This window comes from Halichoeres trimaculatus, unplaced genomic scaffold (genome assembly GCF_033239565.1).
Source record: "Halichoeres trimaculatus isolate MK-OKI-2021-1 unplaced genomic scaffold, fHalTri1.1 fHalTri1_scaffold_8, whole genome shotgun sequence".
Lineage (NCBI taxonomy): Eukaryota > Metazoa > Chordata > Actinopteri > Labriformes > Labridae > Halichoeres > Halichoeres trimaculatus.
In genome coordinates, this window is record NW_027437186.1 from 22032373 (window position 1) to 22176551 (window position 144179).

Here is a 144179-nt window from a genome sequence, read left to right on the forward strand (position 1 = left end):
CATATGGCAGCATGTGGGCGTCAGAGTCTGGGCTTCCTTAACACTGCTCATCGATTCTCTGTGTGAATAATTACTTCACGTTTTTACTCGTTTTTTTTTTAACCATTAGAGGCACATTTATTCCACCTGGTTTTTTATATTTCAATGTTCATGGCTGCTTTCCCACAATTTCCCCTTCAGAATAAAATCAGAAAACTGTTTAACTATTTCAATTTTTTATATTCTGAAAATTATAAAAATCAAAATTAAATTTCTTTCAAGATTTTTAGATTTTTAGATCTCCATATATATATATATATATATATATATATATATATATATATATATATATATATATATATATATATATATATATATATATATATATATATATATATATATATATATATATATATGGAGATCTAAAAATCTAAAAATCTTGAAAGAAATTTGTAAAAAAAAAAAAAAAAAATTCAAAATGTTCTGTCTTTCCAATAGGGTTGTAGTTAAACACAAACTGAAACTCTAAACACATGACAAAGAGGTTTACCAATGTAAAAAAAAATGCAATAAAATCATCAATAAACTGTTTGTCTCAATGATAAAAAATGTATGACGTTGACACTAAACTGAATCTTTAATAAAGCATGTTTTATTGATGAAATAAGCGAACAGAGGGGTCTCTTAAAGTGCAGTGTTTAAATATGGAGAGAAAGCATTAAATTGACTCAGTCTTGTGTATATTGAGCCGCTGAGAGCTCTCTCAGAGCTCTGAAGAGTCTCCTCCAGATCGGTTTTGTGGAGGTGGAGTGGAGGATCGGGCCTCCAACAATAACCTGCAGAAGTGGCTGAAGCACTCTTCCTCTGACCACCACCTCTGCATCCCTTCATCCATCCATCTGTTTGTCCTTCCATCCATCCATCCATCCATCTATCCATCTATCCAACCAGACACACACACACACACACACATCACTTGAAACCCGGATAATGAAGTCTGTCTCAGTCTCCTCTCCCTGCTCTGTGAGATCGCCGTGGTAGAACAGTAAAAATGTGTATTCACGGCCTCATTGTTGGCCCAGCAAAAGAGCCCTTCTCATAAAGGTGCTGCCAATGCAAAGAAAAAGCGCTGCTCGGCTTTGCTCTCTCTTGGTGGCATTTGAAAGTGTAAAGCTTTGAATACCAATTGCTTGAACTGGACATATGTGAATCCGCTGTAAGCCTACTAATCCTGTCCCCGAGTGTTCCTTTGTGTGCATGGAGCAGCCTCACACATCCAAAAGAAAGTGTTCCTAATCCGGCCAATGTGGAGAAATGTGTGAATGAGAGGGACAGAGGAGAGCGTGTGTGTGCGTCAGGTATCATTTTGGGCAGGAACACATACTTTTGAATGGAGTTCTTTTGCTTTATTTATGTATTTTTCTAGGGGGTGTATTTGAGTTTGTGTGTCCGTCTGAGGCCCCAGCTCCACACCACCAGGACACTGGTCTAAATGGAGGCAGTTATTCAACGTTTCACACACTACTGTCGCAGCAGGTCGCCCCTAATGTGCTCTTTTCACTGCGTAAGCTCCTTGCTTTTCTTTTATTCCTCCTGTTCATGCCTTTTTATCTCTCCTCCTCTCACACTCTCCCTTGCTGTCTCCACTTCTCTCCAGCCCCTGGCTCTGCTCCCTCCTTCTCTTTCTTACCTCTTTCTTTTTATCCGTCTCTCTGTACTAAGTGGCTCATTGCCCTCTCACATCAGTTCCTGGACAGCAAAAGGACAGTAATCCACACTATAACAGTCACAGATCAACCCTCACTCGAACTTAACTGCTTGGGACAATGTTTCAAATCACGGCTAGAGTTACTTTTTACTTTATTATTTTTAGATTTAATTGCACACCTTAGTCTCCTCCAGTGGAAACATGTGGTCATCACTTACTTTACTGTGGGCTCGAAGTGGCTGAAAGTAAGATGTGCTGATCACATGAATTAGATGTAATGGACAGATGGATGGACTGACCAGAAGATGGACAACCTGAAGAATAATTTAAATTTTATACAATGAGAAATTTTTGTGGAATACTGTCAGATTTAGAGAAAAAAAAAAACCTTTTGAGTCTCAGTGACCTTTGACCCCAACTTAGATCCAGTTCATCTTTGGTCATCAACGCCTGCTCATCTATATCAAAGAGACACTAGTACAAGCATGCATCACTGACATAAGTGCACAGACAGCCAACATAGACACAGATGAGAAACTATTGAGTATTGACCTGATCAAGGGATGAGATGATTCTGTAGGTTGCAGCAGATGAAGTGAACTATTTTTGCCAATGCATCAGTTTGCAAAAAGCAGATTGAATGGAACAGGAAGTTATGCATGGAAACCACCTAAAAACATCCATTGACCTTCAAAATCAGATCGTATCTAACTTGACTATAACAACAAACCAACATAATGAGTGCAGCCAGGCCAAGAATCAACAGGTTCGAGGTCTTACAGCCAAGCATGAATGAAGAGAGGCCCGTCAATGGAGTGGGAATTTAGGGAACTCCTTGGTCCCCTGTCTCCAGTTTTCTGTCAGTCCTGCACCTGCTGGACTGAACGGCATGCATGAGTTGCTGGATGAGAGAGATCCTGCTGTTGGCAGGAAAAGGAGCAGAGTCAAACCTGAACAACATCTTGGTTTATTCCCGGAGATACTTCTTGCACCAGAACTACACTCACCTTGTTTGCCCGTTTAACTCCACCACTGTGCCAAACTGCAGTTATCACCCTCACGTTCTTCCTTTTTGAAAACGAGCACATGTTATTGGGATACTGCATTCACAGTGAGCTTGACCTTTGACCTCTGACTTATGGTAAGGTAGATTTAAAGCTGCTATTAATTTCATTAGAGCAGTTACAAGACTGCTGAGACTTACGACAGAAAAACACCCAGAACAGGTAACACTCAAGTCCATGGGTGCCTCATACAAAAGCATAAAAAAAGAAGACAAATAACATCCAGAACTGTTGATATGAACCTGGAAAAGATTAAAGTTGGGGTAAGACTTATGCCTTTTGTTAAACAGAAATCCTGTGTATTTGAGGTTCAGTGTTCAGTTTGAGAAACAAATTTCTTCCATGCCTCCCTCCTGGGTGAGCCAGGCCATGACACACCTCTGATGAGCTGAAGGCAGTAAACGTTTATTGGGAGCATCCCTACAGCAGTATGAGAAGATGGGTCAGTGTCCGTCTCACTGTCACTGTGATACTAACAATGAACATCTCTGAGCTGAGAGGAGCACAGAAACACAAGGTCAAGGTCACAGTCCAAGAAGTCAAGGTTTGCTTTTGACAACAGAAAACTGTTAAATAAGAAACAATTTTTGTTGGGTTCCCCCTGAAGATGAGGTTGGTTTACTTACTATTACTGATTATCTGTTACTGGAAAATGAGTAATTTTTCAAACTTGAATGAGAAAACTTCTCAGCAATTTTTTGACTTACTGAGGATGGATCTTGTTTGTAGCTCTAAGTATGTTCAGAGGTGTTTTTCTCAATTTAAGCTACAAGAAGACTGAGAAAGGACTATTTGGGATGGAAATGTTTCAGTGCTTTCTGATGGAATTTGTTGACTTTTCTTTTTTCTTCACATTTTTTAACAAATGTGTACTTTTTTAATTAACATCTTTGAAATAAAAGCATTTACTTAAAGATATTTCAAATGATATCTGAGCACTATTTAACAATTCAAATGGATTTAAAAGGTAAGTTTGAAACATTTTACTTCATAAATTCAGAGCAGTCAACTGTGCTGAGCTGGCCTTCGGTTTCTTGCACCAAATGAACACATAGCTGTGGATCTATACCTCTTTCATTTTCCAGTCAAAGACGCCATCAAACCCGAGTTTGAAGTTCCACAGGAAGACATCCACAAAGGTTGGAGCATTCAAACGACAGATGGACGTCAGGAACGCGTTGAGATCTGAGAGCCAGGACAAGCAAAGCCCACAGGCTCCCATCAAAAGTAGCTCTTAATGAAAGCTTAATATATAAAAAGTATAAATAATGTTCTCCCCCCTCTTAGAAATGTTTGGATAACTTTTAAAAGCCCAATTTCTGTCTCATAAATCCCAGAATAAAGAGAATATCAATAAGATTTCTGTCTTCCTCTGTCCTGTTATGTGCAAAGTAAACAAACCTTCAAATTATAGCAAGCCTTTAATTAAGGAGATGATCAAACAATTAAAAGCTTGTTAATTACAGACCTCACAACCATCTCTGCTGACATGAATATTGAGGTCCTAATTAATATTTGTGGGGCTGTTTTTGTTCTTGGGAGACACTGGCGTTAATTAGGCAAAAACAAGTCAAATTTACATTTCAGTAATGAAGAAACATACCTTCATGTTCTTATTTCTCTCTGTCTGAACATGCTCTGATACAGATTTGACATCTCAAAGCTTTCTGAAGCATGCTGAAGATGAGTTTTATCAAACAGAGGCAATAAAGTTTCCTGTCTCGGATTTTTCAACCCAATGCTCAAAACAGCTCCAGTTTTTTATTTTCTATTTCTTTATCTATTTATTTTATTTATTGGTTTAAAATTGTGACTGCTTTGTAATCGGCAGTCTAATGCTAGAGCTCTCCAATCAAGACAAAAGGTCAGATTATAAAGTGAAGTTGTTCTTGAAAAAAGGAACAGACTTGGCAAAAAAAGGACACAGCATGTAATGTAACAGACTCGTTATTGGTTAGCAAACTGTTACTCCATTTGATAACATCCCGAGGGAGCATGGACTGTACAATATGTGGATGAACGACCTGTGACATCAACCATTTGTTTTTGATACACAGAATTAAAGTCCATTTTAGATGGAAGCCAAAATGGGAATGAACTCAACTCAGCTTTGTTCCAGTTTGAGTGAGGTAAAGAGGTGGGCCTTTGCAGTCGGCTTTTTGGACTCCAGTTGTTTTTTGAACCAGGCTGTAAACATGTTTATTTTGGCTGTAAAGATCAGCTCTTTGGCTTGATGTAAATGTAGTTTTCAGTGTTTCTGCAGCCAGCCTCAAGGCTAAACTCAAAGAAATGCAGTTCTTAAAGCTTACTATAGCATAGGATGTACATGTGAAATGTCTGTCGGCATAATTGTTTGCCACTCTAAACAACAGTTTGCTTATTATGAAAGTGCTTGTGAGAAGAGTTTATCTGGAAATAAAACAAACTGAAATTAAGGGCACTGCCTCTTAGAGTTATCCGCGACAAGACTGACTATTTCTATTTTGTAATTTCAAATGCCAGAAATCACTACAAAGAGAGAGAATGTCAGACGTTATAGAAACAGCATTTCTTTACTTTTTTCAACAGCAAAGAAAACATGTTTGATAGCAGGAGGAGATACGAAGCCAGAAAAAAAAGTATTTTTACAGGACTTTAAGGGACTCCAAAAGATGAAGGCCTCTACTTTTTCCAAAGGGGGCGCCAAAGTTGGAAAGTACCTCACAGGAGCTTTGACAAAGACACAGTAAGTATTTATGCCATCTGATCACCAGAAACTTTCTTAAAGAAACTTCATTTTCTTTCATAAAGAGTTATACCACTTTTTTGTTTTTGTTTTTTTACACAGACACAAGAAGATTTCTCTCATGGTGTTAATTTCACTTTCAAACTGCTCAGTGAAAGTGACCAGGAAAGTGATGGGTTTGGCAGGGAAAACAAAAAGTTACTGTTACCTCTAGAATGTTAAACTTTCTGATACTGCATCCATTTGTTTAAACTGACTGATGATCTTCAACTTTTTAGGTCATTGACATCTGACAGGGCAATGGGTAATTTTGGCCTTTGGTTCATTATTTGTCTGTTTGAATATTTTCGGGACTCAAAGATAAAAGCTTGTAAAAGAGCAAAAGATAAAACCTATACCAGGTCAACTTAATGGGCTGTATGGAGGATAAAAAACAACTTATGGACAAACAACAAATGTGTTATTTTGTAAAAAGCCCACAGAGGAAAGTGGAACCAAACTTTTTTTTTTTTTTTTTGTAAGTTGATCTATTCCAGGGGTGGCCAACCTGCTGCTCGCGAGCCACATGTGGTTCTTTGCCTTTCGGTGTGCAGCTCCATTCCTAAAATATACATAAATATAGTTATGAGTAGTGGTGTGCCGATCAATCAAAAGTATTGATATACTGATGCCAATGTTGGGATCAGTGTTGATCAGTATTTGGGTGTACACGTTGATACTTGAGTTTCAGTTTCTCTTCTCTAGGACGAATTTAAACACTTACAAACACAATAAGCCTCATTTCGAAAATTGGAAATGTATTGATTTTCATTTTGTCATTTCGTCAATGTGTGAGAGGAAGTCTGTAGTACAAAGGTAATTTTTGTGGCTCTTGGTCTCTGACTGGTTGGCCACCCCTGATCTATTCCTTGACTCTTTGTACTGATACTTTCAGTATTGACCCCAGCCATCAGTCATCCTTTAGACCCACACAGACACTACACACACACACATGTACACACACCACCAGCACTTAACCAGCCTCTGGGCCAGCCCATCAGCTTTTTGCAACCAGGTTCTCCTTTTAACTGTCCCTTTCAGTGCTGGACAATCAAGACACCTCCCATCGCCTCCTTTCAGGCTGCAGCTTCAGCTTCGCCCCCCAGCCACTCCTCCCCATACTGCTCTCTGTGCCACTTTGTGTCCGCTTCGCCCCCTTGCAATAGGTTCACATGACCAGAAAATGAAGCGAGGGTCTCTGCAAGCAGTGAATGAAAGCGAGTATGTCTGTGTGTGTTTGAGAAAAAGAGAGGGAGAGGAGAGATTAACATGTAGGGTTTAAGATGGAGTGATGGGGTGAGGCAGTGTGAGTGAGGTTACATGGAGAGAGGAGGGTTGGGATCAGGTCTGGCTTGTGCACAGGTTTGTGACTCTCTCCCTCTGTATGTGTGTGTGTGTGTGTGTGTGTGTGTGTGTGTGTGTGTGTGTGTGTGTGTGTGTGTGTGTGTGTGTGTGTGTGTGTGTGTGTGTGTGTGTGTGTGTGTGTGTGTGTGTGTGTGTGTGTCCATCCACCTGAGCTTTAATGTCAAAACATCACCACACAAGAATGCCTCCAATTCCATTCTTCTTTAACAGTCAGTCGTATTGGACTGTGCAAACACACACACACACACACACACACACACACACACACACACACACACACACACACACACACTCACACACATACACACACACACACACACACACACACACAGACACACACACACACAGACACACACACAGACACACACACACACACACACACACACACACACACACACACACACACACACACACACACACACACACACACACACACACACACACACACTCCATTAGAGGAGTGTTGCGGGCTGCAGGGAGTGAGGCCTGGTTACTGTTAGAGATTATCACATCATTAGCTGCTAATGAAAAACCAATTCAGACAGCTCTCCTCCTGCGCTGTGCTCGCCCCCGCTCATTCACTCTGAGAGTTTCTCAGTCACACAGCCATAAAACATTGACCAGCCATGCAATTTTTATTTCTTTAGTTAAAATCGTGGCATTTATCCATAGCAAATTAAGAATAGGGGTAGAGAAGAGAATATTTGTCCATGGTAGCCAAGTTCCAACAGAAAAATGTTGCCAAATTCTTGACTCCCCAAAAAAAAGAAGAAAAAAAAAAAAAACAGCAGAAAAATTCAGTAAGCAATTTTTTTTTTGACCTGCTCTTATTGTCACATGCCATTCAAAACAATAAGAGCAAAACACTGTTTAACTGTCAGCATGTCAGTCATCTATTAAATGTTTAAAAAGGACTTCAAAAACACAATGTAATATTCTTTATTTCCACAGCAATGATTCAATGATTTGGACTGCTGTTATACTTGTCTTTACCATGAAACCTGCATGACAAAAGTTTACTTCTTTTTTTGTGTGTTGAATTATTTCCTTTTTTTTTTTTTTTTACATTTTCTTTAATCAGGAATGCCAAACTTTTTCAGCTCAGCATGGTACAAAAATTTACTTGAACTGCAAAGCACCTCCAATACATTAGATTTCATTTACAACCTTCAGAAGGATTAAATCAAACGTAAGAGATAGTACAATAATTGGGTTTTAAGCACAGTAAAATGTAGTGAAATGGTGGTTATGCAGATTAGACTCCTGAAAGAAAAAGTAAGACCCTGTTTGAAGCAGAGAGGTGTCCAATCTCAAATTTTGTCTGCATGCTAACACGACCTGTATTTTTAAGTTGACAGGTTGTCAGATATGTTTTTCAGACTTTAAATATGGCCTGGCCTCTCTTCAGGTTTTCACTCTTTTTGGTCTCTGTGGCTCATTATCAATTCAGAAACAGTGAAATGACCACAGTGTGTCACATTATCCAATACAATACAACTTATATGGGACAAAGGCAGCTAGTCACAACTGTTTGTGTATTTATGTTGATATTTTGCTTTGAAGCAAAAGGTGTTTCCTTTTTTATTGAAATTCAAAAAGTTCAAGTCATGTGAATATCATAAACTGGTACATTTCTGAAGACTGATGAACTGCCAGAGGTTACAAAAATAAAGGTCACCCAAAACTAAACGTACATTTTAGAGTTATACAAAAAGGCCCTTTACAACTCAGCTGTTCAGCAGCAATGGAGACTGATTAAGTCTTGAAAGTTGGTTCAATGAATTCTACCAGATGTCTCAAGTTTTTTTGACTGCATACAATCATCTGCAGTAGTGCTGAGACACACTTTGGGATCATAACCTTGTGAGCATTATTTGAACAGTATAGTATTGCAGAAAAAAGTGTGATACTGTAAAAATGACAAGGAAAAGTCAATTAACTATAAAAGGGAGGGATGCACCAATGACGATGGTCTTTCCTAAAGAGAGATTGCAAAAAAGGTCAAGGTGTCAATGAGTATATTTTCCTTCATCACCACAAAACACTTAGAAACTCTGACAGGAAGAGTTCTGAAAGCTGCAATGGTATCAGAAGACAAGTTTCTGATAGTCAACAACTTGTGTGTTAGGTGCTCACAGGACAATAGCTCATTTTCGCCACCAATGGACTACTGAAGACTGAAAGTAAAGTGTTATTGACTAAAGAACCAAAGTTTGAAATCTGTGAGTCATCACTCAGGGTTTTTGTAAGCCGTCAAGTTGGCGAAAGGATGGTTACTCAGTGTGTGACATCAAATTTAAACACTGAGGAGGAAGCGTGATAGTCTGGGACTCTTTCAAGGATCTAGGGTTGACTTGCACAGAGTGAGAGGCACCCTAATACAAAACTGCTACCACAGTATTCTGCAGCACCATGCAGTACTCTCTTATGTGCACCGAGTTGGTCAGAGGTTTATCCTCCAGCAAGACAACAACCCAAAACACCAGTCCAAACTGTATCAGATTTACTTGAGGAAAAAGAAGAAGATGGTTAGTTGGAAACATGGCACAGCACAGTCTCCAGATGTAAACCCCATCAAGCCAGTTTGGGATAAAATAGACAGGATAGTTAAAGTAAATCAACCTACAAATGCCAAACATTCGTGGGAACTTTAGTGACACAGTTAGGAAGAGCTGTGTGTGCTTGGCTGTTGGTGTCTACTTTGAGTTCATTTTATATTTTCCTTCATAAATTGATATGATTTCTTTCTTAAACTTCAGTTGATTTGTTTTTTTTCAATGCTTTCTCAGCATACACTGTTCAGGGGGATTATTTTTTAAGATTTTAAAGTTATAAGACCAAAAAGTTTTGTCCAGAGCATGGCTGACTTGGCAGACAGGGGAAACCCTGTAGCTGTTTGGCTGCACCAAATGGTGCTTTAAGCACTGATTACACTTCAAGAAGCTTAAAATAAAAGAAAAGAAAAGAAAAACAAAAAAACACCATAATGGACAAATTAAAACATATTTGAAAGCATGTGTTTTAACTTTAAAAAGAAAAAATGCCATTGCCTTCCTTTTCTGCAGTGCAAATATCTTGGACTGCCTTAAATCAGTGTTTCAGAGGTTTATCTTGTGTTTCAAAGGTCAGCACTCCCCTGACTGAAAGGTTGTAAATACATCATAAACAGGCCTTTTGGTGCAGAGAATACTGTTAACTCATATTGTATATATCGGTTGCTTGTCAAAGCTGAATCTGAACCTTCTTTTCTGGGGCTTGAGCAATGAATCTTGGGTGACAGGACTGTCTGTATATTTCAGAGCTATAAGAGACGTTTTTGACAAAAGAGCGAAAAAGACAGAAAAAAGTGAAGACAACTTCATCAAACACATCATCACATCCTATGACTCTTGCCTTGCACATCAGTGTGCGCTTGTGTGCAGCAGTTTTATATTTATGTCTGCTAATGCACACTTTTCTGTACGTGTTTGACGGCACGTGTGGCATGTGTATGCGTGTTCGACTGCACAGAGCAATAATAAAAACCACACCAGCACAGGCCACATTTTTCAAGTTTGTTTGACGCATTTAAAATGCTAATAACCAGTTTATTATGTGCTACATCAAATGCAAATGCTCTGTTTTACTGCCGTGAAGTTAGGCCGACGTTAGCATTTGCATATCTTATGTCTGTCTTCTTAGCATGCATGGAAGAACTGGATAGCGGGCAGACTCACAATAAATAACATTAACAGGCGCATTAGATAAACAAGCTCCAATGATGCTGCTATTAAGGAATGCAGAGCCATTGCCAGCTTAAATGTAGGTGTTTGACACAGCAGCATATGGTGCGCAAATTCCCCCAAATCAACCTAACGCCAACGTTATCTGGAAATGTCAGGGAGAGCAGACGGATTGAAAAAACATCGCTTTAACGGCAGACGCTTTACGATGTTGAGAAAATGCTGCAGAGGAATTTGCCTCTTTAAGACCAACTGGCGGCTGGTGCGCCACGTGTGTGTGTGTGCGTGTGTGTGTGTGTGTGTGTGTGTGTGTGTGTGTGTGTGTGTGTGTGTGTGTGTATTTATGTGTATTTATGTGTAAGAAGGAGAGAAACAGTAGTTAAGACTATCGTTCAAACTCTAATTGTAAATGAGAAACTTTGTCTGGTGTAATGTTTGGTTCACTCTGAGTCTTAATCACCTTCAGGCTCCATTCAGAAACCCACTAAGATGTGAGGTAAACATTCCATAAAGAAAATAATACATTCTCATAAAAGCATCTGAATTTCATAGCAGCCATTCATTACAAATATGATATGGGGCACAATGACACTTTAAGGCAGTTGGTTTTTGTCTTCTTTTTTTTCTTTACAATCACTGTGAGATGAGGGATTTTGACAGGTGTTTTTTAAGTGCTGCAAGTAAGTTTCTTAGAGGACTTCAGTTCACATTGGAAAGTTTGCTAATAAACCCCACATACTGCTGAACAAGACTGAAAAGAAGGTTCAGTTGAAATTTACGCACATTTTAAGTCGTCTTGAATAAGACTATTTTTTTCTTCATTTACAATGATCTTTGAGTCCTTTATAATTCATACACTTTCAAGCAAGAGCTATCATGTGTATTCACCTCCCTGTGTTTTAATTTCTTGTTCAAAGGGACTTTGGGGACTTTCTAAGTGATCTTGAAAAAGTCTCACTTTTAGATGTAAACTGATCATTGGCCACAACTTAAAATGAGATTATCAGTGCCAAAAAGGGTTATTTTGAAATGCTTCTCTCTGGGATCGGACAGGACTGTTTTGATTTACAGCATGTTGAAGTCTCTATGACAACACCACGTTGGATGATGAAGTTTAGTAGTGAAAATGGGGATCTGGGTTTTTCTCTACTGAAAGCGATTTCTTGGATTGGTTTTATAGTAATGCTGGACACAGGAGCTGAACTGTCTGGCAGAAAAGGGACAGAAGAGCAGAAAAAAGGCTCAAAACACAGGCTACACTGGTTGTAATACTGTTCATTCTAATCCACATGCAGCAGTTATCTGCAGTGGTCTGTTCAAACTTGAATCTATTAAAAAATTAAGAGCAAGGTTACAAAAACTCTGCTTGGTAGATAAGCCATTGTTCCCCCACTGGAGTGTATGGCCAGAGGTCAAACTGCATAACACTTTAGTGATTTTTTGGCTTATGATGAGTTGATTTGATCCGACAGCTCTTTCACACCCGCACTACTGTTCAAGATGAGTGTCATACGGATTTTTTTTACCATGTAGAATTATGTAGCCATAACCAACCACAATTAATTTCTGCAACACTATAGTTCAACCTTCAACCACATTCAAAAACCAGTGCTAAGTATTCACTAAAGCCACGTTTCCACCAAGCAGACCGGTTCGGTTCGTCTCGGTACGGCACACATTTTGCAGCGATTCCACTGACTTATCCACTTATTCCACCGACAGATCCCCAAAAACCGAGACAAGCCAGCCTACTTTTTTGGGACTCTTTCGTATGGGTGCCAGACTGAACCGATCCGCTCTCGGAAGGTGGAGCAACACACTGCAGACCATTGATTGGTCAAAAGAATCGTCACTTACTCTGCGACAGCGGCTGCATTTCTCCTGGCAGCACACAGACTTCTCTGAAAGACAGCTTGGTGCTTTGTATCAAAGAGCTACATGCCAATCACAGAGAGGACGAAATGCTGCATGTCCTCCATCTATGCTCTTTGTTTATTGTGTCGCGTTTTTCTTCTTAGTTGAATTTATTAGTGGAGTAAATTGTGTCTTGCTGCTACGGCGACGTCACGCTAATATTTACAGCTGCAGACTTCGGCATCTGGCTGACATGCCGCCTACCATGAGAGGGCACAGTTTTGCTGTGAAAACGCAAACGGGATCAGGCTTAACTGTACTAAACCGTGCCAAACCGTACTGAACCGAACTGAACCAGACTGCTTGGTGGAAACGTGGCTTAAGAGCTTGGTCTTCTGATTCATTCTACCCCTGGGTACAAGGGGGGAGACATGGATCATACCTCATGACCGCGTGCTTGTGCATGAAGTGTACCTCAGAGAAGCAAACCTCTCTGAAACTTGCCAAAGCAGAAAAGTGAACCGAGCTCAAGCATGGCATGCTTGTGGTCTCACTGGCCAAACAAAATGGTCTTTGAAGTTGAAGCATGCATAAGTAAAGTACAGATTGCCAGTGTGACCGTGCCCTAAGAAATTCAGACTCAAGGTTTGAAGGACTGTCGTCATAAAAATTTCCGCCTCCATGGATTGGGCTTTTTTTTTTGAAGCACATCCCACAGATGCTTGATAGGACTGAGATCTGGGGAATTTATAGTCCAAGACAAACCTTCAACTAGTTGTAGGCCTGAAACCATTCCTGGACCATTTCTGCACTTATGAGAAAGGCCACTACAATGAGGTAACTTGGTAGGATAAAATGTCTACCAGCTTCTTCTTCTGCTTGATCTTCCTTAGTAAACAATACAAAAGCATAAAAGTTTTGGCACTCACATTTCCACTTGAAAAGGCCCTTTCCCCTTACCCCTGTCTGATTCACAAATGCACATGAAAGATAGCAAAGTTAAACAGGCCTGCAAAGTGTAAATTTTTTTAGATTCACTTTACAAAACATTTGCTGTGTATTCAGAAGTGAACTGATCAAACTTTTACCTCACTTCTTTCTCATAATGTCAATATGTAATTATATCCATGTTAAGATCGTCTCTCCTTAACCTAACATACTTCCATCTCTTGTCCTCCAAAGACCACTCATGATGAGAAACCAGCTTTCTCTTGTTCCGCCAATTGTCTGACTGTAAACCCAGGCACTCTGGTTGAGTGTAAGCCACATACCACAAACAAATGCTGGAGTGTACATGCTAATGCTCTCTTTTAGTCATTCTCTCCTTCCAGCATGCCCAGTAATCTCTCCTCCTCTCACTTCTCTCTCTCTCTCAGCTCCTAATCCGCTTCATAGCCGTGAAAACTTTCCATGGGAGAGAGATGACCCGTTCTAATGAGTGGAGGCAACCACCCACACACACAGCCGCGGAGGGTCCAGCTAATACACACACACACATACACTAACACACACACACTACAACTCAATATGCTCACTATAGGAATAGTCTGAGCTGCCTGAATAAGACTGAGAGAGTCTGGAACACATTGTATTTTTAACCCATATTAAGACTTTTCACCACTTCTGTTCAGAGAGCTGATGAACCTTCTCCCCCCCTTAAGAAAAACTAAACATTGAATTCATATTTCTACATTAATAACAGAGGACAAATGTAATATATAATTATGTTTTGAATGCTTGGCTTTCCTCTTCCAACCTCAACAGGAACTGGAAATATATGATGAAGGAAAATGGAATTTTAAAACATGTTTTTATCCTTCTCCAGACAATTTACAAATCACTCACATATGATGATTTTCATTACTGCTTGGTGTTTTTACTGCCATACCCATGACTTTTTGGATTAGTCAAGGCACACAGATAATCTGAGCAAGTCTCTTAAATGAGTAAAAGACAACAGGGTGAAAAATGCGGACAGTTGGTGAAAATGATATAAAAAAAAAGATATTCCACGAAAAGTTGCTATGAGTATGATTTTAGCAATCTGCCACACTGTAAAATTAAATTTAAACTGTTTTTTTTAACCAACAGACCTAGAAATAGAGAGAAGACATTGATGTCCACAGCATACTGACTTACTCAGTACAACAAAACACATTTTGTTAAGTTAAGAAATGTTTTTTTTTGCACAACTTCTAGGTATTATCTGAATTATTTTATGTTTTTCATGCTTTTGTGGTTACACCATTTGATGATTTAATGGGGCTGAATCTTTACCTGGTTATAAATGGTAAAAATGCCATATAAAATATAATGACACCATCATAAGTGCAAACTACACATTTGAACAAACATCTAAAAAAAATTTAAACAAGTTCAAAGTGTAGTTTTGACATCATCTCTTATTTCTCACTGTCACATCACTGTGTATCTAAACAGTTGTTTCAGTGAGCTTGGTGTGTGCAGGTGTCAGGCTCTCAGTGGGATCATTCGACCATTTTCCTGTTGGTTCCTGTGAACTATTTTATTAGACAGAGGGTGCGTCTCAAAGCTCCAAAGTTTGAATCCTCGCTTCCTCTACTTGTGTCGTTCACTTGCATCTTAGTCCTCTCCACCAGAGATGCATGGAGAGATGCAAGGAAATGAAGAGAGGAGAGAGAAAATGATATTTGTTTAAAGAGAAATGAGATGTCCTCTCTTCCGGAGCGTCACATTAAGCAACGTCTTTTAGTGGTGGTGTCAGTTGGCGCTTATACTGTCGGTGTTTGTGTGTCTGCGCCTTAATAACTCTTGTAAAATATAACTAGTAACAGTGCTTTGTCTCTGTTTTTAACCTGTTAAACACTTTCACATGAAGGAAACCTGCACTCTATTTATTTTGTGAGCTGTTTAGAGGCACACAGATCATTTACTGGTAAAATGTGTCATTATTGGATTATTTATGAGTAGCGATGGGTACCTTTCACATTTGAAACAATATGGTAGTGATGCCTGGTACATGGCAATTGGAACTCAACAGTAACAATTTTTGATACTTTATACTGTATGCTATAAACTATACTGGATACTGTATTTATTTGTTAAAAAATTTCCATGTGTTTCATAGTAAAATTTCCTTTTTTTTAATTAACATACTTATTCTTCAATATATAACCTTGCAATGCTGTGTTCATGACCAGCATGGAAAATCATCTACTCTTCCACTCCCTCACACTCACAAGGATGCGTTTAGGTACCTAAACATGGTACTTTTTGATTTTATGTGAATCTATACCCAGTACTTTTGGCTGAATTCAGTTGGTACCTATAAAAGTACCTGATTTGGTTCCCATCCCTATTCATGAGTTATTTTGCCTTTGTCTAGAGCTTATCTGATCGTGAACTTTGAAACTAACACCATGCTCATGAATGAAACTTTATGAACTCAAAGTTTTATGACCTTTTCCAGAACCACCCTCAGTGACTGTTTTCAGCTCGTCTGTTTACTGTAATTAAATTCCAGTGATGAGAATTTTTAGATTAGCCTGAGCATCCAGTCAGAGAGTGATATTCCTTGTGAGGGCTTGTCCGACAGTTAAAAGACTTCCTTCCTCCTCAAAGCACAGTTACTGCTACAAGACATCCTTTAATATGGCGTTACCTCTGGTGCCACAGAGAAGAGAGAAGAGAAGAGAGTGGAGGCTGTAGTTTAACACTTTGAGACGCACCTGGAGTTAAGAACCATACAGCTGTTTTTGAAGGATGTTGATCCGTTTATTGAATTTTGTTTAAAATACCAGCTACCCATTTCTCCAAAGCAAGATGAGGGTTTAAAAATGTTTCTTAAAATGAAAGTAAAGAGGTTTTGAAAACACAAGAGACATACTCCAACACAGCATAGCTGTGCCCCTTTGTTTTCTGCAGCATTATGAAACGTGTTTGAGTTTAATCCCAGATGGAGAGTTTGCTGCTGAATGAAAGGTAAATGAGCAATTGGTAAATGGGCACTGGGTCTTCAGCTCTCAACTCTCAGGTATCTTTGAATCTGTCACTGATGACAGTTGTTGAAGAAGCTTGGCATTACTATCTGATTAAACAAACATGTGACAAAATGACCCAGAATTAAACAAGGTAAGTATTGATTATTTTTTCTCGGGCATTTATTTATGCCAATGTTAATGTTTATTTTTTGTTAATAAGAACATCAAAGTAGCAAGAAAATGTAACGTTCAGATCATAGAAATTTTTAGACCCTTTCAAGAGCTGATAAGACATCCCTAAATTTGATCCAGAACTCAAAAAGACATGTGGCTAAACTGATTAATTTTGAATTAATCTGAGTAAATCAACAATATTTTAAGTCAAAGATAATTCTCTACTCCTGCCAGTTAGATAACACAACTAAGTCATGAGGATGTACTTGTTTTGCATGTTAACTCTTCTTCTGCTGCAGCCTTTTACTTAATTCTGCACAATTTATGTTATTCCAACTCCATCAGTTCACCAAAAGTGGTGCTTAAATGCTAATTAATTAGACTTTTGATGTGAGTGATGTGTTCCTCTCATTGATAATTTATTTAAACCACTTTTAAATGTAGCAGTCCCTTAAAACCAAACTGTGATGATGAAAATTAAAAAAATAAAATAAAATAAAATAATAAAAACACAACAGCTTGTTTTTGTTGGACAGCTAGAGAAAATCTGCTGTGGGATGCCCTGACAAACACACAAACACAACTACACACCCCACCTCTAGTTAGCAGCAGACAGGCTAGCCACATAGCCACCCGACAGTAGCGTTTCCTGTAGATCAGCTCCTCTGGTCCTGCTTCAACAGATGGCTTGACGGGTCCCTGGACAGGCCTCTAAGGTGGTGGGAGGGCTGGGGGAGGGGGGAAGGGGTAGTGGGAGGATGGGTGAGTTAAAGAGGAGATGGAGAGAGGTTGCAGGGGGTTGGCACCCTCTTAGGAGGGCTAAGGGGGGCGGGCAGAGGAGGGACGAGGGAGGGAGGGAGGAGACATATGTCCACAGCCCTGGTCCCTGACGATGGACTGTCTCTGCTGGCTTCCTAGTGGCTGGCATGATGTCTCTCTCCCTCTCTCTCTTACACACACACACACACACACACACACACACACACACACACACACACACACACACACACACACACACACACACACAAACACACACACACTCACTCACACACACACACACACACACACACACACACACACACACACACACACACACACACACACACACACACACACACACACACACACTTGTTATTTTTTATTTTGTCTCTCAAAAATTCGCAGTACATGTGGGGAACGGTCCCGCTGACTCTGATCAAACTTAGGTCCCAACAATGTGGATATTTATAGGCACACACACGTACAGACACACACATTTACACGCTTTCTTGTTTTTGTCACTTAATGGGTCAAAATGTTATTTGGTTAACCTCACGAGGACCTGTGGCTGTGACCATGCAGAAAAACCTCAGTCCCCGTTATGTTAGTAAATTAAGTTATATAATACACACAGACACACATACACACACACACTAATAAGTACACAAACTTGCTGCACTAACTCTGGCAGATCGCTGCAGTACATCTCCTCTCCCTTTCCATCTGCAACTATAAGACCCACGCACCCCGACAATGAGGTGACCATGTCAGCGCCTGAGACGAAGCAGAGGGAGAGAAAGAGAAAGAGAGGGAGAGAAAGAGAGATGGAGAGGGAGGGGACAAGGGAGGGACACATTAACAAGCTATAATCTCAACTGCCTTATCCATAATGCATTGTGTGGGCCAATTTACATGGTGCTGGTCCCTCTGGGAGAAGGGAGATCATCCATCACATTACTTTATTAGCTCCCTCACACTCTCTCACAGATGCACACAAACTGGGGCACACACACGCGTGCACACACTCACACTCTTCTCTCTCTCTCTCTCTCTCTCTCTCTCTCTCTCTCTCACACACACACACACACACACACACACACACACACACACACACACACACACACACACACACTCATCATTATTCGTCTCTGCCTGTCCGCCGCTCTCTCTCCCTCTGTTTTGTGGGCCTGTTTTGTCATGGTGGTTGTTTCAAACTGCTGCTGCCTCCATAAAACAAATCCAAACTGTGGTGTGTTGTGCAAACTGTGACAAGCATGAAGGGATCTTAAAAAAATACACAGTAGTTAATTAAAAAGTTAGTAAATAAAAAGTTAAAATTGGAGACTGACTTTCTTCTCAGATCCTGAACTTTTTTGTGTTGAAATCAATTTACCATCAGTAATGTGGAGGGTAACCACTGATAGTTTTTCTTCATTACGAGATAGTATTCTATAAGAAACTGCTAAAATGTTATTTTTCAAGGCCGGAGCACAATATTTGACATAAAAAGGTCAAATTTCCTTGTGCTCATCCGAAGGCCGGATGAAATATCCTATATTTAAATGTTGGCTGCAACATCTGAAAAATCACACAGTTGTCTTTTTAAGACCAAATCAGGATTGTTCTTTTATAAAGTTTTTAAATTTAAAAGCATTTTTGAAATACAGATTTAGATAATTTGTAGGGCTATTATAACTATTCAGCGTTACTGAATAAAAATCAATTTATTCCTGTTGAAAATCTCCACTATCTCATAAAAAGCCTTTTGATTTTTGTCCTTTTTGCACACATACAGGATAATGCATTTCATTTTTACTTAACTTTTACCAAGCCAATAAATCCCAAATAAAGAAACTAAATTTTATTTTGCTTCAGAAATTTGAGAAAAAAAAAATCTGATGTTAGTTTCAGACAACAAAAATAAAGGTCCTTTTCTTTTAAACTGACTTAATTTCAGTAATTGTATGTCTTTGGGTCTGATGGCTATAATCACTTAAATCTTTCATGAATGTGTGTGCCAGATTAATTGGTGACACCTTTGCCACACACGCACACGCACGCACACACACACACACACACACACACACACACACACACACACACACACACACACACACACACACACACACAAACACACACACACACACACACACACACACACACAAACACACACACACACACACAACAGATCCATCAGATTACACAGTCATCCTGTGAATAAAAAGAGCAGTAATTGCAATCATATATGTGCAGCTCCAGCACTGCGCGCCATACCGTACCATTAGTATCACAAATAAGTAATAATTTGCTAATGACAACATTATGTTGAGTCAGTTTAGGGGCAATTAAAGTGAGTGATATTTACATATGCCCAATGAATCACAGAGCGTGGCAGTTCAGGCGGACTCTAATGAATATTCATCCAAGCATTTCTCCCCTGCGCGCTGCAGTTTATAAACTGAATTATGGCTGATTTGCCCTTTTAAAAAATGAACATGGGCGCATCTCCCACAAGGAGGCTGCGAACAATAACGTCTGATTATAAAAATGTTTTACTGCTAAACTGCCGGTGAGGAGACGGCGGCAGCGTGGTTAAAGACTCTGCTGGAGGGGTGCAGAGGAGGGGGAAACTAACCTAAAATCAATCCAGTTTAGTCTCAGCCTGTCCACCTTTTAGACTGACATAAATATTTACAGTGTGCATTCAGAGAGGTCTATACATCACAAGGAGCAGACTGAACATGTAATTGATTTGTTTTTACAGGGGTTAGTCCGTCTTTAGATAATCCCAAGTGGAGGACATGGTTCACACCAACCTTTCAGGCCTTATTTCCATAATGAGAGCAGCCCAGCTCTCTGCCTCAGCACCAGCACCATGAGCAGCAGTGATTTCCCCGGTAATTGCCTTCGATGTGTGCTGGGTGCTGCTGCTGACCTCTCAGGTGCGGGATCAACAGGCGGCATCAGTTCGTATTCACACAGCACAGAGCAAGATGAACTGCAGCATGGTGATCATGCAAATAAGCTGCAGCTCCCTGGCAGGTGTCAGCGCACACATGCGCGCACACACACACACACACACACACACACACACACACACACACACACACACACACACACACACACACACACACACACACACACACACACACACACACACACAACCTACAAGCAAAAAATGTATGCAAGATCCTTAAAAGTGGCTTTAATCACCATTAAACAGATTTCAATACATCTATGGGAAATAGAGGATTCAGCCTGGAAAACTTAAATGTCCCAATAACGTTGGGCAAGTATTTAATGGAAATATTTTTAAAAATCTCCACCTCAAAGATTCTGAAGGTTTACAGACATTTAAATGATCTTTAGGATGTGTCAGTAGCAGAAACCTGGAAAATTATGGTGGTGGTGAGGTGGTATCACAAGAATTACTAATAAAAATCATCATTATCCAAAGTAGATCAGTTTGGGTTTACCAAAATATACACAGACTATACCAAGTCAATATTAATTGCTGTACTTTAGCATACTTAAAAATTAGTTTTGAACAAATACAATTAAAAGTCTGCAACAGCCACTAGCTATCACAAAATATATATTAATATCTTAAGCTTTCTTTATATCACAAAAATCTCTATGAAATACTTTTAACAAATTACTCACAGGAAGTGGGCTTGGAGCTTACCCAAAGAGGGCCTATGGGTGAGCCTCTTTTGGCTACCCTCTCTGGAGTGTGCTGGTTCATATATGACAGAAGACATGGTGCTGTCATATTAACTCCTTACTGCCTGAATTAATAATCAATTACAAAAATAGATTGTTTTACGTGTTTTTTTGCATTCTTAAAGATGTTAAATTAAGTGGAGATTGTAAATTTGAGTATAGTACACACGTTAGTCATAACAAAGTTATTTTATGAAGAGAGAGACATGAGAAGTTCATCCCCTGACCAATATATTGTAACATAGTGAATCTGATATGATCTTTGGTATATGTAGAATTTGAATCAATTGGTAATAATAAGATACAAAGGTCATTTCAGGTGTATTAAGACCTGATAGGGTATGTTGCAAATTTGCGGCAACAGGCCTCACCTCAAGGGGTTAACAAAAGTATATAGAAAGATTTTTTTTAAAATAGCTGTAAAAAAGGTATTCACACACTTGATATTTTATGTATCTTACAGTGGTTGGTGATTTAGACATGTTAAATACACAACACAATATTTCACAAGTAGTAAGTAAGACATTTATTTCTGTTGACCCTTACAAGTACCAGAGATGACATTGTTAATTTCACTTTTTAGACTCAAATATTCAACTGGTTATACTTAATCAACACTCAACAAGATTCCTCAATCCCAAAAAACAACATTTATCACAAGTTTTTAAAGTGCTGAGATGCATGATGATGCCTTTGTGGTCTGGTTTCTTTGTCCGTGTTGTAACTTTAAAAAAGAGGAATAAAAGCTTTTTACCCCTCATGCTGTCCGTCAGCACAGGTCGTCTCTCGTCAATGGAAATGTATCTGCTGCCATCTTGTGGCTTGGTTTGGGAAGCAACGTTACATTTCACATTTGGAACACCACAAGTTTAACAGACACAGCCGCTGATATATTGTTCATTACAATCAGAGGTGAAAGTTCTGTCTACAAAGGTCAAAGGTCAGAGGTCAGCTGTAGGTCAAAGCAGGGTTGCGATTAAGTCAAAATTTTATCACCATGTTTGAAACCTGATTAAATTCTGGGTTCTTGACCAAACCATTTCACTGTGAAAGGCCTGAGCTTTTTACTTGGTATGAAGTTTAGCATGATGAAAAACATACCGTAAATATGTAAACTGACACTCATCTTACAGGCTTTGTCTTAATTCAACATCATCATCAGAACTGGGTAAACTTTATGGTTGAAGGTTACACTTCTTTTGTATAGTAGGGAGTCAAAAGTAGTGGAATCTAGCACCATTTCCGTTACAATAAGAAGGGCCAACACCATCAATTTAGGATAAACATTTGGAAACAAAGAACACTTGAGCTGGAAGGGGTTGGCAGCCTCGTCTCACTCCCTCAAAAGGCCTCTCATTAGTCGGCATATTTGGTTCTGACATGCTGATGCACAGCTGTGCAAAGTTTTGGGCCACTAAGGAATAAAATGATTAAAGCACTTGGACAAAAGAAACTGACTCAGATGTTTGTTGTTGTGCATGTGCAAATGTACTTCTGTCACAGAGCTGTCAAAAGTTAAAGCAACTGGAAAACATCCAAAGCAGATCCATTAACCTCCCTAGACTGAGCTTGCAGCTTTCATGCTTTGTCAGTGTGGCACTAAAGTTTGTGCTCACTTTGCTCTTTAACACCACTTGCTGAATTCCAAGAAACTGGCTTTTTATTTTCTGGATATTTTCCTTTATCATTTTGAGGAAAGTAATGAACCAAAATAAACTGGTATTTAATAACATATGGTAAACATGGCCATTTTTCAGGTCAATTTAATTGGCTTTGTTTGAAATTTTCCCAAACAATTCCTGAATGCTGTGGGGAGAAGGTTTAACCTTTACCCAAACATCCCTATAAACCTTACTTTAAAGGTACAGTGTGCAGTATTTAGCAGCATTAAAACAAACCCAAAATTCTCAGAGGCACTCAAGTGACTGTTTGCAGATCCTGAACACTGCAGAGTCTTTCTCCCGTTGTCCCAAAGAAAAGGGCTTTGTCTTAGTACACAAAGCTGACATATATTGTAGATGTTTCTGGTAGTTTTGGCAGGTGCAGATCAGGGAAGGGCAGCATGCCGTTGTTGTCAATGTGAGTCTGGACTGTGTAGGCTTTGACTACTGCTCCCCACTCCAAAACAGAGCTGTGGATGATTCCCAGCCTGGCCTGTTCATGATACGCAGCTCCCAGCTCTCTGCCCAGGAAGAGATCCTGAATCTGGGGCGAGGACAATGCCAAGTAATCCCCCGTCATATCCACTACTAGATCTAGATTTGTGTCCGGGCCCCTATTGTATCTGTTTGTGCCCAGGTGAGCACCATTGTCTGTGTCACTGTTCAAGTCTGTGTTCTTTGCTTTGTTCACGTCTGGAAAGTTATGATCCGGCCACGGCACCAGGTTCACAACAGTCAGCCTCTCCAGGTGCTGCACTGCAAAATGCCCCTCTAAGGCAGATGAAGGAGTCCCTCTGGGGCCACAGTGGATCAGTGTAAGGTGCCTCACTTCTGAGTTGTTGAGCAGACGGGCTGTGTTCAGAGGTGATGTGAACCAAACAGTTAAACGTCTCATCCTGAAAACAGGAGATGGGTGCAACTGCGGGCGGTGCAACATGGAGAGCTGGATGTCTTTGCACCTGCAGTCTGTGAGCGATAGGATGCTGCAGGGTTGGGGGTCTTGGCTACAGGAGTAGTAGGAGAAGCTGTTGTGGGTCACGTAAGCCAGGCGCAGGTCAGAGCGCTGCAGGGTCGCAGACACACACAGCAGCACACAGAGGAGAGGAGCAGGAGGGCTGAAAGCAGGCATCACTGTGAGAGGAGAGGCTCAGGAAGCATAGCAAGGAGGTTCATGTGTGCACGTGTGAGTGGGGTGGTCTGATGCTTCAACTGAGCCTGTAGAGATGAAAACACACACACAAACACAATAACTTTAAACCTGAAAAACAGCAACATTACAAAAAGCTTTGAAACCAGCTCTGTTTTTGCAATATCCCAAACACGAGTCAGTCCACGTAAATCCACAACCTGTCAAACATATCTCACAGCTTTTGCCACTTTGTAAGGAATAACAATCTAAATTATGTCAGTGTTGTCACGTTGATTGAACCTTTTTTTAAATTAGATTATTTCGTTTAAAAGCTGTTGGACTGAAAAGGCTGTAAAGCTGAGTTCACACTTGGCAGAGTTCCTCTGCAAACTTCGCTTGCATGACAATGAGATCACATCATGCCGGCGCCACACCCAGGTTGACTCTTACCGCTTCTTACACTTTTTTATGTTACTTTTTTTTCTTCTTTCTTTTTTGCAACCTCCCTGCCTCATAAAACTTGAACGACTTTCATATCAGATAAGTCAGGCAGGAAACCCTGAAGGAAATGTGTCACACAGTTAAGTCAGTGAACGTGTGATCAAGAAAGGAAACATCAGTCGATAAAGTAGTGTCTGATTCTCTTTTATAGTCGAAAAAGATATTAAATTGACAATTTTTTTTAATTGGTGTGTTGGATTAAGAAGCTTATCAGTTGTTGCTAACATGTTTGGTGTTGCTAAAACACATCAGCTCTGTTTGCAGGTTAGTTTACTCTGCTTCCACAGGTGTGATGCTGTTTAATGTCGTACTCTGCTGGTTGTAATGGTATCTGAAACACTGGTTCCAGTAACAAAGCTATTTCAATAAGTCAGGTGGAGTGTTTTGGAAACTAACATGGTGTCTGAAATACACTCAATCAACATTTAGTTTTAATTTGGATGTGAAGCACTCTGATGCCTGACTGGACTCAAACTTGTCCATCTGGTTCTTTGTGTTCAATCAAAATGTTTTTACTTTTATTCCTCTGCTTTGACATTGACCACTTTGCTTCTCTGGACAAAAGAAGCAGTTCAGTGCCAGCAGTGGAAAAAATACTGATAAGTCTGGGTCTTGTAATGGAAAAAAAATTAAAGCTTCTTACTGGAATGTTTCCAATAGTTCAATTTATGGATAGAAACTGAAACCATTGATCATTAGAACCCTGGTATCAACGTTACCCACAATGCTGCACAGCAGCTAACAGTTAGAAATGTATCATAGGAGCTTCCCTAACCTGAACCTGCTTGTCATAAACACTGACAAAGGTGCAATTTTTAAAGCAATTTTTAACCTAATTTTTTTTTTCTAAATAAATAAATAAATCTGACTGTCTCAACCTCAAATGTTGCATTTCATCAGACGTTGCATGGCCAAAAGCGATAAAATCCTTCTTGTCTAAATTTTCCTTTCACTCTAAATCATTAGAATACAAGAGTGGTTTCGTGTCATGGTTGTGTCTCTTCACACATCTTTTTAGGCACTCAGCGAATGATTTACAACAAGAACTTTTGACTCTTCCTTGGGAATGGGAGTGAACTTTTATTTTCTTTTTCTTTTCAGTGGGTGGTTGTATATCCCCACACACAGTAATTCAATTATTACGACATAACTGAGTCAAATGTTCATGGACTTCAAATTCCAGCATGGGTAGGAGAATAAGGCACATTTCCCAAAGTAATGTAAATATGTGTAAATTCAGAACCCTTTAATAGGTTTGACAGCTTTGTTCACTTCTTTCTATCCCCTGGCCCAATAAAATGCACATATTTTCCAATCCTTGTGATTTTTTCTCTGATAAACATGAGGATTGTGTGTCTCATTATGAGTTGTGAAATTTCAGCCTCTTTAAACAAATAAAGGAACCACTTGATGCGATTTCATTCAAAATGCTTTTAGTAAAACATCCATGTAGGTCATTTTACATTGACTGATTACAGACTTTAAATTGTATCCAAGCAGTCCTGCTGTGTGGTGCTACAACATTTACTTCACTAAATCATCTGAGCTCTCTGTTTGCCAGTGTTTCTGTGACAAATCAATACACAGGTCATACAAATACACCCCGCATAGTTCATTCTTGTTATTTTATCCTTATGAAAGCAGATGTGGATACAATAACAGCTGGATCAATTCAGTATTTAACACACACACACACACACACACACACACACACACACACACACACACACACACACACACACACACACACACACACACACCATTTCTCGTCTTTGCCTGTCCTTTGGTCTCTCTCCCTCCCAAGGAAAACATTGTTTTGAAATCTTGGCTCCGAAATAAGCAGGGGTAGAGGTTCTGGTTTGGCAACAACATAAGTCAAGTAATTCCCCTTCTTGCTTCTCTCTGCACCCAGGACAGAGCTGACCACTACATTCTTCCTCTGGCCTTCTGTGACATTAAATAGAAGAGAGCCATCATCTAAAATAGGTTTAACTATCAGTTACTTTCCCTTAATTCTGCCTGAAAGTTGAAAATAATCCTCCAGTTCAAGTTTATTTTTAGTCTAAACATTTCTGATGTTTCAGCTTAGGTAAATATTTAGTGTCTTGTGTTTTTTAATGAAAAGTTGTGCATCACATGTGCCCAAATTCAGACTGATAGGGCTGAAAATTTCCACTGGTTTGTGGGTTTGAATAATGGCTGAACTTCAAGCATTTGTACTTGCTGACCTGTAATCGGGGTCCTCTGTTCTCTTAAGCTGTGTGTGGTTCTTGAACCTTCTTAAGACATGCTGGTCAGAAAATAAGCCAAAACTAAATTCCTCCATGTTGCATAGACCTTAATTTATTTCCTACAATGATTGAAACCACATAAGTCAGCCTCTATTCACTGCAATAAACAACGTCACTGAGTTCATTTTGTTAACAACCCCAAAAAAGCTCATGCACTTACACACTTTCACACAAAGCAAGAGTTCAAAACAGTCCGAGTAATCAAGCACTTCTTTTTAAGGCCAGCATAGAGTAGTTGTGGGGACACCCTGTACATTACGCTTTGTGAAAATGAAAGTACTCTTTCGTATCCTGTTTTCAGGTTTAAAGGGCTGGACGTCAGTGACTAGGCACAGAAAATAAAAGTATGTTGCCGTGTGTTAGATTAACATAAGGCAACAGGAAGCTGCTGCTGGGCTCTTTTACAGTACCACTTTGCTGAAATGTGCAATTTGTTGTTACACAAATTGAGTGTGGTTTTGTGGAAGAAAACTAGAAAACCAGAAAACTGCAGCCAAGATAAAGTCCTGCACACTAGAGGAATTTGTTGTTTTTTTCCTTTTATTTTCTTCTGCAAATCTAGGAAAACAGGTTGCTGCATTTTGCTTTAAACTTAAAGATTAGATTAAGACATAAACACAAAGATAAAGAATAACAGATATAAAAATTGGTTTTGTTCTCTCTTCTTTTCAACATCGAAACGTGCAGACAAGCTCCCCAATGCAAGCCTCTCAATAGCTTGCTAAGTCAAGGTAACCTGGGCTGAGGTCTTAATAGGAAAAACTGAAAGCCTGCACACATTTTTCTTCAAACACTATCTGCAGTTGTATGTTAATACCTGTGGAGCAGAATAAAAGGAGCTCAGAAAGAATAGAAAAGTCAGAGAAATAGTGTAGTACCAGTTGGTATCAGTTTCCCTACCTTGCTTTTTCTTGTTTCCCTTGAAACAATCCTCACACAATAGCATACAGTGTCACTTTGCTAGCTGATGCTGTGATCAAAAGGCAGATGAAGGAGATTTTAACCAGGATCAGAACACAAGGACTGAAGAAACCCCAACAAAAATAACAGTGCAGTAAAGGTCACATACGGGTTCAAGGTGCCATTGTTGGCTTTTTTTCCTCAGGCCCACAATATCGCAAACACCCAGCATTGTTAAGGTTTTCACCAGCTCAGATAACACGGGAGAGTTTCTGACCACATCCTAAGCCTAACTGTGAATCACTTAAAACCTTAGGTGACTTGAACCTCAAACATTTGGCGGAGCTGAAGTTTGTGCTTTCAAAGCTCTACAAATTCACCCTGAGTGCAACTGATACACCTCATCAGTTGATGTGTTTGTGACCCACTTGACATGAATTCATCAGAACAGATTTGCTAGACTGTTTCTATTACATAACAGACAGAGGAATGCACAAGCTATGTAATGTAATGTGAGAATATACAGCAGGCATGGCTTTTTATCCCTTTAACCAGAGTGAGCTGAACATAAACATCCTTAATAGTGTTCGACTTAATAGCCACAAATGCTATAAAGCAAAAAGTTTTCTAGTTTTCTTGTGTCACTTACCCCAAGTTGCTGCTGTGGATCTGATATGCGAATGCGTCAGTTTGGGGCTGGGATTGGGAGGAAAAATCACGCATCCAGCTGACGTCAGGCTGGGGGAAGTATCCCACAGAGGAAGCTGTAACTCAAAGTAGGAGCAGGATTCAGCTTTTAGTTCTTTGTATCGTTGTTGTTGCCACAGTCAGAACAGACCTAAGAGAGCAACATAAAGCTAAATTTCTGATAAACGACAAGTCACACATTGGCCTGAACAGTTTGTCGTGTGACTCATCCACAGGGCAGTTAGGCCTACCTACAGTACGTTGTACAGAAATCCCATTCCTGATTCCTAGCTGCTAGTTTGTTTGTGATGTGTATTTAAATCCTATCAAATAATAACAAAAGTCATATTCTGTATTGCAACGACATTTTAAGGCTTTTGGTTATTGACATAAATTGGTGATAATGATTAATTAAAGACTGTGTTTCTCCTGTCAGAACAAAGACGGACGATGTTCGGGGAAAATAGCTTGGAAGTGCTGGTGATTTCCCGATAGTTTGTCATACATCTGCGAACTGTTGATGCATTCAAGGAAACTCTGACAACTCTGATTCAGACGTAGGTGCTCGAAAAACTCTTAAAAAACAAAAACAAAAACAAAACAAATAAACAAACAAAAACAAACTAGTGCCGGTTTGTTCGAGGGAAAATGATAGCTCCACGTCTGACAGGAATAATTGAAATACGACGGTTAATGTTTTAATCTTATTTGAGAGTGTTATTCTTTTCTTGGTTGACTATTTAGTCATCCAACACGTCTTTTAACTTTGTTTATGATGCTGCTATCTCCTTAGGTAACTGGAATTTAATTCTGGACGTGAAACAACCGCAAATCAACAAAGAAGTAAAATGAAATGCATAATTACGACTTTATTAAACGCATCATATAGTCCAGGCGCTGCACCCAGAGCGTCCACAACGGAACGAGTGTACACAACAGGCAGCTGGCTTTGGGAAAGAAGGGGCTGTTGTACGTCGAGCAGTTAGTAATGAAACGTTAGAGAGGGACGCGTTTTGCTATCACAGAGAGTTGCTAATTAGAAGACAAAGACCGTCTTGGTTTAGTCGGCTGAGCATGGCCCGGGTTGTGACGTTGTTTTTTCCCGTTTTCCTCATCTTCGTCCACTCAAACGCCCTCGCAAACCAAGGTAAGAGGCTAATGTTGAGCTAATGCTGGTAGATACATGGGCTCCCCTTAAACAGGAAGACAGAAAAAAATCCACGTATCACGAATTAGTACCCAAAATTGTGCTATTTCATTTCTGCTTCGTTTCCGTAGGTCGGGTAAGGTAAGGACGGACTGCGAGGATACACGGTCTGCCCGCTAGCTTTTAGCCTCGAATATGTTTTATCAATGTATCTTGCCAACACAACCAGTTGTTCTACATTTGTATCATTTTTGTAAGATTTCAATCGGATTCTGAGTAATGCTCATAAGAACCTTTTACGGCCACAACCAACGCTGTAAACATTTGATACCTTCTAAGATGCCATGAATCCATACAGCCACATGACTGTGAACCGGATCAATAACATAAAACAGTATCAGTATTAGCTGGATGATGAATTTGACAAAGTTACTGACGAAGTTATTACGCTCTCTGTTTTTGGTGTGATTTCCTAATTTCCTCTTTGTAGTTTTCAATGTTACACAAGACTACTTGTTTGTTGAATTTCTGCAAACATATAGTTCTCTATTTCAGGAAGAAATAATTGGACTAATTTTAGTTGTTATTTAGTAGAAAGAAAACCGTAGATAAAACACGTTTGAGTAACAGTAAGCAATGTTTTGGAAACTCTATCGACTCTAGTTGTAACAAATATAATGTTATAATTCTATAAGATTGCATTATTTGATTATAGGATTAAAAGGCTTTAGTAGAAACAGTTCAAGGTGCCTGCACAGGGTTTAAGAGTATAAGTATTTGTATGAGTCCTTCTTGTTATTAATCCAAAGCAGCACTGTACATATAGTTGCAAGAAAAAGTATGAGAACCCTTTGGAATTACCTGGATTTTTGGATAAATTGGTTGCTAAATGTGTTTCAATCTGCATCTAAGTATCAACAATAGACAAAAGGTAAAGCATCTCAAACCATGAAGCCCCTGGATGATGTTTTGATGCTGCAGTGCTTTGCCTCCTTTTCTTCCATGGATAGTGTGTTAAATTCCTTTCAAAAAACTCAGTTTTAGTTGCAGTTAACCAAAGATATATCTTTGGCAAGGTCTCCACTTAAGTGGTTTTTAATCTTAATGGAACCAACCTAATTAAATAAAGGTTAAATAAAAAATATATTATACCAATTGTGCTGTGGGACATCCAGGTGCTCTTTTGCAAACTTTAAGCATGCAGCAGCAATGTTTTTGTTTTCTCTTTTGGACAGCAGTGGCTTCTTTTATGGAGTCCTCCTGTGAACTCCATTCTTGTTTAGTGTTTTATGTATCATTTATTTGTCAACAGAAATCAGCATGTTCCAGAGATTTGTGTGAGGAGGAATCTGAAACACAGAAATACAGTGCCCTCATATGAGCATACAAGGTCTCAGGAGGTTAATTCAGCATTTTTTTATAGATATACTGTTTTATTTTGTACTAGGGCTGAACAACTTTGGAAAATAATCTAATTGGGATTTTTTGGACCAACATTGCCATTGTGATTCAGCATACAGTTTAAACTTCTTTTCCATTATTCACCATCACATACAATAAATCATTCTGTAGTATGACCAACAAGACAAAGGATACTGTCAACATATAAACAATTCTTTCCTGTAGGCCAGGCCTACATGTTATGACGAAATGAGATGAACTGATGCATGAATCAATTTGTATAACATCTCTATTTAACTTTTACAATCTCAGTCAAAGACTGACGGATTGATTTAACTTCATGCCTTGTAAATGTGCAAAATAATAATAGTGAATTACCTTAAATTAAATCAGAGAAAGGAACAAAGCGCTGCAGGACAAGTGGTCTAGCCTGAACAATAATATGAAACATAAACATGGATCCTCTCTTCCTTGGACCTCACACAAAATATAAAGTGCAGTAAAGGAAATAGGACCAAACTTCTGTCTCAGCCACTGAAATATGTCAACCTGTAAAATGCACTTTTTTATAAAATGAAGAAGAAACACTGTGTGGACATAAATATAAATATTAAATGTGTAAAAATCTTACTGTTCTCCCATCATATACAAAACGTATATGGCTCTGCCAGCCACAATCATTCTTCTGGATGGATCTCTGTAGCCCACAGGGTTGGGTTCAGTAATGATTTTATGAAGCAGGAAGTGTGTGTGTGTGTGTGTGTGTGTGTGTGTGTGTGTGTGTGTGTGTGTGTGTGTGTGTGTGTGGAGCCTCAGTTTTTGGGTTAGTGCCACCCAGTCAATCCTTAAAAGCATCTTTAGTTAAATGGATGAGCTAAGCAAGCGTTAATAAAACAACAGGAACATATCTCAGACTCATAATGACCCATTTTCTGCTCACTCGTTCTCACTTAGACAATGAAGCTTTTCAGGTGATCACAACCACCCCAGCTATTAGTAACCCACTGATGGTCATGGTAGGCAGGGATGATGGCGGCTCTGTCTCCAGAGATGAGGTAATGTCTCACAACAGGTTCTCCACCTCTGTGTTTGGGCAGTCTGTGTCCAGTGTTATTTATTGCTCCCTCTGCAACAACATGCAGACCCAGAGCTCGGCTGCAGCTCTGGGTTGACTGTCTCGGCCAGAAACAACGCCTTTGGCCAGTTGGTTTACAGTGAAACATGCTTCAAAATCATATCTCAGTAGCACAATAAGGGTGGCAACCAGTGATAACTTTTTTATGTCGACTAATGATTTTCTCGATTAGTCGATTCATCATGATTAGTAAGGGTACAACTTGGATCCCCATTTACTTTGCCTGCTTAGGCATGCTCACCTGTAAATTTCAACAAGCAACAGCAAATTAGAATAACGGCTAGGCCTGTCACGATAATCAATAAATCGATTAACCGAACGATAAATAAAAACGTCCTCGGTAAGTTTGCCAGCCTCGATAAACTGACACGTGCATGCATGTTTGTTTTCCTTCTCTCTTTTGACCAAAGAGGCTGAATGAGAAGATGGCTCAATACTATCTTTCCTAACATCGGGGTGCATAGGTTCTATAGCGGATTTATAGCGGAGTGAGCATCTGTCAAAAATGCAGTCTTTGGCATCTTTTGCGACGTGGCTGCTCGCGCGTACACACGGAGAGAGCTGAAGCGAGCGTCCTGAGGGGTGAGGAGGAAACACACGCTAATATGAGTGATGGCACGAAAGATACGGTTCTTAAGCTGCCTGCCACAGTCCCAGTGTGGGAATATTTTGTTTTTTATCAGAATGAACAAAGTGTGAGCTCATGAACACCAACGAGCTGATATGTCGCATTTGTTTGAAAATAGTGGCGACGACAAGAAGAAGGGGAGGTGCAGCGGAGCCTTGTTCTTTGACAATCCACTCTTACTGAGGCTTTTGGTCTGCAAAGTAAATAGAAATAAAAGCGCCAAATGGTGGGCGCTCAAAGACAGCTACATTGCCAAGAAATGCAGCCCTTCAATACGGTTGAAAGCCAGAAATGTTAAAAATGTTTGACAGACAGTACAGATTGACTGGGAAAAAGTACATGTTACAAACAATTCAGGAACTGTATAAACTTCCTTTTATTTAGGCTATAGTTTTTATTGTTATTTTTTTTGGGTGAGTTTCGTTTTTTCTTTAGAGACATGGTCTATGTTTTATTGTTTTTGATTAGTATTAATTATTTTCATTGACATGTATTTTTTTCTAAAAGAGGGCCCATTTCATTTTTATTGTATTTTTTCTCTTTTGTTTGTTAAATTTATTATACTTTTTGTTTAATTTATTTTATTTAAAAGATCCTGACCTTTTAATTACAGTTAAATACTCTTAAGAAATTAAAGTTTCTTGCTTTTGATATGGTGTACTCACTTTATTATCCCATTTATCATAATTACATCAATGAAAAAATGAAAAAAAATCAAAATAATATTGACAATAATATCGTTTATCGGCAATAATATTTTGGAAAATTATCGTCTTGCAAAATTTGTTATCGTGACAGGCCTAATAACGGCACACGTTTGCACTTCATGAGTTTTGCTGATTTGTTTTCAATAAATGTTCCTAAACTGTGGAAGTCTGGGTCAAGCATCCTTCCACCATAACTCATGTAATTTCTTCTTCTCCTTCTCTGTGAATTGCATAAACAGTGGAAGCGATATTGCCTCCACCGCTTCCTGTAGTGAACTGCAAGTACGCACAAAGTTTTGTCCGCCAGTATTTGATTTTACTAATAACGAAAAAAACAAGATGCATCAATGCTTGAATCTGGACAGTAATTTTCATAGCCCATGTAATTGATGTTGACTAATGTTGACTAATTATTGCAGCCCTAAACACGTTACTTGATTGTTAATATCTGGACTGAAAGCTTTTAGGTATGAATATCAGCCTTTGTTATGTTTACTTTTTATGTGAATTTACAGCTTCAGTAAAAAGACTGTATAATAACACATCAGACAAAGGTGTCTCCAGTGAGGCAGTCTTTGCAGGTTTCTTCACCAGTGAAGTTTTTCTTGTTGAATGTTGCAGAGATCAGAGTTTCCCCAAACACAAAGTGAGGAAAGAGGAATCGAGATCTCAGAAGTAGCTAATCAGAAAGCATTTCATTTAACATATCTACTTTGGGCTTGTCTTTGCTCTCATAATCTTGATTTAATGGTTCATTTTCATCAAACATCTCACGGAGCATCTTCCTCTTTACTTAGCATGAATTATGTGGGCGCATTTTTTTTCTTGGCGTGTAAGTGTGTCTTAAATTGTTGAGGAAATCTCTCCCATGTCAAGTTGACACAAGTGTTCTCCTGAGTTCCTGACTACCTGCTATTTTTTACAGCAATGAGTCGAGTGGCAGCAGCCAAACAAAGACCACGTGCTTCTCAGCATCCTGTCATTCACTGAAGAGGTTGTGGGTGTTGTAGCTAGGTGAGCGTGTGTTGGTCAGATTGGGGTCTTGTCGCAACCAACACTGGGCTTCCTGTGAATTGTTTCAAACTGTACTGCTTTGATGTTGTCCCTGTGGTTTTGAGAAATGTGTTGGTGGGTTTAAACAATATAGACCTCAGGCTGTCTGAGCATGACTGGGTCTGGACCGAGCAGTTTGAGTCCAGATTTCTCCCGTTGTTAGAGAATTGAAATGCTGAAATTCACCCTGAAGCATTGTTTGTACACAGTCATAATGAATGACTGTCTACAATAGCAAAACTTGTGGCAGGATGACAGCTGTGAGATAACTTTGTAATGTCTCTTAGAAGATTTCAGTACTAGAGTCAAATCTCATCTAATAATAAATCAAAGTTTACCGTAGAGACCAGCTGTCTAAAACTTTCCCCCTACATTTAATTTATTAAAAATGTATCATAGTGAAGGTCCGAATCAATCATATTGAATGAATGAATGAACGAATGAATGAATGAAAGTTTATTTTGAAAATGTAGAAGAAGGATAATGTTACAGAGACAGCCAACAAAAGAAAGAAAAGAAAAAAAAAAAAAAATATATATATATATATATATATATATATATATATATATATATATTAAAAAAATAATGATAATAGTAATATTTTAAATCCCTAATTTACAATCTTTTACATTTTCAAAAATGAGTAAAATCAAGAAGGCATAACGTCATATTTTGTCTCCACAAGTTCCACCATCTTGTAGTAACAGTGTCTGAAAGCATCAAGCACTAATGAACTAAGAGCTTATTGTCACGATTTCTACGGAGCTGAGGTAGGGATGGATACCGAATTAGGTACTGTTATAGATACTGAACGAATTCTGTCAAAAGTACCGAGTACCAATTCATGAAAAATGAAAAGATACCATGTTTAGGTACCTAAACGCATCCTTGTGACTGTGGATGATTGGAAGAGTAGGTGATTTTTAATGCTGGACATGAACACAGCATTACAAGTTTATATATTGAAGAATGAATATGCTAAATTGTAAAAAAAAAAAATTACTATTAAACAAATGGATATTTTTTACCACTTAACACAAAACAGTACTGAAAATTGGTACCGTTGAGCACCAGTACCCTTTGCCAGGTACAGGGCATCTGTACCGTAGCATTTCAAATGTGAAAGCAGGGTGTCCGCGGGGTCTTAAAAAGTATTAAAAGTTGATAAATCAGTTTTGGGAAAATTAAGGCCCTTAAAAAGTATTAAAAAGTCTTAATTGTGGTTTTATGAGGTATTAAGTTTCATAGGTATTCAAGCTTTGACCCCAAAAATATCCATGAATATTTATTTTCTTTCTTGCAACTGTCCCCTGATTGGGACGTTAAACATTCAGCCAATAAAGTTCTAAAATAGAATCGAAAAAAAAAGAATAGAGTTACTTTATTGATCCCAAACTGGAAAATTGTTGTCTTAACAGCAGAAATTGATGGAGTCAGTAGAAAAATACAAAACTAAAAAAGAATAAAATAAAAAAAATACATAAAGACTCTAGTTACAATAAAATACAACAATAAGGATTGTGAGCAGTATAAACACCAGCTATAAACATCATTTCTAGTTTCATAAAGAGAAATTAAATACAACATTAAAGCAAATCACACAATCTCCGGCACATGTCCTAAATTTAAAAAATGATTAAATAATTTCTTATTTTTTTCAGCAAGTTGGCCTCGAATAACTGCTGTATCTTGTGTGAGTGTCGATACACCTGCCTTTAGTTTCATTTGTTCTTTCAAGCTTTATTCCTCCTTAGCTTACATCATTTCTGTAAAAATGTAAACTACAACTGTTTAAAAGTGGATGCCAACAACAAGTGAAAGTTGCGATAAAGTCTAAAAACTTTTTTAAAGGTTTTTAAAAAAGTCTTGAAAAGGTATTGAAATCAACCTCAGGATTTTAGCATATGCCCTGGAAAGGTACCCATCTCTAAGCTGAGGTGTTGCACATGCTGGCTAACAGTGCTGGATCACTGGAACAGTCGAGTGATCAAATGTCAAGACGTTCTTAGTCAGTTTTAAAACAAACCGCTGAGTATTGAGGTAGACTTTACAACAGTTGAAAGACTCTTAATTAAAAACAAATTTGTCAGGCAGTAACACAAAAAAATTACAATGCATTGATTCACTACTAATGTGAATAATCATAACTTGGTCTACTTGCATGCTCAAATGTTTGCATTGCAATCTAGTGCATCATGCAAATGACGACACAAACCTACTCTGAGTAGCTGGAAGATTTTCTCGATTAGCTTATTTCAAGCTTTTGAAGCAGTTCTTGTTTTCAGTGTGTGACAAGTAATCTGCACACTTTACAAAAAAAAAACAACAACCTCAGATAGCATCTGTTTCTCTTCCTGCCTCTGAAGGGCTTTCTGCTTCGTGAGCAAAAAATCTATCAGCCGTGTCTGCTGCTGCTTCTGTTTTCTGTCCTCAAAGAAAGAAAAAAACTCTTGTGACTACCTGCTTTGGAAAAATGTGCTAACTGTGTTGAACTCGGTTCTGTTGTTCATCTGCTGGGGTTTGATATCACTCCTTCCAGGTCACAAATTGACCTACACATCACAGTTTAATTCACCAGTTTTTATCTGAGGCATGGACAGAAGTTAAAAGATAAATAAAACTTAAATGCCACAACCTGTAAATATGTCATTGCTTCAAATATTTATAAAGATAGGTAAAATGGTTTCTTGATGTGTCAGAAGGGGTAAAGCTTCTTGCATACTTCCCCTTATATTTATGTTTTAGAATCTATCATTATTATGGAGGTTACTGTCAAAGGTTCAACCCATAACTCGCTCGAAGACAAAGAAGAAGTTCAATACGGGAAGTAAATCACGTGTCTGAGGATGTGTGTGTGTGTGTGTGTGAACAAACTTGTGGTGACAGCACCCTTAACCAAATGTAACTGTTGCGGTTATCACCTCTCACACACAGTCTCGTCCTCTGTGATTTCTCTTTCACTTTTCCCACGCATAAGGTTTTTCAATTTTTTCGTGTGGGTGTCTGTGGGTTAGTGTTGACAAGTGTAGGTGTTAAAATGTAATATCCCTCTTAAAATGAAACCAAAATAACCTTTTTTATTCCTGCTAGGCTTCATGATAGCAGAAGTGACTCATACTTATCTTAATGGGTGTGTTCAATTTCATACTGAATTATTTGTTTTTTTTCCCCCTAAGCTCAACAAGTGTAAACAAGTAATGCTTTGAAGCAACCCCACCCTACCCTGACAGACTGAATGTAAGGCTTCAGTTAACACATAGTGAATGGAGACTGAGCTGATGAGCCCTGCTGATAGCATCATCTGGCTGTGTCAAAGTGCTGATGTCTGATATAAAACTGAAGCTTGCAGTCAGCTCTGCTGTAAGGATCATACTGAAAGAGTGGCTTTGAGGAAGTGTTGCTGCGAGAAGGTGATTTGTTTGCGCTTCTCTCAGCTCCTGTGTCTTTGAGTCAGCATGAGAGCAGACGTAACATGAGAGCGACAAGATTGCACTGACAGATTTTGTGTGCACATGTGAATCTGCATCTTCATCCTTAACCCAATGTACGTTATTCTTAAAGACAAATTTACTGAACCTATCCTGTTTGTCTCATCTTGTACTTGAAAGTTATGCATTCTGCTTTGACTTATTGAAGGAAATTCAACAGGAGTGTGTTGTGTGCTAGTTGTCAAGTGGCGCCCTCTTGTGTGTCATATTTGAAACTGCATACACTGACTTTTACACAGTCACTGAAAAGCAGTGTTGAGATTGAGCTGAGTCTGTAAATGATCTGAAGAATCTTTGAACCCAGTCTCCTGCTTTACTCCCAACTTACAATTTCTTGCAATGATCTCCTTAATTCTGCTTATGATCCTGTGAGCGCTGGTATTTTTTTTCAAGTCAAAATTAGATGCTACTGTTCCTTTGTCATTAGTAGGAGTACAAAATTAAGAGACAGTTAAACAGCTGGCTTATCCATTCAGAATACTTTTGATCCACCTGCACTCCTGGTTTGTCCTGGTTTGTCATCACCAAATAGCAGAACCTTTGGTGATATACAGTATACTCTCCCAGTGTCTCCGCCTCATCCTCCTCACAATAATGTACTCCATCTTTTTGATCACGTTAAAAATAAAGACTTAAACAGAGAAATATGGGAAATCACGGGTAAATCCTGAGTGACATACATTTATTTTGTCTCTTTTTTCTTCATCTTTTCTCTCTCTCTTTTCTTTGAATTAAATGAAATGAGAGAAGCCAGATATATACTGTACAGTAAGTATCAGATGTTAAGGCTGTTTATTGTTTAATTGTAAGATGTGCATCAAACTTCCAGCTGCCGTCAGGTTAACTTTCCATTATGACAAACGGCTTTAATCCAACATCAGATGTGACGGGAAAATTAATATAGATATAAATATATATGCTGGTTCAGACGGTTACATTAAATACAGACACATCTCAGAGCACTGAGCTGCGCTAAATATGTCCAGTTGCTAAATGATGGTACAAACTGAGTTTATGAGGTTTCAGTGTTGTCACATTTTAAACAACGGCACTATGTAACTATTAATAAAAACATTACCATGTCATGTTGTATCTGGTAAAAATTTGTCTTTAACAAAGAAACATGTGAACAGAAGATCCAATTTCCCTTTATTTCCTTCAAAACACAAAGAGTCATGTTGTCATGACAGTTGTTGCAAGTGCTCATGGGAAACGGAGTCTTTAGACTAGAAAAACACTAGCTTTTCAAGATAGTTTTTTTGAAGGGCTAACTGTCGTCTCATGGTTAGGCTTTGTTATTTCCAATCAGAATTTATTTTTAATTTGTTAATTTATTTTTCTGACATTTCATCTCTGTGTCTGTTTCCACAGTGGACCCACCAACAAACTTGAATCTGGATTGTGGAAATCTACACAACACTCTCACATGGAGTTACGACAAACAACCACCAGGACTTCAATTCAAGGTCCTCGTTCGCTACATTTCAGGGTGAGATGAAAAGGTTTATCCGTCCAAAGTATGTTTCAGCGTTTCATGAAGCAGTCAGTTCACAGATCAAGTTTTCATCAAGGGTTAAAAAAGTGAAGGTCGACATTTAAATGAAACCTAGTTTGTTCCTTTGAGAATCAATAAAGTACATTCTATTCTATGTCACAATCAATTCAACCTTTTGGGAGGGTGTGCAGCCTCACAGCTTTGTCGGACATGCATAAAGTTCCTGAAAATGACCTGAAATGATCTGGACAAGCAACATGTTAAAACACAAACATCCAAATATTTCAACATCATCCTTTTCGGGTAATGTTTGGGTGAGCTTATGTGAGAATGCAGCAGAAAAGTGGGGAGTTGAGTTGTTTGTGTTCATTCATGTGAATGGTGTTCTGCTGAGGTTTCCTGATTAGTTGAAAGAAAGCTAGTATACAACAGCAGAGGCAATGAGTTGGCTTCAACATATTTCAGGACACTCATATCTTCTTTTACATAATGTGTGTTATACAAAATAATTCCTGAAAGGGGATGGATTACTTTGAGCCTCATCTATTGTCAGTGCCTTTTTTTCCTTCAAGAAAACCTGACAGGTTTCATCTTTCTGATTCTTCTCCTCAGTGGTCCTGATACTCTTTGGGTGAAACCACCATCTCTGCAGGCAGACTTGTCATCCTTCTCTGAGTCAGACCAAGACTACTATGTCACTGTAACTGCTGTGGTTGAAGGGACTGAATCTGCTTCCCCCAAAGGAATCTTTTTCAGTTATTTCAAGGACTCTCTAGCATCTCAGAAATGTGAGAAGTGTCTTTCAAATTAGTTAATTATAACATGTCATTTTACCATATAATTCATAGTTAATTATATTTTTTCATTGTGCAGCTTTGGGTCAAAGAAAATTTAGATTGAGCTCATTCTCAAGCCATGTGCATATTGATTTTCAGGTTCCGTGGATCTTCCATTGGTGAATGTTACTGCCCCAAAACGGGACATCATCAAGTTCAGCTTCGTGCACCCCTGGCTGTTTCATAACCAAAACTCGGCTGGCAGTGTGAAGCTAGGAGCAAAGAAGAGGAGGAGCCATGATCCACAGCTCCCTGAGTTTGAGTACAGCGTCATGCTTACAAACCAGGTAAGACTTCAGCGATGAGTGAGCAAAAGTAGAGTTTACACTTTACTTGTGAGGTGTTAATCGTTAATCGAAAGCTTTCCATCCGTTGTGTGCACAGACAGAGCAGCACCACAGTTTCATCTGTGTGACGAGTGTGTGTGAGGAGACAATCCCTGTGGATGCTTCTCTGGAGCAGCACTGTCTGGAGATCTCAGGAGAGATGAAGAGAATGTCTGTTAAAGCCATGCAAAACTATTATTGCGCCGCTCCGTTTAAAGAAAAACCTACTGGGAATTACTGTTGAGTACAACTTTTTATCCTTTACAGTCATGTTTTATTTTATTTTGCAGTTCAGATTGACTGTTTGAAAATGAAGATTACGTTTTGTATTCTTTATTTTTTATGATTTACTTTGTATGTGTGAATGTTATTGCTGATCTTATTTGTTTTACATCTGATCTTTCTAGATTACATCTACATCATTGTGGCTTGCGTGTTAACTGGGATCATATTGGTTATAATCTACATGGTTGTTGTAAAAAAGACCAAAGCCTCATCCTCCTTACCAAATTCTATGGTGAGTTTATTCAGCCAACCTTGTGAGAATGAAAGTATTCAGTGTGAGTATGCTTGAAGAATCCACCCTCAGTGTTAAGAAGTTCTCTAAATATTTCTCATTGTATTTTCAAAGCACTCCGTAGGTCACCACGGACACCCGACCCTAACGATTGATACGACTCAGGCCGTTGCGTCTGAAGTGGCGATTAGGTCCCCCACACCTTTGCTTTCAGCCACGGACGCAATAGAAGACACACCTTTTTCCGCCCCTGAGCTCAACTGTCGCTACCCCATCGGTGTGCCGGCTGAGAACGAAGGTCCTGATGAAGAATCTGAGTATATGCACGGTGGAAACCTGGAAGATGGCGAGACCCTAGACAACGAGGAGATCCACTCTGGTTATGAGACACGACCAGTTTTGGTTCGTTTAGGTTCAGATGAACTGGCTCAGGGTTACCGGGGCTGAGGATAGACCTGGTATCCTCTGAGCAATCCTGTTTGATTATTAGGTCAAATTAGGCTGTGATCCTTCCTCATTTCTAGCACCTTGGACATGAGTTACGGTTTCCATTTTAGTTACAACAATGTCCAAGCAGTCCTCAAAAAATACCTGCAAAGCGATTTACTCAAGCAGAACACCATTCAAGATACCTTACAGTTCTATTATTCAGCAAATCAAACCAGAACTCAAAAGATTTAGCTTTTTGCTGCTTGTGACTTAAAATCCTTGTGCTCCAGTAACACAATCTAAAGTGCTAGTGAGTGCCATAGTGTACTCATAATATGAGTTATTTTCACACAGGGGCATGCAGGAGTGTCAGAGGTGTCTGTGGGAGCCTTTTTTCTGCTGCAAATCAATACACAGATACCCACAGAGTGATTTCACATGTTTTCTTCACAGTAGTAGTGTTTAGAAACAATATTTCTCTCCTGAGATTTTAATATAAAACAGCTGTAAAGGCTTCTCTGCAGTTGATCCCATTTCAGATCCTAAGTGTGATTTATATCCTGTGATGCATAGCAAGATACAAAAGCATTGATTATAACATTAGTATACCGTTTCATCATCTGCTCCACTATAATACTCTGTGCTGTCTGGCTAAATAGGTCTTAAAAAAACGGAATGCCCTCATGCTTATTTGTACATAACCAAGTGGTTCTGCCTGTCGGATGTTTGAGCTTCCAAAACTCCTGCAGTGTGTTATTTTTATGAATGAAAGGAGAGTGGTAGAGATCTAAGACAGATCTGAACAAAAAACTTAGTGTTGTGAATTCAGAGTGATGCTGGACTGTGGATGGATGTTAGTTCCATGACTCGCTGCTACATCAGGAGGAGAAGAAGGGAATGTGGAAAAAAATATTCTTTTGAATGTAAATGGACATTTTGCCGTCCAAAACCCCATCATTCATGTAATATCCATAAAATCTTTTGAGAGTAATTGCTTTTTTTTCAACTAAATCATGTTACTGAAGTTGCAAACTATATTTCACTTCTTCTTTTGAAAAGCATTAAGTAAAGTTTATAACTGGAATCATTTTTCTCTTGGAATGAGAGGATATCAGGCACTAGAGCAGTGGTACCCAAAGTGGGGGGTACCACCACAGTTAAATGTTTCATCCATTATAAATGAAATACAGACAAAAATATGGGTTTAATTTTAGATAAAATAACGTAAACAGAAAATGTTTGATCTGTTTTCCACGATTCTTTTTTGCCAAAAGACACAAGAAGTGACTAAGCCCAGTGGGCAACATCATTGGTGGTAAGCTGGCGTAGGAAACGCTGCATGCCCATAGATAGTTTAATTTTCTACATATCAGCAAGATAAAGTATCTTAGGTCTTTTGTTTTTTGTTTTGGTGGTCCTTTTTTGTGTGTTTTAGATGGGCACATGTGTGTATTTCCTCTTCTAGTGTCAGGGGCACCAGTCCATGCCCTTGCTGTTCTGCGGTCAGGGGTTAAAAAGTTTGTCCCATTTTGGGAAACCCTCAGCTAGAGCAGCGGTCCCCAAACTTTTTGCGCCACAGACCGGTTTAATGTCAGACAATATTTTCACGCACCAGCTCTTCTTCTGTCTCCTCACTGTTTTGTTTTTACCCTGCCTAACGAATCTTTCCAAAGATGTTTGTTTTTGTCCATTTTATGGGGGTTTGGGGTCAAGAATGAGTGACAGACGGGTATGACGGAGAGAATCCAGTCATTTTTTTAAATAAAACATTGTTCACAATCAGATAATGAATCAAACTGAAATAATGCAAGTTTAGTTTTTCTTATGTGGAGCCCAGTACCGATATTGACCCCACAGACTGGTACTGGTCCACTGCCAGCGGTTGGGGACCACTGAGCTAGAGGATAGAGTGAACGTGATAATTAAACTTTAAACATGTTTTGTATCAAGATTTATGTCTGCACTTTAAAGTCAGTATTGACTCTAAGAAAATACTGTTTTTCTATCAAACTTTTTGTTGTTGTTGTTAAAATCAGTAAATATCCTGAAGATCTTACTTTTTGTTGTCCAGCCTTGATTTTATTTGAATATAATTCATCATAGGTTATCAGTATTTATCCCAATCTCATGTTGAAAACTCCTTTATTTTGGTTTTAACAGTTTGAAGTCCATTTTTGTTTAAAAGGCATTCTGGCTTGGAGAACAAACAAATACAAATGTACTTCTCTGTAAAAGACAGGTCGACACTGTTAGACATTAAGTAACACTGTATATGTATGTGACGGCAGTGTCTGCAGTTTTAATTTTGATAATTCAAGGATAGCTGAGAGTTCCTGCTAAAAGTGGCAGCAGTTGCACTTTTCAGGAGTAGCAAGTGCCTATAACCCTTCAGTCTATCCTCAGGGCTGGAGACTTTTGTAATCTCCAAAGTCATGCCAACTTTTGTTACCTACAAACATCAGTTTGATTAGAAGCACCTGTTTGCTTTGCTTTTAGTTGTAAGTAAAAAAAAAAATGTAGATATTATAAAGAGAGCAGAGGTGGTGTTTTTCTCCAGCAGTGTTGGCTTTCTGAGGTGTGCCAAAAGCAAAGTGAATCAGTTTGTTATTGAAAAGAATGAACCACATTTTCTTAGGCTTTAAATACATTGTCATTAACGGGTCAGCTTTTTTTTTTTTTGTCATTTTAATCTGCTAAAGTTTTCTATCATTTCAATGTGACTTAAAAGACAAACTGTAATTTTGAAAAATAAAAATGTTTTCCCAGTTGGCATAAAGATTTAGGTTTAGTAAACAGTCTGTCATACTGAAGTGATTGTGGGTGATGCAGGCCAGCTGTACATAATCTCTCATCAGCCGAGGTTGACTTTAACTACTTAGTTTTTTTTTTTTTTTTGCCATCATGCCATCTTTTTGGCACTTGTATCATAATCTAATAAAGATGGCGTTGAAAACAAAAAGAGGTGCTCCGATTGATTCAGTGACCCAAATGTGTGTTTCCCAGATTTTCTGTTCATTGGATTACTGTGTGAAATTTCACCTCTCTAAAGAAGGGAAGTTGGTATTTTGTTATTGTTTAAAAGTAAAGAAGAGGAAAAAAAAAAGACTACCTCTGATTTGGTCCTTTAGTGTTAGTACACAAACTAACAGGTTGTTAGGTTTCATCTCTCTTGTGAAATCCATGTTTCTTCCTCTAAAACCAGTCATCTGAGCAGCAGGGAAACCTCTGCTTTCTCTCTCTCTCTCTCTCTCTCTCTCTCTGTGTGTGTGTGTGTGTGTGTGTTTGTGTGTGTGTGTGTGTGTGTGTGTGTGTGTGTGTGTGTGTGTGTGTGTGTGTGTGTGTGTGTGTGTGTGTGTGTGTGTGTGTGTGTGTGTGTGTGTGTGTGTGCACATGCATGCGCAGATGTCTGATGTGTTTCCTTCCTCTTTATATGTGAGTGGGAGTGCACAGCAACTTGTGATTTGTTTCCAGTAAGAAGTCCAGTTTTACTTCCTGTTAGGTATGCTGAGGGAACCTGAAATGGTTCTTGGTGTCTGGGCAGCAGGTAGAGCAGCTGATGGTTTCTCATAATGTGCTGCAGTTGTTCCCGACATTAACAGTCTGTGGAATTAACTTCTCCTTCATTACGACAACTTCATGTGAAAAAATCAATCCTTTGTTTTTTAACTGTAACTATAAAGGAGTACTGAAACATCATCTCTCCAATGAGGTTTAGTCGAGACTCAACTTGTACTTTTTCTTCTCGGAGGGATAGAAACAGAACACTTCCACTGGTCTGATTAATTCCAATTTTAAAACTAGCTGCTGCTTCAGACATTTTTCAGACACTCAGCTTCTCAAAAAAGTACTTTTAGTTACCTATCTTAGAATAGCCTTCTTGTTCACTTAATAATCGCTCCATCGCTTATGGACTCAGCACAGAATTAATTTTTCCTGGCTTTAAAAAATATATTTCTTGTTTTTGCTTTGTCATTCATATCCATCAAGGTTGGAGCTTCCGTCTCTCTAAGCTAGTTTCCCAAAGTTTCTTCACACATTTCAGCCTTTTTTGTTTGTTTGTTTGTTTTTTACTTATTTTTACTTTTTATCCACTACTTTTTAAAAAAAGAGAAAAAAAATCAGTATTTTCAAAATACTTTTCTTGCTTATCAATCTATGTAATACAAATAGCTTATAGCTTATAGATGAAGCCTTTTATCCTGTGCTTCTAGTTATTCTCTTTTTCTACTTTCATTTACCCAGATCTTATCTATATTTCTTTCTGTTTTTTTTTTTTTCATTTTTTTTTTCATTTTCAGGAATAATGGACATTTATTAACAACACAGTAAATATTCCAGAGTTAGCCAATAGGCTAGTTTTCACCTGTAGTTACACTAGATGTTAAAACAGGCTAATTAGAAAAAAAAAAAAAATCACTGTAGTACAAAATTAACCTTTCAATTGAGCACCTCAAAAAGAAATAAACATCAAGTTTTCAGGGAGCTATGCAAGCGGCCATTGATATTAAACATATGAGACAAGCAGGAAGAAGCTTTTAAGCAAATTTCATAATTACTATACTAATAATAATTATTAAACATATGACGCATGTTATGCAGAAAGCACGCCCACAGTTGCCCACCAAAGTAATTAAACTTTTAGTTAAACTAATTGCATCACGATTCAACATTCAACAATTTAAAAAAAAAATGAATACAATAAATAATTTAGTTGCATAAGTGTGCACACCCTCTCGTGACCTTGGACGGGCTGCCTTGTGGACTGTTGAACAGGAGTCAGTCCTCACCCGCCATCATTCAAAGTGCCTCTGATTGACCCAATATAAGGTTCAGCTCTTCTAGGAGGCTTCTCCTGACATTGTCTTTGTCACCATCTTACAGAAAAAGCTAGGATCCCATGGAGGAGAGCTTCCAAAGCATCAGAGAAATCTTATCATTGCAAGGTATCAGGGGTAGAGCAGGGGTGGCCAACCAGTCAGAGACTAAGAGCCACAAAAATGGCCGTGGCACTACAGAGAGCCACATCATGCACGGGCTCTTACAAACACACTTCCTCTCACACGTAAACAAAATGACATAAAATGAAAATTAATATATTTCCAATTTTCAAAGAGATTTACTGTGTTTGTGTGTTTAAATTTGTACTAGAGAAGAGAAACTGAAACTTAAGTATTAATCCCAACTGATCCCAACGTTGGCATCCATATATATATATATATATATATATATATATATATATATATATATATATATATATATATATATATAGTTTAGATTGATCTGCACGCCACTACGCATAACTATATATATTTTTTTATGAATGGATCAAAGAGCCACACACCAAAAGGCAAAGAGCCACAGGTTGGCCAACCCTGAAGCAGAGGAAACATGGCATGGCAACAGTGTCTTCAATTTAAAGAAGTAGACATTCCTCTAAAGGTGATGAAAAGACAAAAAGAAAACAGGGCAGAGGCTGCCAAGAAGCCTACAGCAACATTGAAGGAGCTGCAGGAATTTCTGGCAAGTACTGTCTGTGTAGTGCATGTGACAACAATCTCCAGTATTCTTTATATGTCTGTGCTGTGGAGGAGAGTGGCAAGATGGAACAAAGCCTTTTCTTACAAAAAACTTGCTAAATTTTGCAAAATGCATTTAGGGTCTCCAAAAAGCATGTTGGAAGATGTGTTACAGCCTGATGAAACCAAGGTTTAACTTTATGGGCACAATTCCAAAAACAGCACTACATATCATCAGAAGAACAGCATACCCACAGTGAAGCATGGTGGTGGTATGGCATCGTGCTCTGGGACTGTTTTTTTTTTCACCTGGAAATGGGGCCTTAGCCAAGATTGAGGAAATTATGAACAGTCGCCACCAGTCAGTGAAGATAAATCACCTTTCAGCATGACAAAGACCCAAAGCATGCATCTAAATCATCAAAAGAATGGCTTTTTCAGAAGGAGATTTAAGTTTTTGAGCCCAGACCTGAATCTGATTTAAAACTTGCGGGGTGATTTGAAGAGGGCTGTGTACAGGAGATGCCCTCACAATCAGACAGATCTGGAGTGTTTTTGCAAACACAAGTGGTCAAATAAATGTTGTAATAAAATCAGAAGATGCTTTTACAAAGTATTGGGTTAAGAGTGTGCACACTTGAGCAAATACATTATTTTAGTTTTCTTATGCATACGCCCCTTAAAAGATTTCTTTCTTTCTTCCTTTTTTTTTTTTTTAGATTGAAGGTGAACAGTTTGGTCACATTAAAGGTAAAAAAAATGTTCTGAAATGCTTAATTTGATTTTACTTAATTTACTTTACTTAATTTGACTTTTCCTTTTTTCATTGTTTGTCTAATTTTTGTTCGTCGTTACATTTAACCATGTAACCATTCCATGTTACAATTTAACTGGCATTTTGGGAAATTATCTCAACAAATTCATAAAAACCACAACCACATATGTATTGAAGATGAGGTGAAATATGAGATTTGTAAAATTTTGAAGATCTTACCCATCTTCTCTCGTTCTCTCTCTCTCTCTCTCTCTCTCTCTCTCTCTCTCACACACTCACACACACACACACACACACACACACACACACACACAAACACACACACACACACACACACACACACACACACACACACACACACACACACACACACACACACACATCAATGGCTCATTTTTGCAAAGTCATCGGATTGATTTAGTCATCCGTTTCCAGTTGACTGATGATATTTCACCAACATGTTTCGGGTAGATTGTTATCACTCATTCTGGTAAGAAGTGAAGTGTGATAATTGTTCTGACCTTCAAAGAACAAAGGGCAGTTAAATGACCCACGTCCTCACTGAACTTGCAGCTTCACTTGGTTAAGGGTTGTTTGTGAATGATGAGTCACGGGTAATTGAATGCAAAGTTCCTGCTTTGGTTTCAGGTCCCCGGTGCTATCATGTCTTAAGAGGATTAATAGCTTGGATCTGTCAGTGTGTCTCAAATCGCATACTTCCATACTACGTACTCAAAATTTTCTAATTAAGTGTACTAAGCATACTACATACTCACTGGCTAAGTGCGCGAATTTTGAGGGTGTAGTGCTGTCTCAAATCGCATACTGCCGAGCGCCGTACTTTCCGGAAATGACGACATGATGTCGACTTCTTCTTCTATGTCTAATTGTGACCGGCTTCCAGCGCATTTCAGCCAAATACCGCCACTATTTGCCAGCAAATTTTCAAAGCCTTTTCAGTCGTATATTAAACACAGCTAATAACACGATCGAAATATCAAGATCTTACCATCTTTCATTGTAATTACAACGAATTTCAATTGCGATTTGCCACGCCGTAATCCGCGCCAACAACATCTCCTCCTCCTACTGGCTGAAGATGTCCCTGTATGTATTGTTTATTTGTATTTTTACCGTGCTGAGCGAACGGCCACAGCTCTCTTCCACCATTGCTGCCAGAGGAGGAAATGAGTGCGTTGAGTGTCCACAGCTGCATACTCAAAATCCAGGCCGATTTGAGTACATCATCCGGGTACTTTTGCATACTGTTTTTCGAATACTAAGCATACTGTTTTTCATTTTGACGCAGTACGCTCAACATTTTGAGTATTTGAGTATGGAAGTATGCGATTTGGGACACACTAAGTAAAAACTTCATTCAATATAAGGAAGTGTGTTTGTCATCAGCATAGCAGAAGAGCTTTCTTTCAATCTGCAACTCCTGCAGTTAATTTTCACACCCAAAAAAACAAAAAAAATGTAAAAACAAGATGCATTCATTTTATTCAACTTTAAAAAACTGTTGCTCTTTTTATACATTTCTTGCTCTTTATGTAACCCCCTCCTCCTCATCTGACTTTTCAGCATATTCATTCCCAGAAGATGCCTGATCATCAGGAGTCTGGTGCTGCTCAAGGTTTCCATCCACTTAAAGGACTTTTTTTTGGTCTGCTGTTGCAAAATGCTTGGTCCCTGTGGGTTCACATTGGGTCATCTGTCTCTGCAGCATTTCTTTTTTCTTCTTTTTGCTTTTTCTTTATTTTTTAGAGATTCAGGCAGTTACATTGCACAGCAGAAATACAGAGTAACTCATCATCTAGATCAGTAAAAACATTTCCATCAGATTAAAGTTGTGAGTAAAGGAAATTGAAAGTCTTTCATGTAAGTGTTCAGTCACTGATTACCCAACCACATGTGAGATCTGAGGTGTAGCACAGGTAATACTGGAACATTTTGACTCGTCATTGTGTCCTCACATGTAAATTGCACTCAAACGTACTTCTGTGTCCAGCTGTGTAACACCGGGCAGTGTGTCTGTCGTGCCCTACATACCATAAAAGGTTTCTGCATCATGGAAGTTGGGGAAGGGGGAAGTTGCTACACGTTAAAGGTTGGGTTCATGTTGCTGTAGCATCAGCGGAGTGTTACTTGTTGTATGTCGGCCTGTCTGTCGTCTACCAGCTTCAACAACATGAACCGTCTGCTAATCAGAGCCGTGCTGTTGGAGAGTCTGGGCATCTGCGTCGCACAACAAGGTAAACGTATGATCGGGTTCATTCAGATTTAATGTTATTGTCTGGTTAAGGTGAAATAAACTACTTTGTCTGATTTAGCATAATCTTAAATCTCTGAGCTTATTGTTGTCGTTTCTTCAGCTGCTTAATATTACAATTTTATTCATTTATGTATCTATTCATTTTAACCTTGAAAATAGTAGAGTTCAGCTTTGAAACTTCTGACTCTGAAACTGAAATTTTACACAACTGACTCAACACTTGTGACTATCTGAACATCCTGTTATGCTTTTTTTCTTGCGTTTCAGGATAGAATCTCATAGATATAAAGTAACAACGCAAGATATTTTTCCAGCAGATTTTCAAACTGTTGCATATTCATATATTAAAGAAATCCCTGAGTCTTTCTGTAAGCTGTTAAAAAATAGTCCATTCTAAAAATCGCACAAGGTCTTCAAGAGACTTACTGAAATGATGACACTTTGAAGGGAAGGGCCTCAAACATCAAGGTCTGCCCATAGCTCTGACCTGACAGGCCTTCAGAGGGCTGACCAATCAGAGGCAAGGGGGTTTGTGTAGTGGGAAACATTAAAGAGACAGTGGCAAAAGTCAAGTGTTTTAGCTGCGAAAAGTTTTCTAAAAGTCCACCATGAGAAAGATATGTTTTATTTATTTATTTATTTATTTATTTATTTATTTATTTTTGCATTAAATTGTGTACAACTCCAACAGGGACACCAGAGAGCCGGTATTAAGCCTAAAAAAACTCTTTAAGCAGTCTTGTTATGTCTCTTGTAGTAATTATATGATAAATTAAATTATTCAAAAATGTATACTGTAACATAACAGCCTTTCATTCATGTGTTTCTCATACTTTCTGTTTTACATAAGGGAAAGAAATAAAATTCTGGATACATTTTTGTTTTAACTAAACTTAGCAAAAAAAGCCTGGATTTAAATCAGCCTGTTACATGCTCTTTGTATTTATCACATAACACTCATCTGTGGCTGTAACATCTTCCACCTTTGTGTTAGCTTTACTCCACTTTAACCTTTAAGTCTTTTTACCTGTATCCTATAAAGGAGCTTCCTCATAAACATTATTATTTACCTCTTGCATGACTTTATGTGTTTTTTTGATTTCGTCCTCAGTCCCATTGATGCTCGCTCCGCCCACCCAGGTGAGGTTTGACTCTGTGGACTATAGAAACATACTGCGCTGGACTCCACCCAATGCCAGCGTCCCACTGCAGTACTTTGTACAGTGGAAGATGTGAGAGCTCACACACACTAATACACAAAGAGCCAAACGAGTTAGTTCAGCATTTAAATTGAGTTTTTAGGTATTTTCTGTACTTACCAATCACAATCAAGTTTTTAACCCAAATGGGTAATGGATTAAGATCAGGCTCAGATTAAATGAGGTATGAGCAGCTACCATTCAAGGTGTACCTCAGGTGTCGGCCTTTGGGCCATTACTGTTTTCCTTTATTTAAATGCCTGGTTGATTCATCTGTAACCATACTGTACAGCTCATTATCATCACTATCATCACAATTAATTCTTATTTCAGCACCCATAGTATCTGTTGTGTTTCTGTCCAAGCTGTTAGTAATTAGTGACTATCTGTTCACGCCTCAGTTATGGAGAGCTTGAATGGCTGGACGTGGAAGGCTGTCAGGGGATCCTGAAGCACCACTGTGACCTCAGCAGTGTGACCCCTGACCTTAGAGAATGGTACTACGCCCGAGTTCACGCTTTCTTCCTGCCCTCCAGCAAATCAGCCTGGGCTCTCTCTCCCAGATTTAGCCCACGCTTTGACAGTAGGTGTAAAAAACATCCTTTCTTTTTTTTTTTTTTTCCAATCACTTCTTCTTCTAGTAGAGCAAGTGATGATGATACAAACCCTCCCCTTGAATTGCACTTTTTCAATCTGCAGCCAAAATCAACCCTCCCATCCTGAAGCTGAATGTCACGGAGCAAGGGATTGTGGTCCGTCTGAAGCCTTCCAAAGCTCTTATCCGTAAACTACAAAACAAACTGCACCACAAGATTTACGTCACTCGCACTGGTGGAGAGGAGGTAAACACACACACACACACACACACACACACACACACACACACACACACACACACACACACAGATTCATACACAATAGTTACAGGATGTAAAAAGGTTGAAATGTCTAAATCTAAATTGTGAGGCCTGTCATACTGGAAAAATTATGACCATAACTGAGACCCATTTTACATTTCTATGCACTTAGATAAGTTTTTATTATTATTATTGATTTAGGTTTATTAATTAAAGCTATGGTCTACGATCTGAAACCAAGTTTGACATTTGAAAAACACAGCCTGCCCCCCGTCACTTACCCCTCTGTGTTCAAAGATCCCGCCCCCCAAGCTCGTAGTGCTCTACCTCATCCCCTAACAACACAGCCCCTTCGACAGAGCAAGAAGTTGGCCGGCCAAAAATGTCAGCAGCAAAGCTAGGTTCAAAAACAACTTGGAATGTTGTAGCTGAAAGTGACAAACACAACAGTCATCCCCCTTGTAACACACAGTGGTAGTTTTTTCAATTGGACCGGTGTGATGAAAACCATAAATTAGCTAGTGAAGCGGATCTGACGTCGCCACTGTTAGCCGATCAGAGCAGAGCCGACTGTAGCCGAGAATTCACCTTTGTTGGCCTGTCTTCACCGGCTCCGTTTACAATGCTTACAGGCTAAAATCTATTGACAGAGCCTACCCGCTCCAAACAAACAACGTCCAGTCATTAGCCTGTACAGGCACAGACTACCTAGAGTTATTCAGAAGACATCTCCCACCGTAGCAAACAAAGGTATTACCTGTTCAACAGAAATTCGGCTGTCTTTGCGTCAGTTTTCAGTCCCAAATCATTCTGCAGCTTTTTCCACCGTTCGTACGATTCTCCAATGTTGATTCTCAAGTGGGACCTGTATTGCTCATATTTCTTCTTTACTTCAGCCTTTTCCTCAAAACTTTTACGTTTCCTTCCCTTCGATGTGGAGGGTAACAGAAGCAGCGTCCCGGTTTTGGCGTTAGTCTTTTCCGGCTCCATAATGCTTCAGTAGCTGTGCTGCTAGCTGCTCACCGGTACATGAGGAAGTTAGTGGGGAGGAGGCGGGACCATGGGCATGACGGTGCGCAGCAAGGGAGTCAGGGGATTGGATGGACTCACGGACCAATCCGAGCCGCGCATGCCATGCACGGTTCAGATTGGTCAACTAGTATAGAGCTTTGCAGCGGATAAACTGAATGGATTTTTTTTGTTCTTTTTTGTCTTTATATTATGTAGATTGGACCATAGGACCATAACAGCCCTATAAACGGTGTTATTAAGATGTACAAAGCTTCCAAATTGTACACCATAGCTTTAATGTACACTCTAGTTTTTTTTTAAATTGTTATATAAAAAAATCTGATTTCTCTGTAAAAAATGATGTACAATCTGTGATATCTTTTGTTTAGGAGGTGTTTGAGATGGAGTGCTGCTTGAACAAGCTGACACTGAGAGAGTTGCAACACAAAGAGACGTACTGCCTCCAAGCCCAGACCACCATCCCCCACCAGGCCAAGAGCAGCACTCGTGGCACTCTGAAGTGTGTCACTGCGGTCTGATCACACAGGTATATACAATTGTCTGATACTAAAATAAACAATAAATAAAATCTATTTTTATTGTTTTTTTTCTGGCTTTTGAAGCTTTCAATTAGAGATGATAAGACAGTGGAAGGACTAGGCTACAGGAAACAGGGTAGTGGTGGGGAATAGCATGCAGAAAACAGGCCACAGGATAGATTCATACCTGGGCCACTCACTCAAAGACAAACCTCATGGGGCACGACCTAGACTGGGAGCCCATCTGCACCTCAAAAAAAGCTCTTTTATACAAATTGTGGAAGTAACATTGGCAAAAATGACAAAATTATAATTTTATAGGAACTAAAAAATCTAAAATGAATTGGTGCTTAAAGTGTATAAAACAGGGCATTAATTGTCAGTACCACTTTGAGCAGGGGGTGATTTTCAATAATGCACAGTATTTTAGACATGAATCAATGTGATGACTCATCAGTGCAGTTCACTGGCTGGAAGCAGAATCTTCTTTCAGTAAAAAAACACAAAAAAAAAAAACGAAAAAAAAACAAGCTCATTCACCCGTGAGAATGTGACAAGTTTCAGCTTTGTCTAACCATGCAGTGCTCCTCACAGACCATATAGACAGTATCATTAGTGAGTGAAAGGAAACCTTTCTGTTGTAACAAAAGATCACCTGATGAGGAGTCACATATCAGCTGTCACAGAACAGCCCCCCTTGGCAGTGAGACAGAAAAAGGGGGGGGATGAAACTCCTTGAGGAGAAATCTTAACAGGAGATTTTCTCCACAGTGACTATAATTGCCTCTGCTTACCCCACCCTTTTGACTATTTTTAGATGTTCACCGGGGTGTAGACTGGTGATAATGTATCTCGAGACAGTTGTTTCTTTGTGCAGTTTATTGATGTTTTGTCACCCTCTTCTTTTTGCTGCAGACACATTTCAACCCTGATGCATCGAGGGGCTGGACTTCCATCAGTTTACCTTTATTTCCACTGCTACCTCGACGTCTTGCAGCCAGAACATTGCCAAAAATGTGACACTCTTTAAGGGAACCTAAAAGCATATTTTAATCTTTATCTTTTTTAATATTTTGTTTACTTCACAACTGCTTTGTTGACAGTTAAAACAAGTAACTTACAGTTACTAAGAAAATAACTTGTATTTTTCTTTGTCCAATCTGGTAGAAACTCTCAGCAAAGAGCTTAGTGTGAATCCTAAACTGTTTACATGCCAAATGTGTTTGCTGCATTAGTCACATTACAAATAAAGACAAACTGGTTGATTTAGTCTTTTTGCCAAATGCTCCTATTTTGAAAGGAAATTGGGGGTGTGAGGGGGAAATGACATGCAGCACATCATAGCAGTCAATCCATCCACCAAGGACATGGACTGTAGGTTCTGTACATCTGTACATGGGGTGCCTCTTTCTGAGCTAAACTGCTTCATCAAGGTTCAAAGACTATGGTATGAGTGTTAACTAGGATTGAGATCAAATCCCCTCAATTTAGCATCAAATAACATTTTTTTCCAAACGTTAACATTTGGATGTCAACAGACATAAGTACCTCCGTGATGGAAAAATTCAATCAAAAATGTATCTGACATGGACTAGTAGTGACGTGTCCCAGCTGTGAAAATAAAGAGGAAAGGCATTGTTACCTATACTTTAACCAGCCACCAGGGGGAGCTCTAAATATTTTACTTCACTTTGGGGACCTGTGAATTAGTCCATATTTTAACATTGTTTTCATAGGGGACACACACTTGCTGGTTTCTCTATCTTTGTGGGCAACAAGGACAAATACACTCATACTTGTTTACCTGTTTTCTGGAGTCACAATTAAGAAATAGGTGCGTTTTAGTACCACAGATGAATTGATAAATTAGTTTTGAGGGGTCTGAAATGAACTTTTTAAAATATATCTGAAGGTTATGACTGCTACTTTGTCCATATTGGAACACACAGGTGCCTTTTCATATATCACATACGCCATGCATAAGCTGGATTTTAATATTTTTGACCTTCTGCAACCTTTTGCAAGTTATATGTTATTTTGGCTTTTCTTCTGAAAGAGAACAGAATTACAGTTTTTTTTTTATCACTTATTAAAGTGAAGAAACAGCATCATTATGTGAGGGTCATCAAGGCTTGAAAGAAAAACACAAAGCAATAGTAAGTCTCATTTTGACTTTATTTAAAATATTGATAAACTTGGTACTCTCAATCAATCAGGCATGAAATAACCAATACTGTAAAAATAAGTGTTCACTGATACAGCTGAACTCAAAGTTCAATCTGACACGGTCAGTTCAGTGATTTAGTGGAAGGTGTTTCATTTAACAGGAAGTCTTGTTGATGGGTTGTTCAGCTACAGCTCTAGGCTGAACCTCTGAGGTGTTTTTTTTTTTTTTTTTTTTTTTAATATGGAATAGTTTCCTTTGTAAGAACTTCTCACTAGCAGCTAGTTCATTTAGTGGTTTTGGTCCTGAAGACAGTGATGCCTTAGTGCTGGTAAAGTTCAATTTGGTCCCATAGCCAGAAGCCTTAATGCACCATAATGCTAACTGGTATCACAAATATTCATTTGCAGTTTGTCTTCTGCTGTGGAATGTATTTGGGTTTGTTGACGCATCAAGTTTACATCACAGCCATTTTTTTAAATTTGTGACTGTGGACAACTAACTGACTTCAGCCTCCAACTGACATACAGCATTTAGAGGGGCATTAACAGCACCAGTGCATTGTGGTATTTACATATAACCCTTATTTCTTTAAAAAAAAAAAAAAAGAAAAAAAAAAGAAAAAAAAGGGTGTGGGGTCAATCCAGTTATACCTTGGCTTGTAAACTGCTCCTTACACAACTCAACAGTAAGTACGGCCCTAAAAGTGTTGGTTTGACAGTCAGTTGCCAAAACATGCATCACATGGATCACTTCACATTCTAAATCATAAGGATGCCACATTGACAACAATCACAATTATATATATATACACCATCTGAGAGGTCACAAAATGAGCCCTTGTTGTTTCGTCATTAAAAAGTCATCACATTTGACCTTATCAAAAATAGACTGAAATAAGTCAGCAAGAAAACATTTGTGGAACACTTTCATCATGACAAATAAAGAGTTGATCATTTGATCAATGTTTGGAGAGAGGGTTGGGAGTTACCAAAGAACAAAGATATAGGATACATTCTGCAGAGTCAGGGCAGGAAAAATTGTTTTCCTTTAAGTGTTGTTCAACTGCTTGTATGACTCGGAAAAAGTAAACTGTCTCACCGTCTGAAGCCAAAAGATATGCACTCTAATCGTACATGATTTCCTGAGCTTGATCGTATTAGAATCTAAGATAAAAAGCTGAAATACAAAATAACGTGACAGTGAATTTAGGCTTATTCAATGTGAAATGCCAATTTGGTGATGGGGTAATGAGATTGAGATTTTAAGACTGTACGTGGCCTTTTTAGACAAAGTTTAAAAAGAGACTGTGTGAAAATGAAAACAAGCGTTCAGGTCACTGCCAGGCTTCCAGACTTCAAACAGCAACGATCAGCCATCATCAAAGAGAAAACATCATAAATTCATCCATTTGAGGCAGGTATGCTGACATCATTTGAAGCTGAAGTGTTCCCCTGCTCTTCTGCAGTGTGCCGAGTGAAGGAGAAAAAACATTTTTTATGACCATCACAAAACCTCAACAGACATTTCAATCTTCATTGGATTTTAAAAAGGCAGGTTTCTACATTTTTTTCAGAACTTCTGGTGCTTATCTTCCTTAATATCTCAGATTTTGAGGGTGGAGAAGCATTCCTGCGATACACGAAGCAGGGTGTAACCAGTACCTAAAACACAATCTGTACTGCAGCATCACTGACTTTTAAAACAGTCATAAAACAGCATATATAAGCAATACAAAACAACTGCCAGCATCGGGCTGATAATGAATAAAAAGAAATATTTACAAACAAGGCATAATGATTTTTTTTTGTTCAACATTTTAAGGGTACATGCATGCATGATTCTCAAGTCATAACATCTAAAAGCGTGATTGCTCAACTTCGAAAACTGACATGGAAATTACGTTCTGCTGGTTGCTAAGGTAAGGTCAAGTCTCTTCATATTAAATTACCTATAAAAATATATATATAAATAAAAAGGTGAGGGTATTGTGTTGCAAAAGCTGCAGCAGCGGTCAACGTTTAGCTGCACTGACAGTGGAGAGAGGAAGAGTGGAGAGAGATGAGCAAATGAAAGTGGCAGTCGAGCACCGCGGGATCAGAGAAGGTGCTGCTGATCCAGGTCTGGAATGTTCCACTCAGATTTCACAACAACACACTGGTTTGTGTGTGTGTGTGTGTGTGTGTGTGGTATGTGTGTTTGTTCGGGGTGTAAGGCCTCACACATTCTCAGACTGAGATCAGGATCACTGCCCTGTGTGGCAGGTGTCTCAATCATTTCACCTCTGGAACACTGACTCTATGTTCTAGCCCTAAGAACAAGCTGGGGTCTATGGAAAAAGGCAGCCTGCTTCTAAACCCTCCAGGAGTTTTAGGCCAAAAACAGTCAGTACGTCCTGGAACTCTCCAGTTTGTACAGGAAGAAATGTGACTGAAGCAGAACCGTGTTCAGGCTCCTAGGAGAGAAACTCTTTCTCCAGCTCAAAGACCGAGGGACGACCAGGGGAACTCTGAATGCGGCAGAGCGGCACAGTGCAGTCCCTTTTCTGGCCCTCTGTGTCCATGTCCAGCAGGGAGCAGCCCATCCCCACCTCTGTGGACAGCACCACACTTAGGTTTTGTGCCGTCTTCCCTCCAGAGTAGTGGCCCAGCGAGTAGCTCTTGTTGCGTCCCCGCAGGAGCGCCCAGGTGTGGGGTTTGGCCCGGAAAGACACTGGTCGGGGTCTAGAGAAGGCCTCTCCGCTAGAAGGCTTTTCTAACGCTCCATCCTTCTCTTTCTCCTGCTTCTTCTGTGTGGTTGGAGGAGGCAGAACCGGTGGGCCGTTAGCTGGAAACAGACACGGAGACACAGATGTGGTGTGTTTACATTTTTTCAGCACATAATCACATTTCACGTCCTCAAATCTGGTTGTGTTGTACTCACTGTTGTGGTTGGTGGTGTATTTTTTCCTGCGCAGACGTGTCCCTGTGTTGTGGTTGCTCTGCTCCGGTGGCTTGCTTTGGGTTTGCACTGGTGTGTGTGTGTTTGCTGCAGTCTTGTTGGTCTGACCTTCAGTGGCTGGGGCAGGGCTGGAGCTGGTTGGCTCTGTGTGATGATTGACAGCCACAAGCTCCACCTTAGCAGGGTTAGACTCTGACACCTCAGCCTCAGACTGTAAGAGACACTTTGTGGAGTTGCATTCAACAATGGCTGACATGGATATGAGATTGACGGGTGGGGTGGAGGTGTGGTTTGTGGATGCCTCGTCTTTGCGAGGGCGGCCGCTCGGTGGTGAGGTGCTACGGCGGAAGCGAGTTGCGCGCTGAAACAAGCCTTCTTTTTTCTTCTTCTCTTTCTCCTCACGCTGAGGCTCGCAGTCTTCCCCACAGTTTTTTAGAGCTTCCCTTATGTCATAGCCGAGCACGACCGAAGCCAGCAGCGAGCCACAGCCGTACAGCACAGAGTCAGTCTTGCGGCGAGCTGATGTCCGTTTTAGGCTGTTGGTTGGGGTGAGCTGTGGGGTGGTGGAGGTGGACGAGGTGGATGTAGTGGTGTAGGGATCGTCAGGGGTGTCTGGTGCACCGCTCTGACCTGTTACCCCTGCATCTCCCAACCCAGCGGGGCTCTGAGGCTGCTGCTCGTCCCTCCAGAGAGGTAGATCGATGTACACCTGGTTGGGAAACTTGAGCTGCTTTGGCTTGGAGCTGCTGTCTAGACATTCTTGGGAGAAGGATTCATCTCTACCTGCTGAAAAAACATCAGACATTATGAACACAAGCCTGATTGACAACAACACAATCCCTACTTTCTGATGAAGCTAAAGCGTCAATGAAAAATGCAAATCAGACTATTCAAGTCAAATCAAATCAGTTGAGAAGTTCCAAAATCTCAGATCTTAGACCAGTTTTTAACCTCCCTGGGCAAAGTTAATATAAATAAGCCTGAGAAAATACCTGTTTGTAACATGTTCCTCCTGTAAAATAAATCCCAGAAGATCTTTTTTTTTTTTTCCAATTATTGCTACTGACCTATGAACCAAACTCACTCACTGAAGTCTCCACCCAAGGATTACATTATATGTGTGCATGAGTAAATAAAAAAAAACATTTTTTCTATTCCATGTGATTAACCTGATTAATCCCAATGGCAGCAATAGTTGATGCATTTTTTTAAACTTCTGGATCTCTCAAAGTGCTGGTTTAACATGAGGTAGCTAATTTAAGTTTTAAAATGAAAAACGGGAAAAAATAACGACTACTACTACTACTAAAATAATAAAATGAGAATAAAACCATACATATTAAATACTAGGGAGGTCTAAAAAAATGAAATGCATGCACTTATTTTGGTGAGAAAAATTTGGGATTACACAGGTCAATAAGAAATTTTGATTGGTTTATTGCCAAATTGCTTACATTATGACAAAACGGCAATTTCTCTCACAGCATAAACCAGCCTTAGTGATTGTTTCGTATGCTCAAACTTCAATATGTTCCAAAAAAAATTACCAACATCACCAAGGATTTCTTGCCCACCTTGTTCAGCAAACAGTGCAGCGAGGGGGACCGACTTCTGGGACTTGACCAAGCTGGTGGACCAGGGGTTACTGCCATCTGACAGAGGACGCACTCTGAAACCACAGACGTGCAGGTGAATTTGCGCAGCGCAAAAAATGTGTTTTGACTCATTAACACTAAAAGTTTTTAGTTTAATGTTGTTTTGCATTAGGTGTAGTTGGTTTAATTGGTTTAAAAAGGAGTATGACTTCCTTGAAATGTGAAAAATAAAAACGTTGAAAAGTGAAAACCCTGTGTGTGTGTGTGTGTGTGTGTGTGTGTGTGTGTGTGTCTGTGTGTGTGTGTGTGTGTGTGTGTGTGTGTGTTTGATGCATTTGCAGTACCTCTCTGCAGCAGCAGGCCTCTCTTTACTCTGCACTGAACTGGGGCCCCAGGTTCTTCCTTTCTTCTTGATTCCCTTTTTCACATCATCAAACTCCTCCGGCCTGTAGAGGGTGCTGCGGCCCCATGTACGGTTGCTCTCATCCTGAGTTACTGCAGACACAGTGACCACAGCTGTTATGATGGATTTCAACAGCTGTTGCAAACTGTTGTTAGGAATCTAATGAATGTATTTTACTTAGGTTTTAAAAAGTTACTTGAAGTATTTGTTTAAAGCAGATTTAAAACTGAAAAGCCAAGAAGCAGGAGCCAGAGTTAGAGATTAGTTATGTGGAAGTTTCATGTGTTTTTTTGAGTCATTGTGAAGTTGTTACAAAGCTTTGAGGGAAGAACCACCGAAGACATCTGGACAACAGACTCAGGCCAAAATAATAACTATGAAAATGTGTGACTTAAAATTTTCCAATCAATTGTAAATAATACAAGAGCAAACAAGAACAAAGAGCAACTTCACTGGCCCAAGTCTGTGGCATAAAACCTTCATCACTGTTAAATTTTAATTTGAGTTTAGATTAACACCAAAGTGTTGGGATCAACACACCAGGAAACCCTCGCCATTGCCACAACCCCCTCTCCCCCATCGCTGGGTAGATGTTATACACCTGACCCTTCAAGTTAACCAAACATCATATGCAACACTTGTTGCTGTTGGCTGATAGCTTGCCTGTCCTCCTGAACCCACAGTAGCCTGTGAGCTCGCTGGTCAGATCAACATCCTGCTGGTAAACATGCAAAATGTCCCTCTGTATATGAGACGTCACTGAGGAAGGAAACAGCATGACACTTCTTCAAAATCACATTTCAAATTATAATAAAACTTCAAATAATACATTTATTTACACTGCAGATGTTTGGGCAATAATGTTTTGATTAGTGCTGTCAGGTGATTAAAACTTTATCCAATTAATTGCAGAATTTGTAATTAATTAATCTAATTAATCACATTTTAATCTGCCTAAAGTCCCCAAATTTGGATTCTAGGACAATAAAACATTGTAGTGCTTGACTAATCAAAAGAATACACGAAGGAGACAAGGTTTATTAATCCACATTTTTTTCAACTGGCCAATATTAAAATGTCCGTGTTTGCTGCTCACTGACATCTATACACGCCATTTCGATTGCAACTGTTTACTGCGCCTATTGAAGTAAATGATGTTTTTCAACAAGGGGTGTGGAGTCTGGTGGAGCTTGTCAATCAAAATCATGCTAAAAAACTACTGTGGTTGAGAGCGGTGCGCTCTTTGAAAGAGAGATCAGCACAGATATGAGGAGAAGATGTGAGAAGAAAGAGGCATAGCGAGACACTGCAAATGAGGCTGCTCACGCTCGAACTGAGGATGTGTTGCGGGAGTTCAGAGAGAAAGTGCGGCGTGATTGGGTGGAAAGATTACGGAGATCATGGAGAGGTGTAAATGATGCGAGCACCTAAGATGAATGCGATCAAAAAAGTATGTTTTGACTGTTTTTTGGGTCAAAAACAAGAAGTCAGACATAAAAAAGAGAGTCCACTCTTCTTCAGTAGTTATGGTGTTTACATAGTCATAGAAAACCATTTATTTGGGTCTATAAAGATCGTTCAAGATACTCTGAAAAAGGCTGGCAGTGAATGAGTTAATCAGGTTGATTTTTATAACCTATGAATTTGCGGTGTGATAAATTAATCTAATCAACGCGTTTAAGCGACAGCCCTTGTCATATATTGTGCATTAGCTTGATTTACAGTATGCCACATGAATGATCCCAGCAGAGACAATTAAACTTAATAAGTTTAATCAAACGTCCTCTGAATGTTTCCTTCAGATTTAAAGTGGAGTGTGAAATGTCTCCATCTATTTTGTAGATTTTAAATCCAGTTCCTCGATCAGGGCTAATTGTGACAAATGACTAATAGTGTGCACCCTCTGCCTGAATATCGGGATCTTACATAAAAGCTCAGGAGGAATTTGTTCCAGTTATTGCAGGGGGCGTCGGTGCGTGACTAACAACATTATCAAACTGTTCAAACAACTGGCTGACTGCTTCTGGCTCTGAAGCTTTTTGTTCACACAGCTTGGGTCATTGTGAATGTCACTGCCCCCATGTTCCCATGAGATTCTCTGACAGATTAGGTGATTTCCTCTCTACTATTCTGTTACTTCAGAACGGATTATTTGATAAACAAGGCCAAGAACTATGACTGGAGGTGATCAGACGTGAGCAGGGGAAAACTCAAATGTGAAGAGCACTGAACTTACGCTGGATGGCTCGTAGCCTCGGGATGAGTGTGGGACTGCTGGGAGGAGAGGAGCTGGTGCTGTGGAGGCTTCGTCTCTTGTCCATGGAAGGGGATGCCTGTACAGTGATCTTATGCTGGAAGTCTAAAAGTAAGAAAACCCCAAAACGGGCAGAGAAAATATGATTAACACAATCTCAGAGCAGCTACAGTTGGTGAGATTACAACACTGAAAACATTTGCTAATGTCGAGACCCATTGTCATTCGGTGAACGTCTCACATTCACCATCTTTCACTTCTATCCTAACCTCAGACTGTACAAAAATATCTCCACTCTTCACTTTTCCGTCCAGACGTGCTAACACTTACCTGACGGCAGACTGATGCGGTTTCCATCCTTCAGTTTCAGTCGGGAACGTTTGAATTTGCCCTTCCTCTTCTTCACATTAGGCTTGTCTTTGTTTAGTTGAAAAATGAGGATGTTGAGCTCCCTCTCCAGCACGTTGATCTCCCGCTCTGCGAGCTGCTGCTCTCGACGCTTGAGCAGCTCCTCCTGAGACTTTTGTTGGAGGGCGGCTCGTGTTAGCTCTTCTTCTCTGGAGCGAAGCTCCTAAAAGAAGCAGAAAGAAAGTGGGGTTTTGGTTACGGGACAACGAAGCGAAGTATTCGTAGTAAGTCTTCCCAAGGTGATGAAACCTGGTGACCTGGTGGAGAGAGTGCCCACTTGAGAACCGAAGTGATGTACCGACTGTGACTGTCCATCTGTCCACATCCATCCTCATGCTTGGGTTGTAGGGTCATTTGGGTCACGTAATTTACACTAGAGTATGGTCTCTTGAACAACTGCTTTTTTCATTGCAAGGATATCTTTTTATTGGGGCACCAGTACCTTGTGTTTATCTTAAAATACTGTGGGTGACACCATGTTTCAGAAAGGACAAAAAATAAACGATATCTCTGGCATTGCTTTGTCAGTTTGGCTTATGGATCATGAAAAGATCCAGGAAGTTTTTCACTTTCTTCACATTCTCATTTGAATCTAAGGAAGTTTTATCATTTCTGGTTTTCATGATTATATCAAATGTAATCCCCTTGAAAAAATCCTTACATTTTCTGTAAATACATGAAACAGAACAGTATAATCCCTAATCAGGGTACTTTTTAGTGGATAGTGCTAACGCTCTTCTTTGCATACAAAAGAAAAAACAAGTAGCAGTCAGCCAAACGGCCGAGAACTTCTATCCTCTTCACCAAAAGCAGAAAGCTTCATCAGTCAGACGTCTATAACTGAGGCAGGAGAGTTGGATAACTTTATCTTTAACAACCTGGTTTCAGGAGATTACTGCCTGCTGTTTCAGCCTGTGTTACAATGACTAAGCCATGAGCAGACGAGTGTGTTTAGCTTTCTTTACTCTCTCTGTTTCCTCTTTAATTGCGCTCAGCTGAGTAATAATAATCCTTACTGGATGACTTCCATGAAGTAGCTTTATAGCCAAGCCCCTTCAGCCACCCACCTAGACACAGACTGAGGGATGTTTTCCAGAAACCTATTGATGTAAGCAGCTAATTTTGCAAGTAATCTGCAATGAGAAAAAATGTAAGCAGATGCTTCAAATCTATTTACCATCCCTTGATATATGAAATGTTTATAAAGCTTTTCATTTATATTCTGAGCGGGCTTAATAGAGTCTTACTACTGCATGACTGTGGATTATATCCAGGGCCTAATAAATAGATCGGATGACTGGAAGTAATGTGACACACAAGTAAAACTGTGTTTTTCATGTAACAACAAACAAGCACAAATTATAATAAGTACAGTAAGTAAAAAGAATAAAAACAATATCTTAATCTAAAACAAAAAGTCCTCGATATCAGTTTTGGGAATTTAGTATTGGGTTCATTTTAAGCCAACCCAGCTCTGTGTGCTGATCCTGCTATTTTTCCAAACACTAATTAACCTCCCTCTCTGAGCCAGTGACAGGAGACTTCCACAGGAAGCAGATTAAGGTCTTAACAGGGGGAAGTACGCTTAAGCACCTCGGAATTAATGACTTGTTCTGTTAAACGGGTGATTAGCTAGTCCGTTGAAAGTAACCAATTACACTTTTTAGTCCATAAAAGCTGCCCTGAGTCTAAGCCAAAACTGTATCATCACTGAAAGAAGCAGAAATACATGTGGGATAAGAGGTCTGTTACATACACTGTACTGAGGTTCACAACCTCCTCACCACAGTGTGAGGCAGAAGAGAGAGGGTAGAGGAAATAAAACAACCTCTTTTGCCTCCAAACACCTGCAGGTTTTTAAAATGTCTGTAAAGAAATGTCTTGTGTAGTGTATCTGTGAATGTGTTTGTAACATACCTTCTCTTTGGTCCTGAGCTCATCAAACATCTCCTGGATCTCAACTCGCCAGTCATCCTGCATGCTGTGGAATGAGTCCTGTGGCATTGTGGCCATCACTGCCTCCTCGATGGCTGACAGCTGCTCCAGGATGCAGGGGAAAGAGGGGCGAACATGGGGGTCCTGGTCCCAACACTCTGCAGGCACAAATGCACACATGCACATTATGAATGTGCCAGAAATTATCTCTCAACACTAGAGATGGGTATCTTTCACATTTGAAACGATATGGTACAGATGCCCAGTACCTGACAATTGATACCAGTACTCAACGGTACCAATTTGTGCTTGTGTGGTAACAAATATCAATTTGTTCTATAATAAAATAAATATATATTGTCGATTTAACATATTTATTCTTCAATGTATAACCTTGCAATGCTGTGTTTATGTCCAGCATGGAAAATAGCCTATTCCTCCACTCCCTCACAGTCACAAGGATGCATTTAGTTACCTTTAACATAGCACCTTTTGGTTTAACGTGAATTGGTACCCACTCCATGCTTACATCCACTGACAAGTGTTATGGAAATGCTGAATTACTTTTCCTGGGGGACTTGCAGCACCTGCCCACAGTGCCAAAACTCATACTGACCATTAAATAACTGTACTAGACTGGCCTACCAACTTGGCTCACCTTAACTCTCTAGAGAAGCTGTCTGATACTTTCAAAAGAAAGATGAGAGACAAGCCTAAAAAGTACAGACAACAAACTCATCTAAGGACAGACCTTTTGTGTTTCAAGAACTATTTTTGATTCACATTAGGAAATATTCTAAGACTTTGAACCACTAGATTTGTAATTTTCATAAGCTCTATGCTAAAATCATCAATCAAAATATAAAAAGGCTTAATTTTTTTCACTGTACATGTCTTAAAATAAAAACATATAAAAGTTGACCTTTTTTGTATTAAATGATGAAAAAAGAAGACTTTCTCTATAATGAGTTTGATCTATAAACAGTCAAATCAAATGATTTTTGACAAGATCCAATCATTCAAAAATAATAAAGAAAATTTCAAAATATGTTTGTGTGTGTGTGTGTGTGTGTGTGTGTGTGTGTGTGTGTTTTTACCTTCCATGAGCTTGGCAAAGGGTTCAGGACAGGTGGAGGGGATTGGTAGAGTTAACTTATTGACAGCCACTCCATAAGCCACAGCCAGGCCATCAATCCCCCGGTAAGGTACCTCACCAGTCAAGAGCTCCCACAGCAACACTCCATAGCTGGTAAGGACATTAAGAGAAGAAAATTCAACAAAAGAAATGAGTTCTAATCTCAGGAGAATGTCCAAGAATAGATATTTTATCTCAGGCCTGTGTGGCTCTTTTCTTACCCCCAGACGTCACTGCCTTTGGAGAAGAGAGATGATTTGATGACCTCAGGTGCCATCCAGGAGTAGGTCCCTGCGGCGGACATTTTTGTGGTTTTGTGCCACTCCCTGGCTAAGCCAAAATCTGTGATCTTCAAGGTCTTCCTCCCAATGTCGTCATTCTCAATCTTTTCAAGTAATAAAACTGAAACGAGAGAGGACAGGGAGGAGATACATTATAGCAGGGCTGTGGAGAGAGTGAAAAGTATGTGAAGGGAAATGGAAGAGAGCAGTGATGAATGATTTAGAGAAAAAGGAAAAGTGGAAAGACTGGACTGGGATGAAAGGGGCACATGTGGAGGGATGTAGAGGAGAGAGGGGGGTGACAAGTGTAGGAGAAAAGGAGACACAAAGAGGGAGTGACAGAGAAAAGAAGAAGACTGTGCAGGTGAGAAGAGGATAGTGATACTGAGCAGGGCCTACATGGGTATGCAGGTCATTTATTACTGAGCAAACAGAAGGCTGACAGCGTCACAAAGCACCTGTCCTCAGGTCCTAAAACTGTTTTACACATTAAAGACAGCAGGGACCCTCCAGACCTGCCTGAAACACAACACCTGTCACTGACGCGACAACCCATCAACACTTCACGCCAACCACTAAAGGACTTAGATTTGACAAACTTTACACTGGAGGATTCTGAATGAGATAAAACATCAGATGATAACTGCACTACAGTTAATCTGAAGATTTTTTTCATAGTGTCATTTTTGTCTTATTATTTCTTGAACTATTGTTTTTTTCTGGACTTGTCAGGTTAACGTGGCTCATATTCAGTCTAATAAAGATTTTTTAGAAAATATATAAATAACCCATGGACTCATAGATTTTAGTTTTAGCATTAAAGTGAGAGTATCTTGAAATAATATGATCTCACACTGATTGACTGTTTCAGCTGTAGGATAAGAAATCTGTGAAGGGAAAACTTCAGAGATCAAACAAAGTTCATGTTTAAAAGGGAAAAAGTTAAAATATTTCTGTATAATTATAAAACACAAGAGTTTATGAGGTGTAAAGAGAATATAACCTATCAAAGCTAAACAAGTAAGATATCCCCCAAGTTGTTAACACCTCCTCTTAACAGGAAAAGCTACTCTATGTGCGCACACAAGCTGCCAACTTTTTCTTTTGAAAACAAAAACGGAGCTGGGAATCACCAGCTGAAATAGATTTTTGGTCCTTTGAACCCCTTGGTATCATTTTCAACTTTTTTTTTTTTTGCATCTGCCAACAATTTCACAATTTACAGACTGTGGTCTCACTGCAGGTCAATTTGAACATGCCATATTGGTCATTTCTGTCTTACATAACATCAAACATCAAGTACTGCGCATAAACTAGCACTTGGGAGCGTGTAAGTCTCGGTCAAGATATTTGAGTCATCTCATCTCCAGAGTTAACTTCAGGTCATTTCAAAGAGGCTTTATACTCTATGTGTGTCTGTGCGTGTATGTTTAACTTGAATGAACTTGCTGCTCTAAATGTACTGTTGCAATACTCTCCATCCTTGGATTCAACTCTTCTGCAGCAGTGCTAAATGAAAACCTGCCACAACATGTGATTCTTTTACACAGAAAGTAAAAATGATCAGGTCTTCAACCTTAGTTAGGAGGGCATCAATCAGTCTCTCTCTCTTTGCATTCAGAGTTTTTCAAAAACTCAAAACTTAACATATTGCAAGTTGCTGTTAATGTTCTTAGCAAAACAAGCTTGAAACATCTCCCAACTGCTTAGTTGCTGTAGTTGCTTTTCTTCATGCTGTTTTAGCTCTGCCAAACAAGTAATGAGCGGACATAACTGTGTTGCATCTCTGGTGGTGATATACCATATTAGTATTCAGGTATAAATTACCAAAGATTAAAAAAGAAGGGCTGGACTTAGATTCAACGCACATATTCTAAAAGCTACTTACATCTGATTTAACATGCTGTGGTCAAAACCAAAATTGTTACGGTTAAGAAAACCTAAAGAATTATCCAAAATGAGAGGTGAAAAAAACACTTTTTGTCAAGTGAGATAAAAATAAAAACAAAGCTTTACAGAAGAAAGAAAACTGACTTCAACTGTATGGTGAGTTTACAAAACTAATTGAATAAAGTAAAATTATTGAAAAATGTCTTTTGTTTTCATTTTTGTCAATCTGTGTCATACATAAACTCATGATTTATATTATTTTTGAACCATTCATCTGATGGCCAGACGGTATAATTGAGCAACACATTTTTTTATCCACGTTGATCTGTTCTCAGTAAGTACATTTGAAAATGGTGATGTTAGAGTTTTTATTACACAGTGCTTTTCTGACATTTTGAATCTCACCCCTGACAACCATCACGTTAACAAGAATATTAAAACTAAAACTGACACTAATAAAAACTTAATTAAAAATAAACATTTTCAAAAATAAAAAACAAAACTAGAAAATTTGCTTTAAAAACATTACAACCAAACTGGAGATGAAAACAAAAAGTCAGAAACAAACTGAAAATAAAATCTAAAGAAAATGAGAGACTGTGCATCATCTTAAATTAAATTTCCATGTCTTTCTATAACTTTCGTACATTATTTTAGTGTGTAGATTTGTCTTCTTTCATCTTAACATCATAGCACTTTGAACAGGAAACACCACCTGACTTTACCACTATGCAGCATCCCACTTACAAATTCCTGCATTACAAAAAAAAGCATTTCTAGGCATCCAGCTAAACTTAAAGTGAGCCTGAAATAGTTCTTAGCTGCATCTAAACCATTGGGTCTCCAATAATAACTGAGCTATTGGTGCCATTTCTAGCCTAGAGCATTGAGGGGATCCTCTACCCGGCCTGCAACAATAGGAATTCCATTACAAACAGGTTTCACTACACCAGTGATATACTCCAACTTCCTGTTGTCAAGACTTCTTTCAGTGATTCCATAGATTCCTCCCAGCAGGCTCTGTAGGTTCATTATGACTTATGATGGGTTAGTTACACAACCCAGAAGAACAGTGGTTTTGGGATAAACCCACCTGCGTTGATTGGCCTATAGAATATCACGCCAAATACTTTCTTTGTAGCTTCATGAGACTTCAGTGTCAGCCCTCTAGAAATAGGGAATAAAAGGCTGAAGTACAGTCTACATGACTCCATGCTGACGTTATTCCACAAAAACACCGTTCAACCCAAGACGAACATTTTGATCGCTATTGGAGTCTGCTAGCTGAGAGGCTAATAACACAAACACGTAACTTAATTATCTTTTCTATAAAATATCTAAATCATGCAAAAAACAACTTTTAAATCCCAAAGCTTTGGAAAAAAAGATTTTGTGTAGTTTGAGCCAGTTGTTACAACATTCACAGTTATAAATTTGATACAAAGTCATACAAAAAAACTTTAAATGCCATAACACTACATCTAATTCTGTCATCATATACTGACACACTTACTCCTAAATGACACTGTTTCATGGACAGAGAGAACAAACATCCAATAATCTGAATATTACAGAAATAAAACAGCTTGAAATTAGAAATTATGTAACATGATAAAAAACAAATGTAATGAAGGGAAAAATCTGGAGCCTAAAGTAGGTGCTAAAGGTAGAAGCTCAGTAAACTTGCTCTCAGACTCTCTTTGAAGTCCCCTTCCCATGACCTCTTCACCCTCTTCTAAGTTCTCAAGAGAGATCCATCTCGGCTGCTTCTATGAAGAGCATATTGTTTTGACCTACAGAAACAGCTGCCGGTATAACAACTACGCAGTTTCACCAAATTATAGTTTTCATTTAACAAATCTTAAAGGTATAATACAAACTTTACAGCAGTACTTTCACAAATACACAGCTACAAGTCAAGAGTTCATGCTGAACCCCAAAAAGCTAAAAGTTCTTAAAGACTTTTTCTTCTACATAGTCTCATATCTCTTTGTGTAACATGAGAAAAACAAGGAGCAGAGAAAGGGGGGTGAAGGTACAATAAATATCACTTCTGCACAGGGTTGCAAAGAAGTGGTTAATTACCTCCACCAAGGAGGTTATGTTTTAGGAGAGTTTGTCTGTGAACAACATAACTTAAAAAATAACAAATAGATCTCGACAAAGTTTTTAGGAAACGTTCCCAATGGGAAAAGAAAGAAGTGATTAAATTTTGGAGGTGATCTGGATCACCGTATGGATCCAGGACTTTTTTAAAGGATTCTTTATCATTGCGAGATAGGGCCGTTTTCACCATATGTGTATATAATGCCATGATAAATGTTTGGATTGCTTTGCAAAGCAATACAAGACAAGGTCACCATCATTTCTGACGAACGTAAAAGTATGATCTAGATCCTGCCAGTATTCTGGAGACTAAGATCTGGAATATGAAATATGTACTGGGTCATCATAACTTTCAACACTGTCAGGTAACAAATTATCGCACAAGTCTGTACTTAACACCAAATTGTAGCAGACAGTCTGCTGAAAGGGAGTATAACATTAAAGTAAGACCAAAGTGTTGCGTGACAATTACAATACCCTTGGCTGAAGTCTGCCCTCTCTGAATGCTTTTCTAGTTTCAGGAAAGGTTCCTGATTTTTTTTTGCGGGAATTTTAGCTCAAGAATATTGGAAATTTCCAGGGTTTTGTTGCTGTAAGCTCAAATGAATTTTTCCAAAAAGTCAATGGAAACTTTGTCTCAGAAACTTTGGAAACTTTTTTTTTTTGTTATCAACTTGAATGAGGTTTTCTAAAATGATTTTGGTTGAAACAACCTAATCGAATGCAAATTCAACTGTGTACCATGAGTCACATGCAAACTATTTCAAACACATCTGATCATAATCAATCACTACTTACTAGCTTACAGCATTTCTATCAAGGCCACATTCTTGGATTTTGAGTCTAGAAGTCTTGTTAAGGTAAGGTTTGATACATATTTGATAGTATGGTTTAAATTTAAGCAATGGACACATTTAAGTCAAACTTAGAATTGCTCAACAAATGTGTATAATTTTAGAAGCTGGCTATGACAAAGATTTCTGCTTTGTTTTCACAACAGAGTCAGGAGAAATTTGTTCAACATGTCATCTAAAAATACTGCATGAGACATGTCTATGTATGTCTGTTCATAACACACCAAAATGTCTAGTAGTTTTACATGTATATTATCATATAAATGCAAGTTGATGGGTGCAATTTTGCAAGGACAACAAAGCAAGACCAGTATCTGTGCTGCTTACAGTTAACATTAAGATGACGGCAGCAGGTATCTTACAATTATTCTGCCTTTTTGTAGGCTGACAATATAGAATTTTAATGCATTATTAAGTCTAATTTATAGTTACTTTTTCTACAAGGTCAGCAACTTTACAAACCACTATCACAGTCTTAAAACAAATTATGCATAAAAAAAGTCATAAAACAAGCAGCATGTTGCTCTCTGCTCTTGTTCGGCTTTTTCTCAGTCTATATATTAAGTCTCACTCCTTTGAAAAGCAAATGTTTTGAAGAAGACAACAGTACAACGCAACTGGAGATGGTCATGCCTCCAAGGCAGACCCCACCCTCAGTCCAACCCCCATTTGATTCCCCTTCCAAAACAGTGGATCTCCAGGCAGACCCATCTTTCATGGTGCAACAGTGGGAAGATCAGAAGCAGAGCAGCTGCCTTCAAAGCAGGTCCCACGCTTCTTCCCATTGCTTTCTCCCCCTCAAGGTATAATGAAAAAATACTCCTCTCGTGCAAACAGAAGCATTTCTTCCCCCTTCAAGAAACTAAAAATACTCTTAGTCTGACACCCTTCAGCTCAGCATGCCGCATACCAGTAAAAACTGTATAAAAAGGGAGTCTGGGAAAGTTTTGAAAGCTATGGTGCAGTGGCAGTAAGACACAAATAACTGACAAAAGATTTCTTATATTTTGTACTTTCACTTAGTTGAAGTCATTTAATTGACACCTGTCTATATCCTTCAGTTTTCTGGTTCCCTACTTTCCTGCCACCTACAGACTGATCACTGATCTTGTCATGAAAAGAGCATCCAGTGATTCAAAAACAATGTTACAAACGAATCAGCTGCTCAAGCTTTAAACTAAGCATTGATACAGCACAGTTGCTGTAAGTGCCGCCTCCTAACTTGACGTGGCAGTATTTTCTTAACTGTGCCAACAGACTAAGCATAATAGCAAGTGGGCTTCCTGTAGTAAGCAGAAACAAGGCTGCTAAACATTCCCCGACTGGTCCGTCTCTCCCCGTTGAAATGAGAGTGCCCCCAGGCATTCTGGTTGATGGGAAAAGGATCAGGGCTAATGGCTGGCTAAATCCATCTATCATGGTCACGTCTCTCTGGGCCACTTGCTCTTTGTCTGTCCTCTTCCTCTCTTAGTTTGTGTCAGTTTCAGCCTGAATTAACACATAAGCAGGCTAATTAAAACATAACACATGTTAAGAGGAGTTCAGCTAGTACCTTTTGCTGTGTTAGCATCTATCAATGTGCTAGGGAGCTACAGAGGGCGATTGGCTGATTCGGAAGGCAGCTCTTCTCAGCTGTGGGCCCTTTTCCTTTTCACCCTGCCCTGCAACAATAGGTGCAGTCAGGGAGAGGTCATAAAAAACACAGTGAAAGCATCTCCACTCCTCCTCTCTCCCCTCTGCCCATTCTCTTGTCAGAGAAAAGACAGGCAGTAACTGTCTGTGTGTCAAAAGGGGTAATTGTGGGAAGCCTGAGAAAAGTTGCCCTGCAACACCTAGTCAAGCTTTGGTAACTTTTCCTCTTGGATTCTCCCTTTTTTCAGAAGTAGAGCAAGACAACAGAAAAATTACAGGAGGAAAAGGTTTTTCTTTCTCTCACTCTCCCTATGGCCCTGAGAAGAAAAAAAAAAGCAGAGGAGGTCTTCTTTTACAGTACTGTTCCCACAGAAGTAAAGGGTTCATATGGGAACCAAAACACATAAGTTCATACGGTCTGATCGGTATCTTTCTTTGAAGCAAAACAGCAGCAAGGTCATGGACAAAATAAAGGTGTTTGTCCAGTCCAATAATTTGGGTACTGGAGTAGAAAGTGTACCATTTCTTTTTTAACCTGCATTTTCTGTTTTTTTCAGAAATGCATAGTTATAGGTGCACTTGTCAATTCCTGTGGCAACAGTTTCCACTGCTGGAAGAATCTGGTCCCCTCATTTCAGTTTGGCATTTTAATCAGTCAGTTAAAAAATAGGCTGCTGTTGAAAACAAAGACACAATTAAAGAGAAGAGACTGGTGTAGAGGAGTATGACTCATCAAAACAAAGTTATTATAAATATTTTTTTAAATTTACATTTGTTTAGCATGCTTAAGATATAAACATGAAGACAACAAGTGCACTTTCACTTTGCTCCAACTGCTGCCTACTAACTAACACAGGGTCTTTCAGCAGTGGGATTGTAACCATTTGAAACTCTAACTTCAGTTCTTTTTTTTCTGTACATATTATTGTAAATTCAAAGAACCCTGTGCTTTTATGACTTCTGCACAGATCTGCAGAGTGAAGGGAGAGCAGAGCAAGGGAGAAAGAGAGGAGTGCACAGGGGAGGGCAAGGAGCACAGAAACAGTGTGATGAAGTGAAACAATAGCTTAAGACTGATGATAGAATACTGTTGCACACGCTCCAAACGGAACGCCATCAGTTTCAGTGGCGTTCAAGCACACATTCCTGGCATACTATCGCCTGCGCTAAGACGTGAAACTCTGAAGTCAAAGTGGGTTATGAGTGCTGGCTCAGGGCCAGGTTTCAGTGAGATTTCTTGCTCTTATCTGCCGCTCTGTGGATGTTAGCACTCCTTTTGCTTGAGGGATTGCTTAAATCAAACTGAGAGAAGAGATAGAGGAGGAAATAAATGTGCCTGTTATTACTGATTCCAGGATAATGCACAAGAAGGTGCACAAACATTTTATCAAGATCAACATGATTGTTCTTTAAAATTTCTAAAGTCTGACCAGCTTGTTTTGTTGCTGCTTGTGTGGCTGCAATTGAAACTGAGCAGTTGTTTTTTTTTAATTCTTCAGAGCTCTGATGTTTTCTGTTCCTCTGTTCCTGCACACACTCTCGACGATGTAATTTCATTAGCCTCAATGCATTATCATTTTTGTCATATTTCAAAGTTTCCTGAAAAAGAAGGAAAAAAACAAATTTCTAATACATTTATGATTTTCATTGCTTTTATAGTATGTTTATATAATATTACTGTTTACACTTTGATTTAATTTGAATTACTTTGACTTAGGCAATTATGCTACATGAGTAACGTTAAAATTGCATCCTTTTTTATGCTATTTAAAACATGTTGCTATGGGAACAGAGCTTGAAGTTAGCCAGAAAGCTAACATTAGCTTATTTCCAACTTTTCTGTTTTCCTCTTTAAGGGATAAATAAAAGATACTGAAAGGAATGAGAGGATATAGACAGGAAAATAATTATGCATAGTCTGTCTCACTAAATGGTACTTTTTTTTCAGCATGGGCTTGATTTAACTATCATTTATCGTAAATAAAACTGCACACGCACGCACGAACACACGCACACGCACACACGCACACGCACACGCGCACACACACACACACACACACACACACACACACACACACACACACACACACACACACACACACACACACACACACACACACACACACACACACACACACACACACACACACACACACACACACACACACACACACACACACACACAAAGAATTAAGTTAGTGCACTTTAGGGTCCACATTCATTCACTCTTTTTTATCGTTGTTTGACCAAGTTGAATTTCTCTTAGTTTTTCATATAAACAAAAAAATATATTCATATGGAAATGCAATGGAGCATATTGATTGAGTTGATTTGGAACTTTTTGAATCTTTTTCAGGAAAATGTCAAAACAATAACAACACAAAACTGTTGGTCAACAAGTTTTAAGAAGTTTGTGGATTAACACTTAAAAAAAGTCACTCCAGCATAACCATTAAAGTTGGGAAACTAGTACAAGAAGCAAGAGGGAGAAGAAGTGCCTAAAAGGGAGGGAAGGTACGTAAGGAGAGAAATAACGAAGTAAGAAGGGGAACCCCCTAAGTTTGTGGTAATAAAAGAGTACTGCTGCTCTCTGGGAGATTAAATATGAACCGAACAAAACAAAACGAGGGCTTTGAGACCCTCCGAGTCCTAGCCATTCTTCTGGCCACAGTAGCCTAGCAACCGCTGCTTGACCAGTCCATTGTGCAAACGTATGTTAAGCTTTTATCCCTCATTAGCAACATTCCTCCCTGCAGGCCAGGATTTTACAGATTAGGTTGAAAAACACAAAAGAGATTGGACAAATCTTGCTGACTTTCAACATATTATTTTACTGGCTAATCACTGATCAAATAGCTATATGTTTGTCTTTGTGGAGCATGTGTACACTATACATGACAGGCTGAGAGGATGGAGAAGTTCCCTTCTATACATATACCTGTCTGTGACCCGGTTTCACTAGTGAGGGGACAATGGTGAAGTGAAAAAACTCCAGCAAAATAAAGAAGTAAAGCCAGATCAACATCTTGCTCTATCAATAATTAAGCAAAGGATTGCCCATTGCACTTATCCAGTTTAATTTTTTTTTTCCCCTGTGTAGACAATTCTTATTTCTTTTATCCTTTTGTACCGACCAAAGCACGCTTAAAGCCAAGACAAACAGACTCAAACTAGCAACAACTCCTCTAAGTAGCAATACTCTGTTTTTTTGCATTCCTTTTTTCAAATTGGAAAACAACCCAACTCACCGCAGGGTGCCGTTTGTGTGTGTCTGTGTAGGGGAGAGTCCTTTGTGAACTCACTGCCCCAGTTCAAAACAAACATATAAAGCTTTTTTCAGTCTCTTTATTTAGATAAGGCTGTGTACTGACTACAGATGTTCAGACTTCTGACCCTGGGACGCAACTAACTGCACCTAAAAACAGTTGCAAAAGCCAAAAAGTAGAATTTTAAAAAGTAAAATAAGAGTCCCCTTAGAAAGTGAACTGTTCAATCCACTCTTTATGGGGAAACTTCAAATTACAAGGTTTATTGGAACTATACTAAGCATGATTAAAATTACCTGTTCTTTGTTAAAGCTTCGGTGGGGAGCTTTCTTTTGTTTTGATTCTGGTGCCTCCTGTGGACAAACTAGTAAATCTTCTTTCTTTACTGATTCACTAAAGAAACAATGATTCTAAGCAGTTCTCAAACTCAAATATGGCTCAATGAAAGTTGTTACCATACAAATGTTTTTGACAGCATTAAAACCACTGGATGACACCTACCCCTTGCAATCTGTTCAAGATGGAAAATAATCAAACAGACATAATCTGTGTTTTTGCTGATGGTTCACTTTTGTAGCTCATAGAGAAACATCCACAGTGATGTTTGTCAGTTTTATAAGCAGCTAAAGACTCATCATAGAAGCTTTCAGTTATGAGTCTTTACTCTCAACTTAAAGCTGTGTACTAATCCTCTTGAACTACTTTAAGAAGCAGGAGAGGGCATTTGAGATCCTTTCAGTGGTTAATCCAAACTTCTGTTAAACATTTTCCCATCATTACTGAAAGTTTTGACGAACGAATCAGGCTGTGCCCGAGGTTTTTGCTGGTGTTAGGACAACTTCCTTGCCCCTCTAACTTCCTGAGGTCTACAAAGTACTTTGCTCATGGTGGTTTAAGACATGCGTTGAGAGCTTATGCCCTTATACAGAAACACAGGCGTGGACTGCAGTCAGTTTTCTTCCTCATTACATTGTTAACTATTGCATTTGGACAGTTTTAGCATTGTAGGATGGACCCCAAAAAGGGAAAAATGAATTTATGTGGACACGCACCGATCCATCAGCAGGCCAATTGATCGGTGCATGTCTGTTTAAGTCAAAACCTAACGATTTTATTGTTTCATAGGTATTGTTTGATGATTTTCAATAAAATGAGATTGGAACATTGAAGTTATCGGCAGGTCAGGCTTTTTAAAGATTGGTGATCGGCAAAAATATTGTGATCGGTGCACCCCTAAATTTTTTGGTAGAAAACCTATTAGGTGAAAACCTGTCTTTTTTGTGAGTGCCAACATCTGGATTGGCCAAGTGCAAATAAATAATTTGTTTTCAGTAAGTTTCTGTTTAATCAACACTCATACTCATTCTTTGTGATTATTCATATAGGTCTTTTCTTTTTACCAAAGATACTCTGCTATGGTTCAGGAGTATAGTGCAGGCAAAACATTTCAACAGTATTGAAAAAATATGAGAACCACTGCTCTGGGTCACAGTGAAGTGTCAGGACAAACACACTGACTTGTGTTCACAGCACTGTGCCTGTTCGGGGGAGGATTGTTTGTGTATGTTCACCAAACATCCGATTAGCTCAAACTGTCTAAACAATAGTTAAATCCTTTCACTCCATCTGCCCTATAATTTACACAAATCTCAGCACTTAAATAGGACTCATTTTAAGGGATGGGCTCCACTACACTGCCCATCACCTGGGATAAGGGGAACCACAAGCACACAAAACACACCCTTACAAAGTTTTGATTTAGAAAATCTCTAGACACAAAGGCTGATTGTGCACATTTAGAACTGAGTGGTTATTTACTTTTAGAGAATGTAACAGTTTTGCTTGTGTGTTGAAAAGACTATCATTTCTAAGCAGTTTTTTACTCTATATTCTGTATTGCTTTTGTTATTTAGGTACAAAACATAGTAACAAAACAAGCTGAGAATAGTGAAGAGGCATGGCCTTTCTATAAAACTAACCATATGCTTTTAAGCTGCATATCTAGCCATGTGATGTACAAATGAGGTGCGCACTTTGCTGCATATAACTGTGATGTGTGCCTTTCACTTGTACACAGAAAAGCCTTCCACATGTGTCAACACAGACACTCTAAATCTGGTCATCATGGAGAGTCTGATTTGTGCATTTATCAGATGTGGTATTCACACATCGGCTCTCACAGCTGGAGATAAAGACAATAGTGTGCCAGAGCTGCTCCCCACATGGCCCCAGGGTGATAAGACTCTCTGGTCACAAAGAGAGAGATAGTGTTTGGGGTCATGTTACCTACATGAACACACCTGAGTTGAAGTGGGTAGCCTGTGTCGGTGTGGGTATCAGACTCAGACTCTTTTTTTCTCATGGAGTCCTCCTGTCCATTCATTATTCAGTCCAGGGAAACTAAAGTTCGCCTTCCCGTTTTCGATTAAGAATCCATGAAGGAACTAGTTCAGTTGTTGACCTTATACTGATTCAAACTACATTCTCACTACATGATGACCCTGATAGAATACTCAGCTGTCAAATCAGCATTTACTAAAGCTGCAAAAAAAATTTCAAACGTGAATGTGAAGAAATAGTTGAACTAGGCAGACAAGCCTTTCTGAAAAAGTAATAGCAACACTGGCTGTTGATAATATCTTAGTCTGTATATTTATACTCCATGACCTCTGGTATTAGCTCTGGTCAAGCACATGGCCTTACAGTGGCAGTTGACTGTGTCTGCTGAAGTGTTTGGTAAATCACTGACTTTATTTGAACATTTCAGCTTTGCGTGGAGAGGGAGCTGAGGAGGGGTGTGTGTATGTGTGTGTGTGTGTGTGTGTGTGTTTTAAAAGGATGATGAGGGGGTGAGAGCACAGGAGGAGGGGTTGGCCCAGCTGAGCAAACTCTGACTTTATTTCACATCCTCTTGATGGTATCCCCCACCACTTCATAGAGCCACAGACTTTTACAAGTCCCTAAATCAATCATGACTGAAGGGCAGTGCTAAAGGCAGAGATGTTGGGAAATATGCGAATCAAAGGCTTTTAGCTTTTGTGAAAAAAAAAAGTTTTTCTGATAACTTATCACTTCCATGATATTTAACATCCACTATATGGCAGGCGAAGGTTAGATATTATAAATTTGTATTTTCAGATTGGCTGGGGATTTCTCTATAGAAACTAGATGTCCTCCATGTGTTACAGGTGGTTGCACGTTCTTGTGAAGACTTTCTTCTGCAATAAATTGGTTAATCCTACCTTTTCTATCAAACACACACGCACAGAAACACTTGATTTTTTGCTTACTGTTGCTAGACTTCAGGTCACGATGTATTATGGGTACCACAGCCTCCTCGTGTAAGTACTGCATCCCGCGTGCGATCTGCACGGCCCAGTTGACGAGGATGTGTGGAGGGATGCGCCTTCCGGTCAGCGCCCGGTTCAGAGTCCCTCCTCGGGCATACTCCATTACCAGACACAGGTTGGGCTCGTCCAAACACACTCCCTCCAGTTTGATGATATTAGGGTGCTGCAGCATGGAGAAAAGTTTTGCTTCTTGTTTAACACTGCCGGCGGTGGCTGTTATGTCCTCGTCCGGGTCTTGCCGAGCCGCCTTCACGGCAACCTCCTGATCTTTCCATGTGCCCCGGTAAACTTTGCCAAATCCACCCACGCCTATGATTTCCTCCAGGGTCAATTCACTGAAGGGAATCTGAACGGGGGAGCCCGGGACTCGCTCTGGCACTCCTACCGTCCCACTCGTAGCGGGCAGGCGGTAAATAGCGGGTTGGTACGTGACATAGTTGGATGGGAAAATACCGACCCGGCGGTTTATTTTTCCCGTCCACCAGCCCTCGTCCCCGGAGATCGCTGCATCCTTGGACAGGACCTCCACCACGTCTCCTCTCCTGAGACTGAGTTCGTCCTCGCCGCTGGCTTCGTAGTCATACGCGGCAGTCCACAGGGACCGAGTCGGGCACAGCGGGGCTGAGTGAGCCCACGCCCGAACTGTGGGGGACTCTGTCCAGGCATGCTCCCGAGTCCCACCGCCGCCCGGCCGCCCTTCACCGTTTGGGAAAGCGGCCTGCGAGACATCCATTGCTCGGTGGCCGTAGCGGCACCATAGGGTGCAAGGCTTTTAGAACTAAACAAAAACTTTAAAACAGTAAAAGGCAGCTTTTTGAAATCCACATGGTGTCACATGCACGACACTAGATGGTGAGAACCGAGGGGATTACCCACGTTAGGGTAAAAGCGTGTCCAAAGTCCTGTGGGAGAGTGTGTGTCTCCTGCCCTGGATCCACGTCGCCACTCCGGTATAAGTATGTGAGGGTCAATAACTAGCCAGCGAGGTTAGTGTCTTCGGTTAGCCCAAAAACTTTAATAATGCTCCTGCCGACACTGTAAAGGCTGACGCGATTGAAAAAGTGAACTGCAGACGGCTAAGGTATCCTAACCCAGAATAATCACGAGTAACAAAACTTCAACATAGTATCTGTTTTTGTAAAATGCTAACGTGAACGGGCTAAAGTTAGCTCTCCACTAGTGCAGCTAAGTTACCGAGTTATCGCAGGTGCCGCAAGAGGTGCACCTGCCCCGTCCACTTGATGTAATATGGAGGGGCTCAGTGGGACGGGTTTCCCCCTGAAAGTTGTCAGTGTATATCATCCAGTAAGAAAAGCCCAAAACTTATAAGTCTGCTTGCCCGTCTTTGGACTTTTAACGGGAATTTCAACAGCATTGGCTAGCGGGTTAGCTTAGCATAGGTCAGCCCGTTGACTAGTAAGGCAGTTGGAAAAGTTGCTCCTCAGTTTGAAGATCGATTATTCCCAAGTTTGTTTCCCCTCCGGAACGTGAAGACCAGTCGACGGCTGAGCATACTAATTTCAACAAATATTCCGGAACCCAACGCAACAATGCAGGATTCAGAAAAAGTATGAAAAAAAATCCGTCCAATTTAATCAAAACAACCCCCCATTGCGGTTGTCGCCTGACGAAGTCGGACTCAGCAGTGTCTGTGCCGAGGATCAGTGGGACGCTGCTGCTACAGCAGCTCGTTATGCTGGCCTCTGATTGGTTGGATGTGTATCATGTGACCAACAAAGCAGTAAGGGGGAGGAGCCATCATAGGAATGCGTGAGGAGAGCGCGCCTTCAGGGAAATTATGGGGATGTTGGACCATATAGGATCTCTCTCTTTCTCTCTCTCTCTCTCTCTCTCTCTCTCTCTCTCTCACACACACACACACACACACACACACACAGACAAAGAGACAACTTTCTTATTCGTACTTCAAAAATGAGAGGTAAATCTACTACTACTATTGCTACAACCACTACACTTGAGGGTTCTGGCTTTATATAGTCACACAATGAAAGTCATCCATTATGGCTCTTAGAACAATTACAAGTTACACAAAAACAAAAAGTGACATACAGGTAAAGACTGTTCAGGAAACAGGAAACTGCTCATTATCTAATGTCATTTATATTTTATATTTTAATTTCAGCATTGCATTATTTCTTCAATACTAAAAAAAGACAATCAGTACCTAACCAAAACTACATAACTGAAAACCATTGGTTTATATCTGTGAATACGTTTGTGTTGTTAAAGTTAGGCTTAGATAATCCACTTCTGTTAATTGTGCAAAACTGTGTCTGTAATGCACACGGACTAATAATGTCAGTTGCTTCAAAATGGATTGAGCGATATCCCGTCATGGGCCCGGTACATGTGCATCTCATATAGCCTACATAGGCCTAGCTTGCATGAAGCCAAAATACATACAGTCAAACCGAACCGGTTGTATGACCGCACTAAAATGGCTTGCCTGCGTTTGTGCGTATTTAAACAGGGAAGGTGGGAATCGTATAGCACAGGATTGAGAGGGAGGGAGGCGGAGAGGAGGGGTTGGAGGGGAGGGGAGGTGGTCAGAGCTGCGCATCTGTACAGGCAGCAAGGCGAGAGGTGGTGAGGGAGAAGGAGAGAGACGAACAGGACGAGATGAGGACCGCGGCAGCAGCAATGGACGAATTGACATTGGGGTGGGAAAAGGCAGACGAGAGGAAACCACCGAGGAAGACCAACGATGCATGAAAGAGAAGGCTCAGGATACGTGCTGTATCGCCCCAACATGGAGGCGTAGCGACAGTAGCATGCATTAGAGGAGATCATTTCATTGTAGCCTAGCAGCATCGGCATCATCCGTCCGTCCAACCTGAGCGGAGAGGAGGAGGAGGAGGAGGAGGTGGAGGAGGACAGAGGAGCAGAGATGGGCTCCCAGGTTGTGCAGACCCTGCGCCAAGGAGTCTGGGCATCTCTGACGGGGGGCTGGTACCACGACCCGGACCAGAACAAATTCAACAACTCCTGCCACCTCTATCTGTGGATATTTCTCCTGATGTTGCCTCTGTCCCTCCATCTGGTGAGTTTTTATTGAGGGGAACATGACGTTCAAGGCCGTGAATGGGTTGCGAGGTGCCAAAAGGTAACGTTTTATTGTCATGCGTCCGTTTAATCCTTTCTTGGATAAGCGTGCTGTGGCAATGGGTGAATCTAATACCCCTCATTGTCTGGTTGCTGCTGAGAGAAATACTAGGCTGGAGAAAACAGGCAGCACTGTCGCAGTGTTTTTTCCTTGCATGCGGTGAGGGAACGCATGGCTGCTCCTGGATGTAGCAGTGGGAGAGATAAGAGGCGTGAAACTGACGTTCATGTCATGGCCTTGAAAAGGGTGCATCAAAGGCTATATTATTTCATTTCAGTTTTTCTATGAAATAATGTCCATGGGGATTTGTGACAGCTGTCAGATCAGTTGACATGTAGGGCTACAGTACATGCAAATGACGACAATAATACAGGAAATATAGTGGTGAGGTGAAATCAATAAGGGAAGTAGTTTCTTCTTTAGGTCACTCACTTGACCTTAGCTAGTAAAATATGACTGACAACACACAGTAGACAGAGTATCTGGTATAGACAAAAAAAAAAACAAACTAAAATTGACTTACAGTGCAGTTAATACTTTTTTCTATGGATCTTAAGACTGTTGATGATGCGTGCCTATTTGAATTTAAGGTTTTTACAAATTAGACATTATATTTTGTAGGTTATGCTCATGTGATGGGAACCCCACTAAACATGCTGGTCCTCTAAACCAGGGCCCATAGTGTACCTGCTCTGTGTTCAGATGATCTCCAAAAGGCCATCCATGAAGGAGAGCTAGTAATGCAAAGTAGAGGCTCTGAGGGAAAGTGACAACTCAGACATTTGCCACCAAAGCTCAACAAAAATGTTACAGTTTCCAGAGCCTGTTTGGAAACACCCACTGCTTCCCTTATCAAAACAAAACAGGTTTCTTTGGAGAAATAATGTTTCAAATTTCATTTTTTTTAGTTTTGAAGGTCACATGCATACGCAGACACAGATAGGCTGAAAGCTGAGGGAACAATTTGGTAGAAACATAGCAGGCCATATATTGAGATTATAATTTTTCCCTGTAAACATAAATAATAATCCAAAACATTTAGTTCAGCAAGAACTCTCTCCAGACCTGTGTGACTCATTTCACAGCTTGATGCAGATGTTCTTTCTTTAATCATCTTGTTCATTGCTATAGGCTGTTCCTCCTCTGAGGATCAATACACTTCAGTTATAAGCCAGTTGAAATCCATCATGTGGTATTTTTGTATGAGTTTGTATTGGGAACATTGTGATCATGTGACCAAATACACTTTAGTCTTGTAGGATTTTCAAAGAAAACTGAGATGCAAGAGAGTGTGCTAAGTTTTTCATAAAACACTTTGCCAGTAGTAAGGAGCGTCTGAAAATGTTGATTTGAATGTTCTAAGACCGTCCTCTCTCCACAACAGGCTTTGCCCCCCACCACCATGGCTTTAAGCATCTACTGTACCTCCATCACAGTCTTTTTCATCCTCATCAAGATGGCCAACTATCGGCTACATGTGATGTTTGATGAGGGTGAAGCAGTGGTCCGCAGCAGCCTTTCTGACCTCAGCAAGGCGCCAGAGAAGAAAAGCAATGCCTCTGATCCCTGCCTGCCTGCCAATATACGGTTTGACCCTTACAATCACACTTTTAATAAAACAGTAGAATTGATAAGAAATCACTTGATTATCTAATGTTCAAGGAATGGTCCCACCTTTATAGCTGTTTTCACCATTCTCACAAAAGCTGCTTATGTCCTTTGACATGAGTAGTAAAGAAAATGTGAAAAATTACTTTCACTCAAAGGTTTTCTCATCGGTAAACACACTTTAAAATAATGGACAGCAAAAAGCAGGCCATATTTCAATGTAAAAATATTAATTTTGTAACTGACTAAAAGTACACACTGCTAACTATCTGTATAAGCATGCTGACAATACTGTTCCCTATGATGCACATTATTCTTAGTGAGGAACTTTGTTGCCTCCATTATGTTTTATATCCAAAAGTAATTTAAGCTAAGGCGTGGTAGGAAAGCAAAATTAGCCTTTGAGCAACTAACAAATGGGGACATGTTACTACAGCAAAGCTACATTATTGATAACTTATTAGCTATCATTAGACAACATGTTATGCTGGCATTCACAACTTTCTTGCATTATTTTGAAATTTTGGATATAGAAGTAAAGATTACTACCCAACATTAAAGTTAGCTTGTCAGCAGTAACGTTGGTTAGCTAAAAGTACCATTAGCTATAAAATTGGTCAAATGGTAAGGTAGCCATTGTAGGTTAGCTGACTTTAGCTAATAAGTTTTAAATATGATGTTTAACTTAATATACCCTTTTGTTAATTTTCATGATTCACCTTCTTTTTCATTTATCATCATTCCGCACGCAGTGAAATTACAATTTGTCAGATTCCCTATGCTTTCTTGCTATCTATCACTACAGTACTGTTACAACAATTAAGCATCTTACCTTGAGCGTGGCCTCAGACAAAAATGTTTGCAGTGAATAGGACAGGTAACATTAGATGCCAGTCAGAAACAAAGCTTAAATTGGTCCCTGTCAGGTTATTTATCAGATAATCTAGGCTAGAGAGCCATATGTATTATGGTACAGCATCGTTATCAACATTGAATTGAGCATTTAGCCCTCTTTTTCCAAATGTGCAAATGAGTGTCTTAACATGTCAGTAAGCTTCTTCTTTCCCAGCATGTGTCTATTTTGCTAAGTCCTCTACGCCTTTCAGACCAGATTGGTTTCATGATCAAGTGTCTTAGAGTGGGATTCAGACTCTTTCCTCTCAAAGTCTTGACTCAGTGCAGCTTTGATGAATGGGTGAGCTAATGAGGGGGGGTAAGAGATTCTCAGTGAGCTACTCAGCTCTGACACAGTTGATCTACATGGGGAATAAGTTAAGATTATTTGTCTGTATTCCTTTTAGTTTCCTCAAAGTCTGAAACGCTTGTTAGGAGATGAAACAAAAGCCCAGACACGTTTATTTTTAGCACTCCCTCAGCCGTATAAATCAGTATATTTTTGTCAAAACATGATAGGCTCAAAGTGATTTCTTATTGATGTGCTGACTTTTATAGACTCTCCTTTACTCTGTCTTCATCATTTAACTTTGTTTTTCTTTCTCTTGATTTTGTCAAACAGGAAGAGCAGCACAGTCCCTGACAGTGTAGCCATGACAACGTTGGCTCGTAAGGGTCCCAGCCCAGTAATACAGGTGACCGTGAAACAGACTGAAACTGACCCAGGACTTATTGGGGTGGTATGTGACCCTTAAGCATGGATGCATGCAGTACACTGAGCTGACCTGCATGATGTCCTAATTTAAATCATGTGCTGCTGTTTCTCTTCCCTGTAGGATTATTCAAAGTCGGACGAAGCAGTGAAGACAGTGGAAGGTGAGGCTGTTACGTGGTGTATGTGTTTAGAAGTTACATGTCAAACAAAGCAATTTTCAACTGAGATCACATAAAAAAGGATGAATGAATTAGCTTGCGTTGATTGCTGAAGGCAGTATTTTGCAAGATTTTTTTTGCAATTTAGCATACTGATATTTGCCAACCTTTCTCTTGCCGTTGAGCCCAGTTTCTTGAATTTCTATTTTCTAACTTCAATGAGGCATTAACTTAAATTAGGCACAAGAATATAAAAAACATGATTTTGACCTTTTCTGAAAAATCTCAAGCTGGTTTTCTTGTTTGTTTTTTTAATTATTATCCTTACTTAACACAAATGGAAGAACTGTATTTTGCAGAAAACTGTTCATTACTCAAGAAGAGCTTCAGAGACATTAGCCCTCATTTATCAATTGTATGTAGGACCAAAGAATGGGTGCATACTCATATCCATGCACAAATTGGCATTTATCTGTTTTTTCTTTAATTTTTCACCCATCAGCAAAAAAGCTCACAACTGCCAAAAAAATATGTCATCATGTTGCCATAGGTGAATTTGTACATTTTTTTCAAGTATAGTTTCATGGATCTTACTTTACATGCAGGTAGCATTGATTCAGATGCTGCTTGGTTTTGAAAATAAATTAAGCAGAATGAATTAGTTGGATGATTCCCTGTGAATCACGAAATGGTAAAAAAGGAGTCAGACAAAAAAAAAAAAAGAAGTGATTAGCTCTTACTCATACTCTTATAGAATAAAGACAGGAAGTAGCAAGAACTGAGCAGCAGGTCATTGGCTATTCATTTCCAGCTACAGGAGGTTTTTTGGGGAATGTTTTGTCAGTATTCGTTTGTGATTGCAGCTAGTTTCTTTTCCCTAATGCATCTGGTGGCTCCTTGAACAGTGTAGTTTGGCAACTGTACATCTTTTTTCTGCAAACACATCAGTGTTGTAAATTTTCTAAGACAAGCAGAATCAGATGTACCAGCGAGCCAATAAGAGCAGCTGACTGCTTCCAGTAAATGTATGACCTAATGCGCTTGTGATCAGACAGATCAAAGTCAGCCTGTCACTGTCTTAACTCTATTCCTGGAAGTCATTTAAGAGCAATGATAAAGGGTTGATGAATCTTACATCTGTTGATAAAAATTTGGATTTTGTGAGTGGTTGCTTCAGCTTGATATGAGGATACATCTGCTTTCACCAAAGCAGATTTTTATGAATACCATAGTTTATTATTAATTGCACCATAAATATTCATCTTGGATGTCTTCTCCTTTCAGGACAGAGTGAGGGTGCTGCAGAAGAGAAGCCTGTGGGGGGAAGTCTGCAGCCAAGCCCAGAGCCTTCTCCAGATGACCTCTCTAGCCCCAATCCTGACCAAGCCGCCCCCCTGCTGCAGGCCCAGCAGAGGCCCCCATCCCGAGCTGAAAGAGAAGAGACACGGCCTGGATCTACTAGTGGGTCAGGGAAAATGGAGGCCGAATTAATTGAAACTGGAGCTGCAAAAGACGACACAGACATTCAGAGCTCTCTGACGGGGGCTGACAGAGAGCAATCAGATCAGGAAAAATCAGCAGAGAAAGACTCAGGGAAGGATAGAATAGAAGAGGAGGAAGACTGTGAGGATAAAGAGGCTGATGGAATGGAAACAGCCGATGAGGGTCTGCCTCCCTCCAAGGGAAGTGGGGATGAGAGTGAGGAGGAGAGTGAGGAGCAGAAAGAGCCTTCAGATGCCAACAATAACTCACTGGAGACTCCACAGGACTGCCAGGACAATTTTATTGACATTCCTGATCTCTCTGCCCAGGTAGGCCTTACACACATGGAAACAGATTCTAATTTCTATCCGTCTTAATAGAGAGCAATAGTGACATGCCTCTGTTTCTAAACCCATCTATCTCCTATCGTCTCCCAGGCCGAGCCACTGGAAGAGATGTACTGTTCCGATGAGATTGAAGTGGTTCTGGTTGACAACTCTGGCCCTGGGCCTGTGTCAGCTCACTTGGATGACAATGATACAGTTAAGATCATCATCACCATGAGCTGTGACCCTCAGACTGCTGCTCAGCTGGAGGAGAGTGTCAAGCAGAGCCTTCTAGAGAATGCACAGGTAAAAAACACTTGCCCTTACAATAACATTTCCCATTACTCACCTGTCCTTGTTTGTAATGTTTGTGTTTTGTCACTGTTTATTGGCTAAGGCTCAGAAAGATGCTGGAGAGTGTCACGTGAAGATCCCCGTCATCACCTTTGACTCCCCTGAGGAGGAGAAGCAGGAGACAGAGGAGGAAAAAGAGGCATCTCTCTCGGATGATGATCCCACACTGAAACAGCAACAGACAACGAGCCAAAGTGAAGAGTTTCACATGTGTCGAGACACAACCAGCTCTGAGTTCACTACAATGGAGGGTCCAGATCCAGACCAGGAACGTGTTGGTGTACAGACGACTAATGACAGCACACCAAGCCCACAGCTTACAAACGATAACAGCTCATCAGGTATTGATGTCCACTCCCACCCTGATGACACAGATCCATTGGATCCTAATGTGGATTCACAAGGTTTCCTGCGCCTGCCACCAGCTTTGGGCCGTTATGGTCTTGGAGGAAGGACTCACATCCGGGGACTGAGCATGGACAGTGGGAAAGATGCTGTTCTCCTTTCAGACCGCTCACAGAACACAGTATGTTGGCAGCTCAGCTCTGTACTTATCCTGCTTGTCCATACCACTGTCTGTGCGTCATACAAACATCTGTCTCTCTACTAGACCACCATGACCAGTTCCAAGTCAGATCTGGAGGCAAAGGAGGGCCAGATACCCAATGAATCCAACTTCTTGGAGTTTGTTTCTTTGTTGGGGTCTCTCAGTGCCAGAGGGGGAGCCGCCAGCATGCAGGAAGATGAGGGGCCAGAATGCAAAGAGGAAGAGGGCAATGCGGAGGAAGGTGAATGGAGCTCTATTTATACCTTTCTGCCATTTATTTTTAAAGGCTCATGATAAATGCTGACTCGTTGACAAAATTTTACGAGCTACATCTATAAACTTTTGTCGCTTTTAGTGCCTCTTGTTGAAACGGGCTCTATAAGTTTATAGCTTCTTTCTAGTTCATGACTGATCAATGTATGCTCTTTTAAATACAAGTGTTCATCAAGTCTGCTGGGCTTCAAGGATGTTAGTGTGGAGGTCAGTCAGTTAGTTGGAAATTGAAAAGAAAATGCAAGTAAAATGGGGTAAAGAAAGCTGCACAGCTCGTCGTGGCTTCTGGTCTGGATGTAAGCCTGTTGAAGAGGCATTTCCTGACACTTAACCTTCATATTCTTGAGTTTCTTTGACCACTTGGAGGCAGTAAAAAGGTATAAAGACAGCTTGTTGCTTTTTAAAGTGTATTTGACAGACATGTTAGCTAGCATTCTTGAATTTAGACAGATACCAGACATAGGCATTCATTTAGGTTATAAAACTCATTTCCTTTTTCTCCTTCCAACGCAGCTGTGGCCTCCACCAACCCCCAAGGGAAAAAAGTTACATTTCAATTAGCTTTTTGCTTTGCTATAATCTCGTCTCTTCACAGAGTTTTGTTGCAAACTGTTTGCAAAGTTGCAAGCCTTAAAATGACAAAGACAGAAAACCCTCAAAACTTCACTTAATCTTTTTTATAGGTTTGGGTCTTTTTACAGTTATCTTACAAATAGGGATTGCAACAGCTTGAAAGAAAAGTAACATTTCTGCTATGTTAAAAAAAAAACAACTTTCTCCATTCAATCTGTTTTTAGAGAATCTGAGTGTGACTTCCAGACCAGATCAGACAATAACAGAGCCAAACACAGACAGCAAACCAGAGAGACCAAAACCTCCCACCAGTCTGCCCACCAACACTCTCCAGGCTATACCACCCAAACAAATCCCAATCGTTTCCCCTGACAGGTATGCATGCGTATTCACCTACACACATCAATACAAACCACTCCAACAGACTCACACATTTACAGATGAGCGCCCAGCATCCAGGATTACCATCTGATTGTGTTTCCTCTTTGCAGTCCACAGACAGACAGAGAAAAGGATCCAGATTATGACTCTCTACCTTCACAAACCTCTCAATCAGAGAGCTCCATGCTGCAAGTCATCTGCAGACCAGAGGCTACCAACAAAGAAGAGGCATACACCTTCCATACTGTCCACAGTAAGCAGCTTCAACAAAAACAATGCTGTTGCTAAAAATGTGAAGCTTCAGAAAACAGAGGAACATGCAGAAATAGAAACGTGCTGTCTGTGGAGTCAAACAATACGAGTTTCCTCTGCTGTGACGGTCTGATAATATTTGGATCTTTTGAACAGACTCACAGTGTGTGTGGATGGCTCTGTCAGCAGCTCAAAGTGCTTAGCAAGCTGGTAGATCAAATGAAAATTTTTTGGAATGGCTCCAAAATATTCGTCTGCTCAGATTATCAGTTATAGCTCAGTGTCTGGAAGTCTGTTTACAAAGCTAAATTAAAAAATAAACTGCACATAATACATTTATCCACTCATCAGCTGCTGTGTTTGTTTCTTCACCAGGAGACAGGCCCCGTAAGCTGTATGCAGAGAGAGCGCTCAACCTGCCACTGGGAGCCGAGCTCATCACCGGCAACATGTGGTAGTGCTGTCAAATATCAGTCCTTCCCTCTTCTACATTCAACACATTCTGCTACCACCTCTTTATTTGTCTGTGCATTCATTGTGTGTCTGCATGCTCTACTCAGCTGATCAAATGATACTTTCTTACGACATGCTACCTTATTGCTGTTGCTTTTCTATCACTGCCTGCGCTATCAGGTCCAGTCACTGTGCTAACACTTGACTGTTCTCTGTGCGTGTGTCTTCAGTGACCTGCTGTCAACTTCCTCGAACTCAGAGTGTCAGGACGGCCTCGCTGGTGGTCACGCTGACTGCCCTTTCCAAAGACGTATCATCCCCCCACACAGACTCCGACCACGAAGGACTCACCCTGAGATATTCCAGGTGTGTGTCTCCTTTCATTTTCCCACTTTTGCAATCACAAGCTGGGTTTCCATTACACCTGGAATTGCGCAAAATCTAGATATCGCAAAAAAGGAACTGTAATGGAAACACCACATTTTCGAAAAACCTCTCAAATTTCGATAAAAAGGTTTTTCACTCTCATTAGGTGGTTTTTCAGACATTTTAATACTGAACTTTGTCGCAAAAGTGCAATGGAAACACCTTTTTCGCACGTTGTCATGACAACGCTCCTCCCTCACCTCCTCGCACATGTCCACTGCCACACAAACAGACTCCAGTGTTCATATTTTATTAGCTCTGCTCTTATTTATATGTTCAATGCAGATGTTTGTGTTTATGACCGACACTTGAGAAGGCATCAGGACGGCTGTGAGCCGGTCAGGGTCAGAGAGCAGCCGGGAGGCGGGGTGGAGGTGTGTGTGTGTGTGTGTGTGTGTGTGCGTGAGAGTATGTGAGCTAGAGATGATGATTTTTAGTCAGTGTTTTGTTCCTGCCTTTTTTGAGTTAGCGTGATCACGGCCGACAGTTTGATCAGTGAAAAAAAACACTAATGTTCAAGAATCGGCATCATCATCATGAGTGCAGCTTCCGGACGGACATTATGTTTTATTTCACTCAAGTTGTGCACAATTCTGGTCGTAACAGAAACATTGGCAGGGCAAATTTGTTCTTTATCAAAACTTCAGAAATATCGCTTTTATTTAGCAAAAAAGTGTAATGGAAACCCAGCTACTGACACTTTTTAAAAATTAACTAGAGTTGAATTGCATGAATTTTTAGAGTATTTTTAAGAGAAGGTTTCACTCAATGAGTCACCTGTATTTCCCTGTGAGCAACATGATACTGAATTCAGTGGTTTTGCTGATCAACTACTTGGTGATAGTGTTGTGCCAAGAAGTGTAGCAGTGTGCCAACTAAGAGTGTGAAGAGTGGGACTGCTAGAATGCAGATGGAGATGCAAACAATGTTGGTGTCAAATTCTCCTAAACAATCCCTTTTACATTTTTTTTTATGAGGAGAGAACAGCTTTTTCTACCTTTAAGTCCTCTGTGACAATATTTAGAGTAAATGTAAACACAACAAAGAAGCTCCACAATTAACCTGTAGTTACAACATGAAAAAAAAAGAAAAATCAATCATTTTGTTTCTGTCCAAGGACTATTTTTTTTTGTACAAATAGCTTGATTCTCATCAGCATCATGACTGTTGGTGAGTTTTTACAGCAGGGACTCAACAGAGGAATACAAAAACGATGATCAACAATCAGCTTTAATCAGCTTAGTTTTAACTTTCTGTCAAACTGTAACACATGAGTCATCCCTGCCGTTCAAAACGGTCAGCAAATGGCTGATTAAGTCTCAGAGTGCCGTTGTGTTATGAGCTGCTGGTTGTCACTGAAGCAGAAACAGCACAGTCTCAGCTGAATCATTACTGCACCACTTTTCATTTGTAGGAAAGATGTTCTTTCTGCGTGTAATGATCCTGACTGATGAATAAACAGCAAACATAAGAATTTTGTTGTTTCCTGAATGATTGCAGTTCAAGTCATGTGGGTGTAAATAAGTTGTTCTTGTGCATCTATCCGTCAGGAGGAGGACTCTTTGGATGATTCATCAGAGACCTCCACTCAGGAGAAACCGACCAGGAAGATTTATTACAAACTGAAACTGTTTCCTGGGAAGTGGATAAACATTTTATACGACCGGCTTACTCTTCTTGCCCTTTTGGACAGGTACTGTACACACTGGAGAAAAGCTGTTTGATGCTTTCTGTGCTGTGCCTACATATTCTGAAGTAATAAAGGATACATGTTATGCAGCTCTGAAAAGATGTATTTGATAAGTTGATGGTGTCTACCTTAGCATGTCTGTATTTCCTTTCCTTTGAGGCCTTTTTCTTAAGTTGAAGACATAAACACCTGCACACCTCTTAAAATCCAGCTAGTAATGAGCAACTCTAACCCATCTCTTCTTCTGTGTTTACTGTTATCTACAGAAACCAGGAAGTTCTGGAGAATTTGGTTGCAGTCTTCATGGCCTTTCTGGTTTCTTTCCTGGGTTTTGTGCTTCTCAACCATGGCTGCTTCAAGGACTTCTGGGTGTTTCAGTTCTGCCTTGTCATTGCCAGCTGCCAGTATTCCTTACTGAAGGTAAGAAGACACAAAGCAGATTAAACAGGAACGTTTGTCTTCAAGCTCAGGCTCTGAACCATTCAATTTTTGGGTGATGAGACCAGACTGTACGTGACTGATAGAAAACCAGGAAGAATGTGTGTGCTCAGAAAGTGCCTCCCCCCTTTAGTTGGGGCTACAGTTCATAGCTTACGGTTACTGCTATTTAGTTACAATGCTCTACTACAACAAACACAGATGACAGAAGGCATCTCTGGGGCCTGTACTGTTAGGCATTATTTTGATAATTAAAATGGAGATAAAGCTGTAAGTAGGCTGTGGCTTATTAAACTTGCATACGACCACCTGCCTGACAGTAACAATACAGTATGTATCCAACACAAGCAGGTGAGCTTTAACCAGCAGTGACGACTAAAGGCTGATGGTGTTAGCTCTACTAGCGTTAACCACACTCAGCAATCAGATTTGACATTGTTAACCAACAAATTAATCCTATGTTTCCTTTACTTCATCTGTTTGTCAAAATAAAATCTTTGTTCAAAAAACTAAGACCAAAATAAGTGTCTTTTGAACATGCCTACCTGCCAGCACCTGTCTGCATTTGCTCACTGTGTTTCTATTAAACTTATGGGTAACCATGCCGTTTCAAATTGTCCTTTATTTACAGATGTTTATCCACTATTTGCTTCTGTTTTCCAGAGTGTTCAACCAGATGCAGCTTCACCAACACATGTAAGTTAATATCTCACTTTGTGACTGAATCTAAGAGGAAATATTTCACTGAAGACAAAACCGATTTCTTTAATGGAAATTAAATTAGAAATACATTTGCTTATTTCAAAAGATGTGTATAAATACATCCTTGATGCTTCTGTCGTCATTTGTTTTCCACTCCCGGCTGTTGTTCTCTTTTATGTTGTCAGTAAATGATGGATGAGTTTGAAATGAGTTCCCTTTTCCATTCATTACATATTCTTTAATATGTAGTTTGTTGTTTCGTGTTACTGAGAAAAGTACATGTAGGTGCAGAGATGAGGAAGGTATTGATATAAAACAAGAACAAAAGATGAGCTGATAGTCGTGAACTTCCATTATCACAGGCTCTTACGTATTACCATTAATGACTTCATTATGCCGATAGGCTTCATGACGCTCTTTATACAGGCAACGAAAACTTTATGATTCATGGTAATAAGAACTATTCAAGACTTAATTAGAAAAGGATGCATGTTAATCTATAATCAAGAAATCAGACTGGATGATGCAGTCAAAATAATGTCACATTGTCAGATCTATGGGCAGTCTACCTCATATGAGGGCAATTGCACACGTGTTTCCATCATATGTTAATTTTGTCATGCTTTTGATAACAGCAGCTGCTGTCTTTGTAGTGTATACCCTATTCTATTTCAGAACCCTTCACTGTCCTCGTGTGTGTCTCCAGGGTCACAACCAGCTGGTGGCCTACAGTCGAGCGGCCTACTTCTGTATCTTCTGCACTCTGATCTGGCTGCTGGAGCAGCTGCTGAGGATTAAGGACCTGCCTAGCTCCACTCTGTACGGAGTCACCATTGTCTGCCATGACGCGCTGCACTTCTTACGAGACCTGCTTGTGGGTAGGGATTGATGTGACGAGAGACAACACGTGGCTTCAGGAGGAAGTTTTGTGTCAGACCGGCATGTGACATTATTCATCTCCCATTGAATTAGTGACACTAAAAAGTATATAATGCATTTTACAGGTTTTACCTACTGCTTCCCAATTACCTTCCTGGTGGGCCTTTTCCCTCAGATCAACACCTTCACTATCTATGTGCTGGAACAGATTGACATGCACCTTTTTGGAGGGACAGGTTGGTAAAACAGTGTCTTATCCTTGTTTTCACTGGTATGGGTGAATTCCTTAACGGAGGCTTTTCTTTTTGTTCTTCTTGACTTTTAGTTTAATACTGTTCTCAACAGATGCCCTTTGAAAATTTCTGCCTCTAGTCTTTGGCCTGTGTTTGCGTGTTTTATTGCACAATGTTAAATTAAAATATATGGTTGAAAATTGGAAAGGTTAAAAAACCTTGCTGTTATAATGTGCTGTAATAATTATAGTTTAAGGGACAGGAACTGAATGACTCTTCTTTCAGGAATTTGTGGGCATGATTTGATCAGGGTAACCCACTTGCTGATACTCAACGAAAACCGCCAAAAAATTTTGACAGAAATAAATTTCTTTTTATGAAAAAATCATATATCTGTGATTTAACATGTCCACAGTGGATCTTTTTCTCATAGAAAAATGAAAGTTGATGTTTTTAATACAAAAAACCCTTATACTTAGCCAAAGGTGATTATTTCTTTAGAGAATTAAGTTAACAAGAACTTTACACTTTTTTCTTTCTCATACCTCTTGTGTTTTTAACCCTCACTCTTCTTTCTTTTTCAGCCGCTACAAGTCTTGTCTCTGCAGTCTACTGCATCCTACGCAGTCTGATCGCTCTGTCTCTGCTCTACGGTTTCTGCTTCGGAGCTCTCAAGGTACAAATTAACCAACATAAACCAGAAACTCCATCTCCTCTCCTCTCCTATCCCTCTTTCATCTTCAGAGTTTTTAAGCAAGCTTTGGTTTATGATTGTCCTCCTGGTTATGGGAATAGAAGAAGACGGGGAGTTCAGTTACGAATAGTAGCCAGGCAGTTTCACTGATGCAAGTAGAGTTACAGCAAAACACAAAGTGTTGCCGCTCATCTTTAACATCTTCAACAGTAACTCCAAGACTGCAGCTGGAGAGGAAGTGTTTGAGCTGTGGAGATCTGTGAGTAGCAGCTTTCTGGACACATAAAGGTGTGATTCACACAGGTGTGTGTCTGTGTTGGTACAGGAGCCGTGGGATGAGCAGCACACGCCGGCTTTGTTCTCTGGTTTCTGTGGTCTTTTGGTGGTTTTCTCCTACCACCTCAGCCGGCAGAGCAGTGACCCCTCTGTGCTGCTGTAAGTATTAGTGGGTGTGTATGCGTGCACATATTGGGCCTTGGAGGGGCGGACCTAAACTTTTTGGCCCATCTGGGACACTTACTAAAATGTAGATAATGGAGACTCACACATGCCACAGATTTTATTTCTTTTGTATGTTTTTTTTCCTTTGTTTCACTTTAAAAAGTAACCAAACAGACTTGCACAACATAAATCTTCAGAGCTTAAACTCTTAAAGGGCTTGTGAAGAGACAACACAACACAGCTGCTCTATCATAAATGCCACCTCCAACAGTCCTAAAACTACATAGTTGAACAATTCTCCTAACATACAAGTTGAAATCTGAATTTAGACTGATTTTGTAATGTCTGTGTACTTCATGCTCCATTTGTGATATTTCAGGTCTCTGATCAAGTCAAAGATTATGCCGGCTTTGGTGGAGAGTGAGGAGGAGGAAGAAGATACAGACATCAAAGACCCGCTTCCTGAGAAACTGCAGAACTCTATGGTGAATAAAGAGGACAGCACACTGTACATGCAGTTTATTTTAGTGTGAAATTAATGTTGTTTATTTCTTTACATGGTGTCAGCTTGCATTTATTTTCACCAGGAAATAATCACTTTGTACTGGAGGCAGTCGAATTTATTCAAACTGTGTTTGATTAACTCTAAATCATGGTGTCTCATGAAAGATAATCAATCATTATGTGGGATTATGCAGGATTGTGCATCCTGGAAAACAAATCTCTCACTGTCTTTTACACTATTAATGGAGGATTAGAAAGGTTTTAACTCTTTGCGAGCTGCTTCATCTTTGATCTCCAAAAACTGAAGCAATTAGACAAAAGTCATCCCATGAATTAATCAGACAAATGAGTTTTTCTTCAGTGTGGATTTTTACCATCACATCTCTCCCTCTCATGCGCTGCAGAAAGAGATTCTGCTGTCAGATGTTGTGGTGTGCTCTGTCGCCTACATCCTGACCTTCGCCATCACTGCGAGTACCGTGTTCCTCTCTCTTAAGGTGAGATCGTTTCGTATTATATCATCTCAGATGTGGCGTGAGGTTTTCATGTTTCTTACATTAATTTTTGGGATTTACTTTTTCCCCTCAGCCCTTTGTTACCATCGTGTTGTACGCTCTGGCTGGGACTGTGGGGTTTGTCACCCACTACCTGATCCCCCAGCTGAGAAAGCACCATCCTTGGCTGTGGATCTCACATCCGGTCCTCAAGACTAAAGAGTACCACCAGTTTGAGCCCAGAGGTCAGAATGCCTTCTGTGTCTTTAAGAACAAGTTAATGTGACCATTCAGTTAGCATCTGTGAAGTCAGGGGTCAAAATGTTCTCCAAAAGGTCGGGCTTGTAAAAGTTTAGAAAAATCAAACAACTAGCATTTGGATTTAACGAATGTGCTCTATTTAAATGTAAATATGCTTTATTTATACAACCTTTTACAACCACCTACGGGTAAACCAAAGTGCTTTACAATAGATAATGTATATAAAAAATAGAAAAAAAAACACAAGTAAAAAAAATATATATATAACAAGAAGAAAAGCAATAAAATAAACTGAAATAAAAAAGAACAGATTAAATTTAAATTTAATAGATTAAATTGAGATAACTAGCATTTGGATTTGACAAACAATTGATTAATGTTCAAAAAGTTAAGCTCATAGAAATTATGTAGCTGCTCAGTAAGACTAACAGGTTGATATTTTTGGACATGAAGATACAAAAAAGTCATATTTTTGGAGTTGGGAGGCACAGCATTTACCTTTTTTCACAAGCATGATTATTGGTGAACTAAAAAAGGCCTGTTCATTTACCCAAAATACTTCTGGTGAAATCCTTTCAGTGGTTTTTGAAATATTTTGTAAAGAGACAAACGAAAAAGAAAAGGAGGTGAAAGTGAGTTTGAAAATGGCTCAGATCCAAAGATCAAGATAATGTTTGAGGGTGACATCCTGAACTCAGCTGTCTTTGTGTTTCAGTAATCTGTGATGCTAGTCTGTTCTCCCCTGTCCTTGCTTGTATCACAGAGGATGCTGTGCTGATGTGGTTTGAGCGCCTGTACGTTGGGCTCCTGTGCTTTGAGAAGTATGTGGTGTACCCCGCCATTGTGCTCAGTGCACTCACCAATGATGGCTTTGCCCTCAGCCACCGCAAGAAGCTGGGAATCCAGTGAGTGGAATTATTTAAACACAGCATCCCATGACATTTGCAGCGCTGGTCTTAATCTTTGCTTGTGTCACCTTCAGCTGTGATGTCCTCCTGACGACAGTGGCTGGACTGAAACTCCTGCGGTCATCTTTCTGCGACCCGAGCTTCCAGTTCCTCACTCTGCTCTTCACGCTTGTCTTTTTTCATTTCGATTGTCCACATGCTTCAGAGAGCTTCCTGCTGGACTTCTTCATCATGTCTATTATTTTCCACAAGGTGAGGGACCACAATTTGGTGATACACAAAGAATATGGAGTGTGCGACAGTAAGGTAATGTTTTGTTGCATTATGGGAATTGTAGGAGCTAGCATTTCTCTGACTTTTCATTTATGAAGAAGTATTATGTTTTGGGCTTAGACTTTTTGATTTTTATATTCTGGCAGATAATTCTGCTTTTTCTGGAAAAACTTTCTGAAACTTTTCAAACACAATTTTTCAAAATAATACATGAAAATTCAACTGATCCTCTGTGTGTTTTGTGTTTTGTGTGAGATACATTTTGGAGCATAGATGATGGAAAATGTCATAAATATGATTTCATACTGCTTTGTGACAAAGATTGTTTGATCCATAAAAATAACACACTCTGATGCCAAAATAAAACCTCCACTCTATTGATGTCTGCTCGGAGAGGACTGACTTTGTTGTTTGTGTTTTTGCACAGATGCGAGAGCTGTTGCTGAAGCTCCATTTCATCCTGGTTTACATCGCTCCCTGGCAGATCGCCTGGGGCAGCGCTTTCCATGCCTTCGCTCAGCCGTTCGCTGTACCTCGTATCCTTCCTCTCAGACCTGTGTGTGTGTGTGTGTGTGTGTGTGTGTGTGTGTGTGTGTTTGTTTGTGTGAGACCAGATCAGTACCAGCTTTTCTTTCCTTGACTCTTGCGTGTGTGCAACCAGACTCCGCCATGCTGCTGCTTCAGACTCTTCTCACCACTGTCTTTTACACCCCGCTGGCTCCCTTCTTGGGCAGCGCCATCTTCATTTCCTCTTATCCTCGGCCCATCAAGTTTTGGGAGCGAAACTACAAGTAAGATCCTGCCGTAGTTATTATTTAGTTGGTTAGTTAGTAAGTTAGTTAGTTTCCCAAACAGCCAGGAAAGGCATGGGGGGTATATACTTGCATTTTAATTACAGAATATAAGAAAGCTGATGGGTTATTCATAATAATAGTACTAATTTCTGCATTTTTTTTTCATCTTAACTGTGATAACAAAAGTTTCTACAGATCTATTTTTCGACAAACAGCCCCCTCCTCCTCCTCCTGCCCACATCATAACCCCTCTATTCCCTCTTATTTATTGATGCAGGAGACTGTTTTTACTTCAGCTCACTGAAAACACTCCAAAAATAGCAGCTGCTTTGTTGCGCAAACTTCAGTGATTCGACATGAAGCATCCTATGATTATATTTAGATGCTGGGGTTTGCTTTGGGACTGAAACATTTAAAACCACTTGAAGCAATACCTCTGCAGGGGCTGGATGTTGGCGTTGTAGGCTAGAGTTAACAATTTTAACATCAAGACAACATGACAACAAAGAGTTTCACATGGACAACAACTGAAAGCATGAAACAGTTTAGTCTTAAATTATCTAGATAACTTCAATAACAGATGTCACGTTACTTGTCCTAGCTGCTGATGTTGCTGCATATAGCCAGCTGCTACAACATTCGCTTGATGTCATGTTTCAAATTGTAGCGCTACGTAGCTGTACTGATAAGTTCCTTACCTTTGCACGTTGTATCCAGTGAAAAGATGTCTTGAACAAAAAAAATGTTTCGATCCGATTTAATTCCAAAAACCAACATCAAAAACATGTGTGAACAACCTGACAATTGAACTTAAAATACTAAAAATAAATAGGAATTTTAATTATAACCTATTTTTTCATCCAGCTGTCGTTCAAGATTAAAAACAACTACTTCACTGATTCTGCACTTTTCCACAAAACATTTAAAACATTTTTAATCACTTTTGGTCAGAACCCTATTGACAGAAAATATAAAAACTGACTTTGTCTCATCTTTGATTTTCTGCAGCACAAAGCGTATTGACAACTCTAACAGCAGGCTGGTGTCACAGGTGGATAAGGAGACAGGTGAGCCCTGGAAGCATGCATGTGGTGACTTTTGGCACCAGCATTGTCCTCTCTTGATCTTATAATCTGACTGTACACCTCCCACATCTTTTGTTCGCAGGGTGTGATGATAGCAACCTAAACTCCATCTTTTATGAGTACCTGACCCGGTCACTGCAGCATTCCCTTTGTGGAGACCTCATGCTGGGCCGATGGGGCAACTACAGCGCTGGGGACTGTTTCATTCTGGCATCTGACTACCTCAACGCCCTGGTCCACCTCATCGAGATTGGCAACGGGTTAGTCACTTTCCAGCTGAGGGGACTGGAGTTCAGAGGTAAGTTTCAACCATCACTACCACAATGGATTCCTCTCTCTGATCATATCTGGCTCATTACTCCATCCCTCTCCATCCCAGGTACGTACTGCCAGCAGCGAGAGGTGGAGGCCATCACAGAGGGTGTGGAGGAGGATGATGCGTGCTGCTGCTGTGAGCCGGGCCACTTGCCCCACATGCTGTCTTGCAATGCAGCCTTTAACCTGCGCTGGCTGGCCTGGGAGGTGATGGCCACAAAGTATCTGCTGGAGGGTTACAGCATCAGTGAGAACAATGCAGCCACCATGCTGCAAGTGTACGACCTCCGGAAGCTCCTCATCACCTACTACCTGAAGGTTTGATTTATGCCTGTGTCTGTTTGGAGATTTTGAAGCAGTTGTTTACATTTGCAGATAACTATGTAACTATGTATAAAATGTGCAAAACATGCTGCATTTCATGGTTTAACGTAGTAAAGCCTAACACATCACATTTGGTGTGGAAATTTAGACTGGAACAGTTATTTTCTAACATTTTTTAATGTAAAAAAATAAACTTAAGAAATAAGGATTACCCTGTTTTCTTCCACTTTTCTTAGAGGGATAATCCTGGCTTGACCTCTCATTAATATGCTGGTTTTCCAGAAATGTCTGAATTAACTGTTTAACTATAACAACAGCTAAGTGGAAACATATCAGTCTTTATAACATAATTTTTAAGAACTTAAAATGAAGTTGAATCCCCCCCCAACGTTCGACTTTTAAGTGGAGAAAAGATTTTAAGGTATGCTGTTATTTGAGTTAGGGGCTGCACAGTGGTGCAGTCTTGGAGCTGTTGCCTCGCAGCAAAAAGATTTCCGGTTGATTCCCTGGCTGATCACACCTTACTATGTGGAGTTTGCATGTTCTCCTAATACATATGAGGGTTCTCTTCAGTTTTTCTGGCACAGTGTAAATACATACTCACGGGTTGATGGGTCACTCTAAATTGTCAGAAGGTGTGACCGTGTGGGTGAATGGTTGTCAGTGTCTCCATTTCAGCTCTGTGACAGAGTGGTAAACTTTTCAGTATACCGCCTTGTGATCAGTGAGAGATGGGACTGGCTCCAGACCTCCTTTGACCCTAAAAGATGATGGCTGAATGGATGGATGGAGTTGGGTTTGGTGAACAGTTTTCTCTAAATGTTTTTAAAAGCAGACTGTAGTTTGTAGTTTCTGTTTGGGTGATGTTTCTGAATTGTGTGTCGTATGTCTGTTTGGATGTGCTGCTGCTGATTTCAGTCAGGACACTTTTTTAATAGAGATTTTTAATCAGAACCAGGTTCTCTTGGTTAAATACTTTTTTAAATAAATAAATGGAGGATATATATTATTGTATGTCAAAGTGTACTTGAGTATGTCTCAGGTGTCCACAGTCTGCATATATTGGTTTTTACCCTTTACGCGTAATCAAAGTATCTCATCTGGATTCTGAAGATAGATAGATACGTGTTGTTGTTTCTGGAAGTTGAAGCTTATCTAAATTTAGTCTCAATGTAAAAAAGACAGAAATTTGGGTTCTTAGAGATGTTGCAAAGACATTTTTATCTTTGATGTCTGATTTACCTGATGTACTACCTGTGATTTGCACTTATCTGGTTGTCTTTTTTGGAGCTTGTATTTTTTAAGATTGTTGAATACAGAAACTTTCTAACTGCCCTTTTTAATAATTCATCAAGTTTTGACCTATTTACAAACCTGATAATGCTGGCGATCGCTGGAAAAATTAGCTTAATCTTTAGCTAAAAGGATCATGCTCTTTATGCCCTATAGCCAGCGTAGACCTGGAAGAGGGACCCCAGGAAGGCAGGAGACATTCTTGTCAGTGTTTTGTGAGCCAGAAGAAGAGCTTTGAATTTGATTCGAGCTGCTACTGGAAGCCAATGAAGGGAGATTAACAGCGGGGTGGCGTGCTGTCCAGTTTTAATATAAAAACAATGCTTTTGCTTTTTGGTAGATGTATGAGTATGCCTTCTCAGTGTATGATTGACCTTATATTTGTTCAATTTAGGTTGGAGTTATTTAAGTTTTGCTTAAGGGAATTAAAGGACAGTTAATGGTCAGGCTTCAAAAAGTTGTCAAAACTGGAAGTTGGATGTCACTAGAAGTGACGTAGTTGTGGTCAGCAGCTACAACCAGCTTCATACGAGTGCTTTTTCTCTCCTCCCCTCTCCTCTCAGAGTATCATCTACTACCTGGTCCACTCCCCCAAACTCTCCACCTGGCTCAAGGATGCCTCCATTGAAGAGGCGCTGCAGTCCTACACTAAGTGGCACCACATAGAGCGAGACCCTCAGGTCTTCAGTGTGAAGATCGATGAAGACTACGTGCACTGCCTGCAAGGGGTGACGCGTGCCAGCTTCTGTAACGTCTACCTGGAGTGGATCCAGTACTGTGCAGGGAAGATGGAGACGGTACATCATTTAAAGATTTGTCAATCACGGTTCATTATGGCTTAGAGCTGCTGAGGGAGTGTCAGAGTTCTGAGTTATTTACCTTTGAGAAGAAGCATCAGCCAATCATTTCACATCGTTCTTAAAGTGAGGGTAAAAGAAAGAAGTGAGGCATTACTTTGAAAAGTTGCTGACTCACAATAATCTTTGTTCGTCACATGATTTCTTATCCATAAATCCTTTGTTAGAGAATCTTTTTTTCACTCTTTCTTTCTTCATGCTTGATCTCTCTTTTTTCTTTTTGCACAGCCTGTGGACAGTGATGAGGACTCTACTTTGGTGACTTTGTGTTATGCGCTCTCTGTTCTGGGGAGAAGATCGCTTGGCACGGCATCACACAACATGTCCAACAGGTAAACTTTTTAGTGAAACAAAAAAAAGATTCATGAACCTGCCGTACTCAAAGAAAATATAGAGGAAAGATACCGCTTGTGCCAATTTTACAGGTTTGAACAGTTACCCACTTGCAAGACTCCCAGAATTTGTTAAAATCTCACAATGAACTTGAGAATCCTACAAATATGATTTGTCTTAATAGGATTTGAGATGATTAATGACAAATATTTTTTTCTGTAAGTGAAATAAACTTAAGAAACAAAAGAAAGAAAGCTCTCCACTCTAAAAGAAGCAGTCACACATGACCACGGTGGCCTCCAGTGACTGTTGAGAGTTATTGAGCAACACCAAGAGACACAAAGTCAGATACCTAAGTTATCTCAGTTACTTGTAAATATCTAGCTTGAGTTATCTTGGCTAAAGTTTGATCCCAGTAGACAAACTTTGTTGTGTGTGGTTATGAAAGTAAACAGAATAACAGTTGATTTAAATTTGTATTTTAGCTCACTAAATCACTATGAATGTTTTAAACTGAATGAATAAAGACCATCAGATAAATACAACACCCTTGGGAAAATATCTTGACTGATTCAGCTAAAAATAATTTATGCTTGTATTGTTCTGCATTTGAAACTTAATTGGAAATCTTCAATCGCAGTTCTTAGTATCATAACACGGTCTCTGGCAGTTTGTCACCACAAGGGGGCACTAGCAGATAAATCTTGACTGTACTTCATCTCTTCTCTCATGACTTTTTGTATTTGTGTTATTTATTCTCTAATACGACTTTAAAGTGGTGCAATCCCACTCATTTGTTTTCTCTCACTCCCTGTCTTTTTCCCAAACCAACTCTTGTGTCTCCCCACAAAGCCTGGAGTCTTTTCTTTATGGATTCAACACCCTCTTTAAAGGTGACTTCCGCATTGCCACCAAAGATGAGTGGGTTTTTGCTGATCTGGACCTTCTGCAGAAGGTGGTGGCTCCTGCAGTCCGAATGAGTCTCAAACTGCACCAGGTAGAGTCTGCTGTCTTTTTAACGGATGTTCCCAAACCCAGCACTTGAGGAATTGTAAAATTCTATCCTGTATGATTCTGTGTTGGAGAACAAATAGATTTTCTGGATCATTTTAAGTTCCAAAAACAGCTGGTAAAATGGCCCTTTTACCCCTAAAGTGGACATTTTCCTTTTAATCTGCTCAAACCCTTGGGTGCTCTATCATACCTCATTTCTACCTTTCCAGGATCACTTCACCTGTCTGGAGGAGACCGAAGAGGCATCCATCTTGTACGAAGCCATCACAAATTACCGTAGCAGCCTGGTCATCTGCCACGAGAGTGACCCGGCCTGGCGCAAGGCGGTGCTATCCAGCCGCGACACGCTTCTCACACTCAGGCATATGATTGATGACGGCACAGATGAGTACAAGATCATCATGCTGTACAAACGCCACCTCAGCTTCAAGGTCATCAAGGTGAGGACGGAGGGTGGATACAGAAAGCTTGTGATGTATGTGTGAGAAAATGTCTCATTTTTCAGGTCGTAGCCAAGGCTTATGGGGAAAAAAGATGCAAAATGAGTGACCAAAATGGTGAAGTATCAATCTTAATATGTCTCTGACTGCTCTGTAGGTCTGTTGTTGTGCAATGCAGTCAGGGCATATTTCTATCTTCATAGGTAACAACACATTAATGTAGAATCCGTCTCATATGAATATTTTATTAAAAATCTTAACAGAAAGCTGGAGTTTGTGAAATGAAGAACACACAGCTACAAAATAAGGTCCAAACTGTTTGTCTGACGGAAGCAGGGTGTCTTCTGAAAACTGCTGACTAACACACAGAGACATCTTAAGTAAAGTTCCTCTCCATCCATTACACAAAACCACCACAGAAGATTTGCAGATCAATCACTTTTTCCTCAGCAGCTACTTTAAGTGTTGTCTTTTAACACTTCATGTTTTATCTAAAGAAGAAATGGATGACGTCTCTCTCTGAATTTGAAGCCAACTCAGGTTAGCATAGAGTTAGGAACAAGCTAGTTTAGCTGTGTCTGATGTGGAAAAACCTAAAATTGATCTCAGACGTATATAATTTGGATGATGGAACTTCAGATGTTCAAATGAGAAGATTCTGCCATCTTTTAATGAAGGAAGAAATCGTCTGTTTTCATCCTCTGTTCCTAGAAACAGCAAACTTTTTAAGCCTCAATGGAGCTAGCCTTGCTCTTTCCAAAGCTTATGCCACACAACATCTCAACGTGTTGTTTTTGCATGTCACTTTTTAAAACACTTTTTTAGGATGGTTACTCTTTGAAGGAGGTTAGCTGGCTGTGTAACCAGTCATGCTCATGCTAAAGTAAGCTAACCACCTGTTAGCTTAATTTGTATATCAGAAACATTCAGCATTCTTGACAAAATAATCAGTGGTAAACCTGCTGTTTCATTTTAAATTCTTGAAATTTTACCTGTTATATTCTATACTTTCACTTTCCTGTCTGAAAAGTTAACTTGTGCACATACACTGTCTGGCCAAATAAGAAGTTGCAGCCAAAAACAAAAAGGTCACACACTCTAGCTGGACTGATTTTAGCTTTGATTAAGAAACTCATTGCTGTGGCATTGTTTTGATAAGCTTCTGCAATGTCACAAGATTTAATTTTATCCAGTGTTGCATTCATTTTTCACCAAGATTTTGCATTGATGATGGTAGAGTCTGACCACTACGCAAAGCCCACTCTAGCACATCCTAAAGATTCTCAATGGGGTTAAGGTCTGGACTCTGTGGTGGCCAATCCATGCGTGAAAGTGATTTCTCATGCTCCCTGATCAACTCTTTCACAATTTGAACCCAATGAATCCTGGCATTATCATCTTGGAATATGGCCGTGCCATCAGAGAAGAAAAAATCCATTGATTGAATAATCTGGTCATTCAGTATATTCAGGTCGTCAGCTGATCTCATTCTTTGAGCACAGACTGTTGCTGAACCTAGACCTGACCAACTGCAGCAACCCCAGATCATAGCACTGCCCCCACAGGCTTGGACAGTAGACACTAGGCATGATGGGTGATCACTTCATCTGCCTCTCTTCTTACCCTGATGGCCCATCACTCTGGAACAGGGTCACTCTGGACTCATTAGACCACATGACCTTCTTCCATTGCTCCAAGTGTGGATATGCTCTTATTTTTACTATAAAACATAGCCCTGAGTTCTGATGTTGTTTTTCTTCTATTTGATTTCATCAAATGTTTAAGTAATCGCCGATCACCATCATTCAGGATTTTTTTCAAGCCTCATTTCTTCCTTTAAGACGATGGGTCCCCATTATCCTTCCAGTTTAACCCGATGGACGGTTCTTAACCCAATTTGAGTAGTTTCTGCAATCTCCTTAGATGTTTTCTCTGCTTGATGCATGCCAATGATTTGACCCTTCTCAAACAGACTAACGTCTTTTCCATGACTGCAGGATGTGTATTTTGATATGGTTGTTGTAGAAATTAGAAGCAACTCATTGCACAAGTTGAAGTTAAATAACTTGTTGCCAGTTAAAAGATAATCGCCCATGTAGTAATTATCCAATAGGAGGCTCGTGCCTATTTGCTTAGTTAAATCCAGGTGGCAATTTTTTTTTTGGCCAGGCAGTGTATTTCCAGTGTTTTCTGGAATGAAAAATCTTTTTCTAAAGGAGTATATGAGAAACAACTGCTCACTGTTGCCACCTACAATACCTTAACTTTTTTTTGGTTTGTTTTTAAATTTCTAGCTTACTGAAAAGAAGGAGGGACGTGGGGTTGTGACTTTGATTGGGAGTTTGAAATTTAGAGTCTTGATATTTTGATCTTTGTTTCAAATATGAAAAGTGTTATCAACAAAACAATAATTATTTCACATGGTGCATATTGTCAAAGCCAGGTTGTGATGGTAAATTGTAAAAAAAAAAAATCATAAAATCTGTGATAAATTGGTGACCTGAGAATGAAACCACAAAAAGGTTGATAAAAAAAACAAAAAACAAAACATGTTTCCTCATTGAAAAGAGTACTGACAGGTCAAGAAAGTGCAAGTGTTTATAAATTTCAAACCATTACCTGTGAGAGGGCTTTATGTGGTATTAATCAATCTTTTAGACTCAGCAATTATTTGCTAAGTGCACTAATTTCCTGCTAATGTTTTGCTACATTAAGTTTTAGTAGTTCAAAATGGGTGATGTAAAAACTGAAGGGAGTAGGGATCAGATGAGGCCGGAAAAGCAGATTGAATCAGGATATTTATTTGAACTCTGCTCTTTAAAGTAACTTTCAGAGACTCTCTTCCAAAGACATAGACAAATTAATACTGTTTGAATTTATTGTTTTTGCCGTTAACATTGATAGCAAACAAAGCTCTGCATGTACCTTCATAAACTATTCATAACTGTTTTGTGCTTTTTCTATAAGATGTTCTCTCCTGTATAACCTGATCACTTCTCTCATCTCTGTGCAGATTAATAAGGAATGTGTGCGGGGTCTATGGGCCGGCCAACAGCAAGAGTTGGTGTTTTTACGCAACCGAAATCCAGAGCGTGGAAGCATTCAGAACTCAAAGCAGGCGTTAAGAAACATGGTCAACTCGTCATGTGACCAACCACTTGGCTACCCAATGTACGAGTTATGCAGTGCCATCCTTTTATATTGTTGCATTCATTGTCTGAATTTATAAGTTGCTCAATTTTACTGATATAATTTTCAGAGCTTTGTCTTTTCAGGGTAGACTCTTGTTGCTGACATTGTTTTCTATTATTCCTGCAGGTATGTGTCACCACTAACGACGTCATATGCAGGAACGCACCGCACGCTGCGCAGCATTGGAGGAGGAGCTCTAAGCCTGGACATTATTCGTTCGTGGCTCTGCTCAAAATGGTTACGGTAAGTTTTGTGTGAAGGTTAATTTTCTAAATGTTAGAAAAAGTCTAGAGTTTCTCTTCTATTTCTCTCCTTGTTTCCTCTCAGCCTACTCTCCCTGTGATTCAGCTCTTGAATTAACATTACTCACACACTTAAGGTTGAAAATAAAGACCCCCTCATTATCTAAGAAATGCCATTGATAAAAAAAGGTTAAATTTAACTTAAATGTCATGGGTTCATTTCCTGGAACAATCATCAGTATTAAAGGTTCCTACTCTGGTTAAATTACTTAATTTACAGTACTTGCAGAGTGCACATTTAGAGGCTAGATATGATGTCCTTTATCTTTTACGAAATATCTTTTTAATCACATGGACATAAAATTGCTCAAAACACAGCTTAAAGGACATTATTGCTGATGCAGTGTGGTTAATGTAACAGAGTTAAAGATGCTCCTGTTCACTGAGGAGGAAAAGTTGTTGTGACACACTGGACTATGGATGTTACATATTTTTCTTACACATCCTGCTGATTGTACATCATTTAAATCTGTCTGTAAAAGGTAAGACCTGCAGTGTGATGCTAGATTTTAAGGTATTGACTTGGTGAAAGTCAGAGAGACTTCTTCGCCGACTTAATACAGTTTTAATAAAATTACATGGAAAGCAGGAAAGCACATGGCAAAGAAAGAGATAGCAGACTGGGAGTGCTGCCAACAGATTTAACTCCTTACATGTCTCCTCACTTCCTGACCCGCCCTCTTTTTTTTTACCCTCTTTGCGTTTACACATTAGCTCCAGCATCATTCATCACACAGGCTCTACATTAACCTCTGCAGGACAGCTAATGTACCGTGTGTGTGCATGTGTGTGTGTATGTTTCTTTGAATCAGTGCTGCTCTTACTTAAGCTCCTTAAGAGGCAGAGTTATTCTTTTAGATTAGATTAGATTGTTAATCCTATTTCAGTAAATGGTGTTACCTTAATTTCACTAAGTAGTAGAGAAGAGGAGAGTGGCTGTACTTCGACAGTCAGGACACATTTAACTCATTTAAGAAGGGGACTGCCCTGGTGTGTGTCACATTTGAGATCACAGTTACATAACATCTCCTTATCTCTGGATGTCAATTTATGTTTGTGTGTGAGTTGAACAAGCTGAAATAGTCAAGTTTTGCTAAATATTTGATGCTCCTTTGCTGCTTTTTTATATCATGCACAAGTGTGCACCTGAATGAATGAGGGAATAAATAAAGTGTGATCTGCAGGGTGCGTAAGGACAATCTGACGAGCTGTAACAGTGGTGTGAACATGGAGGATGTGGACTGTGCTGCTGGTGGGTCTTCCTCTCTGAGCCACAACCGCCCGTCTTCTGTGACGTCTAACAGCCTGAGCCTCTACCAGCACAGAGCCAGGACGACACATAGCCACAGACACCACAACGCAGGTACAGACTCACAAACATAGAAAACTTGAAGGTTTAAGTCTAATGTATGTTTTTTATCATATAGTGTGTATTTATATCCGGATTCTTGTGTGATTCTACAGCCAGGAGAGAATATCGTAGTCGGTCTGTGCAGCCACAGAGTCAGCGTCCCCCTGTCACCAGTCAATCAGGGCCCATCCTGGATTCAGGCTCCACCCACGGGCTTGTGCAGCGTCTGTCCAACAGCCAACTGTCCTTTAACACTTCCATAGCCTCCATTTTCTCCCAGGTGTGTAGTAGCACATCTAGCTTAAGTATAACTGCTTTTACACAAAGGAGAAATCAATGAGCAGATCTTTGTCTCTCCTCAGGTTCCTCGTCTTTCAGGAGCCAGTGGGATCAGTTCACAGCTGCAGGCGGCACAGCATCAGCAGCGCTCTAGCCAGGTTGAAGCTTTTATACATGAAAACTTTAAACGCACTAAACAAAAACCCTCACTGTAAAGATAGAATGGAATTGAAATCTTTTTTATCGTAAATGTACTGCATCGTTAAAAGATAATAAAAAATGGTCGGATAAACATTGATAATAGTAAATAAAAACAAAATGAAAGCAAAGTCTTAAAAAAAGCTGCACACAAACATGGCCTTCAAACTGTTGCATGGTACCTTAATATTGCTCTGCTTTCATTTATGCTCTGCTAAAAATAACTGAGAAAAGCTACTTATAGGTTGGCTTATATAAACAACAACATTTTAAAATCTACATATTTTAAAGCCCAAATTTAAACTAAATTTTACTGTTAAAAGATGATGACTTCATTATTTTTTACTGACCACTAGTGTTTCTTAGCTGCAGTCTGCTGTTTCTGATAAGTAGTACTAGGGATGGGTACTGAATAAGGTATTTTTATTGGTACTGGCTGAATTCTGTCAAAAGTACCTGGTACCGATTTATGTGAAACCATAAGGTACCATGTTTAGGTAACTGAATGGATGCTTGTGACTGTGAGTAAGTGGAAAAGTAGTCAATTTTAATTGCATTGCAAGGTTATAAAAGTACCAATAATTGGTACCATTGAGTACCGTTACCAATTGCCAGGTCCTGGGTGTTAGTACTGTATTATTTCAAATATGAAAGGTACCCATCCCTAAGTAGTACTGTATAAGCTGATGTGTGTTTTGTCCGTTCCTTCATCGTGTCGTCTCTCCTAAGGTCTCCTCGTCCTCGTCCACGCTCAGCCTGCTGTTTGGGAAGCGGAGTTTCTCCAGTGGCCTGGTAATCTCGGGGCTATCTGCTGCTGAAGGGGGTAACACCACCGACACTCAGTCTTCGTCTAGTGTCAACATTGCCATTGGACCCTCACACAGGTCCAGCAGCAGGGCCACACAGGTAAGGACAAAGTCAGCAAGTGAACATGCAGAGCTCCTGTCTCCAAGCACACAGAGCTGTCTAAAGGTTCATCATTCAAAAGATTGTCCTCTCACACAACACCCAGGCAAAGAAAAAAAGCACCTTTACCTTAAATATTCATGAAATAGCCACACAAGATCACATTTTAGGAATGCATTGTAATTCATTCATATTGTTCTGATTTGCCTCCCTTCTTCTTTGTCTTCTTCATCAGTGGACATCAGAGGCTTATGAGAGTATAGATGCGACTTACACCAACGCTGCCACAACAGTGAAGGACGGCGCCGTTCAGTCAGGTGACAGAGACTGCAGCCAGGGATTAGACAAGACCCTGGAGGACTCAGCGTCTGCCTCAACAGCTCCAGAGGCGGCAGATCAAAAGACTGTCTGACACAGGACACTCACAAACACATGACCTGACACACGAGTGTCCATACACATGCTCACGTACAGGGAGGACTGTATGAAAAGTTACTTATACACAGTCATTCAGAGGATTGTATGAGAGAGCACCCATGCACACCAACCTGCCTCCTCTTCTGCCCTCAGCATGTGGTCTCATCTTGTTTGTCGGAATGTAAACAAGTCTGAAAACAAGATCCTGGGTTTGGTTGATAAATTAAAGCAGTTTTTAAATGAGGCTGCCTCTTGTGAAGGTTTTTACACTTAAATTGAAATTCATGAGCTGTGGTGGGAATTTGAGTTCTGTTATCACACCATAGAAGAAGGGTTTCTTTTCAAACCAATGCAAGGAAAACTCTTCAATGCAAAGATGTATGTTTCCACTTTCAAGCAACTTCAGATAAGTTGTGCTATTGGAGGCCAAGACAATCTGACGGAATAAACCCCTAATAAAAGTTTTACACTATAAATTTATCAGCAATTGCATCAAATGAACTATTGTCCTGTCCAGGATATATTTAATTATTTATTTATTTATTTACTTACTGCTGGGTTGAAACTTCACAAGCCTACATATTTTTTAAAGGCTAAATCTATTTAAATCAAACTACTTTTAGACTAAATGATGGATACTGTACAAAGGGTCTGAAGGTAATGTGAGAACTATTTTTTGGGTATATGTCACTTTTAGCTATTTTCAACCATAAACATTTCTCATACTACATGCTAACAATCAAACAGCAACACACACAAATTCATTGACTGGTTATAGACATATAGTGGAATGTTTTTACTGACTGCTTCCAAGACTAAAAGCTTTACTTACATCTTTATAAATTTTGTACACAGTGCAGCTTTGAGCTAAATGCTAATGATTAATATTTCTGGAAGAAATCACTCAGAACAGTCTCACACTACTAAAGAAGGTACAGGGGTGACAGAAAACCATTTGATTTAATCCTCAGGGGACCGTGAATTACTGGAAAGAAATTCAGATCAGAAAAACAAATAAAGGAAATAATTCAGCCTGGACAAGCACCAAAACAACCCAACAATTAACTGTAGCAAGCCTCCCAGGAGCCATATAGCTTGCTTGCCTGACCACTTAAACTGTTGTCAGAATCCCAAGGGTGTAACTGCAGGTAATCTCCCACTCCTCCAGCCAAATAACCACACAGTCACATTTGGAAAAAATCTATTACGTATTTATTGTAAGTTGGTACATTTAGATTTCTTTCTCTAGCAGCACTATTTAAATTACAGATATTTCAGGGCAGTTACCATAGATTGGAGTTTTCTCTTTATGCAAGAAGTCATTGTGTAAACAAAGACAGAGGTTGAACCATAGATCAAAATGTACCACAACTAAACACAATGTTGAGGTAATGGTAACACAAATGAAGTCCAGGGCTGTTGAAGAACAAAGTTTGAGTGTTTTGAGACTGAAAACTTTAAATAAAATCATCTTGTTCAAAAAATTAAAAAGGACAAAAAAGGAAGAAAAGAAAATAGAAAGAAAATTGTGAACAGCTTCTTTAAATGACATGATTACAGTTTCAGTTGGATATGTTGTGGTTGCTTGTATCCACGTCAAGTTTACAGAGTCCGATAAGTGACTTTGTAACATGTTCATGAGATTCATTTTACAAAGATGATTCAGAGAGATGACAGAAAACTTGGACAGCATCCTTTTTATAGGGGGCAGTTTGAGGCAAACAGTATTTTTCTTTGAAATGGTTCTTTTAACCCCAGCACATCAAACAAATCAGACTGAAATCTCCACAAATAAAGTAGTTGGATTTTTCTCACTGAAAATAAAATCAAACCTTAGTTTTTTCTTCAGTTTGAACTTTTACATGCTAATTTATTTCCAGTCCAGTCTTGTGTTAACTTGCAGAAAGAAGTTGAGAAGACTAATACCACTCATGTATGCTAAATGTGTAGCTTTAGCTTGAAGTCAGTTAGCTTCGCTCTGCTATGCAGTTTCTTCATTCTCCTGAAAGGTAATTTCTTTTATTCAACAGAAATGTGCTTTCTTTCTTCATTTTTTTTTGTTTGGCTTTTTTTCCCCAGATAAAATCATCTAATTCGAGCAAGCTGTTGATCAGGACAGTACCATGCTAGCAGTTCCGATCTGGTAGCTTTAGCTTGCTGGTCCCAGCTAAACATGTACTAGCTTTAGCTTCATCTTTAGCACAAAGCTTTGAGAGTGGTATCAATCTGTTCAACTAAAACTGGGCTAAAAGTTGAAAAGTTAATATTTCAAAAGATGTATGATTTTTTAACAACTCTCTTCACCCCTTAAATTTCAAATACTATTTCTTCCAGCTGTTGTAAGATAACCACCTCAATATGTCGAAAGAAATACTAATTTTTAAAGACCAGTTTCGGGTACTCATATCAATTTATTCCACTGTCTGTGGTTAAAACCACAGTGACATCTGCACTACAATGCAAAGAATCGCAACACAAATATTTAATGTCTCTCACTCTGTATAAAGTCTGTAGTGATCAGTGCTGTTAACTTTGAACCAGCCTTTCCTTGGAGTAAAGATTCACAGATCATCCCTCTACAACAAGGTAGGACAAATAACATATAAGATTTTTCTCTTTTCAGTGCTACACTTGAAGGTTTCAGCATCTCAGGGCTTTGGATAGCATCTTAACATCAAGGATTGATGATTAGTTTCCTCTGATAAAATTCAAAGCCATACTGAAAAGCAGTCGGATGCTTATTCAGCCAAACCCTGAGGGTTAGCGACAGATAGGTGCTCTGTAGGAAGTTGCACAATGTGTTGAAGTCTTGAGCTTGCCCTTTTTTGGCTGCTGTTTGAAGCTCATCTTCACTTTCTGCTCTTGTTCTTTTGAGTCTGATATTTTAAGCCTTCAATGGGTACATACAGAAAGATAGTAGTCTGCCAAAGAAATGCATTTCATCACAGGCATGTTGACCACAAGGGTAAAACTCCCCCTGACTTGTGGCAATAAAACTGTGTCGGGATCTCAGTCATCACTCAAAATCCTCAAGGAGTCAGTCAAAGTAAATAGTTTCTCTTGACTGACCAAACTCCTGACAAAATTGGTTGAATTTTGCAAATCATGCATGTTGTAATAACCACCCGTAAACTAGATCTTTTTATACAAAGAGGGTCGTTGAGTCAATCTGGCAATTCATAAGACACTTAAAACAAGATTTAAGAACCCATAACTGTGGATATTAGTGAAACATACCAGAAGAAAAATATGAACCTCTCAAAAGAGTTTCTGATATTTTTAATTGTCTGCATACTGCAGTACTTGAATACATACTCATACAGTATCGTTTATAGCAAATAACTGAATTATTTCATTTATTTAGCAAAAGCATGCTGAATAGAAAAATGTCACTTTTTTATTGTCTAAAGTGACAGTAAAATTCTTTATTTTTTCACTCGTGGTCATTTCTCGATCTATCTACAAAGGCATGACAAAACCTATGAGGCTTAGGCATCTAAATCAATAAAGAGTAAAGTGATTGCCTAAATCTGTTCAAATCCAACTTTATCCAGTACCTGCACATACACATAATCTCTTTTTCCCTAAGTCGCACAAACACCTCTCAGAGAGGTTCATAAGAAGAATCAAAAGTGACAGTATATGTAGAAGGAAAGTTTTGGTGTGTATATGTATGTGTGTGTGTTTGTGTGTATGTGTGATCTGGCAGAAATACAAAGTGAGAGCCCAAGAGAGAGAAGTGAGACAGACAGAGAAAGGACAGAAAGAGATCTTGAGGTCTGTTTTGAAGCATAAAGAGGCACCAAATCCAACTGAAAGAACACACAAAGCAAGTTTTAAACCAACATGTCGGCAAACCCATCTGTGGTTAGCCAGAATGAACTGAGCAACAGTGAACTCTTAACATTATCACCCCTTCCTCTTCTCGTCCCCATTTCTGTTCATCTTGTATAAATAGAGTTTAAAAAAAATAAATTATCAGACCACAGTCAGACCGAAGTATAAAGTTGAAAGTAGCTCAACTTATTGGTTTTGTGACTTGTCTTACATCTATCTTCAATGAAGAATTAAACAGAAAACAAAAAACCCACTTTTTGTGATGATTTCTGTATCAACGCTACCATTTTTAAACACAGTGATAGTCTGAATGGATGTGGCTACAAAAAGATAGAGAAGAATAGAAAAATAAGTTGCTGTTGTATGCTGATGACATGGCGTTACACTTTTATCATTACAAATCGACAACAGCTCTGCAGTGCTCACTGACAAACAAGATAATCCTGATAAAATGTTTATTGTATCACGGCTAGTGGATTTGTTTTCCATCATATGAATGACACTGTTGGTATAAAATGTGTTTTGCAAATGGACAGTTCACATCTCAAAGGCATTTACCATGAATAACTTGACTTGTTTGCGGGTTTGCTCCAACTCAGCCCTTCATAGTCTGACAATGCCACTGTAGAAAAACAAGAACAGATCCCAAGGCACTCTCCTTTTGAGTGGCTACAAACTTTCTGATGAAAGCTTGATTACAAAAGATGCTTCAGTTTGTCGATGAGCATGCCATCAAAAAAAAAAAAGATTTAACCATTCAAGAGAGTGCCTTGCGTTTCTTTTTTGTTTTTCTAAAACTGCATGCATCCCTTTTCAAAGAGCACCTCAAACTTCCACCTTTAAGAATCAAGGAAGTGCTGCTTCCTCCATTTTTTTTCAGTCTGTGAAACTTCTAGGTTAGAAAATAAAGCTGTTCAACTCTAACAGATAAGATTCTTTCGCAGTAAAACACATCCTTGCTTCAAAGGTTTTGGTGTTGCAGCCTTACTTGGTCTGGTGTGACCAGGATACTTGACTATTATCTCGCTCTGGGTTTTTTAACATTACTGACTCTCATGTGCGGCAACAATAGCTTTTGAAAAGCAAAAGCAACAAATTCCTGTTTTAAAAATTGACTGATAATCAAAGACAAAGACAAATCCTGGTTGACCCACATGCTTCCTTAATTTCACAGGCCAGGGCTGGACATAAAGATATTTATCACAGACAGTCATGATGTGGTCAAGCCACAAACACAGTTTTTTTTTTTTCCCTCTCAGTTAGAAACTACTGCACAGGGTCAGCTACTCATGTTGTAGTCTGGAAAATCAGTTTCATCTAGATCATCTTACCAAGACTCCAGCACACAGCCACATAATGTCAGACAACACCACATTTATTTGTTTTCAGCAAGGTTTCTTTTTTACCATCACGAAGGCATATACTATTTTCTCTGTATATTACTTGTTTTATATATATATATATATATATATATATATATATATATATATATATATATATATATATATATATATATATATATGTTTGTATTTTGTATGTGTATATATATATATATTATTTATATAGAAACAAAAATAAGCCTACATCTTTGCTGAATAAGATTGAAGAATATCAGCAAAGGGCAATGTAAACCATGGTCCGTCTAAAACAAGTGAAAGGTGCGGTAGTTCGCCCTTTACTAACTCACCCACAGTAACAGATTTGCATAGGCAAAAATGGGATTAGCCCTTAGACAGTGGATTCCTGAATTCTTTACAGAGATGCAAAATCTGGTTCAGCTCAACATAATTAAAAACAAACATACATACAAAAACACAAACAAACAATAGTGTGGACTAGGCCAAGCTCTCTTTAACCCCTCTGGTCATACACAGTCATTTTTCTGTGCACATTTTTTGTTTACAGTGTTAGGCTTCAAGTAGATCTAAAACACAATTTGTACATTGACAACTAGATGTGAAATAACTTAACCAACATGAGAGGTAGTGAAAAGCCTACAGAGACGTTTGTTGTTGTCATTTTTTATACAAAGGAGAAAAAAATAGATAAAATGTGTCAGTAAGGCCAAAGCTTCTCAACCTCCTGTAACCTAGCAGGACATTTTAGCTCTTCTTGTCTTTTTTTCTTCATATGTAAAATGAAACCAAAGCCATAGTTTCAACAAAGACAAACAACCTTACTTTGTACCCATGGAAATTTCAAAGACAAAAATCCAAACCTTAGCGATGACACTTCATCAGGTTATATAACCATTGCTTGTAAAATCCACATTTGAAATGCAGTTATTGAAAAAAACAACAACAATGTGTTCTTTCCCCACACTGTGTAAAAGTCATAACAAATGCACAGGAAAGGTCGGCTGCAGAAAACCAAGGACTCTGCTGTCTGTAAAACACTGGTACCTGGCTTTCTGCTGTGTCTGTCCTCCCTGTAAACCTTGTGACAGGCTGACTGAGTTAGCACATGGCAGAGGCTCATCCCAACCTTTAACCCCGCTAGCTTCTCCGTTCTCACTGGAGATGGTCAGCTCCCCCAATGTTATGAGCATTGAACAAGGTACACATACACTTCACAATTTGTAAATGTAAACTTGGTTTAATTGCACCGTGATTTCATCATCTGGTTCTCGGTGAAACATTCTCGTCTTAATCAAAGTATAGACTCAGCAACAGGGAAACAGCAGAGAGATTTGGCTGCTGGAGAGCTTTATGAGTGGCAGCCAATCTCCTGCTGAAACTTAAATGTTACAGAATCGTCCAAATAGAAAAATCTCTTTGTGTGTATTTTCTTCAAAATTGCTCCATCAGCATCAGAAGCGGCTCTGCAATAATCTGCTTCTGAACAACTGAGCACATGCATGCACAGATCTTCATTACAGCTAAGCAATATCAATCAAGTCCATGTGGGTAATAATGTAGGCTGCATGTGAGTACTGTATGTTAAGATTAAATATTGTACATTTACTGTTGGATGATTATTGGTTTAGGCAAACTTTCTGCACTTTACTGTGAATATTCCATTAGCAGCTGAAAGCTTCTTTAGCTATGTGACAGCTTGGCTTTGAACTGGGAGCTTTATCCAGTTAGCATTTTATAAGTCTGGAGGAAAGCTCAGTAGACCCCACGGCACAGATAAATCTTTACATCTATATTTATCTTCCTAAAACAATACCTAAATTATTCATCTTGCTTAGTTTCTTTAGTAAAATTTGTTAATGCGAGGTAGCCTTTTCTTGTCTCATCCAACAGAGACATTAAAACATTTCGAGTCTCATCTTTAGTGATCAATGTGACAATTCAAAACCAATCCAACGTCATGGGGCAGAGCTCCGATTAGACTCCAATCTATAATCACTACTTACATCCAATTACACTAGTCTGCTGGACATTCTGCGCTCTAAAGTTTAATTTAGACCAAACTTGGCACATGAACTTCAGGTAGTTAAAATTTGTGGCAAAAGGGATGCCCACATTTATCAGTGAGTGGCACTCTTTCATTGACATTATCGGAACAAACTAGCCACCAAACCAAGAGGTCTGCTAACAATCATGAGATACTGTCAATATACTTGGAGGCCTGGTTAATAGCAAATAAAAAATAGCATATACTGCACTCATGCACTTTCTACTGCACATCCGCAGGCCAGGAACAAAGTTCATGTTCACACCGACAATAAAAAAAGTCTGTTTAAATACTACAAAATGTTAGATGGGACATTTGGCAAAAATTCCATAAATTGTTTAATTTTCTATTTTTTTTCTGTTAGGTGTGTAATTATACCATACACACATACTCACTCTCACACACACACACATACACACACGCTATCATCGCATGCTGTCAAAGTTAGATTAGAAAAACAAACCAGATTGTGAGAGGGCTCGCAGTGAGAGGATGGAGGATCAGCATGGCTAGCACAAACATGCTAACTGCTGGCCTACAGCATGCTCAAACCTAGTTAGCCTCATTGAAACGGTCAGCATGTAGCATGACAATGCACATGCCTGGTACAGTAGCATGTGAACATTATAAAACCAACCCTCTTCACTAGCTCTGGGAAAGAAATGAGTGTCTTGAGCAGGTAGTCGTTAAATGTACAACTATTTCGACAACTCGCCCAGCTTCACCTGCTGGAGAAACAGACACGTACCGAAATGGCCGAGACTCTGCTTCCTGGTGACAAGTCGCATCCACTATCTATTCACAGGATCTCTGACATCATGTTTGGCACCCGGGTCACAGATCTGCAGCCTGATATTGGAATTAAGCAGAAGCTTACAGACGAAGGCCAAGGTTCATAAGCCTGCTGCATTTACTTCCATTCTCAGAGCAGAACCAGTTCGCCCATTTAAGTCAGTTCACGAAATGTGAAACCCTCTTTTTCTGCTCAATAATTTCAAAATGTAAATGACTTTTTGGAGTTGATGTTTGTTTTTACTTTGTCCAGCTGTGTTTTTCCCCTACACTCGGCACCTGTGCTTGTCAGGCTGTGATGGTCTGAGTTGGAGGGAGGGGAAAAAATGATGGGAGGTAGGGATCATCAGACAAACTGTGGTTGCTCTCCAGAAAAACTCAAGCAGCCCTTGTGCTGCCTTTTCTTACATGTAAAGGCATTGTGATTTTTCTCAGTGGAGAGATACTTTGTTTAAAGTTCATGAGTATTACATGTAGCTGCCCAACCACAATTCTAGCCCTTACTTCTCCCAGTTAAAGAACCCTAAAGAAGGAAAGTGCTTTGATGGACGGACGGATGAATGGACAGCTGGATGGATGCATGTGTAGGTGCCTTCAAATCCCCCTCACCATAAAAAAACTGCTCTGAGCTTTAAATTGGCAGAAGTGTACTTTTTCCCTTCACTGAACATAGACAGCCAGACAGAGACAGGTCACCTGTCGTAATACATCTCAATAACAGAAAAACGGTTGCAGTCCACGGCGTACATCGTCAAGCTACAGTAGAGAGAGAGAGTTTCATGCAGAGCCAGTGCTTCAACTGGATTAACTCTCACTAACAACAAGGTGTCATGTTTGGACAGAGAAGAAATCAAAACAAACGATAAAGATGTCTGATGAATGGGACAGAATTGAAAAACTATACAAAAGAATGAGGAAAGAGAGAGAGAATACTAAAGGTAGAAAACATGAAGTCTAAATATTACAGTACAGGAACAGTTGGCTTGTCCTTTTCGTCTCTCTCTCTTTTCCTCCCCAGCATCTGAGGGATCAGTGTCCACGGTGAACAAACAGCTGGCCATTAGGTTGGCCACTTCAACAGCCCACAGGTGGGTTGGCCAGTCAACCCGAGCAGACAGCACAAAATGCTAGCAACACAATCACTGGCCAGCATTTACGGTTAAAACTGGCCAATAACCAACCAGCAAAGGCCAACCTGGCTCCAGTGCAGAACTGGATATAAATTGCTTAAAAAAATATAAATTAAAAAAACAAAAAACCAACCAGCTATCTTGAATGTCGATCAGTCTTTTCAATCAAGAAACAGGGAGAGATTTCAAAACCCAACTTCTGGCACCATAGTAGTATTTGAAGTTTAAATAGTAGTCTCGTTGGCGTACGATGGCGATGACAGAGGTTTGATGGGTCTAGGTGTCGAGGCAGGTGCGCCTCCTGTTAGCCAGGAGGTCTCTGTAAACGGAGGAGTTGAGGAAACGGGGGAAGGAGTCACGGTGCATCAGGGTGTAAATCTGGAATTGGGCCTCCTCATACATCAGGTTGCTGGGCTCGGCCAAGGTTCTATTGATTCCTTCTCTCACCCTGGAGTCGAGACTCACCTGATTGATTAGAGAAAGCAGATTTATCCATCATGACAGCTTTAAAGTGCTTTAGAGCTGGGGTCTGTGGACTGGTACCAGGCCTCTGATCACTTGGAACCAGGCCACAAACTGGTTGGTGTTGCAAAAAGCAACACTGACTGTCTTTGTCATCACAGAGACAAATTTTGTGTCATGTTGAAACACAATAATTGATGTTGCACCTATGTATCAATTAACATTCATGCATCATTCCACACGGAAAAGTCTGCAGCAATGCTAGCAGCTTTGTCATCATCTGTGGCTAAATGACAAACTATGAAATGAGCAATCTATGAGCGAAATCACATTAGATGTGTTTAGTAATCAACATCTAGTACCTCTTTGGGTGATAATATTGACACGTAGTCTTCATATATGATCCTCGCCTTCTCCTCCACCACTGCAGGATTCGTCTCCTTTTTTAGCTCTTCACAGGCCAACCAGAAAAGCAGGTTGTCCTCGCTGTACTCCGAGCGCAAGAACTCCTGGAAGACCTCCCGGCCTTCCAGTGAGCGCAGCATCATCTCGAAGCTTCGCGCCCATGACAGCAGCTCCTCGAGACTGGGGCGTCTACAACAGGATGTGAAATGAATGAAGATAACAATGAAGATATGTGTGAGTGAGACTGACAAAGAGAAACAAACATGATTCTCAAAAAAACATCATGGTTCTCAAAACTTACTGTTCTTCTGTAGCTTCAATACTGTCCATCTTGGTGCACGTCTGTCGTTCACTCCTCTCAAGCCTGTCTTCATTCCTGAAAGGAGAAAAACATTGTTACAGTGCTCGCCAAAATAAAAGTCTGGACATATTCTTAAATCAGTAAATTCTTAAAAACAGTAAACAGGGTTTACTAAGCCTATGTCTCAACCCCAGTACATGTAAGCCATGTTGTGAAGCAAGACTGACTGTTGTCTCTTTTGTTTTTCTTCTCAACAAACAAGCAGCTCTTTGCTTACTCGCTCCAGGAAGTAAGCTTGATATAAACTGTGAAATTTGTGTCACATTTGGTATGAATCAACTCCAGAATAAACTGGTAAAAAAATCCCCTCTTTTTTTCAGCTCCTTGTGCATGTGTGTGTCTGTGTGTGTGTGTGTGTGTGTGTGTGTGTGTGTGTGTGTGTGTGTGTGTGTGTGTGTAAGTGTAAGAATGAGAGCAGAGTTTAGAAGCTGAAGGCTTCTTTAAAAAAAAGTGATATGAAACAGGAAGAAACTGCATAGAGCTGCAAAAACAGGCTGTTCCTGTGCTCACAGAGGGGAAATATGCTTTGCAATTTGGACCTCAAAATGTAGCAGACAGGGAGATAAATCATGTGCTACTTTTGTCCACTAGATACTTCTTGACCTCTGGAACTTTTCCCAGGAACTAGGGACTGTTTGAGGAACTATGTGCTTTTCATGTGCAGGAACTATGGTCTAAATTTTATATTAGGCTATCCCAATCTAGTTTTTAAAGTCATTTTATGGATCTTTTAGAGACAGTTTTAAACATGATTAATTGCTCTCTTCAGATGGGGTCTTTCCTGCTGCCTTTAAAGCAGCTGCGGTAAGGCTGATTCTGATGATTTTAACAATTATAGATCTGCGTCTCACTTACCAATTTTTAGTAAAATTTTAGAAACACTGGCTTTTACCCAACTGTATGATTTTTTGATCTAACCACAATATTTTAAAAAATGCTGTTTCTTTTTTGGGTGAAACTGTAAATGAAAGTCTGTCCTGTATTTGTGCTGTTTAACACCACCCTGGTGGCAGAGCTGACTGGGGTAAAAATAACTGCAAAAAATAATTTTGGTTCCTTTTACAAAAAATGCATTAGAACTTAATTATCCGCATATGAATCAATATTGAATTGAATCAGTCAGATCAAGATCTGAATGGAAGGGAGACCTTGTGAATTGGGATCAAATCGATAGTGAAACCCAGCCCTACTCAAACCAGTGAATCAAGAAGTTAATCTGGACCTAAGAAGTCTGAATACCAGTCTTGTATGCCACATTGTTTTGTACCAATGAACTCTGACCTATAAAAAATCCTCGTTAGAATACACATGCTCAAAGTCAATGAAACAACAGAGCTTCAGTTCAAACCCCTCTTTAAACACTTGAAAGGCACACGTAGCCTCTCAGTCACATTTGCTGAGGCCACAGAGAAAACACACACTGATCAGTCTATTTTTGTCGCAGCATGGAGGATCGTTCCTTCCTCTTGCTGTCTCTTGTCAAAGTCCCCATTGTGAAGCAGTAATGGGCTAAGCTAGTCGCAGCCCCCCGGCATCCTCACAATACAGCTAAATATACAGACTGTACTCCACAGCTGTTTTGCATGTGATGTGTGGATGGAAATAGAAGGCACCCGACTAGATAAAGACCCTGTGTGAGGGTGGGGTGGGTGGGGGGTAAGAGGATGAATAAAAAACCTAAAAGCAACTTTGTTAATTACCCAGTAATGTTTATTCACACACCTCATTTTATAAACTTAATCATACAGAGTATTGTTCTTTTTCAATTTTCTATCACTGTTCAACATTTTGAACTGCATGTAATGAAACTGATATGCATAAAGTTTGACTGATTCAGGGGTTTCCTGAGATAAAGTTGCACCAAAAGGCAACTTTTTACACCCAGCCTTAACATTTAAATATAAAAAAGTACTGAAGAGCATTCTGTGGGCTCACTCTAGTGATCTGACACCAGCGTTTGGCTGGAAAACACACAGCGGAGTCACAGAGCTCACTCACTGCAGGCCCAGTCCTCAAGCTGCCACCACTTCAGATGAAGTGGTGTGAAAGAAGCTGCACATTCACCATTCACTGCCTGAAAACAATGTTTCATTCAGGCCTCTCTTTCTGCACGGAGAGGGCAGCCGCACAGAGGCTGTTGCAGGAAGCGCATTGGTTACTGGGTTTGGTGCCTTGCTTAGGGGCAATAGGGTGCAGGAAGTGATAGGTGCACGTGTGTTATTAGGTTTCTCTGAACCACACTGTCTTTTAACACAGTGAAAATTAATGCTTTAATCAATCTAGAGTTGAGTATTGTCTTGATTCATCAAAATATCATGTGATATTTTTAAAAGAAAAAAAATGTCCTAAAGCTTGAGCAGAAATATATCATAACTTCAATTTTTCATGGATTGGTTGACTTGAGAAACTGTTGTTTTGTATAGAAATCTTCACTCACAGGCTCAACTACCCTTGATAGACCTTTTCAGTCCTTGTTAATTGTCAGTTCTATCTATAAGAATGAGTTTATTACATGTAATAGATGTAAAGTATTTATTTAACCCTTTTACACCTGAGACTCAAAAGCTTGCCTGGACCTTTTTGCTCATTTTGACTTTTCTTATACTTTGAACTTTTTATATCTAGAGTTAATTCCAATTTATGAGCGTAAAAGGGTTTAATATTAAGAAAAACAAAAAGACAGGATTGGATTTTAGGGGTTAAGAGAAGGAAAAAACAATATAGGGAAAAAAAATTACAGGATAAACCTAAAGCTAGAAAATTAATTAACATATGTACATTAACAATTATTAGCACCGTCTCTGATTTTGTAAGTAAAAAAAAAGGACGCTGACAGCATATCCATAATCTCCAGAATCCCCACAAATTGCTCTCTCCCCAAACACACACCACCTAAGGATCACTGCTCCTCGTCACGGAATAAAATTAAAGTAAAACTAAAGGAAAAAGAGATTCAGCTTGTTACGCACACTGTGCAGTACAAATAAGGCTTGGTGCATTGTTTTACAAAGGATAGCATATGCTACAAGCCTCAAACCATGCCCAAACAGTAAAAAGAAGACTTGGTACACTGCTCTAACATCCCACAATAAATACATGAGCTATTTTACGCGCTGTGCGAAGTACACACTTATACATATACAGTACAAACACAGCACGGCACTCTTTTCTAAAAAGGCTACTACACATTGTCACCATTGAATTTCGCACATATTTTACATATTAGACTTGGTATTCAGCTCTAAAATACACACCACACAATACAAGTCCCAATCAACCAAAAAAAACTAGATAGAGTGAGCCCCATTCATCTCAAAGTTCATCTAATGTTACCTTTTTTCACATGAAGCTGCTCCTTCAAATGCTCCTTCAGTCTCAGAATCCTGCAGACACCTCATTGGAGGTTTTGTAAACCGGGAGGGTCTTCTTTTAGGCATTTTTAGGAGAACTCAGCTCCGTTCTCTCTGTGTACTCCTGCCACGCATCTACTCTGCACTCTCATGTGTGTTCGCGGGCTTCCTTAAATTCCCCAGTGAAATTACCGTAAAAACCACATATTTGCTGAAGGAGCACAGTCTCAGCTTTTACAAACCATTGGAATTTTTTCTGATTGTGTAGACTGTTCAGGAATTGGCGCTGACAGATCTGGGGTTAAAGAGTTAACTTCCTGTCAACAATTTCACGAAAATATTACTTCTGGTGCATCGGTAGACATCTTAGTGACAACAACTGGTAAAGACTACTGTTTTTTAATAAGAGTGAAACATTAATATTGCACTAAAGATGCACACACTGTAATACAGCGTAACTAGCTGGTTTCTTATGCTAGTTTTGGAAATAAGGAAGAAGCAGCAGGAGTCAAGGAAGAAGAAGACTTAGTTGAGAGTTAGCAAGTTAACATTTTTCAGCAGTGTGTGGCTTCAACCGCAGCAAAATCATGACAGAGGACATGACCAGTATAAGAAAGGAACTGCTCAAACCCCCAAAATTTGTCTTTCCGATTTGGAATTATTCAGATTTTGTTTTTTAGTTAGTTTTGTTAGTCTCTGCAACGTCTGTTCCTGAACAGAGTAATGAAGCCAATCTTTAGCAGGAGACACATTGGAAATGCTGACTCAAGAGAGAGCTTTGAGCCTCCTTATTTACAGCCATCGCTTACAGCCATAAGCCTCTGATTGGACACACTTGTGATCTTAATATCATCTAAACCGGTGAGTTAGAAAAAAAGAAACTGGAGTTTTTTGGCCTGTAACTGTGTTTTTTGATGCTGTAAAAGTCTCTTATTTGGCATGGTGTGTATGGGATTCCCAGTCTTTCTGCAGTCAGCCTCAAGCAGCTGCCAATGAACTGCAACTTTTAGCATTTAAAAAAAGTTATTTTTTTGGGGGGGATCTAGATGTTGCCCCTTGGTTTCACCCTGTCAGGATTCTATTTGGCACAGCCACTGACTAACTATATATAACCCCTAACATAGCACGGCTGGGAATGCCAGGAAAAGTGTCACAGGGCAAAATGTAATCATTTACAGATCGATAAAGCCAAATCTAATTTATATTAGGTGTGAAAAACTTATTTTTTAGCAGCAGTGTAATAAGCAGGACTGTGTTTAGTGAGCAAGTTGTTATAAATCAGGAACCCCTTTAGTGTGAGTGAGGACCCCCCTGCTTTAAGCCAGAGGTCCCAGTATGTTACAAAAACTATACATTATCTCTTTCACAGAGCTTTGCATAATTTATGATCCTATATATTTGGATAGTCCATTAAAGATCCCATATTATGCAAAAATCACTTAATTAAGTCTTTTAGTGAAATCTGCTGGTCTTTGGCTTTCCTCCCAGCCCATAAAATGTGACATTTAATGAAATAAACTGTATTAAGTAGAGCTTGTGAATGTAAAATCCTGACCTAAAACAAGCTATTTGGATTTTGGGGATTTGCTAATGTCAGCGATTCCCATTTTTGACCAATCAGGAGCAAGTCTGACCTGATTGGTCCACCACAGCAGATTACCCCGAACCCCCTCCCGAGAATGCCAAAGTTGAAGAGCCATCACTGCTCTGTTTTTGGCTGTAAACAGCCACATAGTTCATGCACAAGATTCCCATCTCAGAAGAAGACAAGACTAAGTGGCTAGAGTTCATTTATCAAGGAAATGTGCCAGCTACACTCAGTAAAACTGTGCATGTGTGTGCTAGTCACTTCAAGGCCGACTGTTTTTCCAACTTTGGACAGTACAACAAAGGGCTAGTGAATAGACTGGTCCTGAGTCCAAGCGTATTACCAACCATCCGCCAACAAATCTCTGACCCTGGAAATGTGAGTATTTTAAATGCTGTGTGCTGTGGAGCAGATGCGAGAGCTTTTCCTCAGTGTCCCCCTGTCTCTGTGTTAGCTTCAGGATGCTAACTTTAGCTGTGGTTAGCCTGTTGTTTTAGCCTGTTATGTAACAGTAAATGAGCTTCGCTGTTTTCTAAACATTGTGCACTCCGAGCTCATGGCGCCTCTCTCAGTGATGCAGAAGAGTGGGGCGGTATCAGCGGTGGCTCATTTACATATGAAGGTCACGCCCACTAAATCAGAGCGTTCTGAACAGAGGGGCTATGAGAGCCTGGAAACAATGCTGCTGTGCTTGATTTCTTGGCATTTTGGACCAAAACATGTTACTACCGTTTCATGAAGACATCAATGATCCATATTAAACTGCAGAAAAGGAGCATAATACGGGACCTTTAAACTAAGGATACTGAGTTCACTCCCACAGTAATGTGTGCTGTTTTCTTACCAGAGACACTTGCAGCAGCCACACCAGCAGAGGCAGCAGGTGTTGGGTCGGGGCTGTCCAGGGGCCTGAGGTGGGGCCTCGATGTGTGCCGCCTGCCTTTTTCTCATCTCCACTCCACTCACACTGCGGGGCTACACAAAGGACACGCAACACATCAATACCCTTCATCTAGAACAACAATCATAGTTCAGTGTCAACTTCTGACCATTTGTTGGCAGCTTGACTCCTCAGTCGCAGAACTTATTTGAAGAGAAAATCTAAAATAAGCTAAGCTACTTGATGAGTCAGTGTGTTCATCTATTTGTGTGTTTTATTTTGTGTGGGAGTGAAACAGATGAGGCGAGAGAAAGAGAGGAAGAGTGTGTGCACTCAAGCAGAAAAGAGAGGATTCCCTTCCTTGTATGGTACCAGGGTTTCTGGCATGCAGCCAAGTCTCTTGCTTGGCTTACACACACACACACACACACACACACACACACACACACACACACACACACACACACACACACACACACACACACACACACACACACACACCTGTTTAAATTTTACACAAATCCGCACACAGCTACACGCAGGTTAACACTTCCAGCTTTTTTCTGTTCATCTTCTGACCGGCCTGGAGAGTGTGCTACTACAGAAATAATGGAAAATTCAAACGGGGATCCATCACACACTCCTGTTACGCACCAAGCTTGAATAAACAACTATGATTTGTTAGAGGTGAGACCAGCACATCTTTCCATTGCAGAGACTCAGTGTTTTGGTTTCTGCTGATGCTCTGATGTGTCTGTTTCTGTAAATGTGCAGTGTGTGGTTTCACCTTGGTCAACAGGCAGCATTGTATGAGGCTATACTCAATAATGATTTTCAATATTTGAATAGTCATTAACATAAAGAAACTGAACAGTTCATGCAATTAAACATTGAAAAAAAAAATTGTCGAAGTGTAATGTTGGCAGGTATATGAATGTGAGTGGGGGGTGGCGGTGGCTGGGGGCATCTTTGATTAATTTTTTCTACAGTTACCAGCAAATATGGAATAATGCTTTTCTTGTAATGCCAATACCTAATCCTCAGACACAGCAGTAGTTAACACTTAATGTAGACCAAGAGGCAACCTCCAGTCTAAGAATATGAGACAATGCTGAAGTGTTAAAATCTGCTGTTTCTCGTGTGTTCGCTTGAGGCTGGCTATGAAAGTACCGGAAGTCACATACACACCAAGCCAAAAAAAGCCATTTTCAATGCAGAAATTAACCTATTTACAGCCTGGTTCAAAAAATGTCTCCTGTCACCCACTGTACAGGGGGTGAATTTTTTTTACTCGGCCGTTCAGAGGATATTAAGATCGCGAGCTCCCCCAGTATGAGGCACAGCTGAGGGTCATGTGACTGAAAGGCGCCCTATGGCTGTACACAAAGCCCTTGCCACTACCAATATGGCCGCTATAGCCGATGTGCTTCATTTTCTGTTTCAGAAACAGACAGGTGACGTCGGCGAGACTACGTCCATGTTTTATACAGTCCGTGGTGTGGACCAAGACTACATGACATAAAGGAAAAATGACACCTTGACATTTTTTCTGCAATACTTATTCTGATGTGGAGAAAAGTCATGTAGTGTCATTCACAGAAATAGCATGAGCATTGAATGCTTTTTTTTTGTTACCAGGGTTTTTAAGAAGTTAAGTCACAGTAAAGAGCACTTACATAGGGATGTCCCGTTATTACATTTTCACTTCCGATACGATACTGATGCTGCAGCATTGAGTATTGGCCGATACCGATATTAATCCGATACGATATCAGCTTTAAACATGCATACTTTTTTTACTGTTACTTTTTTTACCATTCTGTTAATGGGTAACAGAAATGTTAACATTAAACATAAGAAAATACTAGTAATTGAATAAAATAAAGAATAAATTAGAAGACCCAGAAAGTAACCTAAATAAATCAAACAAAAACAGCAGGAGCGGGGTCTGGAACAGACTGCTTATATCGGAGATTTCAGATGCATTCCAATACGATACCGATACTTGTTTTTTTGCTGATATCAGACCAATATCCAATATCAATATCGGACTGGGACACCTCTACACTTACACTGGCTAAGCAACCGAACTTCTAGTGATCTTGATAGCTTAAACAAAAGTCTTACCTTCTATATAATGGATCAAATTCAAAAAACATAAAAGAAACTCCAAGAAATCTCACAGTACACCAAGACCAACAGAGGATGTTTCACTGTACATTCACGTGTTGTTTCCTACATCAATGACAAATGGCAGGTAGGGCTAAGACAACCTGCCTGCTCATTATGCAAATTTTGCCGTCCAGCCAGTGTGGTGGCCATCACTTATTAAGCGATGGGCAGCATCTGTGGAAAAACAACCATCACGCTAGATGCAAATGACAGCGAAGCCAAATTTTTTGCTCCACAACAGAAAAAGGCTGCACTGACCGTACATGCAAATATGGAGTGGACATACAAATACGCTCAGATGTGTAGGGAAAAAAAAGGGAAAGATGATATAAAAAAGGATAACACTAGTGTATTGGCTTTTAAATTAGACTGATGATCTAGTAATTTGATTTATTTATCTACTGGCCCAGCCACAGCCATTAGCTTACTAACCAAAGGATCAATCAATCAATATGAAAGGTCATTACAAGACACAATCCTGGATGCATCAGCAAAAAAAGCCCTCTCCTAAAGGAAATAAAAGAAAAATAAACTAGTTATTAAACTGAGGAAAAAGTTTTTCTATCACAAATAAAATGAGGGTTCATTTCAACATTGAAAAGGCTGATGAGGAAGGGGATGGTCAGGTGAATTACTACACCAAAAATAATCCTCTCCTCGTGTCAGGTTTATTTATTTTTTCTTTCCCCCCCTTTACCCCACTTGTATGTCCATGCAAATACACTTAACACACTTAAAAGACCAGAAAATGTACAGCGTTCCAAAGAAGCAAACTTTCTTTACATTTCCAATGCCAAACCAACACAATGACTTACACCTCTGACTTTTTAAGAACCCAGGATGTGATAAATTGTGTGGAAAACACTTCCTTATTATGTACAAGAAAGAAATAGAGGTGCATCTTTTCCCAGAGGAGGCTGCTAAAATAAGACACAAATCAAAAGTTCCCCAAAGCAGAGACTCAATCAAAACCTTCAGAAAAAAAATCATGTTGTTGATCTTTTTGTATTGATTTTGAGATATTTTGTTGAGATTCTTTTCTTTTAACACATTTCAGCACTTTTCTAGTCTTCAAAGTGTCATCTTTCAGTGAGTACAAAGTCAATAAGCAGAAGTAAAAATAGCCACCCTCTGTTTTCTTAGGCAATTCTGGTAACTGACTGTTATCACACACAGAATCTGATAAGCAGAGTTATATTAGGAGTCTGTGAACTCTGGGTTGGAGCAGCTGAAATAATGTTTGTTTTAAACTTGAAAGTTTAAAACATCAATTACAGACTTTAGAATTACTAATTTGTTGAACTTTTACAGTTTAGCCATGATTGTTTGGGTTCATTTTTTACCTCACCTGACTGTTATGGTCATTTCTTTTCATTTCTCTATCTTGATTTGACATGGTTTCAATCATGGTGTTGATGATAACCTAATCATGATCATGCACTCCCCAGCACAACCACATCAGACGGACGTCAAACTTACCATGAATTAGCGAGTTCCTAAAAACAGATCAGACAGAGCAGTCATGGCATGAGGTAATAGGTTGCTGGATGATAGCAGGCTGGTTGACGTAGCGACAGACTGATGGGCTGTCTTGGCGTCTGTTTGGCTGATGAATTGGCTGTCTGGCTTGCTGAAGATGCTTCTCTATACCGCAGGGAACAGAGATTTCTGGTCTCACCATCCCTGACCGACTGGCACAGAAAGAAATACAGGACCACTGAGGTGAAAATGGGACTTCCTCCTGTCCTCGTTTCCTTATTTCACCTTGTTTCGCTGCCGCCTCCTAGGCCTCCTCTAGTCTTGGTGAAAGGGTCATTTATAGACTGCAGATGGAGCAGTGATGGTACAGCATCTGAAAAACATTCACAGACAGGTTTTCCAGTCAGAGTTGCTGATGAATACGGCGTCTTTCAGATGGAATAGAGCATAAAAACAGTATGTGGAGATCAAAACTAGGACTAAACATATAATCCAACTGAAACCTACATTGCAGTGTAATAGAATGCAATTTTCAAATTGCAAAGGCTGCAATTACAAAAAAAAAGTTTTAAGTAGATATACCTGAAAGGAATATAGTAACTTGTACTCGATCTTCCTCAAAGTGATACTCCGAGATGAGACAAGTTGGGTCCTATCACAAGGTTTAGGGCAGAAATTACCCCCACAGCAGTTTTTTTGTGCAGCAGAAGCCCAGGGCGCTCGCACCAAACACCCCCTCCCTGCTCGTCAGCCGGTTTCCTCTGCACTCAGATGGGGCCATATTTTACTTGACCAAAAACACAAATAAACAGACTCCCACCGAAAAAATCTGATATGGGTCTGCATTCACGCTTTATTTCGAGAATTTTCAGCGTGTTACTTTCACACAACAACACCGCTAAATAAGGCTCTAGTTCTCATCGTGTCGTAAAGCGGCGCTACCTCCGCTGCAGAACCACAGCTGGCTACGAGGCGCTCGCCGCTTAGTGTATCAGTCCGCGCGCGACGTGCCAGATATAAACAAACGCAGGTAGTCTGCGGGATGAAGAGACATGATGAGAACTAGAGCCTTATTTAGTGGTGCTGTGTGAAAGTAACGCGCTGAAAATTCTCTAAATAAAGTGTGACTGCAGATCGATATCAGACTTTATTTGTGTTTTTGCCAAGTAAAAAATGGCCCCGTCTGAATGCAGAGGAAACCGGCAGAGGAGCAGGGAGGGGGTGTTTGGTGCGAGCGCCCTGGGCTTCTGCTGCACTAAAACACTGCTGTAGGGGAAATTTCTACCCTAAACCTTGTGATAGGACCCAACTTGTTCCATCCCGGAGTATCACTTTAAAACCAGCAAAAGTTGTTCTGGAAAAAGTATACAATATTACACATATCCGAGGCTTGAAGATAAGTCAATCAATCAATATTATACAGTGATTGTAATAGTTAAATAAAGATATGTTATTCCAATCAATTCATACATCAATTCATCTCATTTCATCGTAACATGTAGGCCTGGCCAACAAAGAAAAAATGTTTGAATGTTGACAGTATCCTTTGTTGGTCATTCTATAGAATAAGCCTGGGCAATAAACCGAAAATTAACCGTTGCCAAAATTTACAACAATAACCGACGTCATTTTCACGACGTCCCATGTCAGTAAATTTGGTGTGTTAATAAAAAAATAAAGAAATAAAACAGAAAATGAGAAAACGGCTGATGGTTTCAAATGAAGAAGCAGCTGACACAGCCATGGACAAAGTAACATCATTCGAAGTTGATCCTGTTGTGCACACATGCACATGCGCTGCGGTCCGCCAATGCCGTGATCACCAACGCATGCCAAAAACTGCTGAGCTGCGCAGCATGGGCGCTCGCGCTGTATGTGTGGATAGACATAACTAATGGGATAGCCTACCACATAGCTAAGGATATGGCTCCTATGGCCACAATGGAGCACACAGGGTTTGCCTCATGAAAGTAGCCGACAAGAGATACACATTACCATCGCAAAATATTTTTCACAAACAGTGCTTCCCAATATGTACAACACAGAGAGGGAGAGTGTCACTGCAGAGCTTAGATATGTTAAGCATTTTACTGCTGACCTTTACATACGACCTGTGGTCAAGTCAGTCTTACATGAGCCTGTTTATACTAGAATGGTAACAAGGAATTTTTATACTTTTATATTTTATTGAAAGTAATGTGTGCCAGTTGGTCAAGAAATCAACGAAAAGCAGTAAATTTGCATTCCCTGCAGTAATTTTCAGATGGTAAAGATATATGGTAGTCAGGGATTTATCGCAGGGCTGGGTATTGCTAAATACCTCACGATTTGATTCGATTTTGATTCTTTAGGTTGTGATTCGATTCAATATCAATTTGATATTGATTTAAATGCTTTGATTTTTGATTTTTATGCACACAGATGAAGTTTGTCAGATAATAGGGATGCTGCCATGCCTTGAAAATCCATCTTCTTGCTTTCAGTTGAGCACTATAGGTATTGTGAAACCACTTTGCTTATTTTGATTTCTCTCTTAAATCCATTTTAATGCAAAAAAGTAGGATCATAAACATCACAAAATAAATCTTTCCCATGATAACAGGCCAGCTGTAGCGTTACACATGTCAACACAAGACTGTTGCCTTATTCTTTACTACTGTTTGATTTATTGCTTCTCCATATGTCACATGCCTTATTTGATAATCTCAATGGTTCTTCAGTTCACAGTGGAAGAGCAGACAATAATGGGCCACATGAACCATTCAGTTTTTTAGAAAGCATTCAACGGCACTAGAAAGCAGCAGCACCATTGACTGTAAAGCCAAATGGTTTAGAGCTCCCTCTACTGACTTGTCATAGAAAGAATCATAAACCCTGCCTCTTTTAGGTTTCCTGATGGAACATGAACTCCTACCAATTAATTTGATCTCAAATATGCTGTCTGTCATTATTACACTTTGTTCTCATCATTTTGATTGTATCCAAGTGTTCTTTTTATAAGTTTTTTTTTCAGGCTTTTATGATTTTAATTACAGGGGACAGGACTGTGGATAAAGTAGGAAACAGGGTGGAAGTGGGGAATGACATGCGGGAAATAGGCCACAGGCTGGATTCGAACCTGAGCCACCTGTTTGAGGGCGAACCTCATGTGGCACAACCTAGACCACTAAGCCATCTGTGCCCCAGAGAAGTTAAGTATTAATTGGTTATTTGATTTTATAGAAGACTAACTGACAGCTCTATTGACAAGTGCAGCCCTTGCAGTGTTCTGTAATGAATTACTAGAGTAGAGGAGGAATCGGGAGAGAAAATATCACAACAATAACACAAGAGTCATTCATCTCTTCATACCCATTGTATGCCCAGTTTCCCACAGTTGATGGTTTGCACACAGAGCTTCTATTCTGTACTTTTCACCAAGGCAGTTGTCCTAGTATCCTACAAAAGTCCTTAATGGGGTTCCCCCTGAAATTTATTTCAAGAAAAATGTCTTGCAATAAATCTCACAGAGGAAACAAGGACATATACATTACAGGAACAATAACATCAGGTTACGTTGATATTTCTTCTAGGGTGCGATAGGCTTCAAAACTCTGCATTAGAAACATACATGTGACATCACAGACTACATCCACATAGTACAGCCTATGGCACAAACAAACAACAGGAAAATTATGACTAACACTCACTCGAAAACCATTCATTTTCTCTAAAGCAGCAAAATCGCAGCTCCGTGGTCCACCATTGTTGCTATTAAACTGCTCCTTGAGCATGGCTTTTAGACCAGGAACATAGTACCAATGTGCAAATTAAACTGTTTCATTTCACTGTTTTAAGATAGTCTGCTCAGTAACACCATAACTGCCAAAAGCCACCCTGCATAGGAAACATAGGCTGTTCATTGAAAATGTATTAGTACAAACTGGGCCCAAACAGATATCTAAAACAAATGTGGTCAAAACGTATAATCAAATTACAAAGAGAACCAGAGGCACTAACTAACTGATGGTTCTGCTATCACCATTAGAAACACTCCTGCTGACAACACAACATTCAATCAGTCTGAAACCATTTGAAGATGGTCGAGCCTTAAGGCAGAGCCTCTTCTTCCTCATGCTGCATGTTTTCATACAGGAGCGTCTGTTCCAACAAACTTGCTTACTCATAACAGCAGCTTGGAAGTGTTCACATGTTGACCTCAACACTAGAGGCTCTTTATCTGATGTACTATTACTGGTCTGCTCTAAGGTTGTGACTCAAATTAGCAGGGAAAAGACAAGAGTGAGCACAGACGGTTTCAAAATGACTCACTGAACATGCCAATGAAATTTAGATTGAAGGATTATTATCACATCATTCACATTTGAACCAAAATTATTTTTTTTCAAGTGTAACTTTTAAAGTTTTCTTTTACAGCCAAAAGATGCAGAAGAACCTGTTGAGCTCACATTTTGCTACTTTTCTTACAAATCTGACACCTAACAGTCTCAATACCACTTTGTTGTACAATATCCAACTGCTCAATACAAAAACCATAAGTCACAAAATCTTTGACTCCTATCTCTGTGCTGTGCCTTAGTGAGTTTTGTGTTGCACTGATGAAGCATTTAACTTCCTTTTAGAGAGGAGAAAAAAAGCTTTAACTTCTCTCTATCTGAAAAAGAAAAAGTTAAAGGGTGTATCACAGGATTGTGCAAGTTATTTCATTTTGACTTGAAGCCATTAAGAGAGGTTTTCATTAGTTGTATGTTGCTTGATCATTCTTACAGTGGTTTTTGTTTTAATGACTGAAAATGCAGTGAGGGGGTGGGTGTCACACCAGACGCACTGCAGCACACTGAAGACAAGTAAGTGATACATTTGTCTGCTGAAATGAATCAAGGTAATAGTTTCTTAGCCAGAAAACACTGCCTATAAATGTACAGAGCAGAATTAAACCAAAATGTTTGAAGTGTCTTTCTGTCTTCTGGGGGCACAAAAATCAACACTAACAGAAGTTTTCATTTAATAACAACTGGTAACCTTTCGGACACCTTCTGCTTAAAACTCCAAAAAGTCTGAAAAGTCATGACGCTGCTTTAAGATCAGGCAAGCTGTTGCACTTCCGCTCCACTGGGGGTTTCTGTCCTTCCTGAGCCACCATAAGACATCTGCAGAACGGCTTGACAGGTGTACCACCCCAGTCAAACTCCCCACCTGCCAGTGTCCCTGGACCAGGTCCCACCAATTTTGGTGTGGAAATTCTCATTTCAAATTGTTGGTTACGATCAGGCATGTATAAAGAAGTTAGACTGTTTCAATACCACTCATAAACTCCTTACAAGGCCTTAAAATGTTAGTTTTAAAATGAATGGCTATGAATCAATCAATCAGTTAACTTCTTAATAATCTTAATGAAATGTACCAGCTTTATAAGCTTATGGGCTTTTATATGCATGAGGTTATCAGTTCTGAAATTTAATTTATTTGTTAAAATGACTGTTATTTTAACTCACCATACTGTTTCTGAGTAATGTTTAATATCAGTTTTGAATGGTAAAATTTGCAATTTGTAGAACCATTTAATTGTGTTTCAAGAATGATATGAGGATGGACATTGATGCATTTAAGCCAGCTACAGAGGTGATTGGTCATGTAGCCTTGCAGATATCTACAGTTTGACAACACCTTACACTCACGGTGTTGAGACCCACCTCTCTTCGCCCTCACGTGCTGTGGAGGTGGAATGTTTAATGCTACATCTCACCTCTGTAAAATATCTCCACCCTTCAAGCAAATAGAGTCTGATTAGACAGCGACTGTTTGATGAACAGTTGTCTGAATGAAACATTAATGCTGAATGAGATAGATCAGGAAGTGTGTCAAGGTGCAGGGGCAACATAACCTGAACTGCTCTGACTCAACACACCCATGGGGAACTGCAGTGTGGGTGCCCCCTCAGCGGTGCACAAAGCATGATCTCTTGACAGCGGGCAAGGGTTTCTGTAAGTCGAGGCGGTGATTAAAAAAAAGAGGGGAAAGTTGACAGGATTGTTTTTGGTGCATGCATGCAATTTACAGTCGCGGCTTCTAGTTTGTTGCATCTGCCCGAAGGCCTGTGCATATCTTGAGACAAGAAGTAGGCAGGCTCATCGAACCCTGTGCTCTAGCTCTGCTGGCTAACTGCTCGGCTGACTGTTTGAGCACGGCTTCTCCTGCAGCTGTCCGAAACATCTGAGCCCAGCCGCTGCAGGTCACAGCATGCCGGGGTGAGAGGATACCCTCCCAGCTGACACCGCGGGCTGATCACACATCCACAGTGGGGGCTACAAAACACCGCTTGTCACACCGAAATCTCCTAGGAATCAAACACCACCCACTTTCTAATGCTAGCTTTAGCCGACAGTCCGAGATCCGCTATCTGTCTGCGAGAGAGGAGGAGGAGGTGGCAGCTGAGCAGCTAGCCCCGTGCTAACGCCAGTTAGCCTGCCCGTGTGGAGCATTAGCAGTGAATATACAGCATCTTACCCCTTTCGGTTGGGCTGTCAGCGTCCTACGGCGATAGGTGTGAAAACGCGGTGTTCCGATGTTTATTGAGCGGCATCGTTAATGGAAATCCTGCGGTGTAATGTCCATCGCCACTGTCTTTCTGACATCCGCCCCACTTCAGCACCGAACACCGCCGAGCCCCTGGATGCACTGCGCAGGCGCGCTGCCACCGGTGCTCTGTGGCTGCAGTCGGTGAGAAGATGCACTGCTGAGTCTCAGGATACAGCCTGTAATGCACGGAGGTCACATTTCACCATTGCTATGCAATACAGGGCCTAACATTAAAAAATGTCAATACAAACAAAAATATTTACAAACCCCTAAATCTATCCCAAGTGGAGACGGTGAATCTATTACTGACTAAACTTTATAAACAGGTCGGAACTGGTTCCCTGTAAGAAGTCACACTTATCTTATTGACATGCACATATAAACTAAAAAAAAAAATCCTCTATAGTTTCAGTTTCCCTTTGCAAGCAGTTGTATGAGCCAAACTACAAATGGTCATTCCTCATAATAGTTTTTCTATGTATACTGTCGTCTGCTTTAGGCTATATTATAACACATTCTGTATCTTTGTAACATCTTTACAGCATAATGGTCTTCTTGTACATTATAAACAAGTGTGATTACTTTGTGGTATCATTTTGTTAGTGTTTGTTTTTTGTTGTTTGTCTGTTTAAGTTAATAGACATTTGAGCAGCAATAATTTCTGTACACCTCAGCCAACTTAAGCTGAAACTTGCATGGCATTTTCTGCATAAATGTGACACAAACTGGAAAAAAAATAACCTATACCAGGCTGTTAAACCCTTTCAAAAGTTTTGGTTTAAGACCATGCAATGAAATACTAAAATGTAGAATAGAGTACCCTCACAGACAAGATATATTCTGCAACATGACTGCAGGAAAAATCTACATTTGTGCTGTCCCTTGATCAGAACTCACATTTTTAGGAATTAAATCTTAAACGTTTTTTTCTATGTGGTTTCACTCAGTCCCTGTATGTTTTCATGGGGCAGAAGAAGCAGATCATCTCCCCAGTGAGCTTCAAAAGTAATGGCAAATCAAACTATTTCTTATTTTCTTGCCATTAACACAGGGGGGCACCAAAACTCTGCTCTCACTCTGTCACTCACACACAAACATTCACCTACACATACACATGCACGTGTGCGCGCTGTTCTGTGCAGCATTTATTATCCTGATTGTGTGTAACCCTACCTGTTAATGTATGAAAAATATGACAAGAACATTATTATGGCGGCAGAGAGGTTTCTAGTTAACAGAAAAAAATATCTCCAAAAATAACAGCGGCACACAAGCATCCTGCTCTGGTGCCTACTTAAGGAAGATGAGCTGTTTGTTAAAAAAAAAGGGATGCACTTTAGTGTGTCCAACTGGAAGGGATGTTTTGAACCTGCTGATTTACCTCCATTATCATGAGCCTCCATATTTAAATAAGGGTAACCAGGGAGAGATTTATGAGAGTGAGGCCAAGATTAAACGTGCATGTTCTGTAACACAGTTGGCTCATTAATAGGGATGTGAAGTGGCCTGTATCAACTTCTGTTTTCTTTATAAGCTGAGTGCTGCACTGATTTGCATGTGAAAAGGTCAGGAGCAGCCAAAGAAGCTCTCTCCTTCATTGTGCCTCTCAAACATGCAGTAGTGAGTTCATTTGAAAGAGACATGAAAGATGGATCCCATAAACAAAACATGAGTGTCAGCAATGAACACAGAAATATGAATGTATCTGCATGCGCAACAGACAGTGTTGAAGCAGAAAATGAAGGGTCCGCATGGATGGATTTGCAAATTTTCATTTTGTGGGTCACAACATTTGGAAAACAAACAAAAAAGCAGTTTGTTAAATGAGTTTAGGAAAAGCTTAGGAAAGTGGTTCCCAAAATGTGGGATGAAAAAAGCCTTTCAAAATAAATAAAACTATTTTCAGTTCTATATTCCATCGTATATTGTAAAAATAGAAACACAAATATGGGTTGCATTTCAACAAAAATAACAGAAAATATTTGATCTGTTTTCATATTCTTTGTTGAAACCCCTGAGGTGACTTTGTCAAGATAGTGACGGTAACAGGGCAGCAGCTTAATTTAGTGACATAAGTAGTCTCATTTTGTACTGATCAGCTAAATTCAATATTTTATGCCTTATTTAATTTGCTTTTGTCAGTTTTGGGGTTGGCTTGTCAGTGGAATCCCACAGCAAGGGTTACCAGTCTCCAGCACTACAGTTATTTATCATGGGTTAAAGGTTGGAAAATCATTACTTACTAGACCAACCTACCAACCATTGAAATATTTTGGATAATAACAGCATTACCATAATGATAACCAGAAAAAAGTATAGAAAAACAAAAAATAAAAATGAAAATAAAGATGAACCAAACCTGAGGCTTGTGATCATAAAAAAGTTATAAAAATCATTATTATTCATGAAGAGACTACTTACTACTGACGGGTGACCTTTGACCTGCTGGTGGCAAAATATAAATAGATTGACTGGCACAGAATTCTGTCAGGATTTAACATCCAATAGCTATGGGGATATTCCAGAAATCTTGAATTGGCGGACCAACCAGCCAACCCTTTCTGTAGCTAAATAAGAGGATTTGTGTCTCCTCAATAATACCATAACCTCCCAGCACCAAAGAAGAGTCTGGAGAGTTATCTTCCCCTGAGGTCTTTGTGTTCTTGCATTTTATCAAGCCAGGCTCAGGCAGCTATTTGGAGCTTTCCTGGAGTTAATACGCAAGATATAGATAACATTTTGTGAAGAGGCTACGTGACTGAGGCAGCTGCAGACGGAAGGAGGATGAAGGTGAGTGACATTTAGAGAACAGAAAAATGCTGTTTGGAGCCCGCAGCTGTGGTGCTTGTTGGGTCGTATATAGATCTCATGATGAATCTATGAGCAATTATATTTATGAAAAAGCAAAACCAGCCTGTAAATTAAGAGCAACAGCCAGTGTTTGTTTTCTTCTGTGTGTGATAGTGCACGTAAATTAATATCTATCTATCTATCTATCTATCTATCTATCTATCTATCTATCTATCTATCTATCTATCTATCTATCTATCTATCTATCTATCTATCTATGTATCTATCTATCTATCTATCTATCTATCTATCTATCGAAATATATGTATAGATATATATGCACGTTGGCGCAATGGTTAGCGCTGCAGCCTCACAGCAAGAAATCCCCCCGTGCATGCGTGGGTTCTACCCGGGTCCTCCAGCTTCCTCCCACAGTCCAAAAACATGCTCATCAGGTTAATTGAACACTCTGAATTGTCCATAGGTGTGAGTGTGCGCGTGAATGGTTGTCTGTCTCTGTGTCAGCCCTGTGATTGACTGGTGACCAGCCCAGGGTGAACCCTCCAGCCACCAGCCACCTGTGACCCTGAACCGGATAAGCGGTTCAGAAAATAAATGTCTATATATATATATATATATATATATATCCTTTAAAGTGAGAATGAACAATGGTGCAGTGAAGCACTGCTGCCTCAGAGCAAGAATGTTCCTGCTTTGATTCCTACAGCTGGAAAAATTTCTGTCTGAGGGGATGTTGCATATTCTCGCTTTGCATATGTGGATCGCTTCTTGCCAAATGACAGCTAGGATTGGCTCCAGCCCCCCATGATCCTGAAAAGGAAAAACATTCCAACTCAAAAATAAAAATCCAATTTTGGAATTGGATGTTGTGACATTTGGTACAGACTTTTGTATAACAGTATGGATACAAAAATGCACCGACTTAACTGCTACTATTAACTGCTATTGCTATTACTTTGCTTAATTTATTCTTTTTATTACTATTATTAAATTTTAGACTGTGTGAATTGTTGTTTGCATTTATCTCTTTATCTTTCTCTCTCATTTCCCTCTCAGTCTCCTTTCCGAGCCCATCACCAATGAGGCAGGTATCTGTCTTTTATGAATCCAGCTCTGCTTGAAGTTTTTGCCTGATAAAGGAATCAACATGGGCACAGTCTCTATAACATCAACTGTTTGTTTCTAAAGCTTTTGAAGAGTACTGAAGCCTGTTGTCAGCAGTTGCCAGGTTTGATAGTTGACTCAAAACCTAACTTTAGTCAAGTTGGGTTTAGGCAAAGAGGCTGGACTGTCGCCTCTATGGTTTGCCTGCCTATCAGTCAGGTCGGCTGTGCCTCAGATTAGGCAAACTCTTTTTTTAAATATCTTCTAAACAAATGATATACATTAAACAAAATCATGTACTGTGTGCAGTCAGAGATATTAGCTACTCAGACTGAAATCAGGTCAGCAAGAACTCCAATTCCAACCTCTGCAATTCACCTATGAGAATAGAAAAGTGACAGCATTGTGCACATTAAGGTGAAAGGCAGAGTTTATTCTGGCTTTACTTGGAACTGAGGATATAATTTCACATCATTATACCAACAGTTCCAGCAGCACACCTGCTGCTACTGGACACACACACACACACACACACACACACACACACACACACACACACACACACACACACACACACACACACACACACACACACACACACACACACACACACACACACACACACACACACACACACACACACACACACACACACACACACACACACACACACACACACACACACACAAGCACAAATGTTCTACTCCAGGCTGAATTTGAGCTCAAAAACTATGGCGCTTACCTTGTTGGGATCCTATCTCTGTCAGACGAGGTGACAGCTCTAAAATTGCCCTTTCACAGAGTTTTACCACTGCTTCCCACAGACAGTCTCAATACTTCCTGAGGCCTGGCTATTAAAGATGATTTACCAGAAACGTGTCTGGCTACAGGTGCCATTCTACAATCATGGATGTTTCTAGGACATATTAGATGAGTTTCATTGGACAAAGCTATTAAACATTGAAAAGACGTAGCTGTAATAGAATGAAGATATCTCTTCCACAGTATATGCACCTTTGTACTCTCCTGCTGCTTCACACAGCATTTACACAGCAGACTAAAGACTGCCTCGTCTTTGAACTCTTCAAACAAAATGACTGTTTAGTCGTTAGCACATAATGCCTTTCATTGATGAGAGGAGTGCTCATTATAAAGAGAACACTAACTATAGATGAGCTAGTTATCACTGTATGTGGGAGTTCAAGTGAAGGTCTGTATAGATGCTTTTAAAGGCATCTCACAGTGAAGCGAGAATAACAAAGGATCTTAAGACAGCACAGGCTCATTTAAACTCCTTTTTATTGCTTCCTCTGTCCTCCTACAAGGTAAGAAGTACTTTTAAAGAACTGAATTATACTGCCTGTATAACATGGACACAGCTATGAAGAAGAATTGAGATTACCTTGCAGAGACACAGGGACTTTTGTTGAGGCATTTAAGGAGGACAAGGAACCAAAAACTCTGCAGGGAAGAGTGGCTATGGACAGCATAAAAACACAAATCCCATAACAGCTCTCCAATAGTGAAGCTAGAGCTAAAATAAAAGGAAATGGAGGCTCAACCAAGTAGAAACCTCTATTGTTGAAAAACTGTGCTTCCTTGCATCCGCTTCAGGCTGGCTGCAATGTACAGAAGAATTGGTATAGTGATTTATTAAGTCCCATGCTAAAATAATTGAACTTTTTTAGAAATAGATATATTTACAACCTAAATAAAGAAAACAACCACCTTGTGTGCAATTTGAGTAAACTGGTCGAGATTCTTATGGACCCTTTCAAGCACTTAAAGAAATGATTTTCACTCAAGTTGGTCATACAAAAAAAAGCAGTTTAAGCAAACACAGTGGTCAGATATCAT

At 39.7% G+C, this 144179-nt stretch overlaps 6 protein-coding genes across 12 annotated transcripts; 3 read left to right on the plus strand and 3 right to left on the minus strand.

Annotated features, from left to right (window-relative positions):
• Window positions 1-21616: 21616 nt before the first annotated feature.
• Window positions 21617-29735, minus strand: LOC141795101 (uncharacterized). 3 transcript variants are annotated; one of them, XM_074675868.1, is made up of 3 exons: window positions 29719-29735; window positions 28203-28317; window positions 21617-23947 (listed from the first exon to the last, which is right to left on the minus strand). In XM_074675868.1, the coding sequence occupies exon 3, from the start codon at window positions 23859-23861 to the stop codon at window positions 23061-23063; it is 801 nt and encodes a 266-aa protein (XP_074531969.1). In that variant the 5' UTR covers window positions 23862-23947; window positions 28203-28317; window positions 29719-29735; the 3' UTR covers window positions 21617-23060. The 3 variants fall into 3 exon arrangements, with proteins under 3 accessions (XP_074531969.1, XP_074531970.1, XP_074531967.1); XM_074675869.1 differs by lacking the exon at window positions 29719-29735 and adding an exon at window positions 28492-28715; XM_074675866.1 differs by lacking the exon at window positions 29719-29735 and having other exon boundaries at window positions 28203-28433.
• LOC141795100 (uncharacterized) lies at window positions 29126-44321 on the plus strand. Its single transcript, XM_074675865.1, has 7 exons — window positions 29126-29387; window positions 39171-39288; window positions 39907-40082; window positions 40230-40417; window positions 40515-40695; window positions 40864-40973; window positions 41088-44321. Exons 1-7 carry the CDS (start codon window positions 29315-29317, stop codon window positions 41418-41420), a joined length of 1179 nt encoding a protein of 392 aa, XP_074531966.1. The 5' UTR covers window positions 29126-29314; the 3' UTR covers window positions 41421-44321.
• Window positions 44322-49848: 5527 nt separating this feature from the next.
• Window positions 49849-54633, plus strand: il22ra2 (interleukin 22 receptor, alpha 2). Its single transcript, XM_074676138.1, has 6 exons — window positions 49849-49948; window positions 51080-51200; window positions 51569-51750; window positions 51867-52009; window positions 53425-53582; window positions 54490-54633. Exons 1-5 carry the CDS (start codon window positions 49849-49851, stop codon window positions 53572-53574), a joined length of 696 nt encoding a protein of 231 aa, XP_074532239.1. The 3' UTR covers window positions 53575-53582; window positions 54490-54633.
• Window positions 54634-55776: 1143 nt separating this feature from the next.
• Window positions 55777-81454, minus strand: map3k21 (mitogen-activated protein kinase kinase kinase 21). Of its 3 annotated transcripts, none has more exons than XM_074676163.1 (11): window positions 79728-81454; window positions 66630-66810; window positions 66371-66519; window positions 65256-65431; window positions 63261-63501; window positions 62913-63035; window positions 61340-61435; window positions 60618-60768; window positions 60253-60347; window positions 58661-59461; window positions 55777-58564 (listed from the first exon to the last, which is right to left on the minus strand). In XM_074676163.1, the coding sequence occupies exons 1-11, from the start codon at window positions 80518-80520 to the stop codon at window positions 58194-58196; spliced, it is 3177 nt and encodes a 1058-aa protein (XP_074532264.1). In that variant the 5' UTR covers window positions 80521-81454; the 3' UTR covers window positions 55777-58193. The 3 variants fall into 3 exon arrangements, with proteins under 3 accessions (XP_074532264.1, XP_074532263.1, XP_074532265.1); XM_074676162.1 differs by having other exon boundaries at window positions 58661-59464; XM_074676164.1 differs by lacking the exon at window positions 61340-61435 and having other exon boundaries at window positions 58661-59464.
• An 896-nt stretch (window positions 81455-82350) lies between these two features.
• pcnx2 (pecanex 2) lies at window positions 82351-112213 on the plus strand. 3 transcript variants are annotated; one of them, XM_074676130.1, is made up of 40 exons: window positions 82351-82848; window positions 84296-84498; window positions 86036-86153; window positions 86250-86289; window positions 87571-88097; window positions 88206-88400; window positions 88492-88974; window positions 89059-89236; window positions 90066-90216; window positions 90333-90475; window positions 90850-90925; window positions 91158-91293; window positions 92904-93046; window positions 93310-93463; window positions 94145-94177; window positions 94890-95061; window positions 95188-95298; window positions 95880-95971; window positions 96315-96424; window positions 96810-96915; window positions 97339-97431; window positions 97523-97673; window positions 98453-98594; window positions 98672-98849; window positions 99298-99406; window positions 99532-99661; window positions 100673-100731; window positions 100832-101047; window positions 101129-101382; window positions 103245-103478; window positions 103767-103870; window positions 104724-104868; window positions 105095-105325; window positions 108339-108496; window positions 108644-108760; window positions 110004-110182; window positions 110284-110450; window positions 110533-110607; window positions 111377-111553; window positions 111789-112213. In XM_074676130.1, the coding sequence occupies exons 1-40, from the start codon at window positions 82696-82698 to the stop codon at window positions 111963-111965; spliced, it is 6420 nt and encodes a 2139-aa protein (XP_074532231.1). In that variant the 5' UTR covers window positions 82351-82695; the 3' UTR covers window positions 111966-112213. The 3 variants fall into 3 exon arrangements, with proteins under 3 accessions (XP_074532231.1, XP_074532230.1, XP_074532232.1); XM_074676129.1 differs by having other exon boundaries at window positions 82352-82848; window positions 90850-90928; XM_074676131.1 differs by having other exon boundaries at window positions 82352-82848; window positions 86036-86108; window positions 90850-90928.
• Window positions 112214-117325: 5112 nt separating this feature from the next.
• On the minus strand, window positions 117326-138512 carry rgs17 (regulator of G protein signaling 17). Its single transcript, XM_074675639.1, has 6 exons — window positions 138336-138512; window positions 131829-132201; window positions 128142-128272; window positions 122300-122374; window positions 121956-122187; window positions 117326-121596 (listed from the first exon to the last, which is right to left on the minus strand). Exons 2-6 carry the CDS (start codon window positions 131829-131831, stop codon window positions 121408-121410), a joined length of 630 nt encoding a protein of 209 aa, XP_074531740.1. The 5' UTR covers window positions 131832-132201; window positions 138336-138512; the 3' UTR covers window positions 117326-121407.
• Window positions 138513-144179: the final 5667 nt, after the last annotated feature.

Bases quoted from the DNA above. Each gene is read 5' to 3' on its own strand.
- LOC141795101 (XM_074675868.1), bottom strand. From the start codon at position 23,861: ATGCCTGCTTTCAGCCCTCCTGCTCCTCTCCTCTGTGTGCTGCTGTGT.
- LOC141795100 (XM_074675865.1), top strand. From the start codon at position 29,315: ATGGCCCGGGTTGTGACGTTGTTTTTTCCCGTTTTCCTCATCTTCGTC. The intron at 39,289-39,906 runs GTGAGATGAAAA...TCTTCTCCTCAG, and splicing joins CTCGTTCGCTACATTTCAGG to TGGTCCTGATACTCTTTGGG. The intron at 40,083-40,229 runs GTGAGAAGTGTC...ATTGATTTTCAG, and splicing joins CTCTCTAGCATCTCAGAAAT to GTTCCGTGGATCTTCCATTG.
- il22ra2 (XM_074676138.1), top strand. From the start codon at position 49,849: ATGTCGGCCTGTCTGTCGTCTACCAGCTTCAACAACATGAACCGTCTG. The intron at 49,949-51,079 runs GTAAACGTATGA...TTTCGTCCTCAG, and splicing joins CATCTGCGTCGCACAACAAG to TCCCATTGATGCTCGCTCCG. The intron at 51,751-51,866 runs GTAGGTGTAAAA...TTCAATCTGCAG, and splicing joins ATTTAGCCCACGCTTTGACA to CCAAAATCAACCCTCCCATC.
- map3k21 (XM_074676162.1), bottom strand. From the start codon at position 80,520: ATGGATGTCTCGCAGGCCGCTTTCCCAAACGGTGAAGGGCGGCCGGGC. The intron at 66,520-66,629 runs GTAAGAAAAGAG...TGTCCTTACCAG, and splicing joins AAAGGCAGTGACGTCTGGGG to CTATGGAGTGTTGCTGTGGG. The intron at 61,436-62,912 runs GTAAGTTCAGTG...TTCCTTCCTCAG, and splicing joins GAGGCTACGAGCCATCCAGC to TGACGTCTCATATACAGAGG.
- pcnx2 (XM_074676129.1), top strand. From the start codon at position 82,696: ATGGGCTCCCAGGTTGTGCAGACCCTGCGCCAAGGAGTCTGGGCATCT. The intron at 95,972-96,314 runs GTACAAATTAAC...GTGTTGGTACAG, and splicing joins TCTGCTTCGGAGCTCTCAAG to GAGCCGTGGGATGAGCAGCA. The intron at 97,674-98,452 runs GTCAGAATGCCT...CTTGTATCACAG, and splicing joins CCACCAGTTTGAGCCCAGAG to AGGATGCTGTGCTGATGTGG.
- rgs17 (XM_074675639.1), bottom strand. The intron at 122,375-128,141 runs GTAAGAAAACAG...TTCTCCTTTCAG, and splicing joins GGCTGCTGCAAGTGTCTCTG to GAATGAAGACAGGCTTGAGA. The intron at 121,597-121,955 runs GTACTAGATGTT...CTAATCAATCAG, and splicing joins CAATATTATCACCCAAAGAG to GTGAGTCTCGACTCCAGGGT.